Source organism: Neovison vison, chromosome 8 (genome assembly GCF_020171115.1).
Source record: "Neovison vison isolate M4711 chromosome 8, ASM_NN_V1, whole genome shotgun sequence".
NCBI classification, from domain to species: Eukaryota; Metazoa; Chordata; class Mammalia; order Carnivora; family Mustelidae; genus Neogale; species Neogale vison.
This window is the reverse complement of record NC_058098.1, coordinates 27,871,320-28,013,542: the sequence shown is the minus strand read 5'-3', so window position 1 is coordinate 28,013,542 and position 142,223 is coordinate 27,871,320. Positions and strand designations below refer to the sequence as shown.

At 46.8% G+C, this 142,223-nt stretch overlaps 4 protein-coding genes, 1 non-coding gene and 1 pseudogene across 8 annotated transcripts; 5 read left to right on the top strand and 1 right to left on the bottom strand.

Moving 5' to 3' along the window:
- The first annotated feature begins 9,645 nt into the window (after positions 1–9,645).
- LOC122915614 (signal-regulatory protein beta-1-like) lies at positions 9,646–22,882 on the top strand. 3 transcript variants are annotated; one of them, XM_044262373.1, is made up of 6 exons: positions 9,646–9,803; positions 12,091–12,444; positions 17,581–17,895; positions 20,862–21,131; positions 21,765–21,876; positions 22,286–22,882. In XM_044262373.1, the coding sequence occupies exons 1-6, from the start codon at positions 9,734–9,736 to the stop codon at positions 22,353–22,355; spliced, it is 1,191 nt and encodes a 396-aa protein (XP_044118308.1). In that variant the 5' UTR covers positions 9,646–9,733; the 3' UTR covers positions 22,356–22,882. The 3 variants fall into 3 exon arrangements, with proteins under 3 accessions (XP_044118308.1, XP_044118307.1, XP_044118309.1); XM_044262372.1 differs by having other exon boundaries at positions 20,850–21,131; XM_044262374.1 differs by lacking the exons at positions 21,765–21,876; positions 22,286–22,882 and adding an exon at positions 21,323–21,462 and having other exon boundaries at positions 20,850–21,131.
- Positions 22,883–37,988: 15,106 nt separating this feature from the next.
- On the top strand, positions 37,989–43,914 carry SIRPB2 (signal regulatory protein beta 2). Its single transcript, XM_044262197.1, is given in 6 exon segments — positions 37,989–37,993; positions 40,132–40,253; positions 40,256–40,472; positions 41,592–41,934; positions 43,585–43,761; positions 43,852–43,914. Coding segments are annotated over 6 exon segments (927 nt in total).
- A 6,470-nt stretch (positions 43,915–50,384) lies between these two features.
- On the top strand, positions 50,385–73,467 carry NSFL1C (NSFL1 cofactor). 2 transcript variants are annotated; one of them, XM_044263324.1, is made up of 10 exons: positions 50,385–50,513; positions 52,873–52,970; positions 58,666–58,740; positions 60,646–60,651; positions 61,251–61,416; positions 62,034–62,126; positions 63,150–63,259; positions 64,067–64,204; positions 70,638–70,802; positions 71,822–73,467. In XM_044263324.1, exons 1-10 carry the CDS (start codon positions 50,409–50,411, stop codon positions 71,982–71,984), a joined length of 1,119 nt encoding a protein of 372 aa, XP_044119259.1. In that variant the 5' UTR covers positions 50,385–50,408; the 3' UTR covers positions 71,985–73,467. The 2 variants fall into 2 exon arrangements, with proteins under 2 accessions (XP_044119259.1, XP_044119260.1); XM_044263325.1 differs by lacking the exon at positions 60,646–60,651.
- Positions 73,468–90,462: 16,995 nt separating this feature from the next.
- Positions 90,463–112,907, top strand: FKBP1A (FKBP prolyl isomerase 1A). The gene is made up of 5 exons (XM_044263323.1): positions 90,463–90,569; positions 90,670–90,717; positions 106,343–106,455; positions 109,823–109,987; positions 111,781–112,907. Exons 1-4 carry the CDS (start codon positions 90,533–90,535, stop codon positions 109,949–109,951), a joined length of 327 nt encoding a protein of 108 aa, XP_044119258.1. The 5' UTR covers positions 90,463–90,532; the 3' UTR covers positions 109,952–109,987; positions 111,781–112,907.
- On the bottom strand, positions 95,709–95,842 carry LOC122916664. Its single transcript, XR_006386284.1, has one exon. It is a non-coding gene; the product is annotated as a small nucleolar RNA SNORA70 (small nucleolar RNA).
- A 9,205-nt stretch (positions 112,908–122,112) lies between the features above and the next one.
- Positions 122,113–125,217, top strand: LOC122915380 (annotated as a pseudogene).
- Positions 125,218–142,223: the final 17,006 nt, after the last annotated feature.

The window sequence follows — 142,223 nt, the reverse complement described above, 5'->3', positions numbered from 1 at the left end:
TGGAGACCCAGAGACTGGGTTTGCCTCAAGTTACACAGAGAATGGATAATAGAACTCAGATCTCGTACTCCCATAATCCTTGGGTTTATAGCTTTGTCCTCCTAATGAGAAGACTCTGGTTAGAGTTGGAGGTGTAGAGGTACATGAGGATGATTTAGAGGAAAAATATTGTGAATAAGTTCCATTTCCCTGTTAAAAGCCAAAGAGTAAGAAATGTATTAAATTTATATCATTTCTACATAATGAATAAAAGGCATATATACATATAGTTTAAAATATTGAGCTAAGTGTGTTTGCTATGGTTGCTATAACTAATTGTCACAAACTTTGGGGTTTATAACTGGAATAGTCCTATGCAGATGGTATGACAGTGGGAGAACCTCCATGTGTCTACTCCCAGATACTGGCAAAAATTTTTGTTTTTATATCACTTAGAGTAGTGACATCAGTAAAATGACAGACTAAGAAGTCCCCAACCCTTCTTCCATGGAGATAACCAAATAACAACCATCTGTGGACCAAAATACCTCTGTAAGAATGCTAGAAACCGACTGAGAAGCAGTGGTACCCAGGCCGATGGAAAACCAGGCAGGGATTCCAGGGAAAGCTGCAGGAAAGTTTGCAGAGCTTTGTACATTTGTATGTCACCCCCAGCCTGGTGTAGTGGCACAATTAGGAGGAAACCTCCCATACCTGCTCCCTCCTCAAGATAGAGGCAGAATAGACCGTGCATCAATCTGGATTGTCTGGGGACTGCCTGAGGGAATGGTTTCTTTCTTTCTTTCTTTCTTTCTTTTTTTTAAGATTTTATTTGTCAGAGAGAGAGAGGGAGAGCAAGCGAGCACAGGCAGACAGAATGGCAGGCAGAGGGAGAAGCAGGCTCCCTGCTGAGCAAGGAGCCCGATGTGGGACTCGATCCCAGGACGCTGGGATCATGACCGGAGCCAAAGGCAGCTGCTCAACCAACTGAGCCACCCAGGCGTCCCGGGAATGGTTTCTGTCTCATGATTCAGAGCACTAGTGGGAACCAGCAGAGCAGGTTAGAAGAGCAAATAATGAATCATGGAACTCTACATCAAAGACAAATGATGTACTCTAATAAAAAAAAAAAAGAATTTTAAAAAAGAGTGCTGAAAACAAGAGACCATCAAAGTGGCTCAGAGCTATAGATATTATGCAGTTCCACAAAATAGCACCAGGGGGCATAAGAGATTGCGATCTCCTGAGAAGAAAAAGCAAGCTTCTTAGGAATTCGAGACAGCTAAAAAAAAAAAAATATATATATATATATATATATATATATATATATATATATATAAAATCTTCAACAAATGGTGTAGGGAAAACTATACAACAGCATCCAGAAGAAAATGGACCACTTTCTTACACCATACACAAAAATAAATTCAAAATGGATGAAAGACCTAAATGTAAGCCAGGAAACCATCAAAATCCTAGGGGAGAAAACAAGCTAGCCACCTCTTTGACCTCAGCTGCAGCAACTTCTTACTAGACATGTCTCTGGAGGCAAGGAAAACAAGAGCAAAAATGAACTATTGGGACATTATTAAGATAAAAAGCTCCTGCACAGTGAAGGAAATAATCAACAAACCTAAAAAGCAACCAATAGAATGGGAAAGGTAATACCTAGAGGGTATTATGCTAAGCGAAATAAGTCAGAGAAAGACAAATATCATATTACTTACTTCACTCATGTGGAATTAAAAAAAAAAAACAGATGAACACGGGAAGGGAAGGGAAAATAAAATAAAATAAAAACAGAAAGGGAGGAAAACCATAAGAGACTCTTAGCTATAGAGCACAATCTGAGGATTGCTGGAGAGGAGGTGAGTGGGAGGATGGGTTAAATGGATGATGGGCATTAAGGAGGGCATTTCTTGGGATGAGCATTGGTGTGATATCTAATTGATGAATCATTAAATTCTACTAAAAACCAATACTAGACCATAAGTTAACTAACTTGAATTTTAGGAAACTGTCAATAAAACTAAAAGGCAACCCATGGGATGGGAGAAGATATTTTCAAATGACACTACAGACAAAGGGCTTGTATCCAAGATCTATAAAGAACTTCTCAAACTCTCAACACCCAAAAAACAAGTACTCCAGTCAAGAAATGGGCAGAAAACATGAGCAGACACTTCTCCAATGAAGACATACAAATGGCCAACAGACACATGATAAATATTTAACATCATGGACTCTGAAAAACAATCTGAGGGGTTTGAAGTGGCGGGGGGGTGGGAGGTTGGGGTACCAGGTGGTGGGTATTATAGAGGACACGGCTTGCATGGAGCACTGGGTGTGGTGAAAAAATAATGAATAATGTTTTTCTGAAAATAAATAAATTGAAAAAAAATATTTAACATCAGTAGCCATTAGGGAGAGTCAAATCAAAACCACATTGAGATACCACCTCACACCAATCAGAATGGCTAAAATTAACAAGACAGGGAACAACATTGGCAAGGATGTGGAGAAAGGGGAACCCTCTTACACTGTTGGTGGGGATGTAAGCTGGTGCAACCACTCAGGAAAACAGCATGGAGGTTCCTCAAAAAGTTGCAAATAGAGCTACCCTAACACCCAGCAATTGCACTACTGGGTATTTACCCTAAAGATACAAATGTAGTGATCCAAAAGGGCACAAGCACCCCAATGTTTATAGCAGCAATGTCCACCATAGCCAAACTATGGAAAAAACCTAGATGTTCATCAACAGATGAATAGATAAGATGTGGTGTGTATGTGTGTGTGTGTGTGTGTGTGTGTATACACTCACCATACATACAATGGAATACCATGCAGCCATAAAAAATGCAAAATCTTATCATTTGCCATGATATGGATGGAACTAGAGGATATTATGCTAAGTAAGTGAAATAAGTCAATCAAAGAAAGACAATTATATTATCTCACTGATCTGAGGAATTTGAGACACAAGACAGAGGGTCATAGGGGAGGAGGAAAAAATGAAACAAGATGAAACCAGAGAGGGAGACAGACCATGAGAGACTCTTCATCTCAGGAAACAAACTGAGAGCGGCTGGAGGGGGGGGGGGTCGGAGGGATGGGGTTGCTGGGGGATGGACACGGGGGAGGATATATGCTATGGTGAGCGCTGTGAATTGTGCACCCCTGAAACAAATAATACATTATATGTTTATTTTTTAAAAAGGGTCTGCAGAGCTCTCTGGGGTCTCTTTTATAACGCATTAATCTCATTCATAAGGGATCCATTCTCATGACCTGAGCATCTCCTAAAATTTCCACCTACTAAGACCATGATCTTTGGGAAGTTCAACAAATGAATCTGGGGTAGGATGCAAACATGTTTTTTTCAAATGCCCAAATCTAAAATAAAAAATTTTTTTAAAAAGCCAAAGTATACAAAGAACCAAGAAAGCATGGCTCCATGAAATGAAAAATATAAAACTGGAGGTTTGCAAAAGATGTCTGAGGAACAGTGTAGGAGATAAGGGCCCAGGGAAGGGGCCCATGTCTGATCTCATAGGGTCGACTATCGAGGCCCCCTGCTCCTCTCCAGGCAGAGCACAGATGCTGGCACAAGTGGACACTCGGAAAACCTGCACTGACTGACTGAACAGACACATGGATGTGCTTCCCACAGCTGCTCCCTTTCTGACACTGGGGGAACTTCAGTCTCTATTGTCCCCTGCCCTTTGGAGGAACTCCCCCAGGAGAAGCCATGGAGGTCTGAGGAACGACACATACCTCCACTCCCTGGGCACCTGCCCTCCACGCACTTGTCCACACCACAGCCCCCAGGGAAGGGTCTCGGGACAAGAGCTGGAACAGCTGAGTAGGAGACCTGGAGAGGCACTCATCCCACCCCCCTAGGGAGGGAGAATGAGGGGTCCTGAGTCCCACTCTCCTATCTAAGTTCTCCTGAGCTCTGCTCATATCCTCCGTAGCCTAGTTCCAACTTCTCTACCTTGGCAGGGAGGTGGGTTAAATCTGCATAAAGGGCAGAAACATTTTACAGCATTCTTTCTAACCCCATTTTTATTTTTATTTATTTATATTTTATATTTATATTTTATATTGGATTTTTAATTTATTTGAGAGAGAGAGACAGCCAGAGAGGGAACAGACGCAGGGGGAGCAGGAGAGGGAGAAGCAGACTTTCCGCTGAGCAGGGAGCCTAATGGGGGGCTCGATCCCAGGACTATGGGATCATGACCTGAGCCGAAGGCAGACGCTTAACACTTAACGACTGAGCCACCCAGGGGCCCTCTAACACTGTTTTTAAAGTATAAATGTTCTTGCATGCTGTATTAGTTTTCCATTGCTGCATTTAAAAAAAAAAAGAAAAAGAAAAAGAAAAAAAAACCTCCACAACTCAGGGCTTAAAACAACAAACATTGTCTCACAGTTTATCTGGGTCAGGAATCTGAGTCCAGGGTAACTGGGTCCCCCGGCTCAGGTGACGTCAGGAGCTACTGTCAACTCAGAGCTTGGCTGGGGCGGGGCGGGTTGGGGGGGGACAAGGGCGGTGGTGGGGAAGTGCTTCCAAGCTCACTTCCTGTTGAGCAAGGCTCACACTCTTGCTGGCCACTGACTGAAGACCCTGACTGAAGATTGATCCATTGCCTCATGGATCTTCCCCTCAGGCAGCTTACAACAGGACTGCTGATTTTCCTTAGGGTAGTGAGAGAGGATAAGCAAGACAGGAGTCACAGACTGTTTGAGACCTAATTTTGGAAGTGACAGCCCATCACTTTTGCCATATTCTATTCATCGAGAACTGAGTTGCTACCTCAGGTAGGTAGTGATACCTACCAGGAGAGCCTGCACCCAAGGGAAAGAGACTGCACTTAGTTATGAATTCCAGAAGGCGGGGATCCCTGGGAGCCATTTTGCAAGCTGTCCATCACATATGTCAAAAATCCTGGAATGATTCTTGATCTTCTTTTCCCTCATACACCTCATGTCCAAGTCACACTCCACATCTTACTATCTCTGTGTTCAAAACAGACCCAGAATCCAGTCACCCCCACCACCTCCAAGGTACCGCCTTGGTCCATGTCAGTGTCTACCCACCTGGATTATTGCTATAATTATTATTATCATATTTTTTATTATAATTATTGCTAACTCTGGTCTCCCTGCTCCTACCCTTGCATACCTCAGCCTCTTCCCCTCAGAGCAGCAAGGGATCCCATCATTCCTCCAACCCGTCAGTGCCTGCCAATCTGAATGAAAGCCAAGGGGAGTCCATGATGGCCTACCAGCCCCTGTCCAAGCTGCCCCACCCAACTCCTGTCATGTTCCCATTTGCACACTGGGCTGTCGCCACAACGGACCCTTGACCTTCACAGTCCTCCTTTGTTCTCCTTTGTTCTCTTTTTGTTCTCCTTTGCCTTTGCCTTTGTTCTCCTGTCTTCATGGAACACTCTTCTCCAGGTATCTTCATAGCCACTCCTTCACTTCTTTCAAATCTCTCCCAAACATCATGTTATTTTCTAAAAAGATTCTGACTGACCTAAACTTGCCTGACTGGCTCAGTCAGTGGAGCAGCAACACTTGATCTCAGGATTGTGAGTTCAAGCCCCTCATTGGATGTAGAGATTGCTTTTAAAAAAAAGTCTTAAAGGGCGCCTGGGTGGCTCAGTGGGTTAAGCCGCTGCCTTCGGCTCAGGTCATGATCTCAGAGTCCTGGGATCGAGTCCCACATCGGGCTCTCTGCTCAGCAGGGAGCCTGCTTCCTCCTCTCTCTCTCTGCCTGCCTCTCTGCCTACTTGTGATCTCTCTCTGTCAAATAAATAAATAAAATCTTAAAAAAAAAAGTCTTAAAAATGATAATTTAAAAATAAAAAAATAAAATACTCTGACTGCCCTATATAAACCATCTTCTTGTAAGCCGAGCATCCCATTCCTCAATACACAGTCATAGACCTCAGGTAGCATTCTTACCATCCGACAGTCTATGCATGCAGTTGGTGATTCCTATGTGACCCACTCACATGCATGTGAGCTCCTTGGGGACAAGGGTGTCATCTTTGTTCTTTCTCACTGTTCTATCCCCAGTGCCTAGAACAATGGCTAGACCCAACTAGATGCTCAATAAAGACTTGTTGCGTGAATGACCGGATGCTTCCTTAAGAGTTTTGGTTATTTGGGGGCGGTGCCTGTCTGGCTCAGTCAAGAGAAGATGTGACTATTGGTCTCAGGGTCGTGAGTTTGAGCACCACATTGGGGGCAGAGTTTACTTAATTAAATTTTTTTCAAAGAACTCTGGTTACTTTTTTCAATGTAAAATTGCTAGAAACCAAAAATTATTCTCCACAAGTCACTTGTTTCTCACACTCAAAAGCCTTAGCTCTACATTCTACTGTCTTGGCTTTGAGTTTAAAAGACCCATCCAGGAACTCAACCAACTGTTGGTTCTTAACACCCTTACTTATGGGGCCTGAGTCTCATGGCCTAATCCTAATGGGAGCTTGGGGGAACAGTCTGTATATACGTTGCATGGAAATTTGGGGTGGGGGTCTTCTGTGTTAACATCCCAAGATTTATCCCACCCCGCAGGCATAAGGCTTACCCCCCTTTCCTTTCTGTGATACCTACCAGGAGAGCTAGGCACCAAAATAGAGACCCAAGAAGTCTGTCTTTTTGTTCCCTGATAACATCCACCCAGGGGAGCTTCCAACATGGAGAGGAAAGCCCAGCCTTGACCAAGTGGGGTCCAGAATGAAATAGCTGTGAAGCCACCACTGTGATTTACTCCGTGAGTGTTAGGCTCCAGGGGTTTCCAGGGATGGAGGAGACCAAGAAGGAACAAAGGGAGGAGAAAGCAGCTGTAAGAAATCCAAGAAGGCCAGAGTCCTGTGGCTCTACCACTTCCGGGAAGAACCAGACCAGAGGCCACCATCTGGGGCCACCACACACATGCTTACCATGAAACCGCCATTCCCTCCTGAGTTTAAAAACACCTGTTGAGTATCCTCAACGGGACACAGAGCAGACCCAACCCCTGCTCTCTCTGACGCATATGTTCTAGTGGGCAAAACAAACAGTGAAAAGAAATACATGATTACAAATTCTGAGAGGTCATTAAGGGTGCTCTGGGTTTGTCCATAATGAAGAGGAGAAGTGGGTGGGCATCCCCAGAACACGGAACAGAGGGAGGAGCAAGGGGCCTGAGTCCCTGTGAAAGACCAATGCAGCGGAGCCCAAACACGAGGGAAGAGCAAGGAAGTGAGTCTGACAGAGCAGTTAGAGCAGTCAGGCACATGAGGAGAATCCCAGGCGACCCTAAGAGCCCTGAGAAGCCATTTAAAGAGAGTGACAAGCTCAGATGTCTCATTTAAAAGCAGCGCTCTGGCTCCAGTGTGAGGAGAAGACCGCATGCAACAGGGGAACAGAGAAGGAGGTGAACTGACAGGCAGATGTGACCGTGGAGAGACACACATGGGAGGATTTAGGATGGGCTTAGATGAAAGCATGTGGGGGGAGGGGGAGAGGGTGTCACCAAAAATGACATCAACATCTCCAGCTGGACTAAGTGGCTCGCAGGGGGTGTCAAACACTGAAATGGGGACACAGACAGAGAGCCCGATGGGGAGTGCGTAATGAGAACAGTTTGCAGGTGCTGAGCAAACAGTATGATATGGGCGTGGAGGTGACTTGGCCACAGTCGTGCAGAGACCGGGTGGGCCCAGGATTCCAACCAAGGTCCTTTGGGCCCCTAAGCCTGTCTCCTAAGGCCAGGTTCAATGGTCCCTGCCAGTAAGGGCACCAAGCCCAGTAAAGAAGGTAGACACTAAGGAGGAGGGATGGGGAACAAGATTGCCACGGGCAGTGTTGGAGTCACTTTTGCAGTGTAACAAAACACCCCAAAACTTAGGGGTGGTAAACAACCATTTCAATATTTTTAAAAATATTTTATTTATTTATTTGAGAGAGAGAGAAAGAGCGCGAGCAGGGAAAGAGGCAGAAGGAGAGAGAAAGTGAGAAGCAGGCTCTCCACTGAGCAGGGAACCTGACCCAGGGGCTGGATCCCAGGACCCTGAGATCAGGACCTGAGCTGAGGGCTTAACGGACTGAGCCCCCAGGTGCCACAACAAGGATTTCATTGTGATCAGTGATCCTGCGATCAGAAATTCAGACAGGGCATAAGAATGGCTTGTCTCCTCTGTACGATGTCTGGTGCCTTGGCTAGGGGTGACAACTTCTAGGGTCTGACCATCCAGAAGCTTCTTCATTTACATGCCTAATGATTAATAGCTGGCTACTGGACTCTGTGCTGGCTTTTAGCTAGGACTCCTACGTGCATCCCTACAGTGTGGTCTTTGTGTGTGAGCTAGTTTGGGCTTCCTCCTAGCCCTGCAGCAAGATTCCAAAAAGGAGCTGCCCAGGAGAGCAGGGAAAAAGTACAGGGAAGTTTTATGGTCAAGCTTTGGAAGTTACCTCACTACCTGTGTTATCACAAGCCTGCCAAGGGGGAAGGAATACTTACCCACTTCTCAATGGGAGGCGTGTCAAAGAGCATGAGAAAGGCTATAGCTGCAGTCAGCTCTGGAATATACAACCTCTCACCACTGGGTTGGAATAATGGAACCAAAAGGAATACTCAGGCCAGTGCCTTCTCAAGGGTCCCACAGTCGAGCTCTCTCAGGGAGGAAAAAATTAAAAGCTAGAACAATAACAGCATCTTAGGGAAAGAGGAAACATGTTCTATGACAGAACAATCAAATCCCATCTCTGACTCCCTTTTGGGTTCTGCCATTTAGCGTCACCAACATCCAAGTCAGCGGCTGGGATGGAGGTGAGGGCTGGGAACCATGCGGAAACTAAGTCACAGAAGGCAGGGTCCAGTGTGGGCCCCACAGAAGTGAGGAGCTCCCAGCTTCTTGGGCTCGAGACGCAGTCTTGTGTGCTGGCTGTTGGTGCTCAGGACAAAAGAGAGGGTGCTCTTTTGATATCAGGTTTCTCCTCTTCATGCACCCCCTCTGCCCAGAGCTGGCCCCAGAGCTGGGGAAATAGAAGAGGCATTCCTCCTTCTCCTCCTGGGCATGGGGTGTGCTGTTGTCCCTGCAGGATGAACATGCTGACATCCCTTCCCCACGCAGGCCTCCTCCACCCTCTAAAACAGAAGCCACCCCCGCCCCACCGAAGACTGAACTCCTCATTCACCGGAAGCCCCTTCCCCTGCAAGTGTACCCTCAAACCCAGGGGTGCCCATGGGCGCCCAGGGGCTCATGTTTACCACTGATCCCTCCAAAATGGGGAAAACAGGGCTCCCTCTCCCTGGAGGCTGTATTCCCAGGAGCCTTCCTCCTGGACAGCTGGCGGTTCATTGAGCCCAGGGTGTTGCACGGTTCCCAAAGATGGAACACACTCTCCACTCTGATGGGCTATGTACCTTTGTGCTCTGGAGTGAGAAAGGGACAGCGGGGCCTCAGACCTGGAGCCAAGGGGCCTGGGGACATAGCCCTGGCCCTAAGGGGGCCTGCCACAACTCTCCAATCACCTTGGGAGCCTTCTGTTGGTAATTTCCCAGCTGGTTCTGATTCCTATTTCACAATCTAGAAGCAGAAACTGTGAAAACCCCATAGCTCGTTCCACCCATCACAGTCACTTCCTCTTATGTGAGGGACATGAGACTTCCCCTCTCATTGCCGCAGAGCAGAGTCCCGAGGCCTCTGCCGGGCAACATTCACCCAGAGTGGGGCTCCGGGCCACCAGGATGCCCGCATCTGCCTGCCCACCCCTACCTGGGCCATCCCTGCTGCTGCCTCTGCTGCTGGGCCTCACAGGTGAGTGTCGCCCTCCCTTGGGGAGCCCCGTGCAAGAAACTCACCTGAGTGTGGCCCAGGGGCAAGGCTTCCCCACTGGCAGTAGAGAGGAGGGATCTCATTTCGAAGTTCTCTTTCTTCACTACGGCTTCATTTTGAAGACACTTCTCTAAATGTTTTCTTTTACAACAAGGCCCTCCCAAATGAATGCTCCCAGAGCTTATTCCTCCGAGGGCTCCTTTCCTCTCCCACTCAGGTCCAGACAGGATTCACCCCACCAGGAGTTTCTCAGTGCTGGAGGTTCCCAGTCCCGCCTCACTTCCCCCCCTCCTGTCACCCTGTGAAGCCTCCGTGATTCCCTGTGGTTTGACCTGCAGGACCTGTGCTCACCCTCTGGGAGGAGGTAGGGGTGCAGTATCGGACTCCTGCTGAAAACCCTAGAGTCTGGGAGTCAGAGCCGCCCTAATTCAGCTGGAGATCTCGATAGGTAGATAGATCGCAAGTACTCCACCTGCCATGCAGAGAGATTAGAAAACTGATAAGTGGTGCTTTGTAGACTATTAAGTCCCACAAAATCTCAGCATTCTAAAATTATATTCTTTTTTTATTATTATTGTGTTACGTTAGTCACAGTACATCATTAGTTTTGATGGAGTGTTCCATGATTCATTGTTTGCATCTAACACTCAGTGCTCCATGCTATCCGTGCCCTCCTTAATACCCATCACTGGGCTTACCCGTCCCCATACCCTCCTCCCCTCTAAAACTCTCCGTTTGATTCCCGGAGTCCACAGTCTCTCATGGTTTGTCTCCCCATCTGATGTCTCCTCTTTCATTTTTCTTAATGTCTCTTAATGTCCTCCATGTTATTCCTTACGTTCCACAAATAAGTGAAACCATATGACAACTGTCTTTCTCTGTTTGACTTATTTCACTCAACATAATCTCCTCCCGTCCCATCTGTATTGATACAAAAGTTGGGTGTTCATCCTTTCTGATGGTTGAGTAATATTCCATTATATATATGGACCACATCTTCTTTATCCATTCTTCTATTGAAGGGCATTTCGGCTCTTTCCACAATTTGGCGATTATGGCCAATGCTGCTATGAACATTGGGGTACAGATGGCCCTTCTTTTCACTACATCTGTATCTTTGAGGTAAATACCCAGTAGTGCAATTACAGAGTCAGAGGGTAGCTCTATTTTTAATTTCTTAAGGAATCTCCACACTGTTTTCCAAAGTGGCTGCACCAACTTGCATTCCCACCAACAGTGTAAGAGGGTTCCCCTTTCTCCACATCCTCTCCAACACTTGTTATTTCTCGCCTTGTTAATTTTTGCCATTCTAACTGGTGTAAGGTGGTATCGCAGTGTGATTTTGATTTTAATTTCCCTGTTGGCTGATGATGATGAGCACTTTTTCATGTGTCTGTTGGCCATTTGTATGTCTTCTTTGGAGAAGTATCTTTTCATGTCTTCTGCCCATTTTTTGACTTATCTGGGTTTTTTTTTAATTTATTTATTCTTGATTGGGAATTAGCCCTGCCTGTCTGCTCCCTTCTCCCAGAGCTGACCCTGGATCCACAGACAGATGAAGTGCCCCCTCTCCTTCCCAGCGAGTTGACATCTCAGTTGACATCCTGGACAGAGGCTGTCCAGGAAAGTGGTTAAAAGCACAGATATTTTTTGAAAATCCAGAGTTCAAATCCAAGTTCATCTCTTATACTTTATTTGGCTTGGAACAAGTTGTGAATTTCTCTGCGTCTCATTTTCTTGTCTGGGAACAGGGATGAATAATAATAATGCCGTTCTCACAGAGTAATGGTGGGAATTGAATGACTCAGTTAATGTATCGAAGAGCTCAGAGTGATGTCTGGTACCCAGAAGCATCTATAGAAACTCACTGTCGAATCTTTGCAGTGTTTAGTGAATGCAAATGCAAACACCTCAGAATGGTCCTGCTGATTCTGGCCATTACTGCACTCACTCATGTCCTTGACAACCCATGTCTTCCTTGAAAATTGGCAACACTGATGGAGAAAGGCTTGATCCATCCTGCTTGACTGAGGAAACCACCAAAAGTGGAGGGAGGGGCTTGGCCCAAACAGCAGCAGGCTTGTCTGAGCTAGAGTCGGGCTTTGAGCCCACATCAGCCTGACTCCAGGTCCACACACTCCGGGTCCTTCGGGCACAGTCCCCTGAGTGTTTTTCCGTGGTTTTTAGATTCAGTCTCATGACAAAGCCATAAGAGAAGCCCCCTGGGCCAGACAGGGGACATGTGGAGCTCACTTGTATTTCCTTCCAGGTGTGGCCGGTGAGGTGGGGCTACAGGTGATCCAGCCCGACAAGTCAGTGTCTGTCGCAGCCGGACAGACAGCCATTCTGCGCTGCACCCTGACCTCCCTGCTCCCCACAGGGCCTGTTCAGTGGTTCAGGGGGACAGGGCCAGGCCGGGAGTTAATCTTCAGTTTCAAAGGAGGCCACTTCCCCCGAGTAACAAATGTTTCTGACGCCACAAGAAGAAACAACATGGACCTAACCATCCGCATCAGTAACGTCACCCCAGCAGACTCCGGAACCTACTACTGTGTGAAGTTCCAGAAAGGGACCCCTGATGTGGAGTTTAAGTCTGGACCAGGCACCAGAATGTTTGTATATGGTAAGTCCAGATCCCTGAAAAACCCAGCCTGATTGTTCTAAAGACAGATCACAAGCTTTAGGCTCTCAGCCCAAGGCTCCCTCTTTGTCAGCGCTTATGTTAAAGTTGAGGATAGAAGATGGGGATAGTGAGAAATCATAGCATGGAAGCAGGGTGAAACTTGATCCCAGGGCTCCTAGCAATAAAGTCCTACCCTTTAGAATCTTACATTTTCAAAGGCCACAAAATAGGTCAGAAAGCAGAGTGAGTAAAATTGCAGATACCAGGACCAAATGGCCTGGATTCCACTTCTAATTCTGCCATTTTCAAGCTGTGTGGCTTTAGCGACTTTCTTAAATTCTCAGTGCCTCCATTTTCTCATCTGTGAGGAAGGGATAATAATAGTACTCACCTCGTAGACTTGTTATGAGGAGTACAAACGTAAATGAGTTTATAAATGTGAAACACTTAGAAGAGCACCTATAACATAATTATTGTGTTAGCGTATATCATCACTATGATGATATAGTGAACTGGAAACAGTTTGATGTTTTCATGTGTTGTATTTAAGCTTTGCGATGCAGGACCGGAGCATCATTTGGTCGAGGGCTAATATTTTTTTTCTTTTATAACAATTTAAAAAAAGATTTTATTTATTTATTTGAGAGAGCTAGTAGACAGAGCAGCAAGCAGAGGGAAAGGAGAAGCAGGCTTCCTGCCGAGCAGGGAGCCTGATGCGGGGCTCGATCCCAGGACCCTGGGATCACAACCTGAACTGAAGGCAGCCGCTTAACCGACTGAGCCACCCAGGAGCCCCTTTTTTTCTTTTTTACCTCTTACTGAGGCAGAACCATCAAACTGTTTCCAGGTAATTTAACCAGGTCCCAAAACAAGTTCAAGTATATTTAGAGGATTACAAAATATCCAACACCAAACAAAGGAAAATTCACAGCTTATAACTACCAAGCTGACAGATTGTAACTACAGTTATCATGGTGAGCACAGAATAATATATAGAATTGTGGGATCGCAGTCAGTCAAGAAAAAAGAAAGAGTGCACAAATTACCAATATCAAAACTGAGAGATGGGGCACTAGGCGGGCTCATTTGGAAGAGCATGTGACTACTGAGTTCAGGGTCATGAGTTTGAGCCGCACCTTGGATGTGCAGAGATTATAAATAAATAAATAAATAAATAAATAAATAAACAGACTTAAAAAAAAAAGGATGAGAGAGGTAACATCCCCACATTTCCCACAGATATTAAAAAGATTATAAGGAAAATTTGTGAAAAATTTTATACCTATAAACTCAACAACTTAGAGGAAATGCACAAATTCCTTGGAAGGCATGGGCTACCAAAGTTCACTCCAAATGTCAATAGCCTGATTATTTCTATATTTATTAAAGAAATTGAATTTGGTAGTTTAAAAAGCCTCCCACAAACAATAGTCCAGGCTCAGATGACTTCACTGAGAACTCTACCAATCACTGAAGAAAGAAATGCTAACAATTCTACACAAATTGTTCCAGAAAATTGGAGCGATGCTTCCCAATCAATCCTTAAAACCAGCATTACTGTGCTACTAAAACCAGATAAAGAAAACTTGAGACTAATATCCCTCATAAACATAGAATTATTATAAAGCTACAAAAATCATACAGTGTAGTATTGGCATCATGATAAACTAGTAGATGGGGAGCCTGGCTGGCTCAGTCAGAGGAGCTTTGCAACTCTTGATCTTGGGGTCATGAGTTTGAGCCCCACATTGGGTATAGAGATTACTAAAAATAAATAAACTTAAACAAAAGATAGACAAATATATCAATGAAAAATAATGGATTCCAGAAACAATACCATGCATGCAGTCAATTGATTTCTTAAAAAAAAAAAAAAAACTAAAGGCAATCTCATGGAGAAAGAAGTCTTCAACAATAGTGGAGGATCGATTGGAACATTAGTAAACAAACCAATGGAACAGAATAAAAAATCCAGAACCACTCCTCCCACCACAAGCCAAAAGTAATCCCACATGGATCAGATATTTAAATAATGAAACTGTGCAAGTATGAGAAGCAATCATGTCTGGATTCTTTTATAATCCAGAAGTGGGGAAAACCTTCCCAACTATAATTCAAAATGCAGAAACAAAAAGAGAAAAAAAATGACAATTTGATCATATTGTACAAAAAGAAACTTGTGTATGGAAGTGTGTGTGCATACACTATTTTGTGACTTATAATACAAAGATTCACCCCTAACATATAAAGAGAGCTTCTAAAATTTTTTTAAAGATTTTATTTATTGGGGGCACCTGGGTGGCTCAGTGGGTTAAAGCCTCTGCCTTCGGCTCAGGTCATGGTCCCAGGGTCCTGGGATAGAGCCCCACATCGGGCTCTCTGCTCAGCAGGGAACCTGCTTCCTCCTCTCTCTCTCTCTCTCTCTCTCTGCCTACCTGTGATCTCTGTCTGTCAAATAAATAAATAAATAAAATCTTTAAAGATTTTATTTATTTATTTGACAGACAGAGATCATAAGCAGGTAGAGAGGGAGGCAGAGAGAGAAGGGGAGACAGACTCCCTGCCCAGCAGAGAGCCACTGAGCCACACAGGAGCCCCGAGAGCTTCTAAAATTTTACAAGCAATTTTATAGAATTATGGGCAATAAATATGAGAGGCAATTTATAGAAAGTGAAATAGAAACATCTTCTATATATATGAGTGTGTTCAGTCACACTCACATGAAAGGATATGCAGTTTAAAACTACACTGGGACACAACCTCTCACCTATCTGCTTGGCCAAAAATCCAAAAGTTTGACAACACTCTCTGTTGGAGGAGCTGTGGAGAAATTGATACTTCCATATTTTGTATGTAGAAATTCAAAATCATGGAAGTCGTAAGGAAGTGGATTTAACAATATTTAGCCAAATTACCTATTACATAGACATATATACATTACCCTGTGACCTAACAATCTCACTTCTAGAAACTTATCCTAAAGACATACTGACACAAATGTAAAATGATTTATGATTAGGCTCTTGATTACAACACTATGTGTAAGAATAAAAGACAGAGGTTAAATAAATTATGGTAGAATCACACAATGGAGTGCTGTAACTTTAAAAATGCACGAGAAGAAGTCAGCACTTGGCTTCAGCATGACCCACAGGATATCATTAAACAAGAAAAGTAGCCTGAGAAAGAGTGGGTGGAGCAGACAGTCTTTTATGTTAAAGAAGAGCGGGAAATACAAGCATGTCCACATTTGGTTATCTTATTTTGAAAGAGGAATAAAAGCACAGAGGATTATAGTTACTTCTTAATTCTTAACATATACATGCTGAGGTGGTTGTGAATGAAATGACAGTGTCTAGTTTTGCTTTAAATTAACACAGTGGATGGTAGACCTATAAGTGAAACATTTGTTGATAATTGCCAAAGTCCCAGGATGAGTATTTTGTATTTTTCTTTTGAGAGAGAGAGCAAAGAGGTGTGAGCAGCAGGGGAGGGTGAGGGGAAGGATGAGAGAGTGTTAAGCAGGATCCATGCCCAGCATGGAGCCCGGACCTGGGACTTGATCTCATCACCCTGAGATCACGAACTGAGCCATAATCAAGAGCTGGAGGCTTAACTGACTGAGCCACTCAGGCACCTGTGTATTCCGTATTTTTAAGGTGTGTTATAAAGGGTTTGTCTTAACCCAAGCCTGTATACTTCCAGAAAAGTCTCTCTGCATTCCCAGGGGGTTCAGGTACCCTAAATTGAAGTCACTACAGTACTTAGCAGTATCCAGCAGTCTGGGAGGAGTTATACCCATTGGCAGAAAGTTTAGGAGTGAATTTGTCCTAGGTTCATAAAAACTAAGCAAATAAAAAGAATAAGGCAATTAGGGGCACCCAGCTGGCTCAGTCAAAAGAGCATGTGACTCTTGATCTCAGGGTCATGAGTTCAAGCCACATTGGGTATGGAAATTACTTAAATAAATAAAAACTTTAAAAAAGAGAGGGGGGGAATTAAAAACTGGGAAAACAAAAAGTGTACAAAGAAAGGAAATGTAAGCATGATATATTGCATTGCCCAGTTGTAAAAAAATGTTTCGTTGGTCATTATAATATAAATGCTGACTACTAAAAAAATAAAGGACTCTGATGTGTCTATGATAAGAAGATGTAAGGAAAGGAAGTATTAATGGCATGTGAAGGAAGATAAGAGTTAAGCCATCATCTTCCATAGTAGTAGGTCTATTCAAAATACATAAAACTGAAAAAAAAGGAGATAATTATATAGGCACCTTATTTAGAAACACAGAGAGGGGGGCACCTGTAACTCAGTTGGTTAAGTGTCCAGTTCTTGATTTCAGCTCAGGTCATGATCTCAGAGTTGTGGGATCAAACCCCATGTTGGGCTCCACGCTGAGTTTGGAGCCTGCTTAAGAGACTATGGACTCTGAAAAACAGTCTGAGGGGTTTGAAGTGGCGGGGGGGTGGGAGGTTGGGGTACCAGGTGGTGGGTATTATAGAGGGCACAGATTGCATGGAGCACTGGGTGTGGTGAAAAAATAATGAATAATGTTTTTCTGAAAATAAATAAATAAAGTAAAAAAAAAGATTCTCTCCTTCTCCCTCTGTCCCTCCCTGCTCATGCTCATGCACTCTCAAAAAAAAAAAAAAAGAAAGAAAGAAAGAGAGAGAGAGAGAGAGGGGAAAGAAAAAAGAAGATAGAAACATGACGAGAAATGTCCAATGAATCAGCTAAAATAATTAAACGTGGTTGGTCCATAATTTTTTCCTAGGAGAGGAAGCAAGGGATGTGGTGTTTTTAGTTCCATAAGTTATATGACTTTTTAAACAATGTATTTCAGGAAGGAGGGAATAGAGGGAAGGAGAATGACAAATTCCAATCTATATTTTAACATTATCACAATGGTCTGGTGTCGAGTGCCGATGGCAAGTGCTGAGAAGCAGTCCATGAGGCCAATTGGCAAGTTGTTACGGTAAGAAGGGTCAAAATAAAAATTACATGGAGGAGAATACTGGAGATGAGAGATTGAGTAAGTCTAGCTGGGGGAACCATAAGGGTAGATATCACACTGGAAATTAACTTGTCATCTTCATTTTTCTCTCTTCTCTCTCAACTTCACTTTGGCCAAAGCTAAGCCCTCTCTTCCAGAGATTTATGGCCCCGCCAGCAGGGCCAGCCCAGGCCAGATAATGAATCTCACCTGCACATCAACTGGCTTCTTTCCCAAAAACATACAGCTGAAATGGTTTGAAAAGGATGTGGAGCTTCCAGCCTTTCAGACCCTCGTCTTCCTGCCTAGAGATGCCGAATCCTACACCATCTTCAGCACAGTGCTGGTGACCCTTGACTTATCCTTACTCCACTCCCAGGTCACCTGCCAAGTGACTCACAGTACATTGCAGAGTCCCCTCAGTAGGCACGTGAACATCTCCAGATTCCTCCAAGGTAAGGGCCCTCCCCAGCCAAGTGGCCAACACTTGGTGACCACCACTGTTTCCCTAATTGGAGGACTTCACCTGCCTCCTCCCATTTATTCTTCCTTAAATCCCCTGTGAGATGGGTACAAAGTTCCCTATCTTATCCGACCATCCTCTTCTTACAAGATGCCATAATCGGGTCCTTGGCATTCAGAGTTCCCTTTGCTCTCTTGTATTTGGGAGATAGAAGTTCATTCATTCATTCAACAAGTGTTTATTGAGCAATTCATATGTGGCAGCATTATTCTAGGTGCTGGGGATTCCGTGGTAAACAGAACAGACCTAGTTGTGCTCCACTGAGCTCAGTCACATGAACCCCATCAACAAGATGCAAAAAATATACAGTTCTAGCGGCTCAGTGGGTTAAGCCTCTGCCTTTGGCTCAGGTCATGATCTCAGGGTCCTGGGATCAAGTCCCGCATCAGGCTCTCTGCTCAGCGGGGAGCCTGCTTCCCCCTCTTTCTCTAACTGCCTCTCTGCCTACTTGTGATCTCTCTGTCAAATAAATAAATAAAATATTTTTAAAGAAAACTAACTATACAGTTCCAATTTTTTAAATATTTATTTATTTGAGAGAGAGAGTGCAGGGAGGAGGAGCAGAGGGAGAGGGAGATCCCAAACAGACTCCCCACTGAGAATGGAGCCCAACACGGAGCTCCATCTCCTTTCTTTAAAAACCTTTCAGTGGCTTACTGCTGCTCTTAAAAAAAAAAAAAAAATCCTTATCAGGGAATTCAACATCAATCTTCAAACATTTTTGTTCATAAATCCCTGAGATAATTGTGAAGAACTATGGGGCTCCTCATGTATTTAAAAGTTAACATCCAGAATTGCTCATCACAGACTTTAATGGTTGCACAGGCCAGAACCCCGGGAACATAACAAATGTTACATCTCTCTGAAATGTTCAAAGGAAAAATAAGGTCATACTGATTTGATACCACCATCATCCATTACAACAGACATAAATAAGCTCTTCTTAAATTAACAGAAATTTTATAACATTCCTTTTTCCTCTTAAATTTGTATTTCCATTCTAATTTCCTGGGGAGAAATTTATCCTACTGTAAATTTATTTTATATTTGAAAATCCTGGGGTGCTTGGGTGGCTCAGTGTGTTAAAGCCTCTGCCTTCAGCTCAGGTCATGATCCCGGGGTCCTGGGATCAAGCCCTGCATCGGGCTCTCTGCTCAGAGGGGAGCCTGCTTCCCTTCCTCTCTCTCTGACTGCCTCTCTGCCTTCTTGTGATCTCTGTCTGTCAAATAAATAAATAAAATCTTAAGAAAGCCCTTACTGACCACATCATCACACATTCATAGAGAACTATGAGAAAACAGAGAACTGTAGTAAATATATATGCATTGAATTTTATATTATATATAACATATATAATATTCTATACACATAAATTGAATTTTTAAAACTTTTGGTTATAACCATAGGATCTAAGTGTTAAAAATAAAAATTCATTTGGATTGAATTACACAATTGATCAAAATAATCTAAATATCTGAAAAATTCTGATAAATAATTATCAAAATAGCCATTAAAATGTAATCCAATTTTGAACTGTCCTTTTATTTTGTGCTGCAGAGTCTTTACACCAAGGGCACTGCACCATAACTAGATTCGGGGTGTGTGGGAGGAAGATCTTCCCTCTATAAGGTTGGGAGAAGGACTGAGGAGCAGGAGGAAGGAGTAGGCATCTTCAGGCAGATAAGTTTCAGGAAAGAATCATATGAGGGTTCGGGATCTGGAAATTGACTGTATTAAACTACCAATGTATGGATTCCTTAGGATGTCCTTATGTGCCCCCAGGAATAAGTGTAGCACCATAAATACAGTCTTCATGGCCACTGGCTGTGAATTTGGCTTCATCTTGCCCATGCTCCCCCCCACTCACTCTGATCATCTTTCTGTCCTAGGATACGCTAGGCTTCACCTCAGGACCTCTACCCATGCCCTTTCTTCTGCCTGAGACACCCTTCCCCACACCTACCTGGCCTCTCCCAAAGCCTTCCTTCCTCTGGCCCTCCACCAACCCCTTTGCTTAGTGTTCCAGTGACCAGGACTGCATAATAAATTTTCCCAAACATATTCCAATGCTCTAAACTTACTCCAAATCTCCCAAATTATTATGCTTACATATTCTGTGGGGCAGGAATTTGGAGATGGCCTGGCAGGGATGGCCTGTCTTGGCCCCATGATGTCTGAGACCTCACCTGAAGGACTCCAGGGCTGAGGTTATCACAAAGCTGCCTCACTAACATGTCTGGTCATTGGTGCTGGCTATGGGCTTGGGGCTTCAGTTCTTCTTGACATCAGCCTCTCCTGATCATCCTTCCCCACAAGCTAGTCTGAGCATCCTTGTAGATTGGTGGCTATGTTCCAAAAGTGAATATCCCAAGGGGAAGTCTCATGAACTTTGATGACCAACCTTTAGAAGGTACAATGTCACCTCTGCTGTACTCTCTTCACCAGGCAGTCACAAAGTCCCAACCAGGTTCCAGAGAAGTCCACTCCCCTTCTGGTGGGGAGAGGCAAGGCTCTGGAAGACATCTGGGAACTTGCCGTGGTCATTTTTAGAAAATACAATCCGCCACACATAGTTAACTGCTATTCATGTGTCATACTTCTGCTGAAAGGTCACTTCTTCCAGAAACTCTTCCCTAACCTGCCCCAACTCCAGACCAGGTCAGTTGCCCCCGTGTAGGTTCTCAGAACCCCTATGAGGATCACGTGACTGCTCTTCTTCTGCCCTATCCTCCCTGCCAGAACAGGAGCTCTGTTAGGCAGGGACTCTGTCTGTCATGCTCACTGCTCTACCCCAGAACCAAGGGCAGGGCCTAGGAAGGTAAGGAGGCTCCTTGAGCATCTTTTGCTGGAGGGAAGGAAGGAACGAAGGAAGGGCTATTGTTTCAGTTATACCCACAGTGACCATATCCGTCCACCGGGTCCCAAGCCTCCAGCTGGCCATCCTCATCTGCCATGTGCAAAGGTTCTACCCTGAAGTCATACAAATCACCTGGCTGGAGATGAACAGAAGTATTAAGGCCTATGAGACTTCCGCCCCTACCAAGGACCCCGATGGCACATTCAACCAAGACAGTCGTATCCTGGTTTACATCTCAGAGGACAGAGCACCGTTCACCTGCCAAGTGGAGCAAGAGGCCCAGCCACTGATCCCGGCCAGCATACCACTGAGTGAGTTCAGAGAAGAGTCAGCATGTTTGGGTGACCGGGGGAGTGGGGTGGACGTGGAGGGGGTAATAACCGGTGGGGGGAAGCCAGTAAAGGTTCAGACCTGGACACAGACAGGCCAGGTTCACATGTTGGCTCTGCCATGTTTGTCATGTGTGACCCTGAGGAAGTCACTTCCCCTTTCTGTACCTCAGTTCCTTCTTCTATAAAACGGGACAGCAATTAGAGCCACCTCTGCGGAGTGTGCTGCCTTAGGGACCAAAGGGCAGGAAGTACCGCTTCTGTCACACAGCGGGATCCAGACCACGCACCCACGCTACCAGCTCTTCCAGCGAATAACTAAGTTTGTATGAGCTATGATCCCCCACCCACCCACCCCCAAAACCCCACAGATTCAACAGTTACTGAGTACCCATTAGGTATGCCATTGGGGTATTCTCATGTGATACAGAAATGTTCTAAGGTATACGTTATCATCCCCATTTTAAAGATAAGGAAACTGAGGCTTAGAGAGGTGAGGGGATTCCCTCTCAGTCCAAGCTTAGTCTTGGTACCTGAGTCAGGAGGGAGGCTGGGCCTGCCTTGGGGCTGAGTGGTGGGAAATGGAAGCCATGTCCATCCTAATTATCTTTCCAGATGCCAGGGCATCCAGCTCCTTCTCTGGAACCCTCATCCTGCTTGGCTGGAAGTTGTTTCCCCTGATGGCACTTTGCATCATCTATGTCCTCAAGAGAAGATTCCCTTCCCAGTAAGGGGGACCTCAGAGAGGGGTTGGGCTTCCCCAGGGGCGGGGAGACTCCAGGCCAACAGGGGGCACTATGAGGAGAAGCCATGCTTCACTCCCATTTCCCACCAACCTTGAAGGCATGTGGAAACCAAAGGGCCCCTAAAATCCAGACCCCAATCTCTTCAGGCTTCCCCTCTGCCCCTCACAGCTCCAGTATGAAGATATACAAAGATGCAGGCTCCCTGGTTTAGTCAGGGGGAGCACAGAAGGGGGGAAAGTTAATATGGAGATAGCACTCTTGAGGTGGTCTGTGAGGAGAAGTCTGAGAACAAGGGCTTTGCCCCAGGTTCCTGCTTCCCCTGCAGGTCAAAGGCACCACAAGGCCCTCCTCAGGGGCACAGAACCCTCAGTCCCCTCCTGTTTTATATAGGAGGACTGATTCAAGAGAGGCCCTGGCCATGAAGTCTGCAGCGACTCCCAAAGCTTCTCCTGCCTCGTGAGCCTTCTGAGACTTTCTGCACTGGCTGTCCCTCGCTGTTTCCTGAAGCCCCCAGAGAAAGTGAGAACCTGGACCTTGAGGGTTAGTCGGGAGAGGTAGGCTCTCACATCGTATGAAAGAAAAGAAGCTTCTCTGGGGACTCTGGACATGAAGTTCATGACCCTGAGCAAGAAACTCAGCAGAGCAAAACAAGCTCCTACCCAAGGAGGAACACAGACCTGCAATTCTGAAGGCTCCTCCCGACTCCTCAAGGAAAGCCCATGGTGGGCACCCAAACTCTCAGGAAACCTTGACAGCACCATCATTAAAATGGGATTAAAAGAAACTCTTATAGCCAATAAGCATATGAAGAGATGTTCAGTCTCATCAGTAATCAGGAAAAGCCAAAGCAAAACCACACCGAGGTGCCATTTTTTCCCTATTCCAATAGGAAAAATAAAGAAGCAACTGGCTCTTTCTTATGTTGCTGATAGGTATGTAACTTGGCACAGCTACTTCGGAATACAGTTTGGAAACTCTGAACTTGAACATTCATGTACTCCATAACCTGTTATTTCTGCCTTTGAGTTATATATACCCCAAAAAACTCTTCATATGTGCTCCAGGAGATATGTTCAAGTATACCCATGGTAGCATGGTTTCAAATTAGAAAAACCTGAGAGAAAATCCAAATACACAGCCACAGGGTTATGAGCAAATAATTTAGTACAATCCCAGAATGGAATGTTATACAGCAATAAAAATGGGTGAACTACAGCTATACACAATAATATGGATAAATCTTAGCAAAAAAAAAAAATACTAGGAGTGAGTAAGCCTCCATCATACAGCATGATATCATGTTCATAAAGCTAAAAACAGCTAATAAATGGTTTCTAGGGATACATATAAATATGATAAACCCATATCTTTTCTGAAAGGATGAACTCAAGATTTTAAATGGTGGTTGCCTGAGGTGGGTGAAGGGAAAAGGATGAGAAAGGTGGGCATGTATAAGTAGATGGAAGTTAATATCAGGGTTCTAGCTGCCATGCTGGGTGGTGGTTTCATGAATGTTTTTATCACTATAAATTAAAAATAGAAAGAATAACAATATAAGACTGATAAGTAGATATGTCAATAGGTAGATAGATGTGGAGATTATTGGAAGGAAAGGAGGGAAAGAGGAAGGGTGGATGTATGGATGGATGAATGGACACATGGATGGATGAATGGATGGATGGATAAGTAGATTAATAAAAGAGGCTCATGCATGGATCAATGATGAGGGTGTGCTGAAGCAAGAATTGTGATAGGTACAATTCTGCATACTTAAGATCCAAGGAAAAATAAATAGAAGGACAATCCCTAAGGAATCCCCAAGTTCCCTTCCTATGATGACATTTACAAATCCACATTAGAAGGAACGCATTGTTAATGGGTATCACCACGGGTCTAGCACTTCACAAGCAGTATCTTGTTTCATCCTCATACCAAACCCACAAGGTGGGCACCATTCCCCACTTTACAGGTGAGGAATCTGAAGGAACCTGCTCAGTGTCACTCAGATAACAAGTGATGGAACCAAAAAAAAAAAAAACCCCAGATTCAAACCCAGTTCTGCTCAGTGCTTTCCAGGGAGTCACATGGCCTACTGCCTATGGACAGGTGGGGAGAACTTGACTCATCCTCATTCTACTGCTTCCCAATGTCTCAGGCCTTTTGTTCTACATGAAAGCCCACTCTGTGCCTCCGAATGGGGAGCAGAAGGGAAGAACACATGCACTTTTCTAGTTGTGGAGTAGATCTAGGATTAGTCCTGAGCCCCAAAATAGCCCTGGTAAAGATTTGGGGGAGGTAGTGTAGGCCAAGTCCTGGAGAAGGGTTCTCCGTAGAAGGAAAAATATGCCCAAGGGAAACAGGCATCCTACTGTGTTTGTCTCACTGTGCCCTTGAACCTTTGTAGTTACAAAGATGGGGGTACTGAGCCCAACCTCCATTACCCCCTCAGATATGAATTCCCTCTTCAACATTTTCTACTTGCAGTAGAGAGGCTTCCACTTCAACATTCCCGTCCCCAGCCTCCCATGCTGGGAGCCTGGCGTTGCCCTGGCCTCCCTCCCCCATGCTTCCCCCCAGAAGCAGGGCCAGGAGAGGGATGAGGTCAGCCTCATCCCTAGGCCATGCCTAGGGAGAAAATTTAGAGAGACACTCTCTCTGGGTTGAGCGAGAATAACAAGGACTTGCCACATCATATTTTGTGTCCTAGACATCCTTGGTGTCCAAGTCCCCTGACTTTGCTGCTCCCTCCTGTTCATCTTCATGGTTGCTCAGACCCTGATCAGCATGTTCCCCCATCACACTAATAGCCTCCTCATGATTCTCACTCTGGAGTCTCCAACCCATACATGACGCAGACCTCAGAATGGTCTTTTCCAAACATCTGCTCAACTATACTTTAGTAAAACAACAAAACAAAACAAAAAAACTTCAGGTAGTTTGTAAGTCCCTAAGTCATACTAAAGATGATAGCGACTACCCCAAAGTGTCCCATACCTTGACACCAGAGGGAAAATGAATCAGTCACAAGAGTCCCAGCTTGGACATAAAGATGCCTCCTCCCTTTAGGAGAAAGCTCGTGTTCTGATCAAGCCCAAACCCTCCACACAAATAATGGCTCATTGCAAAGAAGTTAATGCCTTCATTTATTCCACAAATATTACTGAGTTTATACTCTGTAACAGGCATGGTTTAGACACCAAAGAAACATTGGTAAACACTGGTAGGGATGGTCCTTACCCTTGTGGAGTTTACAATCTGAGGAGGAGAGATACTAAAGAAAGAAAAGAGGGAAGGAGACAGCGAGGGAGGGAGGAAGAAAGAAGAAAGTGATATGTGTCCTGAAGAAAATAAAAGACGCAAGATACTGCAGATTGCAATGAGAGAGTTCCATGGAATCAGGAATTAAATGACAGCTATCTAGGAAGAACAGTAGAGAAAGCCTTTCTGAAAAGGGAGTATTTGAGCTGCTATCTGAAAGCTGCAAGAGCCTGGGGAAAGGTACTCCTGTTACATGATCCCAATGAGCCAAGACCTAAGGTATGATGGAATTTGGAACCTTCGAGGAAGAGGAAGGGGGCCATTGAGGCTGGCACTGGAGAATAGTAGATCTGGAACAGTGCTGAAGAGATGGGCAGGAGACAATCACAGAGGGCTGCTGGCCATGGTGGGGAGTTTGGATTTCACTCAAAGAAGGATGGAAAGATAGTAAAGAGTTTGAATCCACAGAATAAATTACAAAATCAGATATACATTTTTAGAAATCACCATGACTCCTGGGAGGTAAGTAGATTAGAGGAAAGCAAGTAATCGGAAAATTCAGTTGGAAGGTTATTGTAGTAAACTGGGGACAAGGAGGGTGGCTGAGTTATGGCAGTGCCAATGGAAGGAAGGGAAATTGACTAATGTGAAGGGTACCTGTTTGAAGACTGAAGTTGGAATGTAATGAAGAGGAAGTCATTGGGAATGGCTTCCTGGCTAGGCTAAGCAATGGATGAGATGGGGAGAACAGGGGGAAGAATAGGTTTGGTGGAGGGAACTAAGGGTTCAGTTTTGAACATGATACATACAATGTTTGTTCATCATCCAAGTGCCAATGTTGAGTAGGCTGATGAACATTCAGGTCTGGAGCTCAGGAGAACAGTCAGAGCTGGAAAGAGATTTTTAGAGTCATAGGGTCTGGACAGCTGGTGGCTAGGGCAGTTTTTCCTTCTTCATCCTTCTTGCCTTCCAAAAGCCCTTGGACATAATGCAGACTTTGGCTCTGGTACCAAAGGGGTATTTCTGTAGGCATGGCTTGGAAAGAGAAGCAGAAGGACAAAATGTTTCCACCTATCATGACAGCATGAGTGTATATATTTTTTCTCTTGCCTATTCATATGATCTCTGCAGGGACTGAGAATGTCCGCCTTCTCCCCTGTCACCCTGGGCTATCCTGGTGATTCTCTGTAGTCTCACTGGACACTGGGGAGAGGCCTGCAAATAGGGTGACCTATAAGAAAAATGTTCACAAGTGGGCAGTTAAACACCTGAGAAATGCTGACAATTTCACGTCCTGGTCAAGTTGAGCTGGTCATGTCACCTGATATACCTAGTCCAACCCTTCTTTCCCAGACCCTGTTGACAAATAGCAAAGTAGTGTCTTGGAGAAATTAGGTGACATGATTAACCTAAAGCAACCAAACCTTGATGCAACTCTCAAACCACCATTCCAGGTATGCCAAAAGTATTACATTTTGGGGGATGCCTGGGTGGCTCAGCTGATTAACCATGACTTTGGCTCAGGTCATGACCTCAGTGTCCTAGAATTGAGCCCCACCTCAGGCTCCATACTCACCAGGGAATCTGCTTGCCCCTCTCCCTCTCATGATCTTTCCATCTCTCTCTCTCAAATAAATAAAATCTTTTTTTTAAGTATTACTTTTTTTTTTTTACTTTTCTATGACTTAACATAATTTTTATTTTAAGCACCCTTTCAGGGACTTAAACTTGACATTCAGGTTATCCTCAGTCAAATCGGGGCTCCCCCAGTCTCTCCATCCCCAGTAGTGTCCAAGTTGTCTCTGTGACATCAGTCTCTGCAGGTATGAGCTAGCATGTCCATCACCCTATGTTGCCTTTAACTTTAGATCCACAGTGGTGTTAGAATTAACTTCTTCCTGATCTCAAACCTTCCCTCCATTTGTTCACTTTCAGCTTTTCTCACAATCCTCCTAAGCACATTGGAAAATCTGGCTACCTTGGGATCCCAGGAAACTCTGCAGGGTGGTCTCAGGTCCTCTCCACCCAGGCAGAGGCCTTATCCAGATCTGTTCTATTGCAGGGCCAGACTGGGGGCAGGAACTCCACAGGTCATGTCACCAAGAAGGAAGGTCCAAGTCCTGACTTTCCAATCCCTCCAAATGGGAGCTAGGGTTTGCAGGAGGAGCAAGTTGCAGGACCCTTCTCAGGGCTCCACGAGTGCTGGTTCCCTCTAGCTCCCTTTCTCCCCAGCAGATCGGGCAATGTTGCCTCGTCTCAGAAGTTTGTTGAAGGGGATGAGAGGGAAAAGAGAGAGAGAGAAACTGCCTTTACAGGAGACTGTTCTTCCAAACTCCCGCATCTTTCATCTGAGCTCAGCCATTGAAACTCAAAGATGCATTTATACTCTATACAGTCTCCCCTGGGACAGATGCATTACATTGATCTTCTCCCTAACCTGGCCACAGCAAAGCACAGAACACTGGAGAGAAAGGCATCTGTAAAAACTGGGCTTCAGAGCTGGGCAGTGACACCAGGAGGCACATTTTATAATTACCTGTCAGAAGTCTATGCTTTCTAAGCCCAGTGCATCTCAACTCTGAATGTACCATTGAACTGCTCACTTTAAATGGTGAATTTTAGGCCCGGTGAGTTGCATCTCAATAAATCTATAAAAAAGATTAAAAGGCTGCAACAACGTGGGGGTATTATATAAAGTTATTTAGTTTCTTTTCTTAATAAACATCAATTTGACTTTGGAGGAGAATATCTAATGCATCCAACCACATAAAACACTAATTCTCTCAACTACGCAAAACACCAAATCTGTGTGTGCCTTGTTCTCAACTTTCCAACACTCCTCCATTATTAAAATGTGGGAAGAAAGAAAATAATGAGTTTCATGAAAATCTTTTGGAAACCTCATTTTTCCCCAGATTCCTGGATGGAATTGATTTCAGGCTTGGCAGAAAAAAGAAAAAAAAAAGTCACGAGGGAGGCAAATTCAGACAGGGATATATTAATCAAACCGGGTTATAATTCAGACAGGGATATAATATCAAACCAGGATATATTAACCGGTTCTCAGAACCTAGAGCTCTGAATATCCTGCCGATAGTTTCTATGATGCTTTAATAATGGTAAGTATTAGACTCGCCCATATAGGTTTCTTAAAAATCCACCATCTATGCACAGAGAAATCTAGAAGAATTCTGCCCCCCAACCCCCAGGCTGCCATACTCTTCCCTTCACATCCGATTGGCCAAAATCTCAACATCTGTCCCTCAACCAGTTACTCAGCCAATCACTGGCCAGGAGGTGGGCCTCCATAACTGATGTGGTCCAATGAAAATCCAGCTCCCGGGGCTGAATCTCACAAATTTTATTCTCCAGCTGGGACCTCTCCCTTAGATATTATATCTAACTGCTTCCTCTGTAGCTCTACTTGTGTTAGGGTCCGTGATCAAAGGAACGAGACTGATACAAAGCGAAGGTCAAGCAAAACTTTATTTCGCGCCAAGCATCAGGAATCAAACTACCGGTCAGAGCTACCTCTTACGAAAAGGCGGTGACGATGAACCCAACAAGGTCACTTCCAAGAAGGCCACTCTGGACGAGGCCGCTCTAGATGACGTTGCTGCTCCACAGATGAGGCCGCTCCATGATTGGAGCCGTTCCCAAGAAGAGGCCACTCCCAAGACAAGGCCACTGCTCAATGAAGTTTCTCCCCGGACAAGGCCGCTCCCAAGAAGAGGCTGTTCTGGACAAGACCATTTCCTGGATGAGGCCACTCCCAATGACGAAGAAGCAACAATGACAAGGAGGACAACCCAGATGACACAGACTCTGCTCCCCACGATGCTACTCTGACCAGGCTTCCACCCGGAGGAAGCCACCACTGCGGACAAGGCCACTTGTGGTTCGGGGTGGCGAGGCATTTTGCAGGGAGGCTGCTGGTGTCTAGGGGCCGTTGGCATCTAGGGCTGCTTACGCCTCCAGACTGCTGGCATCTAGGGGCTGCAGGTGTCAGGACCGACTGCTGGCCTCTAGCGTCTGTAGGCATCAGGACCGCAGGCGTCGAGGGACCGCTGACAACTGGACCCCAGATGACTCAGGACCACAGGCGTCGAGGGACCGCTGACAACTGGACCGCAGATGTCTCAGGACCGCAGGCATCGAGGGACCGCTGGCAACTGGACCGCAGATGTCTCAGGACCGCAGGCGTCGAGGGACCGCTGACAACTGGACCGCAGATGTCTCAGGACCGCAGGCGTCGAGGGACCGCTGACAACTGGACCGCAGACGACTGGACTGCTGAGCCGCCGGAGGCTGGAGGCTGCAGGCGATGGCTCGGGCCGCCGCCGGAGGCTGGAAGCTGCAGGCGGCGGTGCTCCGGGCCGCCGCCGGAGGATGGAAGCTGCAGGCGGTGGCGCTCGGGGCCGCCGCCGGAGGCTGCAGGCGGCGGCGCTCGGGGCCGCCGCCGGAGGATGGAAGCTGCAGGCGGCGGCGCTCGGGGCCGCCACCGGAGGCTGCACGCTGCAGGCGGCGGCTCAGCGCCGCTGCTGAGGCTGGGGGCTGCCCGCGGCAGCTCGAGGCCGCCGGAGGCTGGAGGCTGGACCGCCAAACGCGGTTATAGCTCTTACAAGAGCTGTTACAGCTCTTCTATACACCGTCGACTCCCCTGCTCTTCTGCGACTTCCACCGCTCTCCGCTCCACTTCACCGCTCTCCGCCGACTTCACCGCCTTCCTCGGACTTCCACCGCTCTCCGCCGACTTCACCGCTCTCCGCCGACTCCATCCCTCCTGTAGCAGCCGCTGCTCTCCTGCAGGAGCCCCGGCTCTCCTGCAGCAGCCCCCGGCCCTCCTGCAGGAGCCCCCGGCCCTCCTGCAGGAGCCCCCGGCTCTCCTGCAGGAGCCCCCCTTGGCAGCCTGGCAGAGCAACCTTTATGGGGGTGGTTGAGCCCCGCCCCTACACAGGTGGCCAATTGAATTTCAACCTTCCCAGTGGATATACATACGGCCTACTGATTGGATGACTCCACTCAGTCTGCCCCACCCTTACACTTGGATGCACAAAAACATCTCACACTCACCGTTTCAAAAACTGACCTTCTACTTATCCCACAACTTCCCTATTTCAGTTCATGGGAACTTCACTCCTCCAGGTGTTTGAGCCAAAAATCTAGGTGGCATCCTTGACTCTCCTCTCTCATCTCACATCCTTTCTATCAGGAAACCGTGTTATCTCTGCTTTGAAATGTATCCAGAAACGACCACATCTCTCCATCTCCACTCCCTGAATTCATTCACCATCCTCTTTGCTGGATTGCTGCAATTAGCTCCTCACTGACCTCCCTGCTTCTGCCCTGGCCTCGCCCATCCATTCTCCATGTAGCCAGCAGAGGAGCCCTTCAAAACAATAGTTAGATCTTGTCCTTCCTCTGCTCCAAAACCTTGCAATAGGTGGTCATATCACTGACAGAAACCGCCAAAGTCCTTACCCTGGCCCCCGTGACTTCTCACCTCTCTCCTTCTCACCGTCTCTCCTCCTCCCTTTTTTTTTTCATAAGAATGATCACTTTTCTAACATACTGCATGATTTACTTATTTACTTTATTATATATTGCCTGTCTCCCCAACACGCCCCCTCCAACTATATATTGTCTAAAAAAAACAACCTCACGTTAGTATATGTGCTGCCGAAGCGAGCACAACAACCTCACTTTAATTCTAGGGATATAGGTAGGCTTAAAGTGACAGGATGGAAAAAAAAATATTCCATGCAAATGAAAACCTAAAGACAGCAAGGGGTGGCCATACTCATAGCAGATAAAACAGACTTTCAGGGGGAAAAAAAGTCATAAGAAATAAAGAAGGTCATTATATAGTGACAAAAGAATCAAATCATCAGGCAGGTATGACAAAAATTAACCAAAAATAGATTTAAGACCTAACTATATGACTTAAAACTAGAAATTTCTAGTAGAGAAAAACATTATTTAACATTAAGAAAAAAAAAACTGCATCAAAGAAAACATCAACATGAAGAAAAGGCGACCTATGGAATGGGAGAAAATACTTGCAAGTCATGTATCTATAAAGGGTTAATATCTAGAACAGACAAGAAACCTCCACAAATGGTGGCTCAGTGGGTTAAGGCCTCTGCTTTCAGCTCAGGTCATGATCCCAGGGTCCTGGGTTCGAGCCCTGCATCGGGCTAACTGCTCAGCAGGGAGCCTGCTTCCTCCTCTCTCTCGGCCTGCCTCTCTGACTACTTGTGATCTCTGTCTGTCAAATAAATAAATAAAATCTTTAATAAATAAATAAATAAATAAATAAAAATAAAAAATGGGTGAGGACTTGAATAAACAAACACCTCTCTAAAGGAGACCTACAAATAGCCAACAAGCATATGAAAATAGATGGTCAGCCTCTCCAAGCAGAAATGCAAAATCAACACTGAAAAAAACAAAATTAAATTTAAAAATAAATAAAGTAATTAAAAGAAAAGAAATGCAAAATCAAGAGTCAGACGCTGGGGTGCCTGGTTGGATCCGTCAGTTAAGTTTCCAACTTTTTTTTTTAATCTTTTTATTTTTTCAGTGTTCCAAGATTCATTGTTTATGCACCACACCCAGTGCTCCATGCAGTGCCCTCCGTAATACCCACCACCAGGCTCACCTTTCCTTCTCCTAATGTCCTCCATGTTATTCCTTATGCTTCACAAGTAAGTGAAACCATAGGAAAATTGACTCTCTCTGCTTGACTAATTTCACTCAGCATAATCTCCTCCAGTTCTGTCCATGTTGATACAAAAGTTGGGTATTTATTTCAGCTTAGGTCATGATCTCAGGGACCTGAGATGGAGCCCTGCATAGGGCTACAGTGAGCATGGAACCTGCTTAAAATTCTCTCTCTCCCTCTCCCTCTGTGCCTCCCCCCTGCTTGGTGAGCTTGCTCTATCTATCTATCTATCTTAAAAAACAAAAACAAAAAAGGAACTCCTGGGTAGCTTAGACAGTTAAGCATCTGCCTTTGGCTCAGGCCATGATTCCAGGGTCCTGGGACTGAGTCCTGCAGGCTCCTTGCTCAGGAGGGAGCCTGCTTCTCCCTCTGTCTGCTGCTCCCCCTGCTTGTGCACTCTCTCTGTCAAATAAATAAATAAAATCTTTAAAAAAAAAAAAAAGAGTCAGGGGCACCTGGGTGACTCAGTCTTCCGCTCAGGTCATGATCTCAGAGTCCTGGAATTGAGCCCCACATCAGGCTCTCTGCTCAGCAAGGAGCTTCCTTCCCCCTCTCGCTCTGCCTGCCTCTCTGCCTACTTGTGATATCTCTCTCTCTCTCTCTCTCTCTGTCGAATAAGTAAATAAAATCATTAAAAAAAAAAAGAGTCAGACGCTTAACCAACTGGGCACCAGGGCACCCCATTCAGTCTTTAAGAAGAAGGCAATCCCATCACAGGCTACAATATGCATGAACCTCGAGGAAATCACACTAAGCAAAATAAAGCAGCCACAAATGGGCAAATACTATATGATTCCTTTTATATTAAGTATTCTAAAATAGTCAAAATCATAGAGACAGAAAGTGGAAAGATAGTTGCCAAGGGCTGAAGGGAGAAGGGAGGGGGAATTAGTGTTTGAGGAGTATAGAATTTCAGTTTTGCAAGATGAAAAAGTTCTAGTCATCTGTTGCACAACCACTTAAATACGCTTAACACTACTGAACTGTACACCTAAAAATGGTTAAGAAAGTAAACTTAATGTTATGGTTTGGGTTTTGTTTTTTACCACAATGCGAAAAAAAGAACACAAGTACACATACAAAGCTTTGAGATGAATGAAAGGAGCCAGACACCACCAGTCACTGTATGACTCTATTTATATGAAATTCAAGAACGAGCAAAACTGGTCTAATGGTAATAGAAATCAGATTGGTGGTTACCTATGAGGCCGGAGTTTTGAGCCTATTAACAACTGCAATTGAGGTAGGACCTGCCCTTGTGGTTCTCCTGATTCCAAGATGCCCTTCAGCAACAACCATTAGGAAACTTTAAAAAGAAATAAAGAATTATTCCTTATGAGACCTGGAAATCACACAGTAAACCTGGAGCCACACAGCAAGGTCACAGGAAGACAGTGAGTGTGCATGGGCATGGGGTTCTGTTTTTATTGGAGTCAAAGGTAGGGTGCTAAGGTTTCCTGGGCTCAGTCTTTATTGCTGAATTTTAAACAGGGTAGCAGAAATTTAAAGCTTGGGAAGAGAAAAAGGCAAGAGGACCAAATGGTCAGTTACAGAAATTAACCAAGATTTCTGAAACAAAGGAGCAGCCGCAGGTCAAGCCTGGCTCTTTATCCAGGCTGGGGGCTGTGCTGGTGTTCATTTGAGAAGTGGATGCCTCCTTGAAATGCATGCCTTGGCCATCAAAGCTTAAGTCAGGCACTTGCATTACAAAAAAGAAAAAAGGCAACAACTGTCAGTTGACAGCCCTCTTGGGGAACTTCCTGCGTGTAATCTAAAACTGGCCCCCTGAGACACTGCCTCCCACCCCCCCCCCCCCCCCCCCCCCCCGCTCCCGCCAGAGATCAAAGAAACAGGTCAGTCACTCCAGTCTGATAGACAGCAGTTTTATTTGTGTATTTATTTATTTATTTAGAGAGAACAAAAGGCGGGGGATGGGGCAGAGGGAGAGAGAATCTTAAGCAGGATCACCGTGCTAATCAAAAGGAACTTACATACAAGGTTTGTTTTGGGTGGCAGCAAGAGGAATGTATCCACCCCCTCCACTGCCAAAGCTTAACATTTCTATAGTGGCCTTAACTGGGTTCAGTCTTATATACCGTCCAAATGTTAACACCACATCACTATCTACAGGCCACGTCCCTGGAACAGCCTTTGGATGTGGGAAAGGCACATGAAGCCCCTGTTTGGAGGACAGGAGGAGATGTGGAGCTTCCTAGTCCATAGGTTCAACTAACAGGTCAGTGGGTGGTCACAGCTTTTCCATGACCTTCCCCAACATCTTGGAAAAACACACCCACTGTCCGCATGGATGGCTCACACCCCCACTGCACTGTCATTGGCCATGGACACAATGTCTGTGTCCCCCTCAACTTCTTATGTTGAAGCATACACGCCCCCTTCAGCATGATGGTGTTAGGAGGTGGAGCCTTTGGGACACGACAAGGTCATGAGGGGGGAGTCCTCAGGAATGGGATTAGTGCCCTTGTAAGATGAGGCAGGACACAGTTTGCTTCCCCCACGCAACTGTCGGGGCCTTACACAGAGACTGAATGTGAAGGAACAAGAAGGAACCTTCTCTGGCTCATGGTGGTGATTATACAGGTATATACAGTTACCAAAAGTCTAAAAATTCAGTGAGCCCCAGGTAATACTTGTGCACTTGCCTACAGTATTATGTGTGTCATACATCAGGAAAAAACCTTCAAACAACACCAACCAGCATGTCATGGGATTTGACATAAAACAGGAAAAGAAAACAAGAAAGGCCAACCAAGTCACAGGACAGGACACATTGCAAATAGCAGAAAGTCAGGTTCAAGGACCTCAGAGGCTTCAGTATTAATGAGTCTTTATATATGAAGATGGTATTTCCTCTCCGTGCTCGCCAACATTGGTATGGTCGATCTTTTTCATTTTAGTCATTCTCACAGGTGTGTAGAAATAGCTCATTGTGGTTTTATCTGTAAAGTCTGTACTGGTGTCACCTCTCTCATTCCTGATTAGTATTCTGAGTCTCTCTTTCTCTCTTTCCAGTATGGCTACAGGTTTATCAATTATAATGATCTTCTCAAAGATTTCATTTTTATTGACTTTTGTCTATTGTTTTTTGTTTTTTACTTTGTTGATTTTCATACAGATATTTGTGGCTTCCTTTCTTCTACTTACTTTGAATTTAATTTGCTCTTTTTTTCCTGTTTCTTCCCTTTTTTTTTCTTTTTTTTTAGAGATGAAAGCATGGGTGGTTGGGGAGGGGCAGAGTGAGAGGGACAGAGAAAAATCCCAAGCACGCCCCACACTGAGCAGAGAGTCTGATACAGGGCTCTACCCCCAGGACCCTGAGATCACGACCCAAGCCCAGATCAGGAGTTGGGCACCCAACCAATTAAGTCAACCAGGTGCCCCTCCCTGTTTCTTAAGATAATAAATATGATCATTTATTTAAGTCTTTTCTTCTTCCTTAATATAGTCATTAAATGCTATAAATTTCCTGACACATCCCACAAATTTTAATATTGTGTTTTCATTTTCATTTGGATAAAAATACCTTCTAATTTCCCTTTCATTCTGTCTTTAATGCATGTGTTATTGGAAAGTATGTTATTCAGCTTGTGAATAACTCAGGGTTTCCCAGGCATCTGTTACTGATCCTAATTTAATTACACTGTGGTTAAAGAGTATGCTTGAATTCTTCTTAACTTGTTGAGACCATTTTTATGACTCAGAATATGCTCCATGTTGGCAAATGTTCTCTGTGCACTTGAAAAGAACTGTATATCATCCTATTTGGGGGTCAGAGTGTTCGACAAATGTCAATTAGACTAAGTTAGTTGACAGTGCTTTTCAAGTCTTCTGTACTCTTTCTGACTTTCTGCCTACATGTTCTATCAACTGTGAAAAGAAGGATATTGATATCTCAAAGTATAGCTGTGGATTTCTCTGATTCCCCCTGCCATTCTACTGGGTTTTGTTTCATATACTTTGAAGTCCTATTATCTGGTGCACAAATGTTTGGGATTTGTAAGTCTTCTTGATTAATTTGCTACTTTATCATTATGAAATAACATTCTTTCTTCCTAGAGATAGTCTTTGCTCTGACGTCTACTTCACCTGATATTAAGATCTTCTGGGACTTCATCAAAATCAAAAGCTTCTGCACAGCAAAGGAAACAGTCAAAAAAACAAAGAGGCAACCCACGGAATGGGAAAAGATATTTGCAAATGACAGTACAGACAAAAGGTTGATATCCAGGATCTATAATGAACTCCTCAAACTCAACCCACACGAAACAGACAAACACATCAAAAAATGGGCAGAAGATATGAACAGACACTTCTCCAATCAAGACATACAAATGGCTATCAGACACATGAAAAAATGTCCATATCATTAGCCCTCAGGGAGATTCAAATTAAAACCACATTGAGATATCACCTTACACCAGTTAGAATGGCCAAAATTAACAAAACAGGAAACAACATGTGTTGGAGAGGATGTGGAGAAAGGGGAACCCTCTTCCACTGTTGGTGGGAATGCAAGTTGGTGCAGCCTCTTTGGAGAACAGTGTGGAGATTCCTCAAGAAATTAAAAATAGAGCTTCCCTATGACCCTGCAATTGCACTCCTGGGTATTTACCCCCAAAACACAGATGTCGTGAAAAGAAGGGCCATCTGTACCCCAATGTTTATAGCAGCAATGGCCACAGTCGCCAAACTATGGAAAGAACCAAGATGCCCTTCAACGGATGAATGGATAAGGAAGATGTGGTCCATATACACTATGGAGTATTATGCCTCCATCAGAAAGGATGAATACCCAACTTTTGTAGCAACATGGACGGGACTGGAAGAGATTATGCTGAGTGAAATAAGTCAAGCAGAGAGAGTCAATTATCATATGGTTTCACTTATTTGTGGAGCATAACAAATAGCATGGAGGACAAGGGGCGTTAGAGAGGAGTAGGGAGTTGGGGGAAATTGGAAGGGGAGGTGAACCATGAGAGACTATGGACTCTGAAAAACAATCTGAGGGGTTTGAAGTGGCAGGGGGGTGGGAGGTTGGGGTACCAGGTGGTGGGTATTATAGAGGGCACAGCTTGCATGGAGCACTGGGTGTGGTGAAAAAATAATGAATAATGTTTTTCTGAAAATAAATAAATTGAAAAAAAAAAAAGAAACCAAAAAAAAAAAAAACCAGAAAAAGATAGACTTTAAAAACAGCTTTCCTTTGATTAGTATTCATAGGCTATATCTTTTCCCATCATTTTCCTTTTAACATACATGAACCTTCAATATTTAAAGTGCTTTCTTGTAGGCAACAGATAGTTAGGTTTTACTTTTTTTAATCCAATCCAACAATCTCTCATTTTTACATGGTGTATTTAAACCATTTACATTTGAGATGACTTTTTACAAGATTAGGTTTAGATCGTATTACCTTCCTATTTGTCCTATTTGTCCTTTGTTCCCTTTTTTTCTTTTTCTGTCTTCTTTTGATTGACAAATATTTTTACAATGCTATTTTGTCTCCTTCATTGGCTTATTAGCTATAACTCTTCATTTTGTTGTTTAGTGGTTGCTTTAGGGTTTACAGTATTCGTCTATAATTTATCATCATCTACCTTTAAATGACAGCACACCATTAAGCGCACAGGATAGGAAACCTTCGAAGGGATTCTAGTGTCTCCCCCACTGCCCAGTCTTTATTCTACTGTTGTCAGAACTTTACTTAAACACATGTCAAAGCCTCACAATAGAATGTTATCTGTTTTTATCATGTCAGGGTCTTGCTGTTCAGCTTTGCTGGACGGAAACAGAGCACTTCTCTATGAGTACTCCCTTCTGTGTGTTCTACCCATTGCTCTGTCAATCATAAGGTATTCTAGTTTGGCTGGTGGGAACAGGCACTATTCTCAACCCTGTGCTGAGTGGAGGGCATCTTTCTGTGCTTGTGTGTGAGGTGCGGGGAAACGACCTGAGGCCAGGGAACAAACCACCAGAAAGGATTAGAGTGAACAGACCTGACTGGCTCACATCATGGTGTTTGAGGGCAGATGCTGCTGAACTTCTTGGAACAAAGAACTCCATAGACAAAAGCAATCCCTAAGACTGAACATGAGGTATGACTTAGTCACAACTGTGAGGCGGTTCCTGGGCTTCTAGCACAGGCCTAGCCAAGGACAGGCGGGAAAGGTTTTTAGAATTCCACATTCCCCTCCCCACATCCTCTTAGAAGGAAACATCTGCCTCACCTCCCTACTCCCCCACCTCACTTGCAACAGAGAAACACCATGATATCCTGCACACTTGTGTCTTGAGGTGGGATGGAATCATCCGTCTGATGGTCACATACATCAAGGGGAAAGTTGGGGCACAAAGCTGATGACCTACATTGAGCAGAACTTTAAGTCACCTGTTCTGAGTCCAGATCCTGTTCATGATGCCAACTGAATATATGGTCCCCTCATGTTTCCGCCCCCATCAGTTTTCTCATCTGGAAAATGGTGGTAACAAGAATAATACCTACCTCAGAGAGTTCTTGAGGGGAGCACCTGAGATGATGTTCATAACCCAGCTGTGAAAGAACTTGCATGGGAGGCCTCAGCCCTCTTTCTCGATGTCCATTTTGAGGTAAAACTCAGCAGTTCAACCCCCAAAGTGGTTGACCCCTGAAAATAAATATAATATTATATGTCAACTGTACTTCAAATTTTTAAAAAATGTTTTTAAAGTCATAGAACTGTATATAGTGCAATTTCTGGTATTTACTGTATGTAAATAATACTTCAATAAGGTAGTTTAAAAAAAATAGAGGGGTGCCTAGGTGGCTTAGTGGGTTGGGCCTCTGTCTTTGACTCAGGTTGTGGTCTCAGGGTCCTGGGATTGAGCCCCACATTGGGCTCTCTGCTCAGTGGGGAGCCTGCTTCCCCTCTCTCTCTGCCTGCCTCCCTGCCCACCTGTGATCTCTGCCTGTCAAATAAATAAATAAAATCTGGAAAAAAATGAATTCACGTGGCTGGAGGGGAGGCACCTAGGTAGCTCAGTTTGTAGAACATGTGACTCTTGGTCTCAGGGTTGTGAGTTCAAGCCCCATGTTGGACATAGAGATTACTTAAAAATAAGAAAATCCAAAAATTACAAATTTTGGAGGACAAGGGGAGATGGAGAGGAGAAGGGAGTTGAGGAAAATTGGAATGGGAGGTGAACCATGAGAGACTATGGACTCTGAAAAACAATCTGAGGGTTTTGAAGGGGCGGGGGGGTGGGAGGTTGGGGGAACCGGGTGGTGGGTATTAGAGAGAGCATGGATTGCATGGAGCACTGGGTGCGGTGCAAAAATAATGAATATTGTTACGTTGAAAAGAAATTAAAAAATTAACAAAAAACAAACAGACAAAAAAAGAAAATGTCATATAAGACAATATTCTCACTTGGGGAAAAAAAAAAAAAAGAAGTCACAGGAAGCAGGGAGGATGTTTACACTGAATATCACAGCACACTCATTTTGTGTGATATATTTGAGGGCTGAGAACAGGCGCTCCAGAAACAGACTGTCCCCTTCTTACTGGATGAACTGTTAGTTTGGGTGACCATAACAAAGGGCCACAGACTGTGGTTTGAACAACAGGAAAGCATTTTCTCTTCCTTCTGGAGGCTAGGAGTCTAGGTGAAGGTATCAGCTGGATTGGCAGCCATCTGCCATCTTCACTCTGTGCCTCCACACGGGCCTCCCTCTATGTGTATCTGTGTCCTCATCTCCTCTTCTTATAAGGACACCCATTATATCGGATTAGGGGTCCACCCTCATGCTCTCATTTTAACTGAATTGCCTCTTTAAAGACCCTGTCTGCCAAATGCAACCACATTCAAAGGTACTGGGGGTTAGGACTCCACCGTGAATTTGGCCATTCAGCCCATAAGTAGCGAACCTGGGAAACTTACCTAACCATCTGGGAGGATAGTAATATGGCTGCCCACATCACAGGAGCATTGGGAAGAATAAATGGCCATACATGTAAGGCTTGGCACATGGTGGGTACTTAAGTGCCATCTATAATTTTTATGTTCTTCATCTAATACCTCCGTTCTGTCTTTCCAGCCGACCTCCCCATCTTTTGCATTTTCCTCCCCTGACAATATCCCTCCAGCATCCCGATCAATTATTCCTGGTCAGCTAATGCCTAGATGGGGTCAAGCTCCCCTCTGAGGGCTCCAGGTCCTTCCTCCTCAGCACAAAGACTTTCTTCTTCTGTTGTAGGAGCAAAGGGAGTGAGTAGCAGGTGCTACAGCCCAAGGGCCCCATGCTGGTGGCAGAAGGTCCACTGTGGTGGACAGTGGATGGCTCCGACACTGATGACATCCTTAAATGGGTCAAGGTGAGCCTCAGCACTGGCAAGAGATCTGTAACTTCAAACATGGATGCTTTCCTGGGGTGACACCAGTGATCCAGCAGACACTGGAGCCACTTGGTTGTGACTGTTCCATCTCTATCCACAATGTCCCCAGCAAGCATGCTGGAAGCTACCACTGTGTGGGGGTTAGTGACTTGAGTGAGAAATCAGAAAAGGTCCCAGAGGAGGGCACCTCCATGCTTGTGAATGTTGAGTAGCAGGCTCTGCAGGTCCAAGCACCCGGTTCTGATCTGCATCCCTTTACCCACAGCCATGCTGTGCACACGAATCCCAGCAGCACATGAAATAAGTGTGTCGCACTCACATGTGTACAGGCAGCGGGAGGGGTTCTGCCCCACATGCCTCGTTCCAGGGCCATGTCTTTTTGCAGCTATCCAGAGTACATCTGTGTGATGGAGATGGCAGGAGCAAAGAGGACAAGTCCCAATACCCCAAGCATGTTTCTGGCTTCTAATCGCATCATGTCCACTAACAACCCATTGGCTAAAGCAAGTCACATAGCTAAGCTCAAAGTCAAGAGATCATGATATATAACCTTCTTCCCACCTCAAGACCCTGGCAAGAGTATGAATGCGCCATACCGCCAGGACAGTCAAGAACTAGGGCTGATAATTTCATCTACTGCACTCCCCACATTATCAGTCATGATATCTCTAAGTCCAGCAGCGGTGACCTGGGTACTCAAATCCTGGGTCTGCCATTCAATGAGAGTATGTTCTTAAATCGATCACTTCAATTCTATATAATTCAAGTGCTTAACTTGCAGAATAAGTGACATTCCTACACTGAAGGTCATTCGGGTGATGAACTAGAAGAATGGATGTTTGTGGAACTACCCTGTAGACTGCTGACAGGCAGAATACCTGTGGCAGGTGGCTGGGAGCAGGGGAAAAGGTGCATTTTAACTTGGTGCAAGCATGTCCGAAGGGCTTCATGGGCTCCTTCCAAGCTGAGACAGGAGCCTTCTCTTGGTCCTACAGTCATCTAGGTTTCCGATCTCAGGGGGATTTTCTGGGCCATCTCCACCACCAGACTGAGAACTTCCTCCTAGCAGGGTATCTGTTCCTCCTAGCAGGGTATCTGTGTGCCCTGCTGAGCTTCATTTTTCCAGATCTTAACATCAGCACATAAGAGGTACTGAGAACTTCTCTACTGAGTGAATCTACTTGAGAGTAATGGCAGGATACAGAGGAAGTCGCTGAGTTGAGAAATCAGGGAAGAGGGGAGAGAGGGAAGATATGAGGGAGGTCATGAGCGGACAGCGGAGGAAGAAACAGAATACAGCAAGGCCCCTCTCTTTGGCTTCAGGAGCCAGGGATCCAGACCCAGACCTCTGGATCATACAGCCCCAGGGGCTGGTATTAGCAACCACTAGAGACTCTGTATTTCTGAACAGCACAGTGCTTGGAGATAGTCCCTCAGAACCCATTAGGTGGTTTCGAGGGGCTGGCCTGAGCCGGGAGGCCATTTACAACTTTGAAGGTATCTTCCACCCCAACATGATAGCAGTCCAGGACTCCAGGAGGGATTTTAGCATTCTTCTGCAAGGTGCCTCCACTGAATTGGTAGGCAACTACTACTGTGTCAAGTTTCAGAGGAAACTCAATGGACAATACCTGTCTGGACAGGGCACCAAGCTGAGAGTAAAAGTGAGACAAATGGTTTAGGAGGCATCAGGGGTGAGGGGAAGGTGGTCCACAGGGAACTTTCTGTCACGTCCCAAATAAGCCAGCTGTTCTCAGCCTCCAACCTTTACACAAGCCATTTCCTCTGCCTGGAATTCCTTCTCCCTCTCTCTGGAGAACTCCTACTCGTCCTTCAAGGCCCAACACAAATAGCCCCTCCTCTGTGAAACCTTCTGTTTCTCCGAGACAGAGTTAATTTCTTGCCATGCTGGGCTCCACACAACTTTGTATATAGACCATCAATGATTTAACTTCCTCTCCTCACTGCCTTGCACTGTACTAGGTATTATAGATCCTGCAATGAATCAGACATTGTCCCTACCCCAGAGATGCTCCCACAGGTCTAACTATAGTCCCTCATAGTTGCAGGGTTTGACTTCTAGCCCCCAATCCCAGGCAGACTCATCTCGATGACCCCAAGTCATAGCATAGGGGCTCGGGAAGTGGCAGGACAGAAAAGAAATGGGAATGAGAGTCTGTCTCCCTTCTTTGCAGCAAACTGCACTTCTCCCCAAGAGACAGAATTCAGCATGAGCATGTAGACAGGATGTTTCTATCAGGTAAATGTACCTACCTGCTGTGAAGGTAACCAGTCCCCACAGACAAGGGCAGTCAAACATGGCTTGGCCGTGGGAAGGGAGCAGTCCGACTTCTAGGGTTACCTGCCACCAAGAAAATAGTCCCAGGACTTCTTCTCAGCTGCAGAACCAGGAAAACAGAGATCCATGTTGAAGCTCAGTCAAAGAAAGGACTCTCTAACAACCAGTGCTGGCTGTTCAGAGGGCAGTCTTACTTGAGAGGTAGTGAGCCCCCCGTAAGCCAGGGCAAGGATACAGCATGAAACTATATAACACAGCACTGGAGAACATGGCTTTGGAGACAAGCATTCTGGGTTGAGCCTCTTTCTAGCTGTGTGATTGTGGGCAGGTTGCCTCGCTCCTTAAGTAGTTGTTGTCCTGCTCTGCGTACTAGAGGGGAGAAAGGATAAGAATCAGAGAGCCTACCTCACAAGATTGTATGTAGATCTGATAAGATTTACACATGCCAAGTGCCCAGAACCATGCATGTCACATCACCTCTTAATAGTCAGGGGCACTTGGGACTGGGGTGAGGTTGGGGGTGAGACTTGGGGTGGCAGCCCCGGATGCTCCCTATTGCTCAGCCCTGTTCCTGCCATTCTTGGGAGCGAGACCACCTGGTCCCATCAATTCTCTGACATATATGTCCCTAAGCAAATCATATCCCCTCTCTAAGTCTGCCTCCTTATCTGTACCAATATATTATTATCCTACCTTGCAAGATAAGTTTAAGGATTATATTAGGCAATTAGGAAATGCTTAGCTCAAGGTCTGGGGGAGAGGAGTTGAGCAACCAATAAATGAACCCAGTTTTCTATGACTGTCGGAAGTCAGGAATGCTGTCAAGATGACTAAGCGTACAGGTAGGATAGCCCAATATCCTCTTCAGATCCAGGACAGAAGGAGGGGAGGTCTTAGATCTCCTCTCTCAGTGTAGAGAGAATGTGGCCCCGTGGTTTGTAGCAGCTGGGCCAGATTTCCCTGTGAGGACACTGAGGTCTGGACTATTGGGGCTTCACCCAGGCTCCTTCCTAAGCTCTCCCTTGTGTCCTCCAGACCTCCTGTCTATGCTCACAGTTTGATCCTGCAGCTGAAGACAGTGATCTTGGCTGCACTCCTGCTGGCCCTGGCTGCCTGCCGGAGGAGGCCCCGGCAAGAAGACATCAAGACCCCAGGCCCAGAGCCCCCCTTTAGCATGGGGCGTGGGCCATGGGTGAGAGGTCAGCCCCAGAGTGGCTCCTCTGAGTCAGGAGAGAGGCCAGAGCTCCCCAGCCATTTCTCTGCCTCTGATCTCAACCTCTAGATGTTCCCCAGGTCTCGTGCCAAGTGCCAGGATCTCTACATCTGGTTTCCACTCACCGGGTGAAATTCTCCACTGGGCACTGCTTGGGCTCCCTTCTGGTGTGCATGTCTCCTTTTGCAGCCCATGCAAGCCCTCCTTGTCCTTCAGGGCTTTGCCTGGCTCTCTTCTCAGGGCCCTTGTTCCTGCTACAACCCCTTCTGGAGTGGCTGCTCCCATCATCCCCTCTCCACATTTTCTCATGCTGCAAGATCCAACCCAGAGACTTTCTGGAAGTTTTTCCTAAGCATCTCTGATCTTGCAGAGCCAGACTGCCCAGGTCCCTCCACTTACATCCTTCTCTTTTCATTTCCCGCCTTCTTTCCTTCCCCACCATGGCTGGCTTGGGTGGCTATAACAGTTAAACACAGGTTTGGCAACTTTTACAAAACTCTTAAGTCACAGTGGCTTAAGCCAGAAGAAAATTGATTTCTCTAGTAATAACCAAGCATAGGCAGGCCAGGCAATAGTGGATTCCTTCCTCTTGTGGCTACCAGGTCCACATCCCAGGCAGCAAGTCTAGGGAGGAAGGCAGGAAAGAAGAGTAGGACCCTCCCCTTCAAGGGCACAGCTGAGAACTTGCCCACATCACCTCTAATTGGCTGGAATGTGGTCACATGGTCACAACTAGCTGCAGGGAGGGTTGGGAAATGTAGTCTTTATTCTGGCAGCCCTGTGCCCAGCTGTCATTCTTCACTAAAGGAACCAAAGACCAAATGTCAGTAGATAACCAGTAATGTCTACTTCAGTGGCCAGAGACAGCTGCTTCCTTGCTCTGAGTTCAATTCCCAGCTGAAAAAGCAAATCTTTGTACCACCACCTGTCATAGGGAGTATAAGTGAGAACAGGAGTGCTCAAGAAGAGGATGTTTTCTCCCCAGTGTACATTTGGCAATATCTAGAGACACTTTTGGTTGTCACAGTTTTGGGGTTGTCACAACTTGGGGGTTGTCACAACTGGTTCTCACCATTTAGTGAGTAGAGGTCAGGGATGTTGCTAGACATCCTAAAATGCCAGGGCAGCCCGCACAACAAAGAGTTGTCTGGTCCAAAGCATCAGCAGCACCGAGGCCAAGAAGCCAGGTGGAAGTGTGACATGCCTGGTTCACAATCCCAAAGTCCCCACTCCCTCCCTGTGTGCCCCTAGTGACTAGTCAGTCGCTTCACATCTTGGACCCTGATGGATAATAATGCAGACACAGATCATAATGTGAACTTCTCTGCATTGTCTAAGAACTAATTTGATTCATTTATTGTGGGCTTCATATGTGCTGTGTGCACCATGTACATTCAGTATCTGTGAGCTCCCTTTTTGCTTTCCATATGATCATTTACTAGCACCTGCTCTGTGGGGAACTGCATTAGCCTTGCTGTTTTTCATGACAACAGTAAAAACAGCTTGCAAAACCTCAGCCAAGGGGGACAGTAGTTTAGCCTGAGAATTGCCTAAAGCATTGAATGGCCATCAGAATGATAGCCTCCTGCCAGAAGATATCCACGCTGTAATATCTGGAACCTGTGACCAGGACCTCACATGGCATAAAGGGACTTTGCGGCTGGAATTAAAGACCTTGAGATGGGAGTGGGTCCCGGATTATCCAGGTGGGCTCAAAATGCAGTCAAGAGTATCCTGATAAAGAAGAGACAGGAAGGAGATTTGACACGGAGGAGAAGACAGCAACATGACCACAGAGGCAGAGATGGGAGTGATGTGACCACAAGTTGAAAAAAGCCAGAAGCTCCCAGAAGCTGGAAGAAGCCAGAACAGCTTCTCCACAGAGCCTCTGGAGGGAGCAGGGCCCCCTGACACCTTGACTCCTGCCCGATGATACTGATTTCAGACTTTTTGTCTTGGGAACGATGAGACAATAAGTTTCTGCTGCTCTAAAGCATGAGGTTTGTGGTCGTTTGTCACAGCAGCACCAGGAAATGAACAGCAAGGAAGGAAACATGGAACCAAGCCTCTGGAAGAACTGTTTTGCCCCCCAAACCTCCTGGACTTTGCAGGGCTTTGCACAATCCAGTCCCTGCAAACTAACCCCCTCCCCAATTACATATCCCATTACCACCCCGTAAACTGACTCTGCCCTGACACCCACCTGGCCATTGGCCACACCACATTCCTTAACTCATCCAAGTATCCCTGCTCAACTGTGTCCTTCATGAGGGCTCCCAGACGGTTCCGTCCACCATGACATCTCCATCCCTCTCATTGCCCTCACGCATCGGACGTGCTCTTCCCGGCATTCGCTGCTGCCTGAAATAAACATGGGTCTATTTCCTTCATGAAGGCCAGTTGTCTCCTCCAGAATTTGAGCTTACTGAGGGCAGGGGCCTCACTTTTCACCATTCATAAAAAGTCATAAAAACCCAGTCATAAAAAGTAGTTGAAGGCAGAAAATAAGCCAGGCACTAATTAGTATGCTGAGAATTAAAGAGAAAAGTCTGTTCTCTCAGGGCATCCCTACTACTGGGGGAAGACAGACTATGAGCCAGTAAATATAGATAAGTAACATGTCACATGGTGGTGGGTGCAAAAGGAATAATAAGGCAGAATTTGGGGTGGGGAGGGTGCTTGCCAGAGCAAGGGAGAAGAGATACGTTTTATTTAGAGAGGACAGGAGGGTCCTTACAGGTAAAGTGACATTTGAGCAGAGACCTGAATGGAGTGAATAGAGAGACTTGTAGCTTTGGGGGTGGGGTAGTATAATAGGCAAAATGAACAGCAAATGCAAAGGCCCTGAGGAGTATGTCTGGCATGGCACAGGAAGTGTCAGTACCAAGCAGGTGCTTGGCACATGTTAGACCCCTATAGGGGGTGTAGACGGTAGAGATAAAATCCACAATCTTGGGAATCTACTCAATTCCTGTTCTCTATTCATCTCTTGGGTGAGTTCTCTCCAAGTGTCTTGGTTTTCTTATCCATAAACTAATATCATTTCCCTTCTTAGGTCATTTTGAGGCTGAAATGCATTGGTGCATGTAAGACATTAACTGTGCCAGCCTCAGTGGGTGTGCGGGTGGGAGCAGACCCCAGAAGAGGTGGAGAAGGTCCTGGCAGATAAAATGAACCATGGGTAACTCAGGGAACCTTGGTGGGCACTCAGGAAAACCTGCCATTGACAGACTGAAAGAGTGGGGGAGGAACTGGAATCGGAGCTGCTCACTCCAGCCCCTCCCCTGCTTTAAGGCCCAGAGCCCTGCACAGGCAAGGTGACCCACCAAAGACAGAGAAGGGGGTGGGCCCTGGGCCACAGCTCCTAACACAGGCTCATCCTGTTTGAGTCTCAGGATCTAGACCTCTGGGGGTCAGTTGATGTCCTCCAAGTCTCTCTGAATCAGAGCACCTGTTTCTTCCCACCTGTTCTTCTGTTTTCTCCTTTCCTGTTCCACTTCTTTCTCTCCTTCCTTCCCCACCAATGGTTCTTGCCCTCTCCTCCATCTTCCCTGAAAAACCATGTCGAACCTGCCCAGGCTTGGCCTCTGTGGCAGCTCCTAATGAGAGAGATCGGTCTGTTCACATTGCTCTGCTAGGGCCTCCAAGGCCCCCCACTTGCTCCTGCAGAGAAGGCCTGGAGCCAGAGGAAGGGGAGGGATAGACAGAGGCTTCCTGCATCCCACCACCCTGACGGTGGCAGCCTTGAGGGTTCTGTGTTGGAGTGGGGCAAGAGGGGGTACCAGGTCTGATCAAGTATACCCCACTATGACCCATAAAACACATACAGCTCAGAGTGTATCTGGGTCACTGGGCCGGGAGTGGGGCAGTGGGGGGTGGGGGGTGCCAGGCCTAAGGCAAGCACGATATTACACATTTTTAACCATCTAGATGGTGCTATATAATGGCACTTTATCCCACATGTCATTCCCTGCCTTGTTCTTTGACTCAACATTCGAGATTTCTCCAGGTTGATTACCTGTAACTCTAAGTCATGCATCTTCATGGCCATATGGCAACCCCCCTGTAGGAATCCATCACATTTGTGATTCTCTTGATGCTGGAGACCTGACTTGCTCCATTCTCTCACTATCGCCCACAGAAACAATGTCATCGTGTCTCCTGGTGTGTGCATGCCAGCATTTACGTGGGGTGAACACCCACAAGTGGAGTTGGCGGGGATCTAGGTTTCGTGATTCTTACACTCCACTAGGGTTGCCAAGTTGTGTTCTGATGCCTTAGCATCACAAAGGAAGGTCCCTCCACCCACATGTTTTTCCAGGACCTCACAGAGCTGAAAACCCACTTTTAATAACCCAAACTTAGACCCTAACTCATTTGACATATGAACTAAACATACTTTTTTGCATGGTTTAAAGATATACCAAGTTTCCCAGGAATGAAACTACTGTCACCAGAGGGAAGACTGAACTTTGTGTTGCTCACAACTTAACAAGGTTTTTTTTTTCCTTACCATTTTGAAAAACTATGTCACCCACAGCAACACACTTATAATATTTTAATCATGCATCAAACAGCCCCGTACAGGGGCGCCTGTACAGGTGTCCAACTCTTCATCTCAGCTCAGGTATTGATCTCAGGGTTTGTGAGTTCAAGTCCTACGTTAGGCTCCACACTGGGTGTGGAACGTTCTTAAACAAACAAACAAACAAAAAACATCCCTGTACATAGAAGCAAGCCCCTAAATGGGTCATTTTGTCTTGCATTATATTTATCCCTGAGAATTGAAATACAGATCATTTTACTCCAAATTATTTCTCCAGTTAGGGCACGATGCTGATTTTTTTCAACATGTGTAGGTCAGTTTTATTTTATCTGAATTCCATTTAAGGTAGCAAAGCGGTGATAGAAGTATTTTTTATGAAAAAGGGGATGTGGGTCTGAGGAGGCTGTGAACACTGGACTGGCCCAGCTTCCACCCCTCCCTCCTTGTTTAAAGGCAGGCCCTGAGGCCCAGAGATGGCAGAGGCCCGCCCTCACCACCCAGCTTGTCCCTGTGACCCCAGCCTGCATCCACGATGAACACTGAGGGCAGTGTCTCTGCAGTGTTTCTGCCTTCACTTGGGGAAGGCCTGTTTATGGGTCGGAGGACTTAGGCCATTTCTCCCCACCGCGAAGGCACCTGTTTTATGGAAAAGGACAAGTTTTGTTTATTGAAATTGGATCACATCCCAGAGTCAGCTCACCACTCATCAGGGGGCCAGGTACCTGCCCTGTATCCTTGTCCTCAGATTGTGACCTTGAATTTCTCATCTGGCTGCTCAGATACTTGGTCTCATTCATTCACTCCTTCATTAATTCAGCAAAAGATCATTAGGTGAATATTTTATATCAGTGACTGCAGGTTCCAGGAGATAAAATGACAACTAACATTTGCAGAGGGCTTAGTAAGTGTCAAGTATAACTCTGAACAGTTCGCACTGGATCCTCACACCTCCCTCTGAAGTACTATAAGGGGCTCCGTTTACTCATCAGGACACTGAGGCTAAAGGTAATCGGTTTCATGTTTGGGTTTCAACCCCAGGCTGAGTCCAGAGTGAGTGCTGATAAACCATATTGTGCCGGAGACAGCCACAGCCTCTGCTGTCACGGGAATGGTGGCCCTTGGGGAAGGATGACACTTAATATGGCGTCACAGGGCATGCACAGGATATCTGATGGAGAGCTCAGGGATGCAGAAAGGCCTCCTTGAAGAAGGAATACCTAAACTGAAGGGAGGGGATGTGCAGAAGCTGATAAAGGGAAGAGGAAGAGAAGAGAATCCCAGGCAGGATGGCAGGAGACAAGAGGACAAAGAAGCTGAGGACCTAAAAGACGGGATTGGGTCTCAGAAGGTGCCCTTGGAGCAGGAGCCTGAAGAAAGCCGGGGAACGCCTTGCCCACTGGTAAAGAAAAAGGGAAGTGCCGCCTCTGGCAAGGCTCTGATGCAAATGCACGCTTGGCAACAAGTAGGGAGGAGCAGAGGAATTTAGGGAAGCCTAGGAGATGAGATGGAGGGGCGGGCATATTTCACACTGGTCTTGCCGGCTAGGAGATTCTGTCTGCTACGGGGGTTAGTGTTGAGAGCAGAGGAGGGACCTGTAGTTCGAGGTCTATTTTCTACCCTAGAATGTGAACAAGAGGGCTAGGAATTCGTTTTGCTCTTTGCCTGTCCCCATCCCTGAAGAGCACCAGGTTCTTTGATCGCATTCAGTAAATCTGTGAACAAGGAAGTGAATGGACGAATAAATAAATGAATGAAATGAAGGACTGAGTCAATGAATAATTACGTATCTGACTCCTCCAGAGATCCTTCATCCCACAGGTGCCAGGAAGACCGGCTCCGCCTCTCCACCGCCCGGCTTCCACCCCCGCCCTTAGGCTGCAGATCCGCGCCGCGGCCGCCAGAGGGCGCGGAGCAGGGGGAGTTTCCCGCACGGAGGGCTTTGTGTGAGGCACCGCATGGGGCGGGGCCTGCGGACGGGCGCCTCTCGGCTGGGTCTGGTCGACCGGCGGGCGGAACGCGGCTGCGGGGCTGAGGCTGTGCGGCGGTGGCCGGAGCGGTTCGGCCGGCGCACAGAGCGAAGATGGCGGCGGAGCGACAGGACGCGCTGAGGGAGTTCGTGGCGGTGACTGGGGCCGAAGAGGACCGGGCCCGCTTCTTCCTCGAGTCGGCCGGCTGGGACCTGCAGGTAGCGGCGCGGGGCCGGCTGCGTCGGGCCGGCCGGGGGCTGCGGGAGGCGGGCGTCCGGCACATCAAGCCCGCGGTGGCCGAAGCGCACAGTCATCCCGCCGGGCTGCGGCCCGACCCAGGCCTCAGGGTCCTGAGGCCGCTTGCCACGCGTCGCCAGCTCGGCTGGACGTGGGAAAACGCGGGCCAGCCCCGGCCGGGCCCTCCTCTGCTGGGTCCCGGGTCTCCCCTCCGCCTCGTCCGCTCGCGGGGCCAGCGAGACTTTGGGCACTGCCGCGACCCGCGTGGAGAGGGAACCGGGGGGCGTGGCGGCCGCGCCGAGGCTCTGCTGGGGCCAGGCCGGCGGGAATGACCAGGTCCGAGGTGGAGCTGCGCGGGGGAGAAGGTGATTGTTTATTTCCCTTCACGCCGCCCCTGCTGCGGGTTGAGGGAGCACCCCGGCCCAGGCATTGGCCCACGCCCCCTCCTACCCTGTTCCTGGGGGAGACTCCCTCCAAGGTGGTGGCGCAGCCGTGGAGCCTATTCGTCTTTCCTGGTTCAGTCTTCTGTAAAATGGGAGGCTCGTGGAGTTTATCGTCCAATGTACTGGCACGTACTACGTATTCATTAAATACTTGTTAATTAAGGCATTAACATGAGCTACACGAGGGAGGGATTTTTTGTAAATTGTTAAAATCTCCCGTGCCCAGAACAGCTCCCGGCTCATAATGGGCACCCAGTAATTAATTATAGAAAGAATTGTGTAAATGGTCTTGGTCTGCCTGCGTCTTAGGTGGATGACAATGATTAGTATTTCTTGATTCCCTAGCATGAGCCAGGTGCTATTCTAACTCCTTTACGTATCTTAAAATTACTTAATCTTTGCAGTTTGCCTCTGAGGTTTAGAGAGGTTAAGAAATTTGCTCAAGGCATCACTAGCTATAGACTGGAAAAGATAGCCTTAGAACTCAGTTCTGATTCCAGAGCACTGAAGCACCAAGTGCCAGGCACTTTCCAGGTGATGATTTGTTTAATCCTAATAACAGTGAGGTAAAGAAAACTAGCTCCGTCGTATAGGTCAGCAGTTAGACGCTGAGAAAGCAAGTGATAGGTCCCAGATCCCACAGCCAGTAAATAGTGAGGTTGGGATTTAAACTGGGTCTGCTGACTCCACCATTTAAATTGCTTCCGCAGAGCTAAAGAGTTAGGTGTAGTGTCATGCCTGTACACACAGCGTGCAGCCCTGTGCAGGGCAGAAATACAAAATGCAGCCACAGCCTGGAAACCTAGGAGCTCACAGTGTTACCCAGTTGCCAGGTCATCAGTCCCAGTCTCCCCACACTACAGGTAGGAAAACTGAGGCTCGTGCATGTGACATGACTTGCCTGCCAGGGCCAGGACTGGAATGTAGGACCCCCTCAATTTCAGTGCGTGTCCTATGACAGCACACTGCCTCCAGCTGACTGGTTATATCCCATGAAGGTATACTCCTGACTGGCTGATTATGTTTCACAGGGGCTCATTGCCTACTCTAAGGCTGGTGATCTTGAGGACAGGAGCCGTATCTTTTTCATCTCCGTAGACCTCAGTGCTCTTTCTTACTTCTTTGTTTAAAGTGATTCGTAAACACCTAACTGTTAAGTCAGTGAGAGAACAACCAAACACAAATGGCCAAGAGACTCCCGTATACCTGCTGTATGTAGAGAGCTAAGGCATGACTGTGCAGGAATGTTACTGGATCCTCTCATTCATTGCACAGGGTTGGTGGGACAGGTGTCTGCGTTGCATAGATGAGGAAACTGGGCCTTAGAGAGAAAGTAAACAAAGCAATTTGGACCCTGTTTCAGATTCCTGGCTGTCTCATAAAAGCTGAGAGTAAGGGCCTGAGCAGACTGCCTGGGATGGAACGTGGCTCTAGTCCTTACCAACTGCTTAACTTTGGGAATTTTCTTAATTTCTCCGTGTTTCAGTATCAGCTATAGAATGAGACAGTAACACCAATTACATATGGTTCTTCGAGGATTAAATGAGTTAACACATGTAGAGTTGTGTTCAGAACAACATGGCACATAAGTAAATGCTCAATAAATGTACACTGCTTTTACTGGATCACATTTCTTAGTAAAATGAGAATGAGGAGTGTCTCCATCCTAGCCTGCCTTCTTGCCTTCTATTATTTCCCTTAGTGGATGGAATTTGTTTCAGGTGATAAGAAGAGAGATGCTTGCTATCTTTTTATCTCATTTTATGTGGTCCCCAGATAGAGACCACCTTCTAAGTGTGAGCCGTATCTTCTTGACTATGCTTTTTTGTACTCAAAGGAAATATGTGTTAAATGAAGGCCTGTTTAAGAATCCCAAGTTACTACATCTCTGTTGCAGATCGCCCTAGCGAGCTTTTATGAGGATGGAGGGGACGAAGACATTGTGACCATTTCGCAGGCAACCCCCAGTTCGGTGTCCAGAGGCACAGCCCCCAGGTAAGGGCCAACTTCAATTATTGCTACTTGGGTGTGCTACCAACAGTGATGAGGACCAGTTTCCTGACTTAATGGAGGATTAATCGTGGGGATACAGACCAGTGGGTTGGAGTAAGAAAGTTAGATTAACTGATGGATACTAGTTCCTCACATGACATGTTCCTCTCCTGTAGAGAGAGGCACAGCACACTGCGGTGCAGACTCTTACCTGATTGTGGCTTATGGCCCAGTCGTAGGGGGAACCACAGAACCTGCTTTTAAGATGTTTCAGGGTCTTTTATTTATGAATGTGAGGAGTGATCTCTCCGTCTCTAGAAGTTTGTAAGTAGAAACCAAAGGACTTCCTTTCTGGCGGCTATACATGTAAAAGATTGGACTAGATGACTTTAGAAAGGCTCTTTTGATATTTTAGGATGCCTGTTACCCTGTATAGTCTTAGAGAAAATAAACCTGTGTAACCCACTCTTCCCCAGATTGATTAAGTGAAACAGAATTAACCTTTATGATTAAATTTACATCCCCTGTCACAGCCACCTAAGGTTCCCATGGCAGGTCACTGCTGTGATCTGCAGAGTGAGACAGTGCTGGTCCTCCAGAAGACAGGCAGGGCCTCTTCCTACAAAGATGTCTGAACTACAACTCCCCTCTGCTCTAGCCTGATTTGTTTTCTGCCCTCTGGTTTATGTTTTCATCAGAAAAAATTGTTTGGTTTTTAAATCAACCTCAGAGTACAGATAGAGTGTTTCTTTGCCAGTGGAGTATAAATTATGTGTCTCTCTAAAAGCATCCAAGCTTTAAATTACATTTCCATCCTTTGAAGAAGGAGCACTAACCCCAGATTTTGTTCCTCCCTAACTTCTTTCCCTGTCTCCCATGTCCAGAGAAGAGGTAGTTGGCAGTCGATCTTTTAATTATTAATTAGGGACTGACCTACGAGGTATGGGTGATGGCTCATCTGGTTGTTACTACCGAGTACATGGTTGTTAAGGAGATGTTCCATCTGATTTCCTGGGTGAGTCTTTAATAGGTACCCCCGGTTACTGTGGGGATATTGGCGTGTCAGACATGAGGGGGTGAGGGGAGTTGAAATGTAGCCTGATACCAGTCACAGGTTTGCAGTTCTCTCCGCTAGTAGCCTTAAAGCCCTGTCAAGGCAGTGGTTTATTGGCGCATAGGCCTACGAGCCCAACTGCCTACATTCAGATCCCAGCTCTGCTGCTTGGGAGCTCTGTGTCCTTGGATGTTGACTGAACATCTCAGTGCCTCAGTTTTCCTCACCTGGTAAATGGGCAGTGCCTATAACGTGAAAGATTAAATGACTATAACTTACAAAGCATGTGGAACACAACACATGTTAGCCGTTGTCCTTTTATTGTTATTAGCATTGGTTTTCATCATCCCCATTCTTTTGCTGTGTATCCCCTGTCTCTTTCCACAATGAATACATAGATAAAAAATAGACCTATAAGTAAAAGAATCGAGGAAATAGAGTTTAGTGTTAAGGCCAACAGGGACTGAACACATGTGCAGGCCTAAAGGCCTTGCTTTGTTGCTTCGGGTGAGCCTCAGACCTAGTACTCAGCTTGGGTGAAGCTAAGAAAAATGGAGAGGGAGGACACAGTCTGTTACATCATTGTCCTTGCCCGGAAGGAAAAGACGGAGTGCATTCTCAGGAGAGGCCACACTTGTACTAGCCCCTCAGAGGAGTTGCGTGTGCGACCTGTCCCTGCTGCCACCCCGAGGGACTGGACTGCCACATGCAGGACACCTAGCCTGCTGCTGCACGCCCCGCCGCGCGCCCCACCCCGCCCGCGCTGTCCTCTCCTTGACTGCTGTTTCATGTCCTTACTGTTGCTTTGGAGCAGCACTCTGTTAGTGAGGTCCTCCATTGATTCTAGAATCTGGAATGATGGGAGAAGGTTTATAAATGACCTGAAGTTGTGGGCAGAATTTTGTATGTATGTTTTCTGGCAAGAAAATACATAGCTTTTATCAGATTTTCCAAGGTCTTTGGAACATAAAGAAGTTAACCATTGCTAAAAGATGGTCTAAACTCCTCAGTCATTGCAGCGGTCATTTATTGAGCACTTGCCAGGTGCCAGACCCTGGGTTAACCCTTTACATGTACATGTCTTTAGTCCTCACTACAACCCTATGTGTGGGTACTGTTACTCTACCCATTTTACAGATGAAGATACTGAAGCTGGGTGTCTTCCCATGGTACACAGCTGGTAAAACAGGTATTTAAATGCAGCTCTGTTTCTGTTTCCAGCATTCCTCTCAGCGAGAATGATGTTCTGCCTCCCTTCATGGACATATAGGGTCCTCCAGAGCTGGCCCTGAACCAGCTATCCTAATCTTACCCCCTTTTCCTTGTCTCTCAGATCTTTAGTCCCACCAAACTGATTCATTGATATCTCAATTTTGCCTCATTTTTGGTTTTCCTGCTTTGAGCCTCTCACCTAACTGGCCATGCCTGCTCTCTTTTCTGTCCAGTTCCCATGGGTCCTTCCAGGTTTAGCTCAGTCCCTACCTTCTCTTTTGAGTGTGTTGTCCCTAACCCATAGGCAGCATGCCGTGGTCCTGTTACTCAGAAATCTAGTCACCTATAATTCATTTGCTTCTTGACCCGTGTCCACCTACTACTTGGTGACATCTCTTGTGGGTCGTCTTGAACTCTTCTGATACTTAACTTCGCTTTTTCTCCCTCAGTAAATTGTAAGTTCCTGGAAGTGGGAGGGCTAGGATTTCAGGAGCACCCACCATCTGCCTGGCTCTGCCAGATACTCTTACCTAGGTTGTTATGCCTCAGCAACTTGGGAAGTAGGTTGGGTGCTGGGTCTTAGAAAGATTGAGGGACTCATAGCTGCTGTTATGGCAGATTCAAGCCCAAGTCTGTGTATATAAAGAGCTGCTTCTGCCACGTGCTACCCCCCCTTGTCCAGCACCTCCCATCCTGTACCTAGCACAGGGTAGAGCAGGAGGTAGCGGTGTCTTTCATCCAGCTTAACTATACTTTCTTAGAATGTCAGGGACTGCCATTCTCTGATTCTCTAAAACTATACTATCCAGTGTAGGAACCTCTAACCTCATGTGGCTGTTTAAATTAAATTTAGAATTAGTTAAATACTAAAAAATTTTTTAAAAATTAAAATTAATTAAAAATTAAATTATTATTTTTTAAAATAAGGAGGAGGAAGGGGAATGGGAAACTTGGGGGAGAGTAAGTTGTTTTTTTTTTTTAAAGATTTTATTTATTCATTTGACAGAGATCACAAGCAGGCAGAGAGGCAGGCAGAGAGAGAGGAAGGGAAGCAGGCTCCCCACTGAGCAGAGAGCCCAATGTGGTGCTTGATCCCAGGACCCTGGGATCACGACCCTAGCCAAAGGCAGAGGCCTTAACCCACTGAGCCACCCAGGTGCCCCATTCAGTTATTCATCCTAAGCACATTTCAGAAACTCAGTAGTCACGTGTGACTATGACTTCCATACTGGACAGCACAGGAACAGCATTTCCATCTCTATGAAAAATGGATCTGACAAAGGACTTTTGTGCACTTCAGGGTGCCAGGTACCTGGGAGATAGAGTTTCAATGCTGAAAAAATTGAAATTTCCAAGACATTTTGCCACTTTGTGGAGGACAAAGGACAAATTGTTCTAAAATTGGTGATGTCCCCTGGTCATCCGTGCCATAAGGTAATCTCAGAGCACTGCCCCAGAGCAGCTCTCAGATCTGATCATGTGTCAGAATTACTTGGAGAGCTTCTCAAGTGCAGGGCGCTGGGCATTCCTCCCGGAGTTTCTGACTCAGGAGGTCTAAGGCAGGCCTGGGGACTGGCATTTCTCAGTCTTGCAGATACTGCTGATGCTCTCGGCCTGAGGACTAGCACTTTGAGAAGCACTTGTAATGTGCTGCACCAGGCATCAGCGCTCCGACAGCTCACAGAAGCCCAAGGGGTTGGTGCTGTGATTGGTCCCAGTGGCACCTGAGAACACAAAGACTTTGAGAACTTCATTAGCATGCCCCAGATCCGTGGGTGGGCTGACTCCGGATTAGAACCAGGTATGTGGACGCCAGAGTCTGTGTCAGATAGTGTCAGAGTCTGGATGGGAGAACTTCTGGAGAAAGACTCAAATCTGCAGCCAGAACAAGTGGTTTGCTCAAGCACATGTACACGTGGTATTTAAAGGTGTTTAACAACAGAGAGAGGGCATTTTTCCCATGGATGTGAAGCTGAACATCTGTGGAAAACTCCCCCCTAGGAAGATGAGTGAGTGAAATTAGCCTTTCAGGGCCAGAGTACGCATCTATCACTTGGATCCTTTTGAACTGTGTCGTATAGAGATCCAGGAATGCCCAGGTCATTGCTCTCTGCTAACTCAAGCAGGCAGTGCATTTGCTACATTAATTGGTCTTTGTTCTTCTCTCCTTTCTAGTTGATGGCACTTCAAAGCCTGTTCCATCCTCTCATTGTCTCCTTGATATAAATCTTTAAGATTGAACTGCACCTTTCTCTGTAGAAAATAATTCCTTGAGCCTTCTCAGTCTAGCCCCTATAAACCTACATTATCCTCTTCTCCCCCCCCCATATTGTAGAGAACTTAGTTGTTCCCCTAAGAAATGCATTTTATAAAATGTGTCTCATGTTTTCTGAATTCCTTGAAGACCGTCTAAACTAGAAAGAAAGTGACAGTTTAAAACAGTGTCAGAGGGGGAAGGTGACTCTTCATGTCAGAGGTGACTCTTCTGTGCCCTCTCCAGCCCCACACACAGCTCTGCTTTCTTCCTAAACTTTAATAAAGACTTGCTCTTGACTGACCTGCGGCAGAAACAGAGATATCCTCAGTCACATACTCATTTCATTTTCACTTGTTGATAGCTTGCCCTTCCTAGAAAGTGTTACTTTGTGTTTGTGTGTATACCCCTTTCCTGCTGTGCCCTGCTGCTCCCTTACCCCCACCAGCCTCCCGCCCTTTTTCTACCTGACTGGCAGTCCACTCATTCTTTGGCACACAGTCCAAATGTTGCATTTTCCTGGGAAAACTTTATCGATGTTCTCCCATCCCTACCCTGGGAAGGACAAGACATTCTGTACCCACATGTGCCATGTGCTTCCCTCTGCTACGACCCATACTGCACAGTATTTAACAGGGGCCATGAGCCTATAATAACTGAAGAATAAGAGCTGTGTCTGGTCATCTTTATAGACCCAGTGTCCAGTTCAGTATTTAAAAATTCAATGAAGAGGAGTGCCTGACTGACTCGGTCAGTGGAGCATGCAACTCTTGATCTCAGGATTGTAGGTTCTAGCCCCATGTTGGTTGTGGAGATTATCTAAAAATAATAAAAATCTGTTAAAGAAAAAGTAATAAGAATTAAGTGATGAAAATAGCTATCCAGTCGTAAGTTTTTAAAGTAGTACACACCCCTTACTGTTTCTTTCCTCCCTATAGGAGAGCTTAAATAGACACTATTTCCCAATAGCCCTCTCTAATTTATTTGCAGTCCTGTGTTACCTTGAAGAAAAATTCCACATTATTTTGATAGAAAGGTTAGTCCTCTTTCATATAGATCCTCTTTTACCCCACCAAAAAAAATTAAATCCCTGTGTTCTCAACTCCTTAGCAGCTGATAATGGGGCTACTTTTGTTTAACTCTTCCCGATATCTTTTTGCTCCTTTCTGTGTCTCTAGCGATAATAGGGTGACATCCTTCAGAGACCTCATTCATGACCAAGACGAGGAGGAGGAGGAGGAAGAGGGCCAGAGGTGAGTCTTTGCTGGGGGGGTACAGAGTCCACTGGAATGTCCTTGATAATGTGTAAGCCATCTAGAAGGACCTAGAAGGATAATGTGCTCAGTTATCATTAGCCATGACTATTGTGGCCTAGTCTGGGTGGGTTATATTCCAGAAACAGTCTCCCAGTCCTTCTAGCTTAGAAGTCATCCCTTTCCCCTGTTACTATTTTTTTCTTTTGGGGTATTCTGGATTTTTCTTCTTTTAATTATTAAAATAAGATGTATTTGTTGAGGAGTGTTGGGGAAGGGAAACAAATAAGAAGGAAATAAGTTACTCATAATACCTGGTCGTCCAGTGGTCAGCAGGTGTCAGTTATTTTGGGTGTATATCTTTCCAGGTTTTGTTTTGGGGTTTTTTTTTTTCTTTTTTTTTTTCTTTTTAATTGAAATGGCAATATATCACATAATAAACAGAATTAAAGGCTTATCAGTGTGTATTCCCCCAATGCAAACACATACATACTATTTGGTCTGTCTGTTTTTAACCATTAGGAATGCTATAATAAAAATAATGTCCATTGTGGAAGATGGAATAGTGTACTGAGAAAATCTAATAGTTATACACCCTTTAGTAACTAGAGTTAATGTTTTGGCATATTTCTATTCAGTCTTTGCTCTGTATATAAATGTACTTTGTTTGGTATTATATTTTACATGGTGATAGTCAAATAATTTTGTTTCTTGTTTTTGTTGGATTAATACTATTTATTCAGTATTTCTCTGTACCATTGAGATTCATTACTGTTTTCAACAACTACAATAATAATTCATCATACGGGTTGTCCAACATTTAAGTTTTTGATGGTTTTTTACCACTGTAAATATCATTGTTGCGAACATCTCTGTGTACTAATTTTTAGGTTACATTTCAGATTATTTTCTTGGGGTAGTTTCTAGAAATGAAAGTGCAGGTCGAGGGAATAAATATTTTTAATCACTTGATCACAGGCTCTTAGTTCACAAGCCAAGGCTTTGAGATTCCATTATAAAGACTTTTCAGTCCGCTGAGCAGAACTTCATCTGCAGCCTCATTTCACAGCTTGGAGTTCCCCACGGGCCCTGCTTCGGTCTGTCAGACATTCTAAACGATCATTATAGTAACCCTTATGGAAATTTAATAATCTTATGATGGTCACTCTTTGGGAAGCGGGCTGAGAAATTACATGTGTTCTGTTCTCTGTTTTCATCCATATAGTGACCTTTACACTGCCTCACAGCCTTCTTTTTAGATACATTCAAGGTTCAGAGTTTTACATTCCTTGAGTGAAAGGCAATGCCATCAAGTATGTGAATGCCCAACTTCTAAATGGCCGCTGCCTCCTTTTCCTGTCCTGTCACATCCTCCAGGTGATGACCTTCCTTTATTTCACATCCTGATTACATCCTCAGCCCCTCAGCATTTCAGACCTGATGACATTGGTGCTATCATCCTTGTCAAGGCCTGTGGCTTGCCTTGCATTCAGTGGGGAATGTCAGGAAATAGAAAGCTGGGACTAATTTTATAGGTTCTCAGCTCTCCCCACTGGGAGACACACTGTTGACCTAGCAGTGAATAGGAGCAACAAGCAGGTGGCTAGCCAGGCTACATGAGTACTGGTTTTTAGAACCAGATTAAAAACTGCTAGCTTCATCTCAAGCCACGTTTGGCCCATTGCAGAGCCTGGTGTGGGTATTTTGGGGCTTGTATTTGGCTTTCCCTGACCTCCTTCAGTACCCTCTTCTCAATGCCCCAGAGGGTATCACCAGAATAGCGAGGTGAGATGAAGCTTGGGTGAGCTCTCGGTGCTGTATCACACCACCTCACATGTGTGCATTACTCTGTGCTTGTTCTTTTGCATACATCTGCTGATTTGAACCTCATGGCCCTGACTTAAGGAGCAGGTAGGTAGGGCATGTGGTCCTTCCCTCCCATTTCAGAGATAAGAAAAATGAGATACAGGGCAATGCACTGGTTTGCCCAGGGTCACTCAGTGGCAGAGCGAACACCGGAGCCTAGCTGCTCGTGCTAACCACACCGCTGCCTCTGTTAACCTAGAGCTGCTAGTGGTAGCTGCTTCTGCCTGTGACCATAGCTGCTGTCTCCTAGAGAGGTGCTAGCCACCGGATGGATAATTCCCAGTTGGGACTATTTTTGGACCTGGCATGTTGTCATGCATGCCTGGAATGCCCTTCCCTCGTTTCTTCACCTGATAAAATGTATCCTCATTCTCAGGACTCAGCCCAGAAGATATTCTAGGAAGCCGTGATTATCCTCCCCAGCTCAGTGCTCCAGAGCACCCCTTACTGACCTGCATTGCTGTTCACACTGCATTATGCCTGCCTGCCTACTTAACCTGTTTCCCCAACTAGACAGTAAATTGCTTAAAGATGGACATTGCACCCTTTAATTCAGTGTGCCTAGCACCTAGCCCAGAGCCTGACACCTGCTTTATTCATGTTTTCCAAGTGTGTTTAGTGTTAGACATGTATTTTCTATGCAGGTTTTATGCTGGGGGCTCAGAGAGAAGTGGACAGCAGATTGTCGGCCCTCCCAGGAAGAAAAGTCCCAACGAGCTGGTGGATGATCTCTTTAAAGGTGCCAAGGAACATGGAGCTGTAGCTGTGGAGCGAGTGACCAAGAGCCCTGGAGAAACCAGTAAACCAAGAGTGAGCATAAGGGTTGTTGTCTGTGGCCATAGGCCTCTGGTTTTGGGGGCTGGGGGAGCCCTTTCTCACTCCAGTAGTGACTGAATTTGTTTTGTTTTGTCTTTCACTGTTCACTTGCTCTTACATGTGCAAGAGCAGTGTAGTTTCTCTCACCTTTTAACATGAAATCAAGATTTGAGGCAGTTTTCAAATCTCGGCCTGTGGGCTAGAGCAGGTCCTATATACTGTTTTATTTGGCCATCTTGATTTACTCAACTGTTTTACCTTTTTTGTTTTAATTAAATTAGTAGCACCTGTGTTACATAAATTCTAGATTTCTGTCGTCTTTGGAAAAGTCAGAAAGTCTTCAGTATTACCTTGCACCCAGATTCCTGCATGACCATAATTAACTAGAGCTTAGTAGCAGCTCTTCCCTTTAGCCAAGCAGTGCCTGCCCCGCCCCCCTCACTAATCCTGGTCACTTTATTCATCTACCATACTGCCTGGCCCTGTGGCCCTGAGTTCAGTACCAGAGCAAGTACACCTAGTAGGTACGAAGCTTGAGGTATGTCATTGTATCTGAGTGACCCATCACCATTGCCCCTCTCCTCAAATGTTTATGAACTTGTGTTCTGTAGCCATTTGCAGGGGGTGGCTATCGCCTGGGGGCAGCACCGGAGGAAGAATCTGCCTATGTGGCAGGAGAAAGGAGGCGGCATTCCGGCCAGGATGTGAGTGCATTTACATTCTTTGGGAAGCTCATAGACTGTTCTGCCGTTTTTCAGAGGCAGTTGGTCACATGTTATTTGTACCAGCAGCCTCTGAAAGGGAAGAGGCAGTGCCGTTACTGTGGTCCTTGAATGGAGAGGATTGTCTAACGGGCAGGGGCACTCCTGAGAAGGGGTGAGCAAAGGAGATGGATAAATGAAGGAGTTTCCTGAGCATTCTGTGAACCTTGGGCAGAGGGATGATTCTAGGGTTTTCTGGTGGTGTGGACATGGCTAAAGAACTTCGGCTTCACTCCACCCAAGGAGGCCTAGAACACAACTGAAAAAGTTTTCCTTACTACTGTTCAGTCCTTTTCTCTGTGTGTTTAGGGTCCCCTCTCCAATAAGTGTCTCATACCATATCAGTAATTTTGAGGTATGTGAATTTAATATTGTGCCGTAAACTTGGCCTTATGACCATTAGTTTCTATAATGTATTTGTTTTTAATCATTTTTGGGTTTTATTCCAAAATAAAGTCAAGCAAGAGGAAAATAAAAACCATATGCACCTGAAGCAGCAGCTGCTAATATGTTGGTTTGTAGCCTTGACCCTTTACTGTGAATATGTATGGGGAATTAACAGAGATAGCATTTGTAATAACTGCAGAATAGTCCCGTGAGTAAATTTGCCACGGCAGTTGAGTTGAGCACAAGCTACAGGCCAAGCACACTGGCAACCCTACAGATAAGCCACAGCTTCGACTTAGTCACTTGCTCAGAACCACTTAGCTAGTGAGTGCAAAATCGAGATGCAGACTCAGGTCTGCTTAAATCAAAGTCCATGCTCTTAATCTGTTGCCATATCACCTTCTTTTAGGTTAATACTTGGTGGTTGATTGGATTTTCTCATGCATGCATGTGTGTGGCGTGTCTGTGTTTTGATAATGACACAGGAAAAGAGTAAGAACCTGCTAATTTACAGGGTCGCATTAGTATGCTTATCAGTTTCCTGACAGTGTATGGACTGCTTACCTTCTTTTTTCACAGGTTCATGTAGTATTGAAGCTCTGGAAGAGTGGGTTCAGCCTGGACAATGGCGAACTCAGAAGCTACCAAGACCCATCCAATGCCCAGTTTCTGGAGTCTATCCGCAGAGGGTGAGAAGAGAAGCCCTCCTCTGGGTTCCATGTCAGTGAGTGGAATGGGAGATGGAAAAGAAGGGGCTGATCGAAATGTTTATTATTTCAGAAGTAAAAAGATTGATTGATTTTAGAGTGGGGCAGTGCATTGGGGAGGGACAGTGAGACAGAGAGAATCTCAGGCAGACTCTGTGCCGAGCACGAAGCCTGATGTGGGGCTCGATCCCGTGACCCTGAGATCACGACCCAAGCTGCAGCCAAGAGTTGGATGCTTAACTGGCTGGGCCACCCCGGTGGCCCTCCCCCCCCATATTTGAAAAATTTTATTTATTTTGAGAGAACGCACGTGTGCGCATTTGTGAGCATGGGCAGGGGGAGAGAGAACCTCAAGCAGATTCACACTCAGTGCAGAGCCCAATGAAGGGTTCGTTCTCAGGACCCTGAGATCATGAGTCTAAAATCAAGAGTTGGACTCTCAACTCACTGAGCTACCCAGGTGCCCCAAGCAGTGAAAAAGCAGATTTAACATGGTTAAAATACAGATTTACAGATCTAAAACCTTGAGTGTCTATTTTTCCCTTCTGGGCCTGGGACAGAACCAAGTGACCAAATAAGATAGAGGTCTCAGTTGTAACTTTGAGCAAGTGAGAGACACATGGGAGGCAGACAATAGGCACTGAAGTAGCCGTTCCCTGTGGGGACCCAGGGACTTTCACTTTGGAACGACTTTCATTTGGAACTAGGATGTTTCTCCTCCCTTTGCACCCATCACTGCCATTCCCATGCTGCTCCCTGTGGACTGCAGCATTGCCTTTTCTCCTGCAGGGAGGTGCCAGCAGAGCTGCGGAGGTTAGCTCACGGTGGGCAGGTGAATTTGGACATGGAAGACCATCGGGATGAGGATTTTGTGAAGCCCAAGGGAGCCTTCAAAGCCTTCACTGGAGAGGGTCAGAAACTGGGCAGGTAAGAGCAGCACAGGCAGAAGCGGGACGTGCCGGTCGCTCTCCCTGCCCCTGTAGACCCAGCATCTCACTCACTTGACATGTAGCTCTTCACCGTTAAGATCATTGTACATTTCATTTGTGTGGGAGGAAGAGTGTGGAGACCGTGGGCTTTGGTGTTAAAAGACCTGAGTTTAAAATCTCTTCTTCACTTTCTAGCCGTATGACCTTCAACTGTAGGGCAAATCTCAGTTTGCCCAAGTATGAAATGGGACTGATGAGAGTCCTTACCTCCTTAGCAACTGAGGAGCCCAGAGCGCTGCCCCACAGTGAGCAGTCAGTCAGTTAGCAGGAAGGGCAGTACGTTGCTGCTTTGATTCAGTAATCTAGCCTGTTCGCAGCAGTAGTAACTTCCTTCATGGCTTTTGGTTGAAACAGACACATGTTTTCTTGGGTCACCAGAAATGGGGGTTTGGAGGGATGAGAAATCCTGGACTCTGCCACCCAGCCAAGATTACAGCAACTTTGTTCAGGAGCCAAGGAAGCTCAGGGACATTATTGCCCTGTGCAGGTGGCTACTCCACCATTGTGGCGGCCCTTATCTCTCCTTTGGCCCTGTGTGATACTCACTGTCACTTCCTGTGACTTTTTCAGCCTTGTATGCTCTGCCCCTGCCTCCATCTTGCATTCAGACCCCTGATAGGATCTGATTGGTCGAAATCACTGTTGCCTTTGATAGGTAGAGTTCTCCCACCAGACCTTGGCCAACCCATACTCGGGCTGCCTTCCCTCAGAGGCCCATTCAGCTCTGTCCATGGAGTCACTTGGTCAGTGTTCTTCAGTGAGCTGTGCCCAGAAGAGGCACTTGGAATAGTGAACCTCCCTGCTAGTATTAGAGCATTATTTTACAGAAGGAGTGCTGAGGTTCTTGGACTCTAAGGGTTATCCTTGGAGGCATGACTGGTATGTGGTGGAACCAAGATTGGAACCCAGGCCTTCTGACTGGCATTTCTTCCCACACCTGTACAGTGAGCACCCTCTCTGATCTAGACCTGACAGCTCTTGAGCTAAGCACTGCCCGTGCTCACCTCATAACCATCTGTAGGGGTTGGAGTGTGGTCTGCCAGCAGCTGAGCCCTTTGAGCTTCAGCTGGGCCCTCCTGGACTCCCCTGCCTCCCTGATGGCCCTTATGCCTTATCAGGAGCTAAGGTGATAGCTCAGGACATTAGAGACCAATGGGCTAATCTCCCAAGACCAAAATAGGAAGTCTGCCCTGCTCTCATTTCGTCCACCACATTGGGCCTAGGGGTTAGTCCCAAGACAGCTGTCCTCGGAGTGGTCCTGTCTGTGGCTTCCCTGCCAGCTGTGGTAAACTTTGTAGAGTGCTAGATAATTCTTTTTTACTTATTAAAATAAAATATATTTATCTTTTAAGAAATAATAGAAAATACAGATCAAGAATAAAAACAATCTAATACCCAGATATATCCAGTTAGTATCATTCTAGTCTTAAATGTGTGGGTGTGTATGTGTGTAAATTGAGAATGCTATTTTATCACTTGTTGTTTTGCTTAATGAAACTAATATGGCTACCTACACCAGTAAATGTATTTCTACAATCTTATTTCTAATGCTAGCATAACTTTCCATCTAAGGATGTGCTATAGTTTAACCAGTCCCCGCTGTGAACCATTTAGGCAGTTGCCAGTATTAAGAACCACATTGCAATGAATATCTCTAATTAAATCTTTGATTTAATACCCCCTAATCTTCGGTTGGAAGTAAAATTGCCGGCTCAAAAGGTCTTCATATTTTTAAGGTGGTGTCAAATTGTCCTCCAGAAAGGATTTATCCATTTTTGCCCACCAGCTATTGTAAGGAAGGACCCAGAACACCGTACAGTTGGGCTTGTTTGGCTTCGTGATATTGATGGGAAGTGCTACTACTGGAAAGTCTGTATTATTTGTGCAAGACTCCACATCTCAGAAAATTTTTAGAAATTTTTTTTTAAGATTTTATTTACTTGAAGGAGAGAGAGAGAGCATGAGCAGGGTGAGGATCAAAGGGAGAAGCAGACTCCCTGCTGAGCAGAGAGCCTGATGTGAGGCTCGATCTCAGGACTCTGAGGTAATGACCTGAGCTGAATGCAGATGACTAAGCCACCCAGGTGCCCTCCAAAATTAAAATGTTGCTTTTAGCAAGAGGAGAATAATTTTATTAGTGTGGAGGATGAATCCAACAAGTTGAGACAGATTTTGATAATTAGGTGTTTGACAGCACTTGATTTTGTCTAAATAAATATTCTTTGCCAGTGCTACTTTCATTTAATTTCAGTTTGGCTTTCTATGAAAAATGAGCAAAAGACATGTTTTATACAGCTAAATGAGGTTTTGTAAGCTAAGTAAGGTTTTGGCTGTTCAGTCTAAACTAGATGGACAGCTTTTTCTAGTTTTTCCCATAAATTTTGCATCATTTTACATTGTCATCTTGTCAACTAAAATGATCAAGAGCCAAAAGTAAGAAAATTTTCTCAGGTTTGCCTAAAAAATCAGTCAGTCTGGGCGCCTGGGTGGCTCAGTGGGTTGAGCCTCTGCCCTTAGCTCAGGTCATGGTCACAGGGTCCTGGGATCAAGTCCCGCATAGGGCTCTCTGCTCCATAGGGAGCCTTCTTTCTCTCTCTCTCTCTCTCTCTCTGCCTGCCTCTCTGCCTACTTGCCTCTCTCTCTATCAAATTAAAAAAAAAAGTCAGTCCTGGGTTTTTTCTCCAGTTATCTGAATGAATAACTTGTTCTCAGTTCAAAAACTTGAGAAAACTCTTAAAGTTGGATTAAACTTCATTATTTGAGGTTTTACGTCTGTTTGTTTGGATGGGAACTAATCTGAAGGTCCAGGAAAGACTCCCTCTATTTGATTATGAATAACAAACACCAAGAACGCCCTGGGAGGGTGTGGGTTTGCTGCTCACCATTCTTTCTGCAGTGGTCATTTTGTAAAGAGTCGGCAAGGTTGTCAGCGCTTACAGTTGTGACAACATAGCACCTTAGTGTCCAGTTAATTCCTGACTACAAAGGAAATGAGCAGTTGGGTGATTCAGGCTCTCGATCTGGGTGAGGCACTATTGCCCTGTGAGTTGTATGGTATTTGCAGGGAGATAGTAAAGAAACTTTCGGATGTCTGATCTGACCATTCCCATCCCTGGGTGAAGTGCCTTCTCTACCTCAGATGACCCAGTCTCACTCCTTGCGAGGTATGGCTCAAGTGCCAGCAGTTCTCCAGAAACACCAGACCCAAGGCTTCATTCCCTTGAACCAATGCATGTGGCTATCGTAAACAACTAGAGCAATTTGGACCTACTACTTTTTTTTGAGTGTCTTGCTACAAGTAAGAACCGTAAGATCTGGTGTGGAGGTTCCTCCTACTCCAGTCCTTACCCTCCTTGAGGGCTGTGTAGGTTGGGAGTGCCCCTTAGGTGACCTTCAGTTACAGCCCATGGCCAGGCATGATTTGGGTCCAGAATGTAGACAAATCAGCCAGCTGATTTGGGTCCAGAGTATAGACAAATATAAGTGGGGCGGGACCTTGAGGAATGGTAGTAATCAACTTTTAGAGGGTTTTTCTGCTGTTAGCAAAGCATTAGAGTAAGTATTTCATATGTGTTACCACCTTTAATCCTGTTTCAATCCCTAGGCTACAGATGAAGACTCTGAGCCTTGCAGAGGTCAGGTCGCACCCAAGGTCACACTGCTGGTTAGTGCAGAGATGGGTTCCCTCCAGTCTCTGCTCTTACCTCCCCTGCTGTATTGCATCTGAGATGTTCTTACATAGACATAGGTCTTTGTTTGTGTTCTTAGTCTATGCTGGATACAGTGCATTATTTTTAGCTGTTATCTCAACCAGAAATTTCATTTAACTCCCATGTTATTGATGAGCAAACTGTCTTGGGACAGTGTTCCATAAGTCCAGTTCTAGGTCTGCCTGACTCCAAGGCTTGGTGGGAGACTATGGCAGGTGTTAGAACACAGGACAAGAGCCAGGTAGCTTGGCTTGTTTACTAGCTTCACCTCAAAATAACCCTGGGACCTGGTGTACATTGCTTAATCCCATTGTGCCTCAGTTTCCTCACCTAAAAAGTAATGATGAATGCCTGCCTCATACACCACTGAGGATTAAAAGAACTGCTGTGCATGAAATACTCTGCCTCAGCCCAGCTTGCTGATGGCCGGTCCTGTGCTGTTTCTCCGGCATCACGCTGACTCTTCCTTCATGGGAACGGTTGCCATGTAGTGGACTGCCTGACCTGAGAGGTATGGGAGTAGCATAGGGATAGTATTCCCCTTTTACAGAAAAGGAAATGGAGAAGCCCAGATGTTCACTAATTGCTGAGGGTCCCCTAGCTCATGAGTGAGAGGTGTGTCAGATTCTTTGGGAGCAGGGGACAGGTTTGAAAAAGCAATTTTAATGTAGGTATTTGTTTCTTAAAGTAAACCATAGAATGTGAAGCTTGACCAAGTCCTGGCTGGTAGGAACATACAGAATGTAGGGAGAGAAAGCTTGTTCGTTACGTAAGTTTTTAAAAGTTGAAAATCTGCCCTACAGCATGCACTTCTATTTTCCCACCCATGAAATGGAGACCATACCGTCTCAGAGGACAGTTGTGATGAGTCATGAGGCTGTGGCTATCAAACCCACCACAAAGACCGCACGTGCGCAAAGTGAACGCCATTCCCATTTCCCTGCGTTCCCCACCCTTGCCTGTACGGACACTCTGGGCTCTCTTGGAATAGCTTCTCTCGTTGTAGGCCTGACTGAAGATGTGAGAGATCCCTTTCTGGCAGGCAGTAGCTTCACTGAGTACCTGTTCTGTCCTTGGAAGTGTTACATGAACAGTTGAGGGACAGGCCACCTACAGTCTAATTAGACAGTTGGCCTAATGCCCATGGAACTGCCAAACAAAACAGTCAGTCTTGGGCATTTACAGGGGTAATGTTGAGCTTCGTGAGCATCTCTTGAAGTCTGAGGTGTTGTGGTTTCTCTGTATGCCCTGGCTCACATTTGAGTCCCATATGCAAAGCATGTGGTGGTCAAGTAAGTTTGCCTTAACTGCACAGTCTCTCAAGACGTTTAATATGCAAGTGGTTTCCGATGCTGCCAATTTGTTTTGTGGCATTTCTATAACCTTCCTGGGTGATGGAGGGACTGGATCTCAGAAAACACACTTGGGAAAGCACTTTCTGTTAGATTTGCTACGGGTACTATTTTAAGCTTATAAAGATCCAGGGCGAAAGGAGAGGTTTAAAAACTGATGTCATTAGAGACTTAGGAAAGCAACAAGCGGACATCTCATGGCCTTTTCTCTGCATGGATCTGGGCTAGGGTGTCTGCTAAGAGAAAGGCTGGGAAATGAGATGCACAGGTGTTCACAGAAGAGAAGTGAAACCTCCCAACAGTTGTCAAGAATTGGGAGGTGTTTTCTTTTGCTTTTAAGATTTTGTTTGAGAGTGAACATGCACACTAGCAGAGAGGAGCAGAGGGAGAGGGACAAGCAGACTCCACACTGAGCACGGAGCCCAACGGGGGGCTCAGTCCCACAACCCTGAGATCATGACCTGAGCAGAAATCAGGAATTAGGACACTGAATTGACTGAGCCACTCAGGTACCCCAAGAATTGTATATGTCATTTTTTATCTGTCTATGCTGTATGTAATTGTCCCCTTTATCCCTAACAAAAATGGAGTAAGGCACATAGCCTTAGCCATTGTTCAAGATCCTCATTACTACCCTTGTTGAAACTAAGGGAGTTCAAGTAACTTGCCCAGCACCACATAGCTAATGGGTGAATTCAGACCCCGGTCCATCTGATCTAAGATCTGAGCTTTAAACACTGCAGCAGATACCACGTTCTGTTTGTAATGTGCAACTAATCCCTGTGATATGGGGTACTTGGTTGGCCTGTGGGAAGTCTCTGCCCCCTTCTGATAGTTGACACAGGAGAATAAATGTGCACACGAGTAAGGTTGTACTAGGGAATGCAGGCCAGAAAATTCTGTGACAGAGACGGAGTCTGGACTGGTCCCTACATCCCAGCAGTCCCCTACCAGGCTGTGTCAGGCCACCTCTACTGCAGACTGCCCTCTCTCGTTGAGGCTTAAACTCAGCCCGATCTGCTCCTGCTGTGGGCTGTCTTGCATACTGCTTTAAGGACACCAGGGAAGAAGGGGGTGAGTCACTTGCCCCACTTACTCAGGAGTGAGGAAGATAGCATCGACATAGAGCGGATCCTGCAGGGCCAGTAGGTAGGTTCCATGAGGGCAGACTTGTCTCTGTCGCTCCCTGTGGTGGCAGCAGCAAGCCTAGTCCCAGATACAACGAGTGCTCAGACCAACTCCGAGGCGGGAGTGCTTCCTCCAGGGGACTTGTTTCTGTGTGTGGCCTGATATGCTCCTCTTTCCTCAGCACGGCCCCCCAGGTGTTGAATACCAGCTCTCCAGCCCAACAGGCAGAAAACGAAGCCAAAGCCAGCTCTTCCGTCTCAATCGACGAGTCACAGCCCACCACAAACATCCAAATACGGCTCGCCGATGGCGGGAGGCTGGTGCAGAAGTTCAACCACAGCCACAGGTGCCTTGTGCCGTCTGGCCTTGATTACCCTGGGAGGGCCCCCTGAACACCAGCAGGCACTCCATGCCACCCCGAAGGCAATATTGGGATGGGAAGGTCTGCAGGTCAAAAGCCTTTGGTTCTAGTCCCTGCTCTTGCATTAAGTGTGGCCAGTAACAGCTTTTTCCCTGCTGTGGGTCTCATTCCTCGCCTGTAAAATTAGGGGATTGGAATTCTCAGAGTCTTTTTAGCACCCACAGCATTTGTTCACAGAAGATTTCATGGTAAAGCCCAAGTACAGAATAATAAAAACTACGGTGGTTGGCTTCCTCTACCCACCCACCTCCAGGGGATCTCTGAAAACCACTGGCTGTCAGAGTCTCTTCTAGATACGCCCTATGAGAATACTAGAATACCTGCTGTACTATTTCAAATCATCTGGGCTGGATTAAAGCCAACTGTGCCAACCCCATTTTAAAGATGGGGAAACAGAGGCACAGAAAGATTGAAGAAATTAGCAGAGAAGGACTGTTACTAGTTTTATAGGTATTTGGCAACTCCTTTTTCTGGAATAGTCCTATCTGAATTTCATTAGCCATAGGCCAACTAAACCAGGAGCACATGTGGGGTCCAGGGAATGGCTTGACAGTCCTTGCATGCTGACAGGGGTCTCATGTGGGCTAAGTTGTGACATGAGTGGGATTAGGATTACAGGAGGTGGGTCAGGAAGAGGAGCCTCTCTAGGAGGAGGGACCCGAATATGGGCTGGAAGCCGGGCATGATGAAAATCTAGGAGGAGGAAGGTAGAGAACGAAGGGAAGGAGGGTGGTATCAAAGTAGGCAGGGATCACAGTAAGGTGGTAGGTGTTTATCCCAAGAAACGGGGAGCAGCCGTGAAGGTTTTAAGCAAGGAAGTGACATGATCTGATGTGCTTCCAAGTGAGTGTTTTGGCTGCCCTGTGGAGAAGGATGGCCAGGGGTTGTGGACAGCAGAGAAGGGCCCTGCTCACCCACCTCCCCACTCACCCCCGCTCCACCAGGATCAGCGACATCCGACTCTTCATTGTGGACGCCCGGCCGGCCATGGCTGCCACCAGCTTTGTCCTCATGACTACCTTCCCGAACAAAGAGCTGGCCGATGAGAGCCAAACCCTGAAGGAAGCCAACCTCCTCAACGCCGTCATCGTGCAGCGGTTAACATAGCCGCCCGCCCGGCTGGCAGCCTCATCTCCCTCCTGCGTCCTCCAGGGCCAGCTGCCCTGTGGGGACCACCCCTCCCACCCCCCCACACACACCCAGCAGTCCAGTGCCACGTCTCCTCCGTAGCTCTGGGTTCTTAGATCTCGGTTGGACATTTGTTTTCTCCTTAGTTGCATTTCCTGGGTTTTTGTGAACGATCAATGGACTTTAAAGAAAAAAATAAAAATAACCAAAAAAATTGAAGGAATATCACCAGCATGTTGTACGGAACCTCTCCCACTGAAGCAGCCTTTGATTGCTTTAAAATCACGTTAATTTCCAGGGTGTGTGGGGAGGAACCTCCCTTCCATGATTGCTGCTTGACAATGGCTTGTGGCCCACAATTGCATCCGCTAGCATCCACCCACCGTCCCTGAGATGACTAGTGGAGGGTTCCCCTTTGCTGGGAAGGGAGTCCGGCACTTGAAGAAAGAGGCTTTGTAGCCACTTGCTCCCGTGAGAACAACCTTCTTGACTGGATCAAGCTGAGCAGCAGGAGGGGTGCCTGAGTGTGAGGTTAGATCTAGATGCCCACGAGCTCTTCAGGTGAAAATAAATACTTCCCTGTGCTCTTCCCACTCAAATCCTGGGAAATTCGAGCTCCCTGCACTTGGGACAGTTGGGATTTTGTTGCCCTCCACCTGCCCCAGCCCTTTCCTCCCCTGTCTGGGCTACTCACACCCTAATTTTCTCAGCCGTTCTGCCATTGCCTTATTTACTCCGTGCGCATAGATCTGTACCTGGGAGACAAGATAGGGTGTTTTCTCATTGGGAAGCAGCTCCTGCCGACCCAAGTGAGTGCAGAATAGAGCTCTCAGCCTAGGAGAGGAAGGGAATCCGAATGTCCCTGTACCACGAGCACCTTTGCAAGAGGCTCCTGCTGAGTCCATTTCGAGGGCGAGTGCAGCGTCCCCAGCTCTAGTGTGCAGGTCCTGTGCGCAGCTCTCTGCCCTGCCACCCTCTGTTACAGCACAGGCACGAGCTCCCCCTGATAAAGGCCTCCTCCCAGCAGCGTGCTTCCTGTGCAAGTTTGGCAGAGGAGGGTCACAGGGGTCTCAGATGGAAGTCCTTCCACCGCCCTAATAGCTGAACCACAGACTGAATCAGCACTGACTCAGAGTCTCCTGGTTTTGAATCATAATGTGCCTCAGCCCCCTTCCCAGACACTCCTCACCACACACTTGGTCTTTACTGCTTCACCCCTGCGGTGAGACAGGAATACGGCTTCCCAACCCCAGAGCTAGGGAAGGGCTTGGGGTTTCCCCCGGTACCCATCCTGACACAGGGATGTGGCTTGGTATTTCTGGTCCCAAACTGGCAGGGGCCTGCCAGGGTAGCAAGGTCCTCAGCACATCTGGCAGGCAGAGGTGACCACGGAAACGAAATGCGGGTCTGGAAAAACTTTGTAAATTGTTGTCACCTTGACCATTAAAAACCAGAACAAGGACAGCAGAGTTTTGTACTTTTTAATGGGTTGCTCTGAAGGAGTATACTAACAGTAGCTACTGCATTGCAAACCCTAAAGTCCAGGTCATGGCTGGTAAGTGATGAGGTGCTGTCTGCCTGCCTCCAGAGCTTGCGCCCTTAACCTCTGTGCCCTGGGTCTGTGTACACTCTATCCCCCAACCCCTGGCCCTGTTTGCATACACTCTGCTTACGTTCATTCTGCATTAATTAGTATGTACCAGAGAGATCATAAAAACGCCACTTAGGACCTGCATCATCTGGAAGAACTTAAAAAGGGCTCTTCACATTTGCACCTCGCCTGGGGAAGTAGGTAAGGCAGTGGGTCTGACTGTTGTCAGCTACGGCAGTTCAGACAGAGTGGGTGTCTAGCCCAAGGTCAGAGAGATTGCCAGCCACCGAGCCAGAGCTCACACTGGTCTGGATCCAGCCCAGGCAAGGATGTTTTCAGCCCCAGCTTTCTGCTCTGGGTGGCTCAAATGGAAAAGTCCACCACAGGTTTTTTAAGAAAAAACTACAGTCGCTGGTTCTGGGGCTTCTGAATTCAGGGCAGTTGTTCCCAACCAAACATTCAGTTCATCTGGGAGGAGGATTTTGAGTCATCCCCAGAATTGGTTGGTTGGTAAGGGACCCTCCTGGCATTGCGTGGGCCAGGGATATATTGGAAAACATGGGTCCTTCCCTGATGGAACGATATGTCCCTGAGTGAACAGCACAAGTTAACTGTGATGGTGATGATGCCTCACCAAGTTCAGTTTAAACTGTTCTCTCCCAGGCCACACGTGTATTGTTTTTTGTTTGGTCTTGCAAACTATTCTGTGCCAAACCCTGTAGATACGGTCTGGGATCGATCTGGTTGCTTCCTCAGGAGTTGGCCACAGGAAGAAGCATGCATGTGGGGTGGCAGTGGAGCATAGCTCTAGGGCTTCAGCTGGCGTTGCCAAAGTGCCCTCCAGGGCCGCAGCGCCCCTTCCCATGCCCACTGGGAACCCCTTAAAGCCGACTTGGAGCTCACGGGGGGAAGCAGCTGGTGCAGAAAGGTGGGTTCGCTGTTTTGCACCCTCTGCCATAGCCACCAACATGTTTTGGGGGCACTGCTTCAAGGCTTCTCCCTCCCAGGACCAAATTAAGGGAGTCTTCCTTCCTTAAATGGGTTTTGCTCCTGTTCCTGGGCAGTAGCTGTGGCCTCCCTCACTCCCTTCTGGGTCCACTCTTCTTGGGCCACGACTGGGAATCAGAGCAGATTCCATGCTGTCCACCTCAGCCGTCCAACCTGCTGCCCAGCTGAGCAGCTCGTGCACCTGGGACTTCTCTCTCTCTCTCTCTCCCCCCATGGCCCCAAGCCTCCCCCTACATCCGGTCCATCAGTGAGTCCTCTGGACTCAGCTGCACGTGCGTCACAGATCAAGCCAGTGGTCCCTCTCCTGCGGTCTCTCAGCCCAGCCTCCATGTCTCTGCTGGCGACCACTGCACTGACCTCGCTGATCCCTGCTTCTGCCCTTGCCCGGACAGTCTCTTCACGAATGGGAGCCACGCCCATCACTTCCTTTAAAGCCCTCAGGTGCCCCCCCACTCCCCCCCCCCACCTTTACCTCTAGAAACTGCTCATTGAGGTCTGGAGAGCTCTGGCCCCTACCTGTCACTCATATCCCTTTGTCCTTTATTTCCCTTCTCCTCTGACCTCCCTCTGGTGTGTTACATATTCTGTGTGCCTGTTTCCTTCATCCCTCCACTAGATGATAAGCTCCATGAAGACAGGGCTTTTGTGTTCTTCACTCTTGTACCCTGAGCCCCCACCACAGTGCCTGATTCGGCAGGTCCTCCACCAATAACTGGTTGGATGAACCTGCGAAAGAGAGAAGACCCCCCCCTCTCTCAGCTCAAGGATGACGACCCCCCGGCCCAGCACAGGCCCAGTACATGCCCCATGTGGTCGTGCTAACTTAACTGCAGGCCCTGCCTTCTCCCCAAAGCAGGTTCTCATTCAGCCACAGGGGGTCATCATCCCAAAGCGCACCTGTTGCTTCCAGCAAAGGCACTGAGAAGGTGGAGCTAAAAACCGGGTGTATTAGGGAGGGGGAGCAGGGTGTGAAGGGAATGCCCTGCAGGCCTTTCCTGGCCCTGACTGAGCTGGACAAGGATGCTTATTAAGGGCCAGTTACCCTCAGGCCTTCGATGTCAAGACCAGGTCTTCAGCTATGACTGATGCTAACAGTGGCATGGAATACTTTGTGTAGGCCCCATATGTACCTTACCCCCCGCAGGCTGACAGCAACCAGAGGTACGATGCTCGTTTAATGGAGAAAGACGCTGACTCTTGGGATGGAAAGGGGACTAACCTGAAGTCCCACACTGAGAAAAAGGCAGAACCAAGATTTGAATCCCAACCGCCTGACCAAAGCCACAGCCCTTGACCACCAAACTATTGCTGTGAAAAAGGCAGGCCCAAGGACAGAGGCAGGAGAGGTGACTGGGTCAGGGCGAAATCAGGGAGGGCTTCTCAGAAGAGGGCACTATGGACTATGAAAGGTGATCAAGGGTTGGTTCTTTGAGAAAGAGGCAAGAAGATATCCCTTCCTTAAGAGACAGACCCAAAGGATGTATGAAGGTATGGGGCAAGCAGATCTGGGGGACCTCTGGGCTCTGAGAGGGAGCCATTGCCAGGGACAGCAACTGAGGGACAAGAGTAAGTCCCCCATCAGACTTGTGAGATGAGAGCAAACTGATGAAACCAGAAATGAACCCCAGAATTTGGGGTCCAAGCCCTTCCTCAACTCCCCTCTCTCTGCTCTGCAGTTTTCCCATTTGTAAAGTGATTTGTCTGCAGAATTAAAGGAATCAACACACCGAATGCTCTTAGCCCAGTGCCCTGAGTTTTCAGTAACAGTTTCCCAGACCTCTGAGTTCCTGTGTCCCCAGATCAGCCAGTACTGTTGATTTTGAAAACCACGCTCCAGCCTCCAGGGCAGGTTGGGACAACTAAATCCCCACAGGTGATAGGGCTTATCGGAAGATTTCAGGTGGCTGGTCAGCTTGAGTGACATTTGCACTCTCTTGCTGGGCCCAGGGTTTGCCCTTTCCCGCCTGGTTTTCAGCCAAGAACCCAAAAGTCAAGGTCCCAATCAGCTAAGACCCAGAAGGCTTTGACCAAGGGGCTTATCAGTGATCCTCGGTCCCAAGAAGATGAGACCGCTTCCCCTCCAGGCAGACCAGGCAGGTGCCCAAATCCCCAGTGGTGGCCAGATTTCAAAAGAGACTTTGAACTCCAAACACGCTCAGCTCTCCAGCCAGATGACAGAGATCTATAGTTGCGGGGCTGGGGTCGGGGGAGGTTCTCTGGGGACAAGAGCTGTCACGGAGGCCTCACAATTATCCAAACCAAGTCCTTGAAGCCCCAAAGGCTCACGTAGAAGTAACCAAGAGACAATTTTTCCAGGGCCCTGAGCTGGACCTGAATTTAAATTTCCACCCCACCCCTTAACTGACTGTGTGTCCTTGGACCCCTGCTCCCCCTTGTTGAGCCTTAATGCACTCATTTCTAAAGGAAGACAGTGAATGAAGTGAAGTAATCCATAGAGGTTCACACTCGAGCATCTGGTGTTACTTGGTCAGGGCAAGAGTTAGACAAGTGAGCTTGCTAACTGCTATCTGTCTTGAGCTCTCTGTTTGCAGCTGAGATCTTGAGTACAAGAAAGTGCACTTTGTAAAATCCAGGTCTCTCAAAGATTTAGAATATGAAAACAAGTGAGAGAGGGGCGCCTGGGTGGCTCAGTCGGTTAAGCGTCTGCCTTCCGCTCAGGTCATGATCCCAGGGTTCTAGGATCGAGCCCCACAACAGGCTCCTTGGTCAGTGGGAAGTCTGTTTCTCCCTCTCCCTCTCCTGCCTGCCACTCTGCCTGGTTGGGTTCTATCAAATCAATAAAATCTTTAGGGGTGCCTGGGTGGCTCAGTCTTTGAGTGTCTGCCTTCGGCTCAGGTCATGATCCCAGGGTCCTGGAATCGAGCCCTGCGTCGGGCTCTCTGCTTGCCAGGAAGCCTACTTCTCCCTCTCCCGCTCCCCCTGCTTGTGTTCCCTCTCTCTTTTATGTCAGTCTCTGTCAAATAAACAAATAAAATCCTTTAAAAAAAAAATAAGATCTTTTAAAAAATAGATAAAATCTTTTTAAAAAATAAATAAAAATTTTTAAAAAGTTAAACAAGTGAAAGAAATTGTAGCCCATGTAGCCAACAAGGGTTGGCAAGCACCTGCTTGGTGCCAGACCCCAGGGTTCATGGTGAGCCACCAGGTTTGTCCAATGTCCCACCCCATGTAGAGTCTGTAGAGAAGGGTAGTAATGAAAGGACCGCAAGGATGGTAGGGGAGAGACCAACCCTGGGAGCTTCTCACGGGCCCCATGTCGTGGGTTAGGGAGCCTTCTCCAAGGAGGGAACTTTGGAGCCGAAAACTGGATGTTGCAGATACCAACCAAGTGGTCAGAGAGTAGGTGGAGAATGTTCTGGGAAGAGGGACAGAAGGCACAAAGGTCGGTTAGCTCAAAAGAGTGTGGTGCATTCTGGGAGGGAGACATGCACACATGAATGAATGAATGGCTTTGGATCAGTCTTTGTAATATAAGACATTTCCAAATGAATTTTAAATGTCCATTCACCCAGATAGTCAAGTAAATTCTGCATACAGTCACATAGTAAATTCAGTGCAGCCATTTGTAAAGAATGAGTTCTCCATGCATGAAAATGGATGTTCTCCAAGATACCTGATAAGTCATTTCCAGGAATAGGGCTCACCATGTGCCAGACACTGTTCTAAGCACTCGATGAAAGTTAATTTGTGATCCTCACACCAACCCCATTCAGGAGAAAAAAAAGAGAAACATGAAACATAGGTTACTTGTTCCAAGTCACTCAGCCAGCAGGTGGGGGAGGCAGGATTTGAACTCAGGGACTGTATCCAGCATCTCTGCTGGACCATTTTCCCTTCCTCCTTCAGAATTATGTAGTTTGCATCTATAGGGGAGGCAAAATGTCACCGCTACCCATCTTAGGTTTTCAGCTGGGACTCTTTAACAAAAGTTAGATTAACAAGAGAAAACACTTGGATTAATTCATGCAGCACACATTACTTGGAGAAACCTACTGAAAAGCCACTCAAAATGGCAGCTTAGAATTCCAACCCAGACAGCATCTTCTACAAAGAACAGTACATTTGCAGAGAAATGACAGGACAAAGGGAAATGACTTCAGGCTTCAGAGGGCAACAGACTGTGGAAAGGTAAATACAGGGGAGGGAACGAATGGAGGAACGTTTGTTTGCAAATTCCTCTGGTGTCATCTCTAGATTTATCTATCTCCAATAAAAAGAGAATTTATATCCTGCCTTTAGGCAGCGAAGAGGGAGCTTTTTCTGGGTTTGCTCCTTAATTGCCTTCAGCTCAAAATAATTTTTATGTCAAAGAGGCATATTTGGGGATAACACATTCTGGTTTCCTTCACTTCCATCCATATAAAATAAAATGGTTACATATACATATTTGATTATATCTAGAAAGACCCCTCCACTCTGGAAAGACACACTGAACAGTAATCGTGGGTGCCGGGAGCTGGGGCATCTGGGTGGCTAAGGGATGGTGTGGAAGGGGTATTATTTTATGCCTTTTTTTTTTTTTTTTTTTTTTAGAATTTTGTATCATACACTTTTAAAGATTTTATTTATTTATGTGACAGAGATCACAAGTAGGCAGAGAGAAAGAGGAGGAAGCAGGCTCCCCGCCAAGCAGAGAGCCCGATGCGGGGCCCAATCCCAGGACCCTGGGATCATGACCCGAGCCGAAGGCAGAGGCTTTAACCCACTGAGCCGCCCAGGCGCCCCTGTATCATGCACTTTTAGTGCCTACTAAAGATCCTGCTGGCTGGGGGAAGAGGATGGGTTCACAACATGTATGCTTTGTATGGGAGGGCACCTTGCTAGGACTACCTTGGAAAATGAATTTTCTTAGATGTAAACCCAAGAGAAATGAGTGCCTAGGTCAAAAAAAGCATTTCAATACCCCCAAACAAGGAACAACCAAAGTTCCCATGAATGGTAGAATATACAAATCCATGTGTCTAGTTACATAATGTACGACCACCACACAGCAAGGCAAACGAACAGGGGACCACTGCGCAAACACGCTGATGCATTTCACGGACACGGCGTTCATCCAAAGAATCCAGACACAAAAGAGCACATACCATATTATTACAGTGATCTGTGGTGTCAGAAGTCAGGATCAAGGGTACCCTCAGGAGAGGGGGAAGGAGCAAATGGAAGGCCTCAGTGGAACTTCTTGAGGGCTGGTAGTGTGCCATTCCTTGAATTGGGTGATGGTTTCTTAAGTGTGTTCAGTCCATGATAATTCATCGAGATCACCCTTTTGACTTTGAATTATCTGTATGCATGTCACCCATGAATAAAAGGCTTCCAGAATGAAGCACTAGCCAGGAGGCGTTGGGAACTGTCAAGGTGAGAGATGAGCGAGCTGGGGCCTGCCTGGAGTGCTAACGGTGGGCTAGAGGGGGCTGAGGAGCGGGGCAGGGAGGGAGCCTGAGAAGCCAGGAGGGCGCCCAGCTTATGGTGGGGCCAGAGAGATGCTGGTCCCAGGGAGATTCTAGTCACAGGCACAGGCCTGGGGAGAGTAGAAGGAGCGGCCTTTTGTGGTACTTGGGAGATGTGCAGGACAGATGTCATTCCAAGATATGGTTGGCTGTGTCTGGGTTCAGATGAAAGATCTAGAATCTTTGATTTTGCAAAGCCCAACATGGAGTTTCTTCCAGGAGGACTCCTACTCACTGGGAACCTCTCTGGTCAGGAAAAACAGCCTTGTTCCCTCTAAGCTTTATCCGCGGAGCCCTGGGGCGTGATAGAACCTGGCAGCTCTAGCTGGTCAGGGTCTGAGGAAACTGAAGTTTTACAGAGAAGCTTCCTGTAGTCTTCCTACGGAGCCTCAAATCTGCCCCCTTCTTGGAATGTCGGAGGATCCCATAACAAGGTGTCTGTTTCCCAGGGGCATGAGATTCAGGGCACCTAACCACATGCCGGACTGCCCGCACACCCTCTCCTCCCCCATCTCCACGGTGTTCTACTCCCTGCTGCCCTAGCGTTCCCCCCTCCAACCTGCTGCCCCTCCACCATGCCCACAGTTACCGGTCCTCCCGCTGCTGCCCCACCACGGCAGCCTCCACCACCCATTCCAGCAGTCTGGGCTTCCTCACCTCTCCCCTCCCCTCTCTCCATCTCCCTCACCCCTGCTTCTTCCAAACTCAAGCTATCCGAGAGGGCCCACTGCACAGGGAAAACATTTTTTTAAAGGAAAGATATTACCAGGAGTTTTTTCTGATTATACCCGATCATTTGAAACATCTAAAACAACAAATGTTGGGGCGGCTGTGTGGCTCAGATTAAAGCCTCGGCCTTCGGCTCAGGTCATGATCTCGGGGTCCTGGGATAGAGCCCCGCGTGGGGCTCTCTGCTCAGCAGGGAGCCTGCTTCCCCCCACCCCCTGCCTGCCTCTCTGCCTACTTGTGACCTCTGTCAAATAAATAAATAAGTTAATTAATTAAATAAAACAAAAGTTACTGTCCTCCATTATCCACTGTCACCACCCAAGATAATGACATCATTGAATGCCAATCCTTCCTGACTTCCAGGATGACAGTGAATAATCACTGAGTGCGTACTTCCTGCCAAACCCAGCTTGGAACACTTCAAATGAAGACTTTCCACTTTTCCTGCCTGGCACGCCCCACCCCCAGCCTTTGCACATGCTTTTCCATCTGCATGGAAGACCCTTCCAGATCTTTACATGGCCCAGACACACACACACACGCACACACACACTCTGCAGGTGTCTGATCAAATGCCACCTCCTAGAAGGCCTCCCTGACCCCGCCCCCTTCAACCAGCTTTGTTTTGCTTCGGAACGATTTTTACTACCAGTCGTATTCACTCACCCACTCAGCCCAAATTTTAAAAGGCCCTGGGGTGTGCTAGGTACTCTTCAGAGTACTAGGGCAGCAGCAAGGAAAAGACAAACACTAGCTCCACCCTTGCTGAACGGACACCCTCGGGAAACAGACTTTATGCCATTGACTCCTAACAGCTGGCCTCTATCCTGGTTCCATTTATGAGCTCTGTGGCTCAGTCCTTAACTTTTCTGAGCCTCAGTCCTCCTCCCATCTGTAAAACTGATCACAGAGCCCACCACGCGGGCTGTTGCAAAAATGAAATGAGGTCGAGGTGCCTGGCTGGTTCAGCTGGTAGGACATCGGATTCTTGATCTCAGGTTCAAATTTGAGCCCCCTGTCGGGTGTAGAGATTCATTTTAAAAAAGGAGGGGGGCGCCTGAGTGGCTCAGTAGGTTAAAGGCTCTGCCTTTGGCTCAGGTCATGATCCCAGGTCAGCCCCACATCGGGCTCTCTGCTCAGCAGGGAGCCTGCTTCCCTTCCTCTCTCTGCCTGCCTCTCTGCCTACTTGTGATCTCTCTCTGTCAAATAAATTAAAAAAAATTTTTTTAAATAAATAAAATGTTTTAAAAAGTGAAATGAGCTAATAGAATAGCAGCTGTTCAGTAATTATTAGCATTTATTGTTATGGTTGTGATTTTCATTATTAGGCTCCATAGGGAGGCAGAGTGGTCACTCTTTCCGCTGATGTCCCTGTGGCCCCAAAGTTTCTCAGAGCAGACAGCAATCAGTGTTGGGGGGGGGAGCAGAGAAGACCTGAGAGAGGAAGCAGGCCTGGAGCCAGGACTCAAAGACGGGGTGGGATTTGGGGAGGTGGGGAGAAAAGGCTGTCCAGGCAGGACTCATCGCACAGAGGTAGGGAGGTGGGACTGAGCGCAGGGGCCTAAGTGGGCTTCTCTCCTTTTGTTCCCTCTCGGAGAGTGCCCATGCTGGCTGGGTGCTTTCTGCTGCCTCTCCTGCCTGGTGCTGGTTCTGGGGGTGAAGGGATAGTCCCGTAAGGAAGCAGGAAGCAGGTAAGGAAGCTAATGGGTTTAAGAGCATGGGAGTGATCTCGCTCCGTAGGGACCCAAGCACGAGACTGTGGGGACACGCAGACAGAGAAGAAATGTCACCAGAATATTTAAGTGAAGCTCAGTCCTACCCTGAACTTGGTTGAACCCCAGAAGGGTGGCAGAATGGAGACCAGCCTTGCCAGAGTCACTTTGCTCTGGTGTGGATGGAGCAGCCCAGATGTGACAATTGTTTTTTCTCCTGCCTTTTTGCTCTGTCAAGGCCACCAACATCTCCAGACCAGCACTGTCTGGCCCCTTGTGCTCCCAGTAGCCTCCATAGAGTGTCCACCGGCCTCTCAGGGCTTCCAGAGACCCTGCTCTCAACCACCTGTCCCTCCCAGATTCCTTGGAAGGATCCTTGGACGGTCGGTTGGTCGGTTGGTTGCTTGCTTGCTTGTTTTTGAGCACTTTCTTATTTCCTATCACTACAAGATGCTTCATACTCATCTTGTATATTTCCTACCCCGATCCTAGACTGGCTATTTCTTCAAGGAGTCCTGGTTCCTTTTATTGGAGAATGATATTAGAAACTGAGATCTGGATGCTAAGTGGGCTCCTTGCTCTTTGCATGTCTTTCCTTTAGTCCCTGACAGCCAACAGAGCAAAGAAATACATGTGTATAAACTAATCTGTAATATACACATATCCATAAATATTTCTGTATGTAACCATCTGTATCTATATTAAATTTAACATAGTTCTTACTGACAGCTCTTTTTACAGCTCTTTCTTATAAGGTCTATTTCATTGCTCAGATTATCTATTTTTCTCCTTCATTTCATGTGAATTTGCAATTGATTGTTGAAGCATTTTTATGACGGCTGCCTTCAGACCTTCTCAGAGAATTCTAACATCAGATTCATCTCAGTGCTGGAGTCAGGTGATTGTTTTTCTTGTTCAAATTGTGATTTTCTTGGTTCTTATTAGGACAGGTGATCTTCAGTTGTCTTCTGGGCATTTTATTTATTGTATTTGGAAACACCAAGTCCCATTGAAGCCCTTTATTTCAGCAGGCAGACACTCAGCTTAGGTCTAACATTCAGGTCCTGAACCATTTTTGTGGACTGCGGTTCCAATGACAGTTTAGATTTTAGAGCCTTTGCTATATGATTTTGGTCAGTTTGGTTTATGGTATTATGGGGTCAGCCATCTGTTGCCGTGCTAGATGGGAAAAAAGATGCCACCATGGGTGAAGGATGGGGTCACAAAGTGGGGTGGGGGGGTAGGCAGGTAGGTAGAAATTTGTGTGCACTGGCTTCCCACTGAGGGCATAAATCCTGCAAAATGTAGAGCTAACTAGGTTAAAGGGAAAGTCAAAAGCACTGGAGAAGGTCACACCCGAAGGTAAAACCCCACATCTTAGGTGAGGCTTACAATTTCCCTGAAGTTCCCCATACTTGTAGATCAGGCTGGGGAAGCTGCCAGAGTGGGGGACCTCAGTGCCAGAGGTGATACTCGAAAGAGTTAATGACTAGCAGGACAATGCCGATCACAAGACTGGCCCTAGGTTGAAACAGGTTCCTGGAGGTCCCTGTTGTGCCAAGTTATCAACTCTTCAATTGTTAGATTACAGAGAGGTCTGAAAAGGTGGTGCACCAGAGAATAGAAGGGAGAAAGGCAATAGAGGACAGGGGGCACTGCTATCTAGTAACTGTTTTGGAGGTATTTTAATATTTAATAGTCACCGAGATCTTTTTGGTGGATTGTATGTCCCAGCAATGGCTATGACAGAGTTTTCCATCCCACCTGCTCTTCTTCATGATGTGACTTTTACTCTCTTCCCATTGAGAAGTGAGGTCTAAGTAAGTTTCCTTTCCTTTAATCTGGTGTGGAGGTGGGGCTAACTATGGAATAAGTAATGTGATGTGATTTCCAGAATTAGGTCCTAAAATGTGATAGGGAGTCCACCTGCTTCTCTTGGGGCACCCCTTATTGGACTTCAGCTACCACATGGTAAGGAAGCCAAATGGCCTTTGAAGAGGCCACATATAAGTATGAACAAAGCAAATAAGTTCCCAGATTTCTGATTGGAGGACCAAAAAGAGGAACCCCAGCAAATCAAAAATTTATTGATGCAATCACAGACAGGGAAGAGCTCAGGAAAGCAACCTAAAAAGTTGTTTCTAAACTTCTGCGCCCATTCCCCTGTTTCAGATACATGAATTAAACACTAAACAGTTGACCTAGACTTTGAGAATTTACTATAGGATTGACCTCTGCCCAGGTCCTAGACAGACCACCGAGTCGTGCACACATAGGATGGATTCAAATGGCATGGGAGAGGCTTTTGAAAATAGAAATGACCTCGAAGCCATAACTCACAAAAGGCAGGTTGGAACCGATAGCCTGAGCCAATCTGGTCAATCACCTGTTAGAAGAAAATATCAACATTCTCCATATGATTTTTAAAAGACTCTGAGTATTATAAGAGGACTTTCTGGAAGTCCATATACATTCCAGATTGACCTGACATATGAAGAAACCTGAAAATCTCAACTCACAAGAGAGAAGACCATCTAGAGATGCCAAAGCTGAGATGGCACAGCTGTTGGAATTATCTGACAGTCTTTAAATCAACTACTATAGGGGTGCCTGGGTGGCTCAGTCAGTTAAACATCTGTCTTTGGCTCAGGTCCTGATCCTGGGTTCCTGGAATTGAGCCCCAGGGTTCCTGGGATGGAGCCCTGTGTCAGCCTTCCTGCTCAGTGGGGAGCCTGCTTCTCCTTCTGTCCCTCCCCCATCTTGTACTCTCTCACTCTCTCTAATAAATAAATAAAATCTTTTAAAAAAAGAAGCAGCTACTATAAAAATGCCCCAGCAAATAAGAGCAAACAATCTAGAAACAAATGGACAGATAGAAATTTTAAGCAAATAAATAGAACATATAAAGAACAAAATGAAAATCTTTGAACTGAAAAATAAAATAAGCAAAAACTTAAAAGCTCTTCGAATGGGTGCCTAGCAGAATGGAGATGGTGGAGAAACAAGTCAATGATCTTGATGATAGAAAAATAGAAATTATCCAATTTGGAGGCACCCAGGTTAAGCTTCCTACTCTTGATTTCAGCTCAGGTCATGATCTCAGCCCTGTGAGATTGAGCCCTGTGCCAGGCTCCACACTGAGCAGAGTCTACTTACGATTCTCCCTCTCCGTTTCCCTCTGCCACTCCTCCAACTTGTGTGTGCATGCTCTCTCTCTCTCTCTTTCTCAAAAGAAAGAAAAAATTAGGCACCTGGAAGGCTCAGTTGGTGGAGTGACTGCCTTCAGCTCAGGTCATGATCCTGGAGTCCTGGGATTGAGTCCAGCATTGGAGTCCCTGCTTAGCAGGGGGCTTGCTTCTCTCTTTGAACTTCCCCCCTCATGGTCTCTCTCTCTCTCTCTCAATAAATAAATAAAATCTTAAAAAAGATAAAAAGAAAAAAATTATCTGATCTGAACAACACAGAAAAATTGGGAGGAAATGAACAGAACTTCAGGAACTGGTGGGACAATTCCCAAAGAGTGAATGTTTATGTCATCAGAATCTGGGAAGAACAGGAGAAATAGTGATGCAGAAAAAACATTTGAAAAAATAATGGCTGAAAACTTCCATATTTGGTGAAAGATAATATAAACATACACATTCAAGAAGATGAATGAAATACAAACAGGATAATCCTAAAGAAATCTAAGCCCCATTTTTCAGATTTCGGTGCACCAAGGAAATCTTGGTTCCCTTCTCCTGTCATCACCGATGCTTATAACTTGAGACTTAAATGACATCATGTCTCCTTTATAAACCATGAAAATAATACACACAGAGATTACAGTAAATTCAATCAGTTCAGGATGACATTAAATGAAAAAAGTTTAATCTGCCTTTCTCCTAGTCCCACCTCTTAGAGTCACTCACTATTTCTGTTTTAAGTTCTTCTGGCTGCCGAAGTTTGATTTTAAAAGATTTGAACATGGGCGCCTGGGTGGCTCAGTGGGTTGGGCCGCTGCCTTCGGCTCAGGTCATGGTCTCAGGGTCCTGGGATCGAGTCCCACATCGGGCTCTCTGCTCAGCGGGGAGCCTGCTTCCCTCTGTCTCTCTCTGCCTGCCTCTCCGTCTACTTGTGATTTCTCTCTGTCAAATAAATAAATAAAATCTTTAAAAAAAAAAAAAGATTTGAACAGTGGGACGCCTGGGTGGTTCAGTTAGTTAAGCATTTGACTCTTGATTTTGGCTCCGGTCATGATCTGAGGGTTGTGGGATCAAGCCCTGTGTTGGGCTCAGCGCTCAGCAGGGAGTCTGCTTGAGATTCTCTCTGTCCCTCTCCCTCTGCCCCTCCCCCCACTCTCTCTAAAATAAATAAATCTTTTTAAAACACTAAAAAAATAAAGGATTTGAACACAACATTTTTATCAATGAATAACTAGACTTAAATCACAATTTTGTAAAAAAAAAAAAAAGTAATAACTAGGCTATGTATGAACATAGAACCAAAACCAATTTGGAACTCAACACCCCCCCAAAAAAAATCCAATTAAAAACGGATAGATGACACGAATAGACATTTTTCCAAAGAAGACATCAGATGGCCAACAGACACATGAAAAGATGCTCAACATCAGTAATCATCAGGGAACTGTAAATAGAACTATAATGAGATAGCACCTTACACCTGTCAGGATGACTAGACTGAAAAAGACAAGAAATAACAAGCATTGACAAAAATGTAGAGTAAAAGGAACCAGCTTGCGCTGTTGCTGGGAGTGTAAATTGGTGCAATCACTGTGGAAAACAGTATGGAGGTTCCTCAAATAATTAAAAATAGAAATACCATACCATCCAATAATTCCACTACTGGGCATTTTTTTTTTACCCAAAGAAAACAACAACAACAACAAAACTAATTAGAAAATATGTATGCATCCTTATGTTTATTGTGGCATTATTTGCAACAGTCAAGATATAGAACCAAGTGTGTATCAATAGATGAAGGGATAAAGAAGATGTGATATACATATACAGTGGAATATTACTCAGCCATAAAAAGGGATGGGACCTTGCTTTTTGTGACATGGATGGACCTAGAGGGTATTATGCTGAGTAAATAAGTCAGACTGCATAAGACAAATGCCATACGATTTCACTTATTTTTTTTATAAGTGGGTAATTTGTTCATCTTTATTTTCTTCTCACCATAATCATGCACAATTTCACTTATATGTGGGATCTAAAACACAAAATAAATGAATGAATAAAAAAAAAACAGAGACAACCCCATACCTATTGTTACTAGAGGGAAGGAGGGCAGGGTGAAATGGGAAAATGGGTGAAAGGGAGTGGGAGGTACAGGCTTCTGATTATGGGATGAATAGGTCACGGGAATGAAAGGTACAGCATAGGGAATACAGACAACAGTACTGTAATAGTATTATGTGGTGGCCGGTGGCAGCTGCATGTGTGGCAAGCATAGCATAATGTGTAGACTGATCGGTTCACTACGTTGTATGCCTGAAACTCAAGGAACATTGTGTGTCAACTCTACTTCAGTAAAAAAGAAAAAAAAAAGCCAGGTTGGAAAGGAACTCTCCCAGTGATTTTAAAAGTCTTACAAATATTTAATAAGTGTCCCTTGTGTTACCTAGCACACATCTGCCCTGGTGGCCAATTCATCTCAGGACTACGAAGAGCTGAAATATAGTCACATGTTTCTATTCCCCAAAACAGTGAAGAAGAGGGGGTGCAAACCTGAGGTTTTTGGCAAATTCCCTAATGAAAAGGTAAACAAATTCTTCTGTCTGTGGATTGGGATGGACATTGTCTCAAAGACCGGTCTATTTTCTGAACTGATGCCCAGTTCAGAGCCACAAGAGAACCATCAGATCACAGAATGAAAATGAGGGAAGTCACAGGCTGCTGGGCTTCAGGGTGGGCTTGGCCGGGAACTCTGCAGTCTGACTTTCTTCAGGTGGTTGTGGAGGTGGCAGAGTGGGATAGGAGGGCAGTCCTGGCCACTGGTGAGCTCTCCCTTTTTAATTTTGTCTTTTTTTTTTTTAAGTAGGTGGAGCCCAACACAGGGCTTGAATTAATGACCCTGAAATCAAGATCTGAGCTGAGATCAAGAGTCGGTGCTTAACCAACTGAACTACCCAGGCGCCCCTAATTTTGTCTCTTAATATACATTCTTCCCTGTGTAGTAGCCAGTGAGGTGTGAGGGAACAGATGCATGCAACTTCTAGATCATGTATTTACAGGAGGGAGACATTGCCTTCATTCCATCTTTCCCCCTTGCCACTAGTTGGGACGTAAACATTCTGGAGAGTCAACTTGGGTCATGCATCGGGGAGTAGGATCCTAGGGATGGAGAGGCTCAAGTAGGAGGATCAGCCTGTGAAGCTGAACTGCCTGCCTCTGGACTGTTAGAAAAGAGAGACAACAATTTTGGTCTTCTTTCAGGCACTGTTACTTTGGTTTCTGTTAAAGCCCATATCCAAAATAATACAAAAATTGTCAAAGTTGTCACAAGCATCCTGAGATTCTTCTTAAAAAAAAAAAAGGTGGGGGGGTGCCTGGATGGCTCAGTGGGTTAGAGCCTCTGGGCTCAGGTCATGATCTCAGGGTCGTGGGATCGAGCCCCATATCGGGCTCTCTGCTCAGCCGGGAGCCTGCCTCCCTTCCTCTCTCTCTCTCTGCCTGCCTCTCTGCCTACTTGTGATCTCTGTCTGTCTAATAAATAAATTTTAAAAAGTCTAAAAAAAAAATTTTAGTTATTTGTCAGAGAGAGAGAGAGAGCACATAAGCAGGGGGAGTGGCAGGCGGAGAACTGATGCAGGACTGGATCCAATAACAGTGGGATCATGGCCAGAGCCAAAGGCAGGTGCTTAACCGACTGAGCTACCCAGGCATCCCTCTTCCTGAGATTCTGGGGAAGGGAACCTAGATGATGGGAAGTGTCCAAGAACATTGAGGTCATGTTTAAAATATCTCAGGAGCACATACAGGAAGACCCAGAGATGGATGATACAGATCTGCCGTTTTCCCATCCTGTGTGGTGTCACGATGCTCCCTGGGGCCACAGTGCCTTTGCATGTTCCTTCTTTCCCAGCAAACACACAGTGGGTCAATTCCTTCAGACCTTGGCTAAACCTGGCTACCTCACGGAAGGTACACAGACACACACACAGACCCCAGACTAAGTGAGGCATCTCTGTTATTCGTGCTTCCGAGCATAACGCCACGGATCAACGACAGCACGAATAAATTTGAAACTTTACATTGATCTCTGACAGTTTGATGGTCTCTCCCTCACCAGACTCTTAAGTTCTGCGAGGTCAGGGACCGAATCTGTCTCCTTCAACTGTTGCTTCCCCAGAGCCTAGTGCACCGCGTACGGTAGGCGTTTGGTAAGAACCTAAGGATATAAGCAACGAATGAATGAATGAGTGAAATTCCGACACACATGAGTGTAAATACCGACTCCTCTTCCCACGAAGAAAAGCAAAGCTCAGAATCGTGAGCCATTCGGTGAACGCTAACATGAGCGCACAGAGGCGCCGACCTCCCACAACCCTGCTGTTTATGCAAGCGAGAGTGGGAACCTGCTCAAAGTCACCTAGCCGGTAAGCGGACGGCCCCCCACTCATTAATCCCATTTCCCAGATGCGGAAACCTGGGCAGAGAGAGGCCCGGCAGGCCGGGAGCATGGGAAGGGAAGGGTGGGGGAGCCAGGACCGTCCTCCAGACGGCTGCATCCGGAGGCCTCGGGTCCGCCGGGCTTCCGGTCCCCCAGCCCGCCGACCGGGCTGCGGGGACGTGCGCGCCGTGTGGGGCGCGCACGCAGGGCGGGGCGTGCGGGGGCGCGCGCGTGCGCAGGCGAGGCGCCGAGGGCCGAGGCAGAGTCGGGGAAGCGCCGCCAGGTCCGCTGTGGGTCCACGCCGCCCGCCGTGCAGCCCGCCCGCCCGCGCGCCCAGCGTCCCCTGCCGCCGCCGCCGCCGCCGCCGCCGCCTCCGTCTCCGCCGCCGCAGCCATGGGAGTGCAGGTGGAGACCATCTCACCCGGAGACGGTGAGTAGGCGCGCTCGGCGGGCCCGGAGTGCCCCTGCCGCCGCGCGCATCCGCTCACCGCTCCCGTCTGTCTGTCTGTCTGTCCTGTCTGTCTCCTCAGGGCGCACCTTCCCGAAGCGCGGCCAGACCTGCGTGGTGCACTACACGGGTGAGTCGGCGGGCTCGCGGGGTGGGAGGTCTCGGCTCGGGGCAGCTGGCCACGGCGGCCTTGGGGGCAAAGGCCCGGGGCGTGGTGGCGGCGGCGGGGCCCGCGTGGCCCAAGGCGGAGGCCTGGGCGGTGGCAGCGCCCCGGAGGGGGCGACCTCTGGCCAGCCGAACCCGGGACGGCCTGAGCCGGCGCTTTCGCGCTTCCGGAGCAGTCCTGTGCCCACTGCACAGACGGGGAAACTGAGGTTTTGGGGAGGTGAAGTTGCTGGTGCAAGGTCACATGCTCCAGAACGGGCAGCGCCCTGGCAAGGGACCATGAGAAAGGATTTGTACCATTTCTGTGTCCCGGGTGACACCCTGCCTCCCCTTCCGGCTCTCCCTTGGATGGAGATAAGAAGGGCGAAGTAATTTCCACTCTTTGGAGCTGCTTCTTTCGAAGTCGAGATTCGTATCTCCGCCGCGGCTGGAGAAACGCCCGGGTTCCTAAGGCTCAACTGCTTTGGCTCAACCTGGCCTTGGAGGAGCTAGATCCGCACGGTCTCCTTCCTCTTCTGACTTTTGAGCCACTTAGAAATCCAAGCCTCAGTGGCGGTGAGGGCCCAGGCTGACTGAACATGTAATTTAGCCTCCCCTGCCCACAACTAGGCTTTCTCCCACCCATTTTAAAGACAAAGAAACTGAGGCTCAGTTAGAGTAACAAACAGTAATGTAAGCCAAAGGAGCCTGTAGACCTTCAGCCAGAATTAGACTTTGCTGGAATTCAGACTTCAGAGTGGATGCCTTGAGACCCATCTTTTACTCCATGCCCTTACAAGGTCCTCCTGGGTTGTATTGGGGGTGGGGGGTGGAGGCTGAGCAGGCGGAGACTCCGTGGCTGTGGGCTGGAGGTGGGGGGGTGATTGGTGTAGCCACAGTTGTTGATATGAATAACCTTCCCTCCCCCTCCTTCCCCTTTCTCCCCCTTCCCACCCTTTCCTCTGTTCCTCCTCCCCCTTCCTCTGTTTCTTCTCCTTCCCTCCCTTTTCCTCTTTCTCCTCCTCCTCCTCCTGGGTTAGTAGGCTGTGACCAGTTAGGACCAAGCTGCTGAAGGATAAGCTTCTACCCTTCTCTCCCAGATTATGGGTGAGCCCTCTGTTAAGGGAAATTACTTTCGTAGGGAAGGAAGGGAATGGCACCTAACATCTCCCTTCCCATGCCCTTTTACTTATTTGGCTGTATTATTTCTCTGGCTCTTCTCCAGGGGCAGAAATGGGGGCAGGGGGTAGAGGGAGTTAAGGACTAGAACCTTTTAAAAGGCTACCCAAGGAGGAAGTATTGAAACCCATCTTCTTAGGGAACTTTCTCATGCCTATGAGATGAAACTGGAAGGTGCTTTTGACATTTTAAATGGCTTGCTTTGTAGGCCATGGTCAGCACCTGAGCCTAGGAGCTCTAATGGAGGAAACCTTGTCAGTTTGGTTGCTTTTGATCAGTGGGATGAAAAGAGTAAGCGTTGCCTTTTACAGTGCTGGGGTGAGTGGGCAGTTATTTTAGTTCCCACAGCCACTTGGGGCAGACACTGGGACACTGGTGAGGAGGTGACTTCTCCCACACCCATTTGATAAGTAGCCACATGAGGATAATTGGTTACATCTTTCTCACTCCCAAGTCTGTGCCCCTCATCCTTGGCTTGCCCATCTTCTGGTGCTGAAGGCAGGATTGGATCCATAGCCTGAACCATGTTTCACTGTGCTTTTTGGTGAAACGTCCCCACACAGCATGTCTGGAGCCTTTCCTAAGAGAACAGATGGTCGTGGGACCCAGAACACCATCAGGGCTCCCAGTGCCTCTTCAAGTCTGTGTTTTCCTTGAGGGTGGCACCCACCCACACACTCTCAGAACAGCAGCAGGACCCTGGCATGCATTGGGACAAAAGCTTTCTTTTTCATTTCATTTTTGATAAGCTCTACAAAGGCGCCTCAGTGAGAAGCCAGCTCTGCCTCTTGCTCACAGAATAGGCTGTTCTTGGGCAGGCGGCTTTGTTCCTGCGGGTCTTTGCCACCAGCCTCCCAGGAATAACCTGTTTGAGACCTGTGGGGGTGTGAGAGGAACGGGTAGGCGCTTTGAGATTTCATCTGTAGCAGCAAAGGCTTTCAAGCCTGTGGGAACAGAATTCATCTTGAGGCAATATGATGGGGGTGGGGGAGCACCAGAAGGACTTGAGGGTCTTCAACGGCGGGAAGCCCACTGGGCCTCAAGAACAAGAAGACATTCTCGTAACGCTCCTAGTTTTCATCCCTGTTTTTCTCTGTCTGGCTGCGTCAGTATTCCCTTGTCAGACTTCTTTCTCTCTGCCTTTTCCCAAGTGGTGGATGTTGGAAGTCCCCTGCGTGCCCTTCCACCCCGATGCCCGGTTTCTCACATTGCTTGGCTGTGTGGCTCCAGTGATTACAATTCCTAGGAGGGAGAATCTGACTGACCCAGGTTTGGGTCAAACACTGTTGATCCGGCCTGCTCTGGCCTGCTGTCCACTGCTGCTGATTCCTGGGGCAGGTCCAAAGCAACAGCAGTGGAAGGAAGGTAGCCAAAGTCCCCTCAGCCGCTGGAGGTGGGCATAGCACAGGCTGACTTTCACCATATGGACCTTTTAAGTGCTGCTGGTGGCTGCCGGTCATAGCCTTGAGGCCACTCTCAAGGCTCCCTCTGGTGCCTTCTGTGGCCTCTAGCAGAGCACAGCACGCACATGGCCTCAGAGAAAGGCCTGCCTCACCTCTCTGCGGTGCCAGAAGGGAAAGCGAAAACTTTTGCTGTCCCCAGCCAAGGACCTCCTAGTAGCATGACAGGCACTGAGGTGGGAGGAAGGAGGTGGAGGGATAGCCTGCCAACTATGTGCCTTGAGGATCAAGTGGATTCCCACAGCTCCTTCCTGGCCTCTGGTAGCTCCGTCATTGTTCTTGTCAAGCTTGTCCCGACACACAGCTAGGCTTATGTCCCTTTTGCTCCTGTCAGCAGGCCACATGCCTGCCATTGTCAGAGCAACCTCAAGTGGATTGAAGGAATTCTTTTTTTATCCTCTTAAAAGATAGTTGACATTTCGCCCTTGGGATTGGGTTTAAGTTGTCAGTAGTCTGGCTTCTAAATGAGAAAAAAACCAGGCGTCCCTCAGCCTCACCTCCTCAGAGGGTCCCCTTGGAGGGCAGCTGAGGGGGCCATTCTTCTGCAGCCCGTCTCCAACCCCTTGCGTTTCTTTCACTTCTCTGTCTCCTCCCCTCTTTATTCCACGCTCCCCGCTGCTGCGCATTTCTTGGCTGATCCCGTGTTGGGAGGAAGCCCAGCAGAGGCTCCTCAGGAGGGTCTGGTCCCACCCCCACACCACGGTGTCTTCAATCAGACTGGCTGTCCTGTTCCTTTTCCTTCCCACAGCAGGTGTTTATGGAGCAGCAGCAGCGAGCCAGGCACGGGGGCCATGGCCAGCAAACTACAGAGGCAAAGGCTAGATCTGGCAGGGTTTTCCTGGGGTGACGAGGCTGCTGGCTCGCAGGTGTGTCAGGTGGCAAGAAGCCCTGGGGAGAGGTGAAAGCAGAGTGCAGGCCTGCGGAGGGGGTGCTGCTTTTGTGAGGGTGGTTGGCAAAGGCCTCTGACAAGGTGGCATTTTAAGTGGCACACGCTAGCAGTGTGCTGCCCAGGGGAAGAGTCTTCCAGACGGAGGGCCTGAGGCTGGGGCATGCTTGCTGTGCTTGGGGAACAGCAAGGAGACCAGGGTGGCTGGACTGGACGGTGGGAGAGGAAAGCGGTGGGAGAAGGAGGTGATGGTGGGGCCTTGCAGGTTGCTAGAAGAGCATCGGCTTTCTCTCCGAGTGAGGCGGCAGCTGTTAGAGGGTCATGAGCTGACTTGGGTATTCACAGGCCCACTTCCGTCTGGCTGCTGTGTGATCATGGAACTTTTGAGGGCAGGGTGAGAAACAGGGTTCTGGTTGTATCTTGGGTGTGTTGTGTGCCAGCCTGGCCAGGAGGGAAAAGGTGGTATTAGGTGGACAGTGAACCCCAAAGGGGATGTGAGGTTTTTTGCTGGGTTTCAGATCTTGCCTCTGCCATGTAACAGATCAGGAGAGCTTGGGCAAATTATTGCACTTTTCTCAGCTTCCGTGTGCCATCCGCAACTCGCCTTCTGGGGGCGAGTACGTTCACGGGGCTGCTTGTGCCTCAGGCATGAGGTTATGTGTCCCCCGCTGGTCCTTCGGCCAGCCAGCATCACCTGGGATGCCTAGAGTGGGAGAGAGGCGTCAGCACTCCTGGAGTGGCCCAGGCTGATGCAGGACAGCATTGGGGCCAAGCCCCAGCCTCCATTCCTTCACACGTAGGGAAATAGGCACTGATAAGAGACACATCTGAGTGAAGGTTCATGTTCAAACAGGCCTGCATGTTACCTACAGAATAGAACATACTGGCTAAGAAAGTTGCAGCCGATTGTACCTACCGAGGGAGGTGGTTAGCATTCGTTTCCCTTTCCTTGTTTCTTGGTGGGCACGAGAGAGCCTGGCTGTGTAAGTCGAGGTGCCAGTCCTTTTTTTTTATTATTTTATTTTATTTTTTTTTACAGGAAGTTGGATTTATTGGTGGGCATGAATATGACGGGAAGGGGTAGTGCTAAGGTTCTCATGAGTGCAGAGCCCTCCATTTGTCCAAGGGACCACGGTTAGGGATGTATGTGACCCCACAGCCATCTGGGATAAGCCGCTTTTCAGCCACCATGTCTTCAAATTCATCCGCATTGAACTTAGTAAAGCCCCACTTCTTGGAGATGTGGATCTTCTGGCGGCCAGGGAACTTGAACTTGGCCCTGCGTAGGGCCTCAATCACATGCTCCTTGTTCTGCAGCTTGGTACGGATGGACATGATGACTTGGCCAATGTGGACCCTGGCTACTGTGCCCTGGGGCTTTCCCTGGGGCATACCTGTCTGCAGCCTAAATTGGAGATAGCCATGAGGTCAGACCCCAGCATCCACCAAAAGGGCTGTCTCCAAGGTCCCTTAGGGCAACCCATACAATCAACAGGCTGCATACACTACCGAGGAGGCTACTGTTTGCAGCCATGGCACACTGGGCCCCCACAGACAAAGAGCACAGTCGGCTTAATTGGCTGCAGAACCTTTTTTTTTTTAGTTGAAGCATCGCTGACATGCATTTCATTGGTTTCAGGTGTACAGCACAGCAATTGAGCAGGTCTGTGCTTTACACTGGGTCTCCCGCTGGCATCGCTGCTGTCCGACGGTGTCCATTCTCTTCTCCTCAAGTTTCCTGAATAAAATGGGGTTCTGACATTTTGGAAATAGACTTTGCTGTGGAAGCATTCTTTTCTCTCCTCTGGGATTGTGATTACCAGCATATGTAGTCACGCAGGTGTCCTATTCTCTCCTTGCACAGGTGAGAGCAGAAGGCTCACTTGAGCGAACTGAAGGCCCCGTATCATGCTTGTGTGTATGTGTGACTCTTGCTTGTGAAGTTTTCAGACGTAGAGAAAAATCAAAATCAATACCCCTGTACCCACTGCCCGGATTCTATGATATATGGCGTTTCATCCTGCTTGGCGTTTCTGTCTTCTCACAGAGGGGACACACGTGTGCGTCCAGTCTCTGAGTTGTTCATAAGTCAGTCCAGCTGCAGATGGCCGGCCGGACGTGTATCTCTCAACACTCGAGCGTGCTCTGAGAAGGAGAATATCCTCCTTACTCTCCTACTGGTCCATCTAAGAAAACTTGAAATGATTTAATACTAGCTAAAGCCAAATTCATCTTGAAACCACCCCAGATGTCATTAAAGTGTTTTATTTTTTTGTAGCCAGAATTCTTTCAAGGTTTACTCATTGCAGTTGGATATTGTGTCTGGTATCAACCTAGAAGAGTCCTCACACTGGTTATCTTTCTTAATGACCCTGGGTGTTCAAAGAGAGCAGGCTTGTTACCATCTGAATGCCCACCGTCTGTTTCCTGATCTGCCCCCGGTTTGTCTCCTGGTGTGCGCCCGGTGTTGTGGGACTCCCTCCCGTGCCTGGGGACGGCTTCCATGCTTCACACACGATGCCCGGCACACCGTGGTGAACACCCCTGTTTGGATCTTTTCTGTAAAGGCGCCTTTTCCCCTTTGCAGGAAGCTGGCCATTTCTGGGGTTCTTGGGCCTCCTCCCTGTGCCTGGTCCTCGTCTACTTCCCACCTCTGGCATTGACATCGTTGATGATTCTTGCCGGAAGACACCGTTTCATCAGCATTTACAGACCGACAGTTTTAAAATTCCTTTATACCTTCTACATTTATCAGCTGCTGTTCTGTAAAATAGGGTAAAAACTTAATTCTTTTCCTTCAGTTATCAAATATTAAAGTGAGAAATCTGTTGTCATCTTCCCCAGTGGTGACAAATGGCTCTCCCCACCCCCATCAACTTTTTTGTTTTTTGTTGTTAGTATGTTGGAGACTCATAAATTCCCTCAGGGCTTAAAATAACTGATATTCCTTATTCTTTCTGATAATCACATTGTCCCAGATTTGGCCACTAGGAGCCCCTTTGGACTGCCTTCAGTACCTTTTTGATAGGCTCCCTTGTTCTTTAATCAGTTCCTTGGTTTCCCTACTGTGGTCCTGGTCTTAGTCTTCTCTCCAGAGAGCTCTGGTTCCTTTCAGTGGGTCTCACGGACTTTTTTTTTTTTCTTCATTAACAGCTTTATCGGATATAATTTACATACCATGCAATTTACCCATTCATCCAGAGGCTTTCTAACTTGAATGTTTTTGGTGATTAAAAACTGATTTTGTGGGATGCCTGGCAGTAGAGAATCTGACTCTTCATGCTGGTATAGTGGTTACGCCCCATGTTGGGTGTGGAGAGCCACTTAAAAACAAACTGATTTCACGAAGTGCTAATGGGTTCATTGTAGCTGTAAACTAGGGATCGCCTGTCTGCCTTGGGATTTTCTCCAAAAATAGTATTGTCACCTGCTGTTCCCCTGGAAAAGGCCAGGGGTATTTTGGATAACTTAGGCGTATACTATCCAGTTCTCCCTTTGGTGCTCATGGTGATGTTTGTGTTTTCTTTCTTTTTTCCTCTCCTGTTCTTTTACCTACTGAAGAACTCAGCTGAGTCCTTGTATTCCTTCCCCAGCTCCCCTTAACTTTGGGCAAATTCTAGCAGTGCAAAGCTGACAAGGAGGAGGAAGAGGAAGGGGTGGGGGATAATCCACTCCTGGGTGCTGCCAGCTCTGCTCTGCTCTCATGACCTTTACTCTTTCCCTCCTAGGAGGGAGCTCTCTAGCCCTGCGCTGAGCAGCTCCCACAGGGCCCCCACTCCCTGCCACGGGCAGGCTCTTCTCTCTCACAGCCTCCAGGGCGCCCCTCATTGAGTGTCCCCTGACTGACCCTTGACTAAAGTGATTCTTCAGACATGCACACAGCACAGGCCTCTGATTGTCCAGTAGAGTGCCTGTTCCTTTCCTTTGTGGCCTTCCTTGCAGTCAGGCTGTGGATGACTGGTTGTCTCCACTCTTTCCCCAGCAGACTGCAGGCCTCCGGAGACCAGACCTACACTGGTGGTGGCCTCCAGGACCTCTGCCCCCCGCATCAGTGCCTGGCATGGAGTCACTCAGGACTCTAGCAGAACAAAGCCCACATTCATGTTATATTTGGTATAATATTTCTGTTTCGTTTTAAGTTAGAATAAGAATGAGAATATTTATGTTTTGGACTTTGCCCCCATCACTGTGGATTTATAAAATTATGACTACTTCCTCTCACACCTACTACACGCAGGCCAGCATACCAAGCCCTTCCTTCAGTCATTCAACAGATGTGTTAGGAACTGGGGAAAGCCTTGGCCTTGCCCTTGAGGTGCTTACCTTAAGGGAGTGCCTTCCCCTGCTTTTACAAGACAGGTGCCTTGAGCAGCCCACACCTGGGGTAGAAGTGCCACATGGTCTTGGACGTGTATGCCTCAGGCTGGGGAGAAAAGAGCTGGCTACGTGTGTGCAAAGGCCTGGAGGGGGGAAGGGTACCTTTGGTTTTTCTGCAAGTTCATATTGAGTATCTTGTGCAAGGCACTGTTCTGAGCACCAAGAGTATAGGAACAAAGAAGACCTAACACAGTTCCTGTCCTCACAGATCTTACACTGTAGTTGGAAAAACAGATAACAGATATATTAATAAGCAAAAATATATTGTACATTAGCTAGTAAGTGCAAAGGAGGGGGCAGGAGAAGTCCGAGATTTTAGATGGACCTCAGTGAGAAACTACTTGAGATAAGACATGAAGGAGGTAAGGGAGTAATCCATGTGGTTCTCCCGTAAGAGCATTTTAGGCAGAGGGACCAACAGGGACAAAGGCCCTGTGGTGGGAGTAACTCTACCGGTGTCTACAGAGAACAGAAGGAAACCGTGTTCTTGGAGTGGAAAGTGTGAGAGTAATCAGAGATGAAGTCAGCGGCATGCCAGTGTGGGGTGGCAGCCTCTCCAGGGCTTCTAGGCCATTTTTAGGACTTTGGATTCTATTCTGAGTAAGATGGGGAGTCATGGGAGGGTCTGGAGCAGAGGGGAGTAATAGGGTCTGACTTGTGTTTTAGAAAAATGTCCTTCTAGCTGCTGTGCCAAGTTTAAACTATAAGAGAAAGAGGGCAGAAGCAGGACCACCAGGGAGGGGATTACTATAATCATCTGGAGCCAAGCCCCAGAACTCACGCTTTTACCCATTATACCCGATGGCTTCCCGCCTCTGCATTTTCTGGAAAACAGGAAAAAAGAAAAGCTAAAGATCATGCATATTTCTACCATTACCAAATAGCCACTATTAAGTATTGTTTTCCTCTGTGCGTCTCCCCCCTGCCCCTCCAGCTCCATGACATATAATGTGGCTGTCCTTTTATTTGTGTTGTGATAAAGTGGGAAATGCCAAGGTATGCCCACAAGGTCACACATTCTGGTTTGTGTTCTGGGATCCCATGTGTTCTTACCCTCATGGGACATCTTTTGAAAATATACTTTTGGCACAGAATCGAAAAAGATTTAGCAAAAGGTTAGGAGCATTTCCAGATAAGAGGTGGGCTATGTTCTTGCACTCGGTTTGTGTGATGGGGAGGAAGAAGCTGGCTCCCTCTTTGGGTAGGCATATGACCTCTGATCGTACCCGTGCGTGGGGTTCTCAGAACTCCCAATTCAGGAAGGTTGCCCAGGGAATGCAACCACAGAGGCCTGGAAATGGAGCATAGACATAAGCTTTGGATATGTATGTCTTAGCTCCCGCAGGGTGGAAAATCTCTTTTTCAGGTCATCATGATGGGGACACATGGATAGCTGATCATAAAAGTGACATGACTTCTCTAAACATTTATTTTATTTTATTTCAAATCCAAACATGAATCACCTGCTAAAGGCCATGCCTTTCTTGTAGGATGGCTCTTCTCATAGAGTTTCCTATCAGTTCTTGCAAAAATCTCTTTTAAAGTCAAGACGGTAAGGACTATTATGAGGTCATATCAGTGCCAAACCATTCTGGATTTATTTATTTATTTATTTTTAAAAAGATTTATTTATTTATTTATTTATTTATTTATTTATTTATTTATAGAGACAGTGGAGGGTGGGGCAGAGGGGGGGAGAGAGTGAGAGAAATCCTCAAGTAGATACCCTGCTGAGCGAGAAGCGCAGCGTGGGACTCAGTCCCAGGACTCTAAGACCATGACCTGAGCTGAAATCAAGTCAGACGCTCAACTAGCTGAGCCCCCCCGGCCCCCAAAAAAGATTTCTTTCTTTAAACATACATTAGTCTCATTGACACACATTTATTCATTAGCAGTATTTTTTGTGACTTGCCTTTGTTGAGTCTTTCCAAAGGGCCAGCTAGGACCACTCTTTTCTCTGTTTACACTCCTACTTCATTCCTTTCCATACTATTTCTGTTTCTGTACTCAATAAATATAACTGACATAAATGAGTCTGAGAGTAAACATAGCTGACCGGCTCTAAGGATAAAATGCACACGGGCAAGAAGAATCAGGTGGTACTGGAGACAGAACTGAAGGCTCATTTGCTGGGCTGGAGCTGTGCATGCTGTGGTTTGTAGGAGTCTTTGGCGAGGCAGTTGGGTGAAAGGTTGAGGGAGCTTCTGTATATAATAAGGAGGAAGGGAAACAGCCCGGCCTGGGTCACTGTCCATTTGCACCTGGGTCAGCACATGCATTTGGGAGTGTTCCAAGTGGCTTCAAGTGTAAATCTTAAGAAAGATCGGGGACTTTCACTTTGGTTCCCCCTCCTCCATTCAACCATTGTACTTTTGTACTTAAGAAAATACCTGTTGAGTGGAAAGCAGAAGTCCTTTGTCCGCCTTGCAGCTGTAAATAGCAAAAGCTTTGGCAAGTTTAGAGTGTGGGATGTTCTGTTTTGTTGTCATTGTTGGATTTAGGTTTGGGCTTTTTGTCTTTAAGACTCTCAGTAGCTTGAACCCTGTAAAATGCTGCTTGCGAAAACCACCTGCAGAGATTCCATCAGCAACTGAAAACCACAGCGTGAGTCAGAAACTGGAGGTGCCACAGGTGCAGGTGTGAAGCCAAGTGTGAAGCTCTCAGGACAGGTCCTTCTGCGGTCGCCCTCCCTACCCTGGAGAGGGAACAGGACTCTCTGCCTTCCATGATGCACTGTTGCATTCTTAGTGAAGTCATAACCCCGTGGTCCTCTTCAATCTCCAGAACCTGCCTTTGGGTCTTCACGACTACTTCTGTGACTTGGACCAAGTACCAGGAGCATAGGCCATGGGTGCTTTGCTCAGCAGCCCCTGGCCAGGTCTGCCTTTGCTGGTTCCTTCTGAGCGAGCAGGAAGGAGTAGGCTACTATGGGGGAGTTGAACTTGAGAGTCTTCTCTACATCTTTTTTTTTGCTCCCTCTCCGAGGATTGGAGTCTGGTTCTTCCCCAGAAGAACAACTGAATTATTGGGGAGGCAACTCATAGGAAGGGGACATCCATGGTCTCGCCACCAGAGGCTGCTTCACAGTCCCTCACACAACCATAGCTTATGGTCCTTGTGCTTTTAGCTAGAGGCCCCTCAAGGTTTCACATTTTTTCCCTCACTGATTAGTCATTTAAAGGTGCTGAAAGTGAAAACTGTCACCCTGGGATTACCCCTCCGATTCTTCCTACCACACGGAAGAGGTCTAAATACGGAAACCTCGTGCTGTCCTGCTGGTTCTCACAAGCCGTGCCGGCAAAGCCTGTCTCGCAGTGGGCACGAGTGCTGCCAGCACGGTGGGCGCTGGGGTTGAGGTGACGCTGCGCGGACGCAGGACTCTGAGGCCCGCTCTCTGGCCTCAAGCTGTGTTCAGTCAGGAGAGACAAAAAAGCCATTTTCAAAATGGAGAATACAGAGCCGTCCCAGGCAGTCTGTGGGTCGCGAGGCCTAGGTTTGCGTGTGGTCCGAAATGAAATCCATCAGTGCCGCCGACAGAGGGCCATGCTGGTGGTGGGTTTTGCTAAGAGCGGCCCCCGGAGCTCGGAGTGGCAGCTGTCGTGTCTGAACTGTAACCTCAGTTGCCTTCTCTCATCAGAGCGTACTTTCTCGAGGAAATGATGGCACTAGCTTGGCAGGTGGTTTTGCTGTTCAAGGGCTCCAGGTCTTGGCACACAGATGTCTGGAGTTGAAGTGGGAGCCGCGGCTGAGACTTGACAGGCCACCTGCTTCGCTTTCTCCCTCGCTTTACAGAGGAAGCACCTCACCGCCCACTGCCGGGTTGGCTGCAGGAGGTAAACAAGTGTAGGATTTTAGTGAATCTCACTTTTTTTACTTTTTTCTCTTCAAAAAAAAAAAACCAAAAACCCAGCTTTGTAGAGGTATAATTGACATCCAGTAGCCTGCTTATATTAAATGGTACAATTTCCTAAGTTTTGATATGTGTCTTTGCCATTCTTTGAAACTTCCTCTTTCCATCCTCCGCCACCCCTGGCCGGCTTTTCTCTCAGCATAGTTTGTGTTTTCTAAAAGCTTGTATACGTGGAATTGTACAGTGTATAGACCTGTGTCTGGCTGCTTCTGCTCAGCATAATTATTTTGAGATTCTTAGGTCATTCCGTGTTAGCAGTAGTTCGTTCTTTCTCACTGCTGAATAGTTTCCTGTTGTATGGATGTACTTGTTTATACGTTCACCAGTTGGCACTTGTTTGGGTTGGTCCCGTTTTGCTATTCCAAGTGAGTTTGCTGTGAACGTCTCTATGTAAGTCTTCGCATGGCTGTCATTTCTCCTGGGTCTTTATCCAGGATAAATGGACCGGTCAGGTCATATGGAAGGTATTTGTTTAACTTAGGTCGCCAACCTGTTTCCCAGAGCGGCCGTTCCATTTTATAGTCCCATCGGCAGCGCGTCGGAACTCCAGTTCCTCCACATCCTCACAGAGCGTCATGTACTCGGTCTTTTCAGTTGTACTCATTCTAGTAAGTAGTGGTCGTATCGCCTGGTGGTTTCATACACGTTTTTGTCATGACTAGTCGTGTCGAGCATCTTCTCATCATGTGCTTACTTGCCACTTGGCTGTTTTTTTCAGTGAAGTATCTGTTCACATCTCTTGCCCCTTTTAAATTGAGCTATTTGTTTCCTTGTTGTTGAGTTTTGCGAGCTCTCCCTATATTCTGGACACAAATTCTTTATCAGATAGGTGCTTTTGCAAAGATTTTCTCCCAGTCTATGGCCTGAGTTTTCCTTCTCTTAAAAGTATCTTTCAAAGTGCTGAAGTTGTTAGCTTTGATGAAGTTCAGTTGATCCTTTAATGGATTGTGCTTTCTGGCCTCATATCGGAGAAATCTTCGCCTGACCCACAGTCACAGACATTATTTCCCTGTGTTTTCTTCTAGAATTTTTATAGGTTTATGTTTATGTTTAGGTCTATTACCTGTTTTGGATTGGTATTTGATTATGATGTGAAGTGCAGGTCCAAGGTTTTACTTTTGGCCTGTGGGTATCCAGTTGTTGTAGCCTAATGTAGTTGTCATGTCTGCAAGTTTGGTCTGACTCTTTCTGTCCTTCCCTCTCTGTCAGTTTCAGGGTGGTTTCAGTTGATTGATTAGTCTCCTCATTTTGGGTCGTGTTTTCCCTCCTGTTCGCATGCTTGGTAATTTTGGGTGCTTGACATTGCAAATTTTACCTTTTGGGGGTGCTGGATATTTTTATTCCTATAAATCTTCTTGAGCTTTGTAATTGGAAGCACAGAAGTTATTTGGAAACAGTTTGATCCTTTTGGGTCTTTTATGATTTGTTAGGTGGGTCTGGGGCAGTGTTCAGTTTGGGGCTGATTATTCCCCACTGCTCAGATGAGATCTTCTGGGTGTCCTACCCAGTGCCTCTTAAACCAGGATTTTCTTCAGTCTGCTTCATTGGAACAGTCACTGATCCCAGCTCTGTGTAAGTGCTGGGTACTGTTCTAATTTTGGATAGTTCTTTTCCTGGCCTTAAGTAGTTTCCTCAGACACATGTGCTGATTAGTATTCTGTTAAATACTCAAGAGGGACCTTCTGCACATCTCCAGGGATTTCACTCTACACCTCTGTCCTTCCTGGTTTGTGTCCTTTGGACTCCAGATGCCTTGAGCTCCGTCCAGGTCCCTCTCCCTGGAAACGCTCAAGGGTGTACGCTGGGCGGTCCTCAGGCTGGCCTTGTTAGTTTCCCCTCGGGGATCGCTCTCCTTTACTGCTGTGCCCAATGTCTCAGAAACCATGTTTTAGCTGTGGTGGGTGTTGCTTCTCTGTCTCTTCGCTCTCTTTTTATGGAACGGTTTTTGTTTTGTGTTTTATTTGGTGCTTTTTTGCTTTTATGTTTTTATGTTTTGCCAGCAGGCCCCACTATGCACTGACTCTGACCTTGGGCAGGTTAACTAAGCCTTGGAGTTGGTTTCCTTATTTTTGTTTTAAAGCAGGCTTGGGTGCGTGGCTGGAAAGGCTTTCTGCCTGGTCAGAGAAAGGATTCTCAGACTCCAAACTGCTCATGGCTTACTCTTATCCTTAATGCAGGGTTCGAGAAGGTTAGGTTCAGTGTATGCAGTAGAGCTCGTAGGGGACGGACTACTGTGAGAGTTGTGGAGGGCGGATACCTGTTTTTCTCCCAGCTGCTCATTTATAGAAGACTACTCAAGTGCTGCCGTTTGTCATTTCTTTCATCAGGCCATGATTGTATGCTGGTAAAGAGATGAGCTCCATATACACGCCAGCTTGCTAGTTGTGGGGCACCAGTTCCTGGCTTCGCACTGACTTGGCAGGGGTGGATCTCCGCCCTCCTGTCTACCTCTCAGGCCTCGGCCCCCAGCTCCAGACTTCAGGCGGCGTCAGCACCCACTCTGCTCAGGACATCTGCCTGCCTTCCTGCTGTGTTAGGACAGCAGTTCCCGTCCCCGCCACTGCCCATTTCCTATTTTGTCAAAGTTCAGCTCTTCTGGCGGCTCTGATAAAGCTCTCAGTTGATCTATGCTTCCCCATCCCACTTGCAAGTTTGACGTTGTTTTTCACGCCAGGGTTTATGTTAGGATTTCCCTCCTCGTCTAAAAACATCCGAACACAACAGAATTCTGTGTTTTGCTGGGTCTTCCAAGTGATACTTAGAACCATTGTGGGCTTCCACCCTCTGCCTCCAGGAAAATCTGCTTTGTGTTAGTTGTATGTAGACACCTGGCTTACCCCTTCCAGTGTGGGACAGTGGTTTGACAGTTCAGGACCTCAGTGACGGCTGTGACTGGTTGAGTCTGGCTTCCAGAGAAGCCACCACGACTGTCCTTTTTCAGCGAGGAGTGGCAGGAATCTGTTCCTCTCGTGGCACTCACCGTCCGGCATCTCCATCTCTGGAAGTCCCCCTTTCGGTAGAGGCTACCCCTGTGCTTTGTCTGGCTCCTGGGGTACTGGAGAAGTTGGACGAACATGGCTTTTGGATTTATAGTCTGGCTTCACTACTCGGCAGGTTGCATCACTTCCCTCTGCCTCACTTCCTTCTGTGAAATGGGGACGGTGCTGGGGGAGGACTGAGTAGGTTCATGTATGGAAAGTCCCTGACTCTGAGCGGCAGCCCGGCCCACAGTTCTGCTGGAGTTGTTGGGAGTTCCCCATGGAGAGGCTTTCAGTGTCTTTTCTGTTGTCCCTTCCCTGATTCTGACACCAGCTGGTGTCCGGACGTCCAAACCGTTCAGTTCAGTTCTGACACTACCCACGTTTCTGTAAAAGGGGATGGGTGAACTGAGGAAGGCCTGTTGCTTCTGGGCCGCGTGTGACTGCCAGCCGCTGCGTGTGCCTAAAGGGCCCACAGTTGTTCTTAGCCTGGGAGCGTGCTGGAAATCGACGTCGGGAGCGTGCGCGCTTGCCCATTCTCACACCAGGGCCGATGGCTGCCCGCCTCTGGTGGTCAGCCTACTGCCTGGAGTCGGGCAGAACATTCACAGCCCCGGGGTAGAGGGACTATCCCAGCTCTGTGGAGGGCCACTGAGGACACAGGAAATCCTCCCTGGATGCCGCACTTCCTCCTCAGGCCTCCGGCAGCCCCGCTAGGCCCTTCAGCGCCAGCATCCGGGATGGGCGCTCCGCTGCCGGCTTCTGACTCGCCTCACGTGATCACTCCTTGTTGCTCATGTTACAACTGCCCTTTTTCACAGGGATGCTTGAAGATGGAAAGAAATTTGATTCCTCCCGGGACAGAAACAAGCCCTTTAAGTTTATGCTAGGCAAGCAGGAGGTGATCCGAGGCTGGGAAGAAGGGGTTGCCCAGGTATGCTCTCGTTTGTTTTGTTTTCTTTCCTGGTGTCTGCCTTTTAAATGATGCTTGTGGGTAGGACGTTCATTCAGTTCAGAAACAAACAAAAATAAAAGGTGTGAGTGGAAAATTTCACTTCCATCTCACCCCGTCTTGCCAGTCCCCTCACCCCCAGCAACTCATGGGTTTTTTGTTTGTTTTGTTTTGTTTTTTGGTAGAGTTTCCTTAAGCATTCTACGAAAGCATACTCTCCCCCTTTTTTGCTGTAGTCTCACACAGTGTTCGACACTTTGCTTTTCCATTTAATCTTTCACACTTTATATATCCGGACATAAGAGGAGGACGCTCTCCTCCCACACGCCCTTAGGCGGGCGTGTTTTATTTGTTTCATCGGTGCAGTACCCTGTTGATGGTCAGTTCCAGTATTTTGCTATCATAAACAGTGCTGCAGTGATGAGTCTCATGTGGACTGAATTTTACATTTGTGTCCGTGTTGCCATAGGCGGGTTCTCAGAAGGAGGGGTGAGCGGGTCACTGGCTATGTGCACTGTGTTTTGGCATACTGTCCAGTCGCTGTCCCTCGGGATGACCCCGAGCTGCCACCAGTGGGTGGGCAGTGAGGGTGTTTGTCTCCTCCCAGCCCCGCCAGCAGCGTCTTGTTCAACTTTTGGATTCAGGACAGTACAGTGAGGGGAAACTGTTATCTTGATGTGGTCTTAATTTACGTTTGTCTAATTGCTGGCCATGCTGTGTCACACCCCTTCTGAGAGCTCATGCTCATGGAGAGAGGCATTTTGTTTGTCTTGTGTCTGTTTCCTCAGCCTTCTCTCCCCATGTGTGTAACCAGGTTTTGTTCTGCCAACACAGCAGAATTCCCAGTGAACAGGGGACCCAGAGGTGCCAAATTCCAGCTGGGTTCCAGCCTTCTGTCAAGCCCAGGAGGCTTTCTCCCGGCACTGACCAGGTTCCGGCGTCCTGAGACATGGGGCTTTAGAATCAGCCCTGTGTGAGGGGCCATCAGTCTGTTTCCCTCCCACCAAAGAGAACTGAGGGGTAACCGAAGTAGAGGGAAAGAGGTCTGTCTTTCTCATTTCCAGAATACACATTGCTCTGCTTCCTCTAGAAACCACCACTGATTTATCTCCCAGTGACCTGCTCAACTTGCAGAAACTTTTAGGCCATCCCACTCCCAAGTGTCTGGATTTCTGTTCTGCACGGTAGAGGGTTGGCAGTACAAGAACGAGAGGATCTTTGTGGTTCGCTTCCCTTTGGAAACCTCTGTCCCCGCCGCCTGCGTCTGGCAGGCTCTGGGTCTGTAGCCCATCCCCCACGACCGTGCCAACCATTGTCCACACCACAGCCATCTTCTGTGGCACTTCCGACACTGGAACAATAACTGTGTTGTGTTCCAAGAGATCTGGCGGCCAGCGAGATAGTGTTATCAGCCTATTTTACATCCCAGGCTTGGCGAAGCCTGACCGGGTGTTGGGGAGATGCCCAGTCTACCCCTGGACCCAGTGTGCTTGGGGGTCAGTCCCAGGCCTGTCACTTGGGAGAAGTCTGGGTGGTCTGAGACCTGCACAGAGCACCTTTGAAACTCCACAGGCTATTTCTTTGAGTTAAAAGCACAGGAAGAAGAGGGTTTGTCTTGTGCCCCTTTTCCCTTTCTTTTGATATTGTTGTTTTGCTCTTACGTGTTTACAGGTGCGCAGTCCTGCCATAGGTGCTGTTTGGGCAGCTTGCTTGTTTCGCGTCTGTGTCTTTGCCATCTTTCCGTGTTAGTGCACTCCAGGCTGCTGTGTTCTTTCTAGTGGCTGACCCATGGTGCAGATGGGTCTGTGAAACCGCTCCCCTTGAAATGGGCATTTGGGTGGTTAGTGGAAGATTCTGGAAGTGGAATTGCTGGGTAAAAGGACACGACTGTTTTTAATTTCATTAGATTAAGCCATATGCTTTTAACTGCCTACCACCCTGGTCCAATGTCTCCTGGTTTCTGAAAGGAGATTTGGGGAGCACAGGTTCTAAGTCACATCATGTTCTGAGCACAGCCCGTGGCTCCGTCTTAGCCTCTGTCTCTGGGACCAGGTCAGAGAGCCAGGAGCACACCAGGAGGCTGAGCAGAGAGTGCTGGAAAGACAGGCATGCAGCAGAGTGCCTGCTCACCATTCAGAAAATATATGGGAACTTATTTATATATTCGATTAGGAAATGAAAAAGCACAAATGTATTTTTTTTAAGGTTTTATTTATTTGAGAGCATTAGTGGGGAAGAGAGGGAGAAGCAGACTCCCTGCTGAGCAGGGAGCCCCATATGGGGCTTGATCCCAGGACCCTGAGATCATGACCTGAGCTGAAGCTGATGCCCAACTGACGGAGCCACCCAGGAGCCCCAGTACAAATGTGTTTTTTTTTTTTTTTCCCAATTTATTTATTTTCAGAAAAACAGTATTCATTATTTTTTCACCACACCCAGTGCTCCATGCAAGCTGTGCCCTCTATAATACCCACCACCTGGTACCCCAACCTCCCACCCCCCCGCCACTTCAAACCCCTCAGATTGTTTTTCAGAGTCCATAGTCTCTCATGGTTCATCTCCCCTTCCAATTTACCCAAAAGCACATACCCTCCCCAATGTCCATAACCCTACCCCCCTTCTCCCAACCCCCCTCCCCAAATGTGTTTTTAAAAGTCAAAAATTTCCCTCCATCCTGGCCACTGTACTCTGTTCTCCCCATGGAAAAATGCTGGAATTCTGTCCTTCCAAAGGTGTTTTCTGTTTATATAGGCAAGGTGCTTATATATAAATGTTTCCCTCTTTTTCATACAAATGGTAGTCTACTATACATGATATAGTAGACATGATATGTATAGTAGACATATAGACATGATTGTAAAATCTGTCTTTTTAAAGTTTTTCTATATGAGCAGAAGTATAAAATATGGAAAGTACAGAAGAGTAGACTACCCCAAATACTGCTTTCTTTGTATACGTTTTCTTTTAAAGTGGAGTTTTGGTCACAGTGCTCCTTTTTTAAGAGCATGGATGCCACTTAACACGTGCTCTGAGTGACAGACTGCTGAAGGCCTGAGTGGTGGCAATGACATAGTACCTGCTGCCTGGGGTCAGGTCAGGGAGGCCTGTGCAGGAAGGTGTGTGTCATCGGACTTGGGCCCTGCAGAGCCAGATGCAGGGATTGTGCAGCCTAATGGCCAGCCTCCATGTTCTGCACTGGGAGGTGCCCGGCCCCCAGACCAGTCACACAGTCCCTGGCATGTCTGAGTCCTGGGACGCTGGCTAAGGGACACCCCAATAAGCAGCCCTGCTTCTTACAGAGACAGTTGGGGAGTGTGTCCACTTGAGTCTCTCTCTTTTTTTTTTACAGATGAGTGTGGGTCAGAGAGCCAAACTGACCATCTCCCCAGACTACGCCTACGGTGCTACTGGGCACCCAGGCATCATCCCACCAAATGCCACTCTCGTCTTTGACGTGGAGCTTCTGAAACTGGAATGACAGGAATGGCCTCCTCCATGAGCTCCCCATTCTTGGGTAAGGCAGTGAATGTGAAGGGTCTTTTCCTACCTTTGTACCTCCCATGTTACACCCCGTGCTTGGTGGGTAGCAGAACCAAAAATGCCATGGGTTTTCTTTCCCCCCTACATTCTTGCTCAGTTGGGTAGCCTTTCAGTTTGAGTTATTAGTGTACACCTTGATGGTAGCCATTTAAATGAAGGGTGTTTTATATTTAACTTAGAAACTAAAACGGAGTTGGGAACTGGAAACATAGCCGAATTTATAATGGCAGCATTTTAGTTCTTTAGAAGGAAGGCTGTTGAGGACTGCCTGCTGTGATGTAGTGCACGCAGCCCCTCACCATGTAGAGTGAGGCCACTGCCTGAGGGGGTGTGAGAGAGGCACTGTCACCTGGCGGGCTGCCGGGGGGCCACGCCCAGGACACTGGAGCACATAGGCCCACTTACTGTCTGTGGCTGGAAGAGTGAGGCGGGTGGGGCGCTTGTGAAGTATAGAGGTGCCCTCAGTCCTAAAGAAGAGATCTGAGGGGTTGCTCAGCCTTCCTGTGTAACAGGTGAGGGACCTGAGGTCACTCTAGGTGCCTTCCAGGCAGTGGCAGACTAGGACTAGAGCCCCTCTCCTGCTTTCCCTTTCCTGGACTTGTTTTCCATCCTTTTACCCTCCTCTCTCGGAAGCCAAACTCAGTGGCTTAATGGCCCATAACTTTTCGTGTGGGTATCAGAATCATAAAACACATGAATGCTGCCATCTTCTTTTCACTTGGCCCCAGACTTCTAGGTTTGCCCCCCTCCTGGCCCTGGAACCAGAGGCCCACAAGCAGGGGCTGGGTGAGAATGCTTTTGTTTGAAAGCTGGGACAAGTGGCTGCCGGCCTGTCTCTTATAGTCTAACCTTGTGCTGCCATGGACTTCTTTAAATACAAGGGCTTTTTAAATTCTTAGCTGTTTTTTCTCTCTGATTTGAACCGTATATACCTGGGTCAGGTTTGATGACCCTGGCTTCTCTGCTTGTCATTCTCACCAAGAGGGACCGCTTGACGTTTTATAGAGCCTCTGTCTGCCCAAAGGTCTACACCTAGTCCAAACCCACTTTCCTGTTCTTTGAGAGCTGAATCCTCTGGACACAAAACTGTTTGAAGGGAGCTTTGGAATTATGCTGATTTAGGTACAGGCATTCTGTAAATCTGACAGGATGAAGGGAGGGGAAGGCAGGGAGAGAGGGCTACAAGTCACCCTGGCCAGAGCCTCCCCCACACCGCCAAAGAACATCTCAGAGTCTTGCACAGGTCTTAAGAGAAAGCCCAAGGCCAGACCTAGAAAGTTGTAGGTTTGAATAAATGAATAAAGAGCACAGACGCTTTCTAAATCTCTTCAACCTGAGGGATGTACCAACTTAGTGCCCTGCACACAGAAGTCACGCAGGAAGACTCAGTTCAAAGACTGCTGATGGCTGGGCCACACCTGGGACCAGTTAACCACAACCACTGGGAGTGGGAGCCCAGCAGGACATGCCTTTAAAGCCCCAAGTGATTCCTATGTGCAGCCACGTTGGGAGACCCAGTGGTAATGGGGAACTGGACAGTCACTGCTCTCCTCAGCAAGGTAGACGGCACCTTAGCTTAAAAAAGGAGACTGCTCTGGGAAGCCAGTTCAAGCCCAGCAGGCTCTCCCCAGCTGGAGCGGAGGTGGCTTGTTCCGGGTGAGACCTTGCAGCTCCCCGGACTTGGAATGGCTGATGTCCCATGCCTGTCCCCAGCATGCATACAGAGCACCGTGTTGCTGGAACTGACCGATTTTCTGTTCCCAACAGATGTGCCGCAGAGGGATGTGGCGCCCTCAGACGTGCGTGCATACGCGAACCCGGACGGAGCTTTTCCTGATGTTCCACTACACTCTTTGTCTAAACATCGACCCCGACTGAATGTGTTCTGTCACCCGGCTTTGCTCTTTCCCTTTTTCCTCGTATGTGTGTTGACCTAAACTATATGCCATAAACCTCAAGTTACTCATTTTATTTCGTTTTGTTTTGGGGTGAAGGTTCAGTTTCAATCTTTTGGATCTAGGTTTCCACTTAAGTATTAGTCAAGTATTAACAGCACAAGTAATGAGTTAACTTTAGAATAGGAATTGGTGTCGGGGTGGGGGGGGAATGCAAGAATCTTTATTTTATTTTATTTTTTTTTTTGGATGAAATTGTTATCTATTATATATTAAACATTCTTGCTGCTGCGCTGCAAAGCCATAGCAGATTTGAGGCGCTGTCGAGGGCCGAATTACTCTCCCAGTTGAGAGATGTCCTTGGGTTGTATTAAAAGCCCGACCTAAAACTGAAGTGGTGGCCGCGGGGGAGAGCTTTTGCCTCCACTGCCCTGCCCCAACCTCCCCTTAAACCCTCTGCCTTTTGAAAGCAAATCGTTCTCACTGCGATGTTGGACACTACAGGTATCTGTCCCCAGGCCAGCAGGGACCTCTGAAGCCTTCTTCGTGGCCTGGCTTTTATTTTATTTTTTTTTTCTCTCCCCATCCTGTGGTTTTTCTAAAGGATATTCAGGACTTTTGTAATCTCATAGCTGTCCAAGCTCCACTTCCCAAATTTTAAGAACTTTAATCGAAAGTTTAAATTGAAGGTGCTGTTTGTAGACACTTAACACCCGATGAAAGCCCAGCCGTCATGACAAACCCTTGAGTGTTGTCTTGAGAAAATGATGCTGGTCATCACAGCTTCAGCATCTTCCGGTTTTTGATGTTCGGCTCCCCCTGCTGATAATCAGAGTTTCCTGGCTTCTCCTCCTCCCCCTCTCACCCCTTTGCTGTCCTGTGTAGTGATTTGGTGAGAGAAATTATTGCTGCCTACCCCCCCACCCCCACCTCCCCGCACTACGTATGAGTTTCAAGTTTTATTATTGCAATAAAAGTGCTTTATGCTGGCTTTTCTCAGCCCCGTGTGATCGTGATTACTTTCAGGTGCCCCCCGGGCCATTTGGTATAGGGGGGTGGGGTAGGGGCTGTGTCAGTGGGGATGTCGTGTGGGAGATTGGGGCTAGGCAAAAGAGCTGTAGGAGGAGTGTCCTTCCCTGTTGGCCCTTCTGGGGTGTCGGGGTGAGAGGGGGTAGGTTTGCATCTTCTCTGGTGGAGGAACTATCAGGCCCACCCCCTACCGCCCATCATCAGATGTTTTTTAAATGTGTATTCTGGGTAGAGCGGTTTGCTGAGTTCTCTGGAGTTAGCCAGAAGTGGGAGATGCAACCGGCTTTCAAGAAACGAGTCACTACCCGGTTGGAGATGTGCTGCAGCAAACTGATAGAGGGTTACGCAGGGAAGGTGGGGGTTTTGAATTGGTGTTCCTTGGTGCCATTGGTGTAGAAGTTCTTTGTCATGTGGGCAGGCTAGTTAGTTCTGGTAGCTTCTCTGGCCCCCACCCTGTGTGTGCTGGTAATACTCCCCTCCTCCCTTGTGATGGAGACGGTCAGTAGTACTCCTGCACCTGTCAAAACACGACCCATCCCTTTATTCATTTAAGTCACTGGAGTGATATTGCGGAGTCATCACTCCTTTTTTCCAAAATTCCCTTATAAAAATGGTCAAACAACACAAGATTTTTATAGTGATCACTTGTGTACTCCCCACCTGGATTCTACCATAAATATGTTACTGTACCTGCTTATCACCTATTTACCCCCCCAACCTTAACTCTAATCCTTCTATAACACATTTCAGGATGGCAGACATCACAGTTCCCTCTAAATACCTGTTAGAATTTAGTATTTGTTTATACTCTTGCACCCTACAACACTATCAGAATAGAGACCATGACCACTAGCTCAGAGAATTCCTCTATGCCCTTTCTCAGTCCCCACTGGCTCCCCAGAGTCAGCAGCCGTTCTGTTTTCCTACTCTGGTATTGCCTGTTACTTCTGAATTAGATTTAAAGGAGATCTGTACTAGGAGCTCTTGCATTCAGCACCCAGTGTGATACCTTCACTCAGAAACACAGGGGTGCTGTTAGTTCTCACTAAACTTACTAATGTTAGGCAGGACTGTGACTAGGTTACAAGGAGAAAGGGACTTTGCAGATAGGATTATGTGGTGGACCCTGAAATGGGGAGATGATTTCAGGATTGGATTTCATGGATTGTGTGGGTGGGTCCAGCATAATCACAAGACTCCTTAAAAACATCTGAAGATGCCTTGCTTGCTGGCTTTGAGGATGGAAGAAGGGACTAGAAGCCAAGAACTGTGGTGGCCTCTAAAAGCTGGAAAACACAAGGAAACACTTCTCCCACGGGGCCTCTGGAAGAAACCAGCCTGGTTAACACTTTGGTTTTAGCCCAGTGAGACCCATTTTGGACTTCTAGCCTCTAGAACGAAGATGATAAATGTGTGTCGTTTTTAAGCCACAAACTTTGTAGTAGTTTGTTATAGCAACAGGAGGAAACTAATGTGGAGCCTTTGTTTCTCTTTAATTTAAATTTTAAAATTTTTATTTTATTTTTTTAAGATTTTGAAGGGGCACCTGGGTGGCCCAGTTGGTTAAGCATCTGACGCTTGATGTCAGCGCAGGTCATAATCTCAGGGTCCTGGGATTGAGTCCCACATCGGGCTCCACGCTTAGTGTGGAGCCTGCTTAAGACTGTCCCTCTCCCTCTCGCTCATGCTCTCTGTCACTCAAATAAATAAAATCTTTTTTTTAAAAAGATTAATCTTTGTATACATCATGGGGCTCGAACTCAAAACCATGAGATCAAGAGTTGTAGGCTCTACCTATCCAGCCACCAGGTGCCCCTCTCTTAGTTTTTTTTTTTTTTTTTAAGATTTTATTTATTTATTTGACAGAGAGAGATCACAAGCAGGCAGAGAGGCAGGCCGAGAGAGGAGGAAGCAGGCTCCCCACTGAGCAGAGAGCACGATGCGGGACTCGATCCCAGGACCCTGAGATCATGATCTGAGCCGAAGGCAGCGGCTTAACCCACTGAGCCACCCAGGTGCCTGCCCCTCTCTTAGTTTTAATGTATAAGTTTTTTGTTTGTTTTTTTAAGGTTTATTTATTTATTTTAGGGAGCACAAGCCAGGAAGGGCAGAGGGAGAGAGAATCTCTAGCAGACTCCATACTGACGCAGAGCCCAAAACAGGGCTCGATCCCACAACCCTAGGATCACAACCTGAGCCAAACGAAGAGCCCAACACTTAACCACCTGTGGCACTCAGGCACCCAGCTATATTATCTTTATAACTGGTTTGAAGAGGGCTGTAGGTAAGATCAAATGAATGTACTAAATTTACTTAACCACCTTGCTGAAGGATAAATTTTGTTTTTAGAAAGTAAAATCATGACTCAAATACAAAACAAGTATGTTAAAGATATTATTTGTTCATCCATGAGAGAACAAGTTAAGATGTTTTAACTGGTTCAAAGGAGAATCCAGAGAACAAATAAAAATATAATTAGCCCAGTAGGAATGCTGAAAAATTTGCTTTAGTAGATACATAGCTGGCAGAATTAGCCAGTATCTACTCAATAATAATCAGTTACATTTAGGACTTTACATGGTGCAACTTGCATATGTATGGACAGGAATCACCTGCGTGATCTGTTTCCCTCGATTTGCATCATGATCAAGTAGCTTAAAAGCACTCTTTAAGTGCCGGCAGTTTGGGGGACTTGTTTCAAAGTTTTTCACGCTGTTTCCTGATGCACTGTTGTTGGATGCTTGGGGTAGTTCTATTTCTTTGGTTTTATTAGAACAAAAAACCAATATGTCTTTGTGTTAATTTTTTTCTTTCCTAAAAGGCTTGATTGTGTAGGATAACATACTAGAAGGGGGATTGTCGGGTCAAAGGATTCTGACTTTCAGTTAACATTGCCAAGTTGTATGAACCTTTCTCCCACGCACAGAAAACAAACCCCACCCATGTCCCACCGCAGAAAATACCACTTCTGTGGGCCCTTAAGAAACCCTCAAACTTTCTTTTCCAGATGCTCCCCTGCCCCCCACCCCCCGCCCACCCACTTTTGCCTTCTGTTCACTGGCGAAAAAGATCCGTGGAGAACTGACTGACTTGGACGGATTGAGGACTCTTTCCAGTACTGGGGAGAGGCTTAGGCTCCCCTGAAAACCAGAGCCCCCGAACTCCGTAACAGACAGGGTCAGGGCTCTGTTACAGAAGCAAGGGTATCCTTGGGCCTGGCTAGAAACTGGTTTTTGTTGCTGCTGACTTTATTTTCATTGTTTTGCTTGTTTTATTTTTGAGAAGCATGGTGGTTGTATCCATAGCCCTAGGATTCAGGAAAACTTCTGATTCTGTTTCTGACCATTGCTAACTAAGGCTTAAACAGCAAATTACCCTGTATCTGAGGTTTTCCATTCATTGAATAGACTTGGGGGTTGGGAACCATGGGTAGTGGGTCAAAGTTCAACTCTAAAATTATAATTATTTTAAATGGAATGATCACATGAGAAACTTTCTGCAGGAAAGCAGCCCCCCCCCCAAATAACCATGATGACAGTTTGACTACAGGCAAGCATCTCGTTGACCCCCACTTGTTCCAGGAAATGGCTGGCCACAGAAAACCCTCCGCCCTTTCCTCTTTTGAAATGTCCCCAAACTGCTCACTTGCCCCCTTGCAGCTAACCAAGGATGGCCAAATGTACTGGAAGACCAGTGAGTCTTCCTCACTCCACTAATCCTATCTTTGCAGAATGCTTTTCAATGGGACAGCATTTCCTTTTTTCTCCATGAAATATACTCCCTGACACCTTTGAACACCTGCTGAAACAAGGTTGATGGCAGAAGTGTTCTCTTGCTGCCGGTTTATGAAAAAAGAAGCTTTGTTATTATTGTTTTGGGCCTAGATTTATCTCTGACATGTGGGATGTGTGTCTGTAAGCATACCCCCAGTAATGCATGCCTGCTTCCTGGATATATGTGGGTTCACTTTGATTGACAGTGTTGGACTGCAGTGGTCACTTAGATGACATAGTTGAAGGGTTCTCATTCAACCCTCTAATTAAATTCAGTGAATTAATGTGGGACAGCTGACACCAAAATGGATCAAAATAAAAATGCTGAGGGTAGCCCTCCCCTGGCTTCTGCCCAGTATGTCCGATGAGTCCCTTTGAGTTCCCTGAGTTCATTGCACACACAGGGCAGATTGATGACGGACCTCTCAGAGGCTGGGCTTGCTGTAGCAGCTGACCCACAAAGTCACACAGAAGGCAGCTGTCAGCTTCATTAGGAAGGTAGGAATATTTGCCAGTGGGTATATAGAGTGGGTACACTATCGGATCCGTGTGCTAATTGCCACTGTAGTTTGCCTATTTTAAAATTAATTCATACATTTCTGAAGGCAGTACGTCTTCAGGATTTAGGGAAATCAATTCCGTTAACTACAGGGTATGTTTATGGTATGGCAGCCCCATGATTAATACTTTTCTAGGTGTGAGGAATTAGGGCCAGGGCATGAAACGTGACAGGTATCCTGAGCATGATGATGTCATTAGGTGTGTTTCAGCAGAGGAGTGATGTCTATTTGTTTTTAAACAATGTCTCTGGAAGGGCTCCTGGGTGGCTCAGTCGGTTGGGTTTCTGACTCTTGGTTTTGACTCAGGTCTTGATCTCACGGGTCATGGGATCAAGGCCTGTGTTGGGCTCCGCGCTCTGAGGGGAGGCTGCTTGAGATTCTCTCTCTCTCTGCCCTTCCCCCCTGCCCCTACCACATGCACATGCACACACTCTCATTCTCCCTCTTTCAAATAAATAAATCTTTAAAAAAAAAAAAAGATGTCTCTGGGAAGTGGAAAATAGACTAAAGGGGGGATCATGAAAGCTTGTCTCCAAATATGGCCCCCAGTGATTCCTCCATTCCCCTTGATTCTGGGCTTACTTGTGGCTGCTTTGATGTGTAGAAGACAGTGGAAGGAATATTCTGGGACTTCCAAGCTCAGGCCTTAAGAGAATTCCCTTCCTCTTGGAATGCTAGCTCTTGGGTCCAAGCTGTACAGAGAGGCCACATGGAAGAGAATTGAGACCCACAGCCCAAAGTCCCAGCTGAGGACCCAGCCATCTGTCAGAACCAACTGCCAGAGAAGATGAGTGAGCCACTTGGATATTCTGCCCACAAGTGCCCACAGTCCCAGCAACATGACATGAATAGAGGAACCACCTCTGTCAGCTCAGGAAAACCAAAGAATTAGGAGATTTAATAAACTGGTCTTGAAGTAGTTCATTTCCTAGCAATGGATAACTGAAATGGGGGCAGGGGTGGAAGCAGGACACCAGTGAGCCAGTTGTTGGGATCATTTAGGCCAGAGATAATAGGTAGGAAAGAAAACTTGACCAGACTGGAAGAAGTGAGGATAGTCAGTAGTCCAGCTCAGGGTGCGCTTTGTCAGTGTGACTTTTAGCCTGGACTGAGGGAAAAGTCAGTAGAAAAGCAGCAGCTCCTTGCCTGGCTCTCCTAACTCCAGACCACTCCTTAGAAACAACTATTTAAAATTCTCAGTTCTCTCGTTGACAGTGACCACCATTTTGCACCAGTTGCTTATACTGGTTTGGTGATGGTGGTGAGGATCAAAAAACAAAGGGATGCCTGGGTGCCTCAGCTGATTAACCATCTGAGTCTCAGTTTCGGCTCAGGTCATAGTCTCGTGGGTTGTGGGATCAAACCCTACATTGGTCTCTGTGCTCAGTGGGTAGTCTGCTCAAAGATTCTCCCTCTGCCACTCCCCCCACTCTCTCTTAATCTCTGTCTCTCTAAAATAAATAAATCTTTAAAAGAAAAATAAGGGGGCACCTAAGTGGCTCAGTCGGTTAAGCAGCAGACTCTTGGTTTCAGCTTAGGTACAATTTTGGGGTTCTGGGACCCCAAATCATGTCCTGTTTCGGGCTCCACACTCAGCTGGGAGTCTGCTTGAGGATTCTCTCCCTCTCCCTCAGCCTGTCCTCACCCCACCCCCATCAAATAAATAAATAAATCTTTTCTTAAAAGCTCAAAGACAGGATGCCTGGGTGGCTCAGTCATTTAAGCATCTGCCTTTGGCTCAGGTCATGATCCCAGAGTCCTGGGGTCGAGCCCAGCATTGGGCTCCCCACTCATCAAGGAGCCTGCTTCTCCCTCTCCCTCTGCCTGCTGCTCCCCCTACTTGTGCTTTCTGTCAAATAAATAAGGTCAAAAAAAAAAAATTGCAAGGACATAAAGACAAAGAATATGGTTGATATGACCATTAAAAAAAATCTATCCTGAAAGACACCATAACCAAAATAATGAAGAGAAAATATTTGTAAAATATTAAAATCTCATACATTAAATATATAATAACATATAAACAATTATAATTAAAAAATACATAAAATAATACATAATATATAAACAATTCTGAAGAAAATGACAGTCTAATAGGAGACACCATTAAGGTGTTCTAAGAATTTCACATTAGACTGCTTTGTCTTGATGCCTCACTTTTAGATATCTTCTCATGTGGCCTCATCCTCAGTAGATGTGCCCCACCTTCCCAACATGGTGTCAGTTCCACAGTGATCTCTGACCCAGAAGATGAGAGGGGATATGTGAAGTCTTCTTTAAAGCCTTGGCTGTGGAACTCACACAGTATCACTTCTGCCATGTTCTGTTGGTTAAAACAAGTCACTCCACAAGACCAGACTCAAGAGGTGAAGAAACAGACTCCTGTCACTGGGAGGAACAGCAAAGTCACATCACAAAGGGGTATGGTAAAAGGGAGTTGTGACTCACTGGGGACCATCACTATCACACTGTACCACGTGATATCCAAAAATGTCTCTCTTCTACCCTCATGCTTGAGTGATAGTTTAGTTGAGAATATTATTGTAGGTTGCTTATTATTTTCTCTAAGAATGAAGGCATTTCTGCATTGTCTTCTGCTTTCTAGTGGTGTTGGGAAGGGTGATGCCATTTTTGTTTGTTTGTTTGTTCCCTTATATGTGATTGCTTTTATTCCTCTAAAATCTTTCAGGATCTTCTGCTAATCTATGGTATAATGAAATTTCATAATATGGCCATGTGTTGGTCTTCTTTTTTTTCTTTATCTCCCCCTCTTTTGCAATTACTATACTGGGCGTTTAGAAAGTCACTTTGGGCATCTGGGTGGCTCAGTTGGTTGAGCGACTGCCTTTGGCTCAGGTCATGATCCTGGACTTCCAGGATCAAGTCCCGCATTGGGCTCCCAGCTCCTTGGGGAGTCTGCTTCTCCCTCTGACCTTCTCCTCTCTCATGCTCTCTCTCACTCTCTCTCTCAAATAAACAAATAAAATCTTTTAAAAAAAATAAAGAAAGTCACTTTAATCTGGAAATGTAGTTTGAAAGTTTTTCTTGAATTATTTTTCTGACAGCTCAATTTTCAACAAATATATTTTCTCACAAAACCTAGTAAAGAGTAGCATTAGCGCACCTGGGTGGCTCAGTCACTTAAGTGTCCCAACTCTTGATTTCAGCTCAGGTCATGATCTCAGGATTGGGAGACTGAGCCCTGTGTCGGGCTCAGTGCTGAGCCTGGAGCCTGCTTGAGATTCTCTCTCTCCCTCTGCGCCCCCCACCCATGGTCTTTCTCTCTGCACTCTCTAAAAAAATAAAAAAGAAAAGAGTGTCATTGTTTTACATTTTTTTGCAAATCCCTTTAATGCCTGGCTTAATAGAAGACAGCTGAGTTCTCACATCTACTTCTGCATTCCATCTGTTGCAATATGTTGTTTTGGTTGCAGTATATGAAGAAATTCTGACTAGGCACATTTTAAAAGGAGCTTGTGTCTGAACAGATAGATAGTGCAGAAACCAGTGTAACTAGAAACCTGGCAACCATCTATTTACCTTAAGACTTTGCTAAATGGGAAATATTCAGTCATCTTTTTTAAAAGAATATTTCCAAACTTGCACTGGTAGGAAAGAAAACTGGCCTCGTTTTCTTATATAATAAAAACCACTTTGCACTTCATTTGTGAGTCTGAATGCAGAATTTTGAGAAGACAGCCATCAGAGAAAGCATGTATCCACTTTGTAAATGTAACTAGCCAGGAGAGAATCTACAAGGTCAGGTTACAAGTCATCCCTTAGCTACTGTGTCCCTTGCCATTACAAAGTGAATCAGCTGATTGCCTAAAGTACCAAATTTCTTTTATGGAATTTGTATGAGTGCATGGGTTGGACAGAAAAAACGAGAACCTGAGGATGTGGATAAGACTGTTTGCTGAGGTACCCAATTCATCACAAGCCACCAGGAGTTCAACATGGAGGGATGGCGTTAGTTACGCATCCCTGTGATCGGATAATTATCCTTACGTAAAATGAAAAGCATGTCCATATTCCTATTACTAATTCAGAGGACACAGCAATATAAAACCAAAGTTATAAACCCCTAAAACACCCTGCCAAGACAATGACTGTTTTCATATACTTTGGTCTGAGCATGTGATTAGTAAGTGTATGATAGAGCAGATCAATGGAGCTAAATCCACAAGAAACCATCTTTTTATCCTGAAATAATATCCTACCCATCCCTTAAAGTAAGTACTAAGTGATGCATCAAGCTTTTCCTCTCCTGGATCAAAGAGAAAGAGCTCTGAGAGCAGAAACACAGCAGTGGTTGTGGCAGAGAGGTACTGTGGTCCGTTGTCTCTAGAGCAGAGGAGGGTGACAATCCAAAGAAAAGCATACACAAAAATATCATAGAACCCTACTTAGCAATGAGAAGGAATGAACTGCTGATACACTTGGTGATACACATGAATCTCAAACATAACTGAACAAAAGGCAGCAGACTTTTATCAAAAAATTACATTCTGGGGGCACTTGGGTGGCTTGGTCAGTTAAGCGTCTGCCTTCAGCTCAGGTCATGATCCCAGGGTCCTGGGATAGAGCCTGGTTGTCTTCCTCTCCTCCCTGCTTGTGCTCTCTCTTGGTATCTCAGTTACTGTCTCTCAAATAAATAAATAAAATCTTTAAAAAAATACATTCTGTGTGATTTTATCTGAAACTCTGAAAAAGACATGTCTAATCCATAGTGACATCGATCAGTGTTTGTCTGAGGCCTGGGATTGGGGGGGATTGCTTGGGAAGGGGAACAAGGGAAACTTTTGAGGAGATGGGGATGTTCTATATTTTGACAGTGGTTACATGGGTATGTACCTTTGTTGAAACTCAAAGAAATGTACACTTGAAATGGGTATGTTTTATTGCATGTACATTATACCTCAAAAAGTTGACTTTAGGGGTCACTTGGGTGGCTCAGTAGGTTAAAGCCTCTGCCTTCTGCGCAGGTCATGAACCCAGGGTCCTGGGATCGAGCCCCACATCTGGCTCTCTGCTCAGCAGGGAGCCTGCTTTCTCCTCTCTCTCTTTCTGCCTGCCTTTCTGCCTACTTGTGATCTCAGTCTGTCAAATAAATAAATAAAATCTTAAAAAAAAAAAAAAGTTGACTTTAAAAAAGTTCATGGGGCTTCCATTTCCAGACAAGATGAGTCAGTAGATTCTACCCTATTCCTTCCACTTACTACAACCAAAAACTTGATAAAATACATAAAGCAACTCTCGGACTTCCACGATGGTGGGAAAAAGGTGAACTGTGTAGACAACTTGGGTCTCAAGTGATGACACAGCTGGGAGTCCTCGTGGGCTTTATTAGTTAACTAGATCCCAGCCTGGGCACCAGAGAAAGCCAAACCCAAAACCATCCCCAAAGCACAAAGTCCCAATGAAAGCCCACTTTCTAGGGGGTCAAAGGGCTGGGAGGGACAGCAGTGAAAGGTAGACTTTTTGACAATGCTTGCTTTGTTCTGGGCAAACACCATGAAATAAGCCATAGCCTGTCCTCTCCAGCAGGCTTTGGGGAGACTGTGGTGTGGAGCTTGCCCCCCATCCCAGCTGTGCACTACTGTCAGGGTAGTCCTCGCTCTCCTTTCTAGTGATGACTGTGATGTGGAGCTCTGTCAGTCAGCCCCACTCTGCACAAGTGTGATTAGCGAGAATCCCCTTCCTCTCCATCCTCATGGAGTGCTGTGACAGGAACGTAGGGCCCTGTTGGCATCCTTGCACTGCACTAAGCAAAGGTGACAAAGAGGAAGCACCCACCCTCTCACAGCTGGAGCATGTGGGGAGGATTACAGATGAGGGATCTACAAAAAGAGATTGCTTCAATTTGTATATGAAGTGCAGGGTACACCCACCCACAAGTGACCTATGTGTGCAAACCACCAGAACTAACATAGTGGGGGTATAGCTCAGTGGTAGAGCATTTGACTGCAGAACTAACATAGTGAAAGCTTGAGAACTCAACTACGATGTGGAATACTGTACTGTTTCAGGATGGCCTCTGGGTAGCACGCAGCACGGCAGACCAAAATTGTACTGATTTTAAACTAAACTGACATTCCAGTTCACAGACCACAAAAGTGAGCCATGGTGCTCATTCTGAACTTGAACAAGTTGAATACATACCAACATAGTTTTAAAAAGGAACCAGTGACTCCTAATATAATACCCAAAGGTCCAGGATAAAATCAAATACTTTGTATCATACCAAAAGCCAGAAGAAGCCTGAACTGGAATGAAAAAGGGCAATGAAGGGATGACTAACATCTGGTGCCTGGCTGGCTCAGTCAGCCCAGTGAGTGAGTCTTGATCTCAGGGCCATGAATTCGAACCCCACATTGGGTACAGCGCTTCCCTTAATTAAAAAAACAAAACAAAACAAAACAAACAAACAAAAACAACTGATGCTAACATCAAGATGGCACAGATGTTGGGATTATCTGTCAAGGATTTTAAAGTAGCTATCCCCAAAAAAGAAGAAAGAAAGGAAGAAAAAGAAAAGCTTCTGTGAGCAACCATGAAGAGACCTGAAACAGAAAAAGAAAACTTGAACAGAGAAAAAGAAGATATAAAGAAAAACCAGATGGAAATTCTAAACCCGAAAAATGCAGTAACAATAAACTTACTGGGTGGGCACCATGGCCCACTGGAGATGACAGAGGAAAGCAATGACCTTGCAGATAGACCACTAAAAATTCTACAACTTGAACAAAGAAACAACAAATGAACAAAATGAACAACTTCAGGGGTCTGTGGGAAAATACCAAAATACATGTGTGTCACGGGAATCCTACAGGAAGAAGAGAAGTGCAGTTCAGAAAATATACTGAGACAATGGCTAAAAGCTCCCCAAATTTGGCAAAAGATATAAACCTACAGATTAAAGAAGCTGAAAGAACCCCAACCAAGAAATCCTAAAAATCCTAAAATAGTATGCACTAACAGTCAAATTCATAGAGACAGTAGAAGAGTGGTTTCCAAGGGTGAGGGATGAAGAAAACTGGAAGATATTTGGTCAAATGTTGCAAACTTTCAGTTAGAAGAGGAACAAGTTTTGGGGATCTAACATACAGCAAGGGGACTATAGTTAACAATATTGTATTACATACCTGGAAGTTGCTAAGAGAGTAGATCGTATATGTTCTCACCAGAAAAAAAAAAAGAAGAAGAAGAAGGAAGAAATAGTAATCATGATGGAGGTGTTAACTAACCCAACCATGGGCATCATTTCACAATATATAAGTATGCTAAATTATCATATTGTATACCCTAAGTTTACACAGTGTTATATGTTATATCTCAATAAAGCTGGAAAAAAAATAAAAAGTGAAAAAATGATAAAGAAACCTAGAACAATACCTAGGAACTGTGGGACAGTTCCAAAAAGTGTAACATAGGTGGACTGTGGGCTGCTGGGGTTGGTGAAGGATCTCAAGATGGCCGGGAAAAACTTGCTCTAAAAGCCATTGACTGAGTAGCTTTTGGGGAAATCATACCCCAAAACCAGAAGACCATTGCTAACTTCTGAAATTCTGGAATGAGACCTTTACCTCCAGGTGGGCTACTCTCCCTGAGAAACCACCTGCTCTAGACTGGGCTTACTACAAGGCCAGTGTGGCAAAGGCTATCTTAGGAGATTACTTTGAGAAGTTTAATGCCCTGAAGTTTCCTCTGCCGGAGGAGAAATACACTGTTCAGGTGGATGCTAAAGAAAAAGAAGATGTGAAAAGTCATGCTGAATTTTTGTCTCTCTCAAAGGCCAGGATTGAGGAATATGAAAAAGAGCTAGAGAAGATGATCATAATTCCATGTGATCCAATGACCATTGAGGACCTGAATGAAGTCTTCCCGGAAATCAAATTAGACAAAAAGTATCCCTATCGGCTTCACAAGCCAATTGAGTATTTATAAACTTAAGTTGGGGAGAAAGTTTTGGCCCTTATATTGTAAATGCTGGACATTAAAAATAATTATATAGAGGTGCCTGGATGACTCAAGTCAGTTAAGTGACTGTTTGGGTCTTCAGATCAAGCCCCGAGTCAGGCTTCCTGCTCAGTAGGGAGCTCACTTCTTCTCCCTCTGCTGCTCTCCCTGCTTGTGCTCTCTTTCTCTCAAATAAATAAAATCTTTAAAAACAATAATTATATAGTAAAGAAGAAAAATTGTCATGTACACAAAACAGGAAACACTAGAAGGAGAAGAAGGAGAAAGCAGAAGTAGTGGTAATAGCCATTTTCCAAAATTAATGATAGACACCAGACCACAAACTCCGGTAGCTCAGAAAATACCAAGCAGAGCAAATACCAAAAATCCACACATACGTGTATCATATTCAAATTACAGGAAAATAGGGGCACCTGGCTGGCTCAGGGTCCTGAGTTTAAGGCCCACGTTGGGCATGGAGCTTAACTTAAAAAAAAAAAATCTTTGCTATTTGTATACCTACCTAATCATATAGATAACTCTTTGTTCAAAGTAATGAGAGCAACAACAAACTGGGTGATTATAACATATGGGTAAGTGAAGGCAGTGGCAGCCAATGTTATAAGGGATGGGAGGGAGGAATTTGGGGCTACTCTGTTACAAGACACCCGCACTCCCCAGGAAGTGGTATAGTGTTATTTGAAGTGTACTTACATGCAGATAATCAAATCATTATGTTACATATCTGAAACTAGCATGTCAATTATATGTCAGTTTTTAAAAAGTGGACTTGGATTAGTTGTAAACATACATTGCACACTTTAGGGAAACTACTAACAATTTTTTTAAAGAAGTGATTGATAGGACAGAAGGAGCGAAAATAGAAACATATAAAGTGAAAACCTGCCAGAGGGGAGTTTTAAGAATTCAAAGAACAAAGAAAAAATGGAATGAATACAAAAGAGTTACAGACATAGAAATTAATCCAACTATATCAATAATTACTTTAAATGTGAATGGGTCTAAATGAAAAGATCAATTGAAATCCCTTGTCACAGTGAATAAAAACAAGATCCAATGACATGTTGTCTACAAGAAGCCCACTTTAACTACAAAGACACAGGCAGATACAAAGTAAAGGGCCGGAGAAGGATATACCATTGCTAATGTTAATGAAAGTAAAGCTGGAATAGCTGTACTGATTTCAGACAAAGACGACTTCAGAGCAAGGAAAATTATCAGGGATAAAGAGGGCATTATATAATAATAAAAGATGGAAATGAAAATCCTTAGTTTGCATGCACTCAACAGCAGAGCGACAAACTACGCAAGACAAAGACTGCTAGAACTGCAAGGAGAAACAGATGAATTCACTATTACAGTTAAAGATATCAACACCTCTCAATCAGTGATTCACAGGTCCAGCCGACAGAAGGTCAGTAAGGATATAGTTGAACTGAATAGCACCAAAGACCAATTAGATCTAACGGACATGTATAGAATAGTGGGCAGCAGCAGAATAGACATTCTTAGAAAGCTCATGTGGAACATTCATCAAATTAGACCACATTTTGGGCCATAAAACACACCTGACCAAATTTGAAAGAATAGAAATCAAATAAGGTTTGCTCTTAGACTACAATGGAAATCAGTAACAGGAAGATAGCTGGAAAATCTCAACGTATTTGGATAATAATTCATGGATCAAAGAAGAAGTCTCAAGAAATTTACAAATATTTTGAGTTAAAATGAAAACAGAACTTATCAAAATGTATGAAAAGCCATGCCTAGAGGGAAATTTATTGCATTAAATATATAATATCAGAAAAGAACATCTAAAATCATTAAGTTTCCAACATAAGAAACTAGAAGTGTCCATCAACTGATGAACAGGTAAAGAAGATACGGGGTGTATATACATATATATACACACATATATGTATATATACACATATATGTAAATACAACCCACATCTTCTTTAGCTATTCATCATATATATATAGGAATCAAAGAGAATGAAACCTTGCCATTTGCAACAGCATGGATAGAATTCATGGGTATTATGCTAAGCAAAATAAGAAGTCACAGAAAGACAAATATGATTTGTGAAATATGGTTGTGAAATATGATTTCACTCATATGTGGAGTTTAAGAAACCAGAGTTTAAGAGTTTAAGAACCAGAGTTTAAGAAACCAGATGAACATATGGGAAGGGAAGGAAAAATAGTATACAAACAGAGCAGGAAGCAAACCATGAGACTTCACTATACGGAACAAACTGATGGTTGCTGGAGGGGAGGTGGGCAGGAGATGGGCATTGAGGAGGGCACCTGTGATGAACACTGGGTATTATATATAATATGGAACCAATACTACACTATATGTTAACTAACTTGAATTTAAATAAAAAATAGAGAAGGAAGAGCAATATAAGCAGAAGAAAAGATGTAATAAAAAATTAAATCAGAAATCAAGGAAATTGAAAACAGGAGATCAACAGAGATCAACAAAATGGAAACTGGTTCTTTGGGGGAAAATATCATTAAAATTTATAAGCCTTCCAAGATAACCAAGAAAAAAAAAGTATAAATATCAGACATGAAGGAGGAGTCATTGAAAGGATAATAAAGGAATATTATGAACGGCTTTATGCCCATAAATTTGTTAACGTAGATGAAGTGGGCCAATTCCTTGAAAGACACAAACCACCAAAACTCACAAAAGGAGAATTAGATAATTTGAATAGTTCAATATTTACTAAAGAAATAGAGAAAAACCAAATTAAGATATTTATGAGAGGAATATTACCAATACCTTTCATGAATGTAGATGCAAAAATACTCAAAAAATGTTAGCAGATCAAATCCAACAATGTATAAAAAGACATACACTATGACTAAATGAGACTTATTCTAGGTATGGAAGTCCAATTAAAAATTCTAAAACCAGTTAATGTAATCCATCACATCACTCCACAGGCTGAAGAAGAAAAATCATGATCATATCAGTAGATGCAGAAAAAGCACTTGACAAAATCCAATACCCACTCATGATAAAAACTCTGAACAATTTAGGAATAATAGGGAACATTCTCAAACTTATTGATAAAGGGTGTTTACCATAATCCTATGGTTAACATCATACTTAATGGAGAGACAGTGGACATTTTCCCCCTTAAATTAGGAATATGAAAAGATAATCCCCTCTCACCACTCCTATTCAACATTGGACTGGAAGTCCTAGTTAATGCTGTAAGAAAAGGAAAGATATACATATGGAGAGGGGAGAAGATAAATAAAGCTGTCTTTGTGCATAGAGGACATGGCAGGAGGACATATGTATGACACATGACATAGAGGACATATGTATAAAATTCCATAAACTAGACCAAAACCACTCTTGGAACTAATAGGTGATTATAGGATGGTCACAGGATATAAAGTTAGCATGTAAAAGTCAATTGCTTTCCTCTGCCAGCAATGAATAGTTAGAAACAATACCATTTACATTAGCAGCAAAAATAATGAAATATGGAAGCATAAGTCCAACAAAATTGGTACAGGCTTTATAAGAAGAAAACTAAAAAACTCCAATTAAAGGAACCAAAGAAGATACAAATAAATGGAGAGAGGGTTCATGTGCATGGTTAGATGTCAATTCTCCCTAATTCCGTCTATAAATTCAACATAATCCCAATCAAAACCCAGCAAGTTTTTGTTTTAATATTAACAAGCTGACTTTATATATGAAAAGGCAAAAGGCCCAGAATGTCCAACACAATACTGAGGAAGAAGAATGAAGTCAGAGGATTCACACTACCTGACTTTAAGACTAACCATCGATCTACAATAATCAAGACAGCATGGCATTGGTGAAAAAATACCCAGGTTGATCAGTGGAACAGAATAAAGAGGCCTGAAATAGACCCACACAAATGTAGTCAACAAAGAGTCAACTTTTTTTTGACAAAAAAGCAAAGGCAATTCAATGGAGAAAGGATATTCTTTTCAACAATGATTTTCTAGAACAATTGGGCATCCATACACCAAACAGTGAAGCTAGATTCAGCCCTTACACTTGTTACAAAGTAAACTCAAAATGGATCTTAGACTTAAATGTAAAATACAAAACTATAGAACCTCTGGAAGCTAACATAAGGGCAAATCTAAGTGACTTTGGGTTTGGCAATGAATTTTTAAATTTAACACTAAGAACACAATCCATAGAAGAAAAAAAATGATTCCGTTGAACTTGATTAAAAGTAAAAACTTCAGCTTTGTGAAAAAAGTTAGATCGAAAAGATAAGCCACTTCTCCAGACAGAGGCTATTTGCAAAACATTTCTGATGAAGGACTGGTACCCCCAAAATACAGAGTATTTAAAAATCAACAATAAGAATTCAAAAGTGGGCAAAAGATCTGAACAGACACTTCACCGAAGAATATAGACAGGTTTGACAAAGAAGCAAATAAGATGTTCAACATCATATGTCATTAGGGGATGGCAAAATAAAATGAGATATCACTTCATACCTTTTGGAATGGCTAATATCCACAAAACATTTAGTACCAAACAGTGGCAAGGAAAAAAAGCAATGGAAATTCTCATTCATTGCTGATGGGAATGCAAACTAGTACAGCCATCTTGGAAGACAATTTGGCAGTTCTTAGAAAAGTAAACATTCTTACTATGCAATCCAGCAGCTGTGCTCATACATACCCAGTTGCATTGAAAAGTTATGTCTAGGGGCGCCTGGGGGCCTTGGGTGGTTAAGTGTCCAACTTTCGATTTTGGCTCAGGTCATGTTCCCAGAGTCGTGAGATGGAGCCCTGTGTCAGGCTCTACGCTCAGTGCAGAGTCTGTTTGGGATTCCCTCTCTCCCTCTTTCTCTGTGCCTCCCTCCACCTGAGTGTGCTCACTGTCTCTCTCAAATAATAAATAAAATCTTAGAAAAGTTACATCTACATGAAAAACGTGTATGTTTATAGCAGCTTTATTCATAATCACCAAAACCTAGAAACCACCCAGATGTTCTTGCATCCGCGAGTGCGTAACAAACTTCATTATATCCTGACAATGAAGTATTATCCAGCCATGAAAAGAAATCAAGCCACAAAAAGATGTGGAGGATCCCTCAATGCCAGGGAGCTTGGGGAGACAGTTCTGAAGGTCACCGGAGGGCTGGAAATACAGACTCGGAAACCGGGGAATTCAACCTTGGTCGAATTCCTTTTGAGAACATTCCTTTTGAGAACTTGCCTACATTGGTAATGGCTGTTCTCCTGGACGATGATGAAACCTGAGTATAATAGATTTGGTAGCATAGCAAGAACTCAGCCTCTGTCTCTGTCGCGTCTGCTCTTTGCCACCTTGCTCCCATGAGATGCGCCCTTGGCTAAATTGATGTGACATGGGGGTGTATGTTGGAGTGTGTGTCCTCTTCCAGGCAGGCCAGTGTTCCCACAGCCCTGCAGTGGTCAGGGAGCCGAGGTCCCAGGGAGGGAAGGAGGCTGCTTTCTAGCCAAGATCTATTGTAATGCAGCCCACCGGAAAGAAGACGGCTGAGTGACGGGATTGAGAGATGTCACCTGGGGCCCCAGCCTGGGGCAGTGCGGCCTCTGCAATAGCTGGACACTAGGAAGGCCTTCTTTATGGGCTGGAAATGGAGTGGCTGCAGTGGCCACCACAAGGTAACTCTAGTGACAGAGGTCACTGGGAGTCAGAGGCAGGCAGAGCACCAGAGCTCAGCCCCCTTCACGTGAGGGGCCGCTGTGGAGCAGTCACAGCCTAAGGACAGCCAGGCAGCTGGGGCAGGAGGGGTAGAAGCCGGGAGGTGGGCCTGACTCCGAAAGAGGGGCCCAGGCTTAGAGCCAGGCATGCATTTGTCGTGTGCTTCTGTCCCTGGGCCTGGCATCTCTATTGTCCGGGTTGAGGGAAGCTGGGGAAGGATGCCCCATCCTGTCTGAAGCCCAGAGAGGGTGTGACTTCCCTAAGACACACAGCATGTTATAACTGAGTCAGGCCTAGGACTCAGAAGCCCCTGCTCCTTGTTCCAGGCTGCCTCCTTCCTTCCCTCCCTCTCTCCCTCCTTCACCCCTTCCTGGGGATGCCCAGGGGTTAAATCATGTAATGATCATCGAAATAACGCTTACCACGAGATGAGCACAGTGGAGGATAGAGGCAAGGAGCAGAGGTCGTTCTGTCTCATGCAAGCGGTGAGGGGAGCAGCGTCTGCAGAGTTTAAAAGCAATAACAAAACCTCTAAAAGTCAGTCTGCTTTTTATTATCACTCTGCACTGGCCCTTCTCACCAAATCTGGTGAGGAAATTACTCTTCCCAGCCCAAATATTTCATTAGCCCATGTTCTAAACAATTGCTGCCGTTCTTGTTAGGTTTAATATGAGATCAGCACATCGAAAGGTGACGTTAACTATGATGAACACTGGGGTTGAAACGGAAGTTCGTCCAGAAAACCTCCTTGTACGCTCGGCTCCCAGCATGCCCAGACTCAACTACTACAAGTTTGGTAACCGTTTGGAATGGTTAAACTCAACTTCGGCCTCTGGTGCTCCGTCCAGTGCTCCCCATAGCCCTGCATTTAACAGCAGGTGAGGGACAAGCAGCACCAGCTGTGTGATGGCGGGACAGCCACGTGACTTCGAGAGGCAGAAGCCAGGTTCCCGGAGCCTCACTCTGGCTCGAACGCATCACACGCTCTGAATCTCCCAGGTCCACTCTTCTGCAAGTGTTTCTTAATGTGCTCTTTTTCCTTTTGTAATAATAATAACAACAACAACAACAATGTAACTTAGAAGTATTAATTCATTACCGTTTCCTTCTTCTATTTACAGAAGTATAATTTTGTATTATTTGTTTAGTTTGTTAGTTTTTGCTGCCACAATTACATATGTGTGTGTAGTTCAATAAAAAGCCTTCACTCTCTGCTTTTTCTTTTCTGCCCATTGTCCTTATTCATTTTATTTCAGATTATTCATGTAAGTAGTTATGCTGCATAGAGGCAGGAAGGGAGGGGATGGCTGCTGTACCAGGTTGTACTCAGCCCTGACCTCCCCTGAAACTTGATGCTGACCCCATGAGATGGGCTTTTGTAGAAAGCCCATTATACAGGTGAGGACACTAAGGCTCAGCGATGGGGAAAAGGAACCCAGGATTATATAGTTAAAATGGCAAAGGAGGATTCAAACCCAAGGTAGGTCTGACTCCAAAGAGCATGTTTGAAATGCCAGTGAGTGTAGAGACCCTTCAAGGAGCAAGGCACGGGGACATGGGTTGTGGCAGTCTGGGAGAGCTTCTCAGAGGAGGGGCTGCCGAGGTAGATGCCTATAAGGGAGGGCAGTGAAGCAGGAGGATCTGAGGAGGCAGGGAATGGGGAGTTCCAGCCTGAGCTCTGTCTCTCCCTATATGGCCTTGGACAATCCCATCTCCACTGAGACCTTGGTGTTTTCTCTCTCTGGAGTTTTCAAAGGCCCAGGGTTCCACAAATCAGACAAAGACAGTGGTCTGGACAGTGATCTTGGCCTGGTGAGTGAGTCTGACTTTTCTCTGCTCTGTGTCTAAGAACTGGACCCCAGATTCCACTGGCCCACCCAAGCCTGTGCCCTTGCAGGTCCACGAGGCATTATGGTTAAGAACATCAGCCTGGGTACTGGACAGACCTGGTTTTGAGTCCCACATCCACCATCTCCTTCCCCAGTGAGTGACCTGGGACATGTCCCTTCTTGTCTCTGATCTCAGGGTCCTAAACCACAAGTAGGACCATCCTGTTGACTTCCAAGGGCGAGAATTAAAACAGCAGTAATTGATATATACTGGGTGATCCTTATATGCCAACACTGTTCTACAAGCATTACACTGATTTTTTCATTAAATCTCAACACCGCTGTGAAGCTATTCTCTTCGTTCACAGACGGGGCAACACAGAAACAGAGTGGTGATGTTACTTGCCCAAGGTCCTAACTCTGTTCTGCTTAGCTTGGTGCCTGTCCCGCAGGAAGTGGTAGCTGCATCAGAACGAGTTCTGACACACCGGGCTCACACTGGCAGCTTAGCGTTTCTGGAATGAGGATGGGCCCCACAGGTGATGTCCAAGAAACATGACAGTCAGCAGGCAGAAGGTGATTAGGCGTCCTTGCTGTCTGCTACCCAGTAGCTCAGGTGGCCACAATCGAGCCTGATGGAATTTTATCAGACCGCATCCCTAATTATCACTTAGCAAGGCTTCTAAAATGACGCCATGTGGAAGCATAAGGCTAAGTGTACAGAAAGCTATCGCCAGCCAGCCAATGCAATTAGAAGTAAAAACTGCCCAATTCATCCAAGGAAAGTTTAGACTCTGAATGTGAAGGACTTTGATCAAAAGGAGACAGTTTTATAAATACGAGCATATTATTGTCAGTCTTTTAAGAGCATACCGGATACACTCCTCTTTTCGTCAAAAAAAAAAAGCTGCTATTTCAATGGATATAATATTTGCCTTTAAAAATTCTTACTATTGGGGCGCCTGGGTGGCTCAGTGGGTTAAATCCTCTGTCTTCAGCTCAGGTCATGATCCCAGGGTCCTGGGTCCGAGCCCCACATCGGGATCTCTGCTCAGCAGGGAGTACGCTTCCTCCTCTCTCTGACTGCCTCTCTGCCTACTTGTGATCTCTGTCAAATAAGTAAATAAATAAATCTTTAAAAAAAAATCTTACTATTAAAAAAAATTCTTACTATTGATGGTGTTGTAGAATCAAGTTAACTCCAACAAAATAGTCACTATTCTTTTGGTTGTAAGCAACGGGATAGCCACTTCAAACTGGCTGTAAGTGACAAAGGCCTGTATTGGCTCCTGGACCTGAAAAACCCAGGGCGGTGGGGCTGGAGGGAGTGAATTACATCAGCAGTTGCATCTTTCCGCCCCAAACTCTGCCTTCTCTGTCGCAGATCCATTCGTGATGGAGGCAGGATGACTGCCAGCAGCTTCAGCCGCCAGCCCTCCCAGGTTTTATGCTTCCAGACTTCTCTGCATTTGGGACAGTTCCTGATCCTGACTGGCATTGACTGGAATTGACATGACTACCGTGGACAGCTCAGGGAATGGAATGCAGGGATCTCCCTGTCTGCTCACTTTCCTCCCCAGGGAGTCAGGGAGGACGTCCGTTCCACTGACTGAACCTGGCTGAGGTGGAGGAGGGAGGCTTCCCCCAACGAAACTAAAGGGAAGTGGATGCTGGGTGGCCCCCCCAAGTAGCAGCCATATTGGGAAGACTGTGATTTGCTGGTGATCGGAAGGTTCAGAGAGGTGACTCCTACCGGATCATCCACCCGACAGCTCAGGGGATCCCAGAAAGAAAAAACACCACCTCTGGACCACCTATCAGAGTAAGAGTCCTTGGAGGTCCCTGGTGTGGTAGGAATGGGAAGCTAGAGGCCCAGAGAGGGGGAACGACTGGTTCAAGGCTTTAAACAGCCCACAGGTGGGAATGAAACCAGAATACAAATCTCCCGTATCTTGGTTTTCCATCCGGTGCTCCCAACTGGCCTGTGAGGGCCAAAGTGGGCTCTGGAAGGGAACCTCCAGCTGGTTCCTTACTCTTGATTGGGAAGCCCCTCCACTTCTCCTGGGACTTTCTGCCAGCAGCGTTGGTGGAGAGTCTTTGACAAGTCTCCCGACACGTGCTCCCTCGCCCGCACTGCAATGGGGTCTCCCAATCTGTCTCAGATGGAAGGGAGACAGGTGAGAAGTGCCCTAGATTCCCATAGGCATTCCCAGTGATCGATGGTACCCATCTAAGGCCTCGATCTTACATAAGAGGGAGTAAGCGCAGCCTCAGGTTGGTCCCTCTATCGGCTCCAGCTGCCCCATCCTTTCTGGAAATTCTGGAACCACCACCGCCCAGCCTGGCTGGACCCGTCCTCGGTTTTCCGTGGCCCTGGGCTCCAAATCTTCACGGGACCCGATTCTAAGAAACGTGCAGTGTCTCCACATCTCGTGTTCAAAGCAGGAAACCTGTAGAGCGTCGACCTACTAGCCGGGCTCTCGGAACTTCTCTGTGGGCGGGGCCCGGGTGCCGCAATCTGACTGGATGCAGGAGGGGGTCTGTCGTTAAGCTTCGTTTGCATAAGCACATTTTATCTAAAGGGTGCGATTTGGTTGGGAGAAGGGCCTGGGATCGCGATGAGGAGGGGTTTAAGCACCCATCGGTCCACCCCATTGTCATCCTCAATTTTTATTAGAGGATGCCCACCTGAACGCAATGGCACGGCCCCTCAGCGGGTGGGGAAGATGGGGTGGGTCTGGGCGCAGGGACAGGATCTTCCCAGCAGGTCAGGACTAGGATAACCGTGGTAACCGTGGTCTGTTCTTATGACGGAGAAAGCTGTCAATGATATAAATGAAAAGGAAAAAATACGAGAGAGTATATACAGCGCCCGCGCGCGCGCATGTGTGTGTGTGTGTGTGTGTGTAACAGCTCTTAACAAGAGCTTAGGATCTGGAGCAGATTGAGTAGGATTAAGTCTCGCTTTCACGTTCCCTTAACCTTGGGCATTTTACTTAAACTCTGTGCCTCCATGGCTTCATCTGTAAAATAGGGCTAAATAATAGAGTGAGGTGAGGATCCCAGGAGATAAGCCATGGAAGGCGGTGAGACAAGTCCCGGCAGACAGCAAGGGCCCGAACAGTGGCAGCGGTTAATCTCGTTGGTCCCCCGCGCAGGTCCTCGTTCGCACAGTGCTGGTGGCGGGGAGGGCCGCACCCTGCCTCCGGAACCCGGCTCCCCGCTGCTGCCCGCTGCCCATTGTTGCTCCTTCCTGCTCTGGCCCGCCTGGGAACCTGCGGGAGCAGCTCCGGCCCCAGACGGGGAGGGCATCCGGGCGGCGCGCGCCCTCCCCCACTGTTCTGGGCGCTCAGCCAGGCCCCTCCCTCCAAGAGTCACCCCCACCCTCCCCGGGAGAGGAGCACAGGTCGGCGAGTCCTGGGACCCCAGTCCTACTCGGCCCAGTGTCCTCTCTGGCAACACGGAACCCTAGGGCCCCGTGCGGGTTAGGTGAGATCAGGAGCGCACCAGACGGAGCTCCCACCTCCAGGACTTACGTCCTCAGTTCCTGTCTTGCTCAGGTGGGCTTTCAGAATGCTGCTTGCCGCCAGGGTCCAAGGGGGACCGGTGCATCCCCTGGTGTCTGAGGCTGGGCTGATGTCTCAGATCATGCCGCCTCTGCTACGTGGCTCAACCTTTCCCCAGCACAAGGCAAAAAGTGGGTGAAAGGGCTGGGCAGCTTTCCCGGGCTGGCAGACCCCGGAGCCAGGATCTAGAATCCCTGCATCCCAGTTCTGTTGCCAGATTGCTGTGTGACCTTGACCAAGGCCTTCCTCTGAGCCCCAGCCTCCCTTCTCCAAAGGCAGGGGAGGCAGGCGTGGCCCCTGACTCTGGCTGCACCATAGGCTGGCTGGGGTATGGTGGAAGTTGTTTGCTCCCCTGGGCTCAGTTTATCTTATCTGCAAAACTGTTATGCCCTGTGTAGATTCAGCAGATAATGCCTGGTCTCAGAGGCTTCTTGTCTTTCTGCCACCCTCCACCCCATTTCTCTGCTCCAAGGGGGAATTATGCCACTGGGGCTGGCTATTTGAGTCTTCCAAGGAGGAAATTCAGCCTCAGCATTGTCCCTCTGAGAGAGGCCTCTCTGGCCGCATGTTGGCTTTTGAGTGTCCCTGGTGCAGGAATGAGGCTCCTGTCAACAGAGGGAGTTTACTCAAGATTGAAGAAGTGGAAAGAAATTGGGGCAGACAAAACCTAGCCCTATTCTTAGAGTACTTTCTTGCTGCCTTCCCAGTCTCAGGGCTTCCTCTGGTGGTCATTCCACCTGTCTGTCGGCTGCACTGCCTTCCCCTTGCACCCCTTTCTTTTTGTCCCCGGGGTTGTGGACCGCCACAAGAACCCCCCCCCCAATCTTCTCTGTTGCACACAATAATTGATCTGTTCCCAGTTTCGATGGGAGCGGGGGGGGGGCTTGGATATCCCCATAATCTCCAACAACCCCTTCAAAGCCATCCCAAATAAAGTCACTCCCGAAGAAATCTTAGCAATATACTGTGTATTTGTAAGCACTGCCCCCGCACAGCTGCCTCCCCCAAGCTTCTCTCAGGCAAGATCCTGTACTCAAATTTGCCCACTCAAATTCACTGAAGGGCTTAATAGGGCAAGGGGTCTTCCACCAGAGAGTTTTGCCTTCCAGGGAAAGCTGCTGGGAGTATAAAGGCATGTTTCCCCACGTAATCTTGATGAAAATTCTGCTGGCTGGGAAATGATCTCCTGATTTCACAGAAGTGGAATCAGAGCCTCCTGGCTGGGGTTGGAAGGTGGTGGTGGTGGGGTGTCTGACCTCACAGCCCCAGGCTCTGGGATGTCCATCTTTCCTTCTCTCTAACAGCTTTTGCCCTACGTAGGTCCAGCTGGGCTGAGGGCAGCAACCCAGGTCACCGCTGCTCCCCCTGCCCGTGCTCAGGGGATCACAGCTGCCTGGATGCCTCCCCGACCACAGACCTGAGGTCCTTGCTCGCGTCGGTCTCCATATTCTGTGCCATGGTCTACCCTCTAGGCATGTGGTGGGATAACACTTCTCTGTCCCTTTGAGATTGTGTGGGGTCGTGACCAGCCATGGCCAAGGAAGTGTTAGAAGTGACATCATCATCTCTGGCTGGAGCTCTATTACCAAGTAGAGACCCTCTCCCTCTGCCATGAGAGGGAGGCTGCTCCGTGGCCCTGGGTCCCGGACTGAGAAGCAATGGAGAGCCCTCCAGCCCTGCACAGCATGCCACGCACAGGAGAAAGGACTTCATGTCAGGAGCTGCCAGGATTGGGGTCGTTTGTTGTCCCGGTGTGACCAAGCCTCCCTTGACTAGCACATATGTGCCTCCAGAAAGCAAAACCAGGCTGGAAAGGAGAGATGGTGTGGAGGACGTTCTGTCTCTGAAGACCTGTTCGTGCTCTTTCCTGAGATGCTCAGTCTGGTGTGGCCACACAGGAGCGATGACTGAAGTCCTCTCCACATCCAGGGTGGGGCTCGAAGTCACCGCCTGACGTCAAGATTGCATGGTCTACTGATCGAGCCAGCCAGAAGCCCAGAGGACAGTTTCTTATACTCAAGGGACCCAGAGACCCTTTCCTCATGGAAAAACACTGGGGTAGTTGGGAGGCAGACGATGGGGGTGGTGCTTGGGGCACGGTCTTTACTGGGGTTTCCATGGAAAGGCAAGACAGGGCAGGGTGAGTTTAGGACTGGCTATTTTGAATGATTCCTGTGGGCTCTGGGCTCTATGGGTGGCCTCTAGTTGCCTGATAGCTGGCCCGGGGATGATTAAAGAGAGGAATATTGCTTCCTGGGGCTCATGGGTCTGATAGGGGAGGTCTGGCTCCTGATCTAGAATACCAAAAGCCCAAGCCAACTATATGGGGTGCCTTGGGACAAGTAGAGTCCCAGGTGATGCTAGGTTTGGCCTTTTGTTGGAACTTAGCCCATTTGACCTGAGCAACTAAGAGTGCCTGCTGCCCGCCCAATATCTACATTCCCCTGGTTCCTTCCTAACAGAACCCCAATATTACCTGGCAGCATGCCCAGCCAACAGACGGCATTTCCCAGATCCCCATGCAGCTGTGTGGCTGTACAACAAAATCCTTGTCACCTAAGTAGGTGGGCTTCCTGTAGGAGGCCGACTCAGCGGCCTGGATGGTAGCCGTCATGTCTGCAGCAATGACAACTATCTCGGGTGGTGTAGGGAGTGCGCAGTGAGTGTGAGAACTGTGAGCAGTGGGCAGATGTCGCATATAATAAATGCCTCATCCAATAGGCTATAATAAATGGACTCCGCATGAGGATGCGCCACGAGTCTCATGTGCTTTTGTGCCCAGCCACAGAAGCCTTGCCGTATCAAGTAAATGGCAGGGACCCTGAAAGAGGGTGTCTCTGGATAGGTTGAAGGGACTGGGGCCATTTTCTCCAGCCATGAAGGGGAGCAACTAGACAAGTGGGGAAGTGGGGCTCTGAACATACATTGTAGAACTTCCTTCACCTTCATTCTGCCCTAGTCTCACCTGAACCCATGTACCCCCACCTTCCAGCCTTCTCCAGGGCTACCTCTCTGCCAGGCAAATGTAATTAGAGGGAGGGGTTTTCCCACCTGGCTTTCCATGAAGCCTTCGAAAGGGCCGCCAGGATGTGGGGCGGAGAGGGAGAGAAGCCCAGTGGGGAGAGACCCCCTGGCTTTACTGTGAGCCAGACCGGCACCAAGGGAGTATCCTCCTCTGAGCAAGGAGGCCTGTGGAGGCAGGGGACAGACAAACTTGCAGTCTGGCTTTGTGCGCTAGTCTCAGTTACTGGAAGCACAAAGCAATGACATAGGTCCTGGCGATTGCGAGCCCTGCTTCACGGGTCTGATGGACTTGGGTTTCATAGCACAGCCCCCCACTCACAGGAGCTGAGCTTTCTCATTTGTCAGGTGTAGATAGGGATGGAAGCTGAAGGCTGTGAAGCACTTAATACTGTGCCCTCAAGAACGCAGGGGGTTTCCCCGCCCCCGGTCTGCGTGGACCTCGGCCATTTTAATTGCCTGCCCTGTGTTCAAACCCCTTTCCCATGTCAGGTGAACCCCCTCTCATCTAATGATGCTCCCAATAGAGGAGCCCCAATGTACCAGCATGCTTTGCAGTGAGGCTGTCCCAGGCACACCCCTCTGCACAGACCTTTGAAGGAGCCCGTGACCCAAGGAGGTGGGGGTGCCCAGACCCATTTGTCGGGAGTCATCAGGGACAGAAATCTTCAGGGACCGACAAAGTCTGGGGGTCAGCAGCACAGGCTGCCATGTCGGGGTCCCATGCAGGGGTTGAAGCCAGGAGAACTCCTAGCTGGGTTTTCTGACTCGTAGAGCCCTTTGGCTCCCCCTGGATGTTCAGTGAGTTCCTTTCCTGCTTCCGTAACCCGCAGCTAGTTTCTGTTGACTGCAACCACAAGCCCCAGCTGACCCCCCTCCCCAGCCCCAAATGCTGATCCTCCCTTTCAGGCTGTTCTCTGAACTGCTGACCTTCCCCTACTCCAAGTTGCTTGTGGATTAATTGCTTTTTCTGTGCCTTTGACCAAGAAGCCTGGCTGGAAGTGATCGACCTGCTTTTGCCAGGAAATTACAGAATGAGACCCAGGCCCAGAAGTAGGGCGGTACATTTAGGGTAGGACACATTTGCAAGGGGGAAAGCAAGCAGGTCCTGGGTTCAAATCCCTGTCCTAGGACTTACTGCATGACCTCAGGCCCACAACCATCCCTCTGTGCCTCAGTTTCCTTTTCTATTACAACACTCCAGCAGTTGTTTTTTGATATGTTTTTTGATATGCCAAAGCATTTTAAGGAGATGAGGGATGGGAAGTGCCAGTCTGCATGCCCCATACCCAGCATGTTGTTGGCATTGGATTGAGAAGAAACTGGGTCGGGAAGAAGGAACAAAGCAGTCATGCTCTTGCGGTTTATGTCAGAATCGCCTGAGATGCATGAGAGATGCAAATCCCCGGACCCCCCTCCTAAAGTCGGATGTACCAAGGCTGAGGGGTCCTGGGATCGGTATTTTTAAAATATTTTATTTTTTATTTTTTTAAGATTTTATTTACTTATTTGACACACAGAGAGAGATCACAAGTAGGGGGAGAGGCAGGCTCCCGCTGAGCAGAGATCCCAGGACCTTGAGATCATGACCTGAGCCAAAGGCAGAGACCCAACCCACTGAGCCACCCAGATGCCCCTACTATTTTATTTTTTAAAGTAATCTTTATACCCAACATGGGACTCTAACGACCCCAAGATTAAGAGTTGCCCCCTCCACCGACTGAGCCAAACAGGTGACCCTCTGATCTATATTTTTAAAAGGCATGCCCGCTAGAGGTGTGTGTTGAGGATGGTTGGGGCCACTGCTCTCAGAAAAATACAGGATCCAGTGGGGAGCAGAATGGAGGTGGTGAGGGCCCAGGAGGTTGGGCCAACATAGTGGTGGGGTGTATGGTCGCTGACATTAGCTTCACTCTCACTAGAAGCTTCTACAATAACCATGTCAGGAACAGTCCAATCTGGATTTATGTTCCAGAAAGAATGCAGCTAATTTCTGAATGTTTGATCTTTGACCTCATTACAACAGTAGTGGATACATTTCTTCACACTTGGATAAGGCAGTAATCCAATAACGTGGATATTCTAAGTCCAAATTTAGTTAGCCCTTCCTGGGAAGCCAGGCATTATTGCAAGTACTTTTGTCTGTGCTAATAAAGGCAAAGTGAAATTATTCTCCCCCCAGCTCAGGTGGGAAACTGAGGCCCAGAGAGGGAAAATCACTTGCCGGAGTCCACATGGCCCGGATAGGGATTTGAGGGCAGGCAGGCCAGGATTCCACAGCCATACAAGAAGCTGTGCCCCTTCAAGTTATCACGGTGGGGTATAGTGGGGGACTTAGAGGCTGGGGCCACAGGCAGGGGCTGTGATTCCAGAAATGGGGCTCAAGTGTTCGGTGGGACTAAGTGGGGAGTGGGAGGGAGTGCAGGGTGTCAGACCCCCAGACCTGTGACTCACAAGGGCTGGGGCCACCACCTGGAAGGTCTCTGACCCAGCTGCTCAGGGATGGGAATGACTCTGAGCCCAGTTCGCGGCCAAGGCCTGGCCTTACCACTTAGACTGTGTGGCCTTGGGCAAGGCGCTCCACTCTCTAAACCTAGGGCCCGCTGGGAAGACTATGAGATTGGGTTTTGTCCCATGCGCAGCATGCAGAGGGCACTTGAATAGCCCGCTGTCCTCAGACAGTGACAGTACCAGTGCAGCCATGGCCCTGGGGTCCACGCTGAGTCGGAGCACACAGCTGGTGCTTCTCTCTGCCTGGCAACTGTCCCCCCTTCTTCCAGAAAGAGTGCTCGTGTTTCCACTTGAACCAGATGACTTGTGTTTCTGTAACTTGCAGCCAGACGGACC

What these genes read in the sequence shown, in the direction of transcription:
- LOC122915614 (XM_044262372.1), top strand. Translation starts at nt 9,734, where the DNA reads ATGCCCGCATCTGCCTGCCCACCCCTACCTGGGCCATCCCTGCTGCTG. An exon ending in CACCAGAATGTTTGTATATG is followed by an intron (nt 12,445 to 17,580) that starts GTAAGTCCAGAT and finishes CTTTGGCCAAAG; the next exon opens with CTAAGCCCTCTCTTCCAGAG. An exon ending in CCCGGCCAGCATACCACTGA is followed by an intron (nt 21,132 to 21,764) that starts GTGAGTTCAGAG and finishes TTATCTTTCCAG; the next exon opens with ATGCCAGGGCATCCAGCTCC.
- FKBP1A (XM_044263323.1), top strand. Translation starts at nt 90,533, where the DNA reads ATGGGAGTGCAGGTGGAGACCATCTCACCCGGAGACG. An exon ending in GACCATCTCACCCGGAGACG is followed by an intron (nt 90,570 to 90,669) that starts GTGAGTAGGCGC and finishes CTGTCTCCTCAG; the next exon opens with GGCGCACCTTCCCGAAGCGC. An exon ending in CTGCGTGGTGCACTACACGG is followed by an intron (nt 90,718 to 106,342) that starts GTGAGTCGGCGG and finishes CCTTTTTCACAG; the next exon opens with GGATGCTTGAAGATGGAAAG.
- NSFL1C (XM_044263324.1), top strand. Translation starts at nt 50,409, where the DNA reads ATGGCGGCGGAGCGACAGGACGCGCTGAGGGAGTTCGTGGCGGTGACT. An exon ending in GAGGGTCAGAAACTGGGCAG is followed by an intron (nt 64,205 to 70,637) that starts GTAAGAGCAGCA and finishes CTCTTTCCTCAG; the next exon opens with CACGGCCCCCCAGGTGTTGA. An exon ending in AAGTTCAACCACAGCCACAG is followed by an intron (nt 70,803 to 71,821) that starts GTGCCTTGTGCC and finishes CCGCTCCACCAG; the next exon opens with GATCAGCGACATCCGACTCT.